The sequence below is a fragment of the Hippocampus bargibanti genome, linkage group LG01 (assembly GCF_051943395.1).
Source record: "Hippocampus bargibanti isolate YZ-2025 linkage group LG01, ASM5194339v1, whole genome shotgun sequence".
In the NCBI taxonomy this organism is placed as follows: Eukaryota; Metazoa; Chordata; class Actinopteri; order Syngnathiformes; family Syngnathidae; genus Hippocampus; species Hippocampus bargibanti.
This window is the reverse complement of record NC_142734.1, coordinates 7,783,417-7,926,859: the sequence shown is the minus strand read 5'-3', so window position 1 is coordinate 7,926,859 and position 143,443 is coordinate 7,783,417. Positions and strand designations below refer to the sequence as shown.

Here is a 143,443-nt window from a genome sequence, read left to right as displayed (position 1 = left end):
AGTGGAGCAAGACACCTTGGTTATACCCTTTGCAAACAGATTGGTCAGTGTTATGCCGTGACATACTCCTTACTACTTATTTTTTCCATTGATTGTTTTTTTTTTTTTTTTTTTGCAAAGCCGCATGTTTTCCTTAAGGATTTCAAATTATTTCTCTTTCAGGTACACTACTGGCTGAACTTCGAGAGTACAACTTGGAGCAACAGAGACGAGCACATGCAGATTCTCATTCTCCCGATGCACCTCCCGATGACTCCTCCATCTCTGCCAGACTGAAGGGAAAAATGACCAGCAGGTAACACCATGACAACTTTGGACACCCGGTGATACTTGGTCATTGGTTCACTCCGAAATTGCCATGACCTAAATTGCGTTTGTTATTTGCGGCACAGGTTTGATGGGGCGGAAAGTGTTGTCATTGTGGCTGCGCAGAAGCGCACGCTTGGCGGACGCGAACTGCAGCTCCCCTGTATGAGCTCGCTAACCTCCAAGACATCGACACAGAAATTTTTCCTGCGAGTGTTGCAGGTCATTATCCAGCTACGTGAGGACACGCGCCGTGCTAACAAGAAAGCTAAACAGACTGGACGAATAGGTGAGAGTTTTATCCAACAAATAGGACATTGTGCCGAAGATGTACGGGGTGCCAAAAACCGCTCTCTCGCTCCACGGCCAGGCTCATCCAGCTTGGGATCAGCCAGCAGTATTCAGGCTGCCGTCCGTCAACTGGAGGCAGAGGCTGATGCCATCATCCAGATGGTGAGAGAGGGTCAGCGGGCACGCCGCCTCACACAGGCGCCACCGCCCACTTCCGCCTCGGCCGCCGTCACCGCCGGATCATCAGTCGCAGCGTCTCATGTCCCCGCTGGTGCTGCTGCCCCTGCTGGCACAGCTGCTGCTGCCACGGTTAGCACGGGCCCATTAACAGCAAACAGATCTGCACACTCCCTCACTAGAGGCCTAGTTGAACATTTATCACGAGCGCATAGATTTGACTCAATTGCGGTGGGCCGCTGACATGCTTTTAGCCAAGTTGGGGTTTTCATGCTGTTTGTTTGCATTTTGCGTAATCAAAAGTGAATCCATTCAAATGCAGAGTTGTATTCTGTGGGATTACAAACATAACGTAGACATGAATCTCAAAATGTCTTGTGTGCAACTCGTTCTTGTTTTGAATTTAGGAAATTCATGTGCCAGTAATCTGTAAAATATGCTGTCACAGAATAATTGTTTGTGTAAACTCCAAATGTGCTTGCTTCAAACTCAACTCCTCGATTGTCATCAGCAGTAGTGGCTGTCTGAAGTTGCTTCATTCTTTACCCAGACCTGCTCAAGCCCCAGTGACTTCACCGTTGAATCGGGAAATGTGATGCACGTCAATGTGGATCAGTTGATATTAAGAGCTAAAATGTAATCATTATGTTCCCCGTTTCCCCATCCCGGGTCTTCCTCGGCTCTCCCTTGTTGGGTGACTACAGTCTGAAATGCAGACGGTCTCAGAGGCCCAGGGAGCGCAACGAGATGAGACGCCGATGGATGTTGACCAGCCATCTTTGGAGCTCGACTCTTCAATTCTGGGTGAGTTATTCACATGTTGAAAGTCTTCAGAGGACACTTGCATATTTATTGATGAACTGTTTTTGATGCAGAGAATTGACTTTCTTAGTTTGTACATTGACAATAAATTGCTGATGCCAACAAAATGGAGAAAAGCTTGTATTGCGTTGTTTTATTTTGATAACTTGACAGCAATTTTACATGGGCACATTAAAATTGACTGGTATTTATATATTTTTTCAGAAATGTGGATTAGCATCATATATTTCTAACAAATCTCAAGTCGCCCATTTTCTTTTGCTTATCAGATCATAGGCCCAGATCTTGTTCGTTTGGTCAGGAATCATAAGTCATGACCACAGCTGAGGGTAGGATGTGCCCGGGGCACATTGTGCCCCTAAAGCACTGTGAATGTGTATGTTAAGTTCTCCCTGAAGTGAGAGTTGACGCAGGGATTCTGGCGTTGACAGCAGACGCTCACAATCCGTGACAGGCTCTAAAGTCGAATAACATAACATCAATCAGGGTCTTACCAAGGATGCGTGGCCAATCACACCCTTCAGGTCTCACTGACGATCATTGAAATCTTCCAGCAGAACTATGGACTACTCAATGGCCATAGGGAAAATGTGTCCATAGGACACATTTGCCATGAGTGACTCTACCTTCAAGGACAACCAACGCTTCTGGACATAATTTCGTCCATAATTTGTAAAATCACTTCAAATGACTTCTACTGAACGCATTTTACAAAGATTCCACTGCACATAGCTATATTTTACGTTTTAAGACTCACGCTGAATATTCAGGAAGTCTTGTTTTCGAGTTGATGCCGATGCCCAAAGTGACGTAACGGAAGGAACGCCCGTAACCGAGAAAGCGACACACAATGCATTTTGGGTACTTTTTTTGTCTGAAAACAGTGTTGATCGCGAAATTAGAAGGAAAACGACATAAATAACGGGATGGTGAATCGTTGTGTGCTGCAGCCAATTGCGGTAGCACGCATAAAGAAGGTGTACGTTCACACAAATTCCCAGCGGACAAATCAGCCCATTTCCAACAGAACTTGTGCGCCATCTTGTGCATTTTCTGGGCGCTACATTGGAGTCCAGATGGCTCGAATTGATACGGAAGGACTTCTTTAATCGATTGCAAACATTTATGCTTTCCTCTTCAGAACTACAGTGGGACCTTGGCTTACGAACTTAATTGGTTGCCAGACTGTGTAAGGCGAAAAGTGTGTATTACAAAAATTAATTTCCCATAGGAAACCATTAAAATTAGGATAATGCGTTCCCAGGTCCACATAAAACATAATTTTCTACCCTCTAATTGTCCATGCCTTAAAACTACACAAAATATACCTTATTTTGTGTATAATAAATGTGCTATAGTATTATGATTAAAGAAATAAGCTGTAGTGTACAATAGTCATTAATGTGTACAATGGTCGTTAATGGCTTGATGGAATGAGTGTCCGGTTTCCTCAGCATTAAACACTTGATGAGGAACGTAACCTTCTTTCACCATCTTGAGGAATGATCCCTTGTAGGTGCTTTCTCTGTGATAATTGTATTTAGTTCTTCATCAATTCTGATCTGTTTAGCTGGGTTGATAGCTTTTTGCCTCAAGTGTACAGATGACTTGTGCGGGTTATTTGTGGAGCCTGATTGATGGGATATTTTAACCTTCCAGTCTACACTCTGCTTTTGAATTTTCAAAGTTGAAACGAGTCTAAATTTCACTGTTTTCTATCCATATTCTAACCTTTGTTTTTTCTTTTATTTTTCACTTTTTTTGTTTGAAATTCTGTCATCTCCCTTTTGTGTGTGTGTGTGTGTTTGTTTTCTCTCACTCTCTCTCTGTCTGCCTGTCTCTTTAATGTTTAACCCCCCCCCCCCCACTGCTGGATTCTTGACCAATCACATGGCTTTAACCGAAGACGCCATTTTGTTTTTTGGAGAACAGCCTCACACTCTCTCCGTCTGTAACCCCATCCCCCACTGCTGCGTTCTTGACCAATCACATGGCTTTAAATGAAGACTGGGGGCGGGGAATAGAGAAATAAATGCAGTCAGCTGCCATTTTGTTGTTAGAACGGGCTCGTTCGCGAACGACACATCACTCATTGTGGCAGCTCTCTGTGTATCCCTAAAAATAGTTCGTATGCCAAGGTAAAATTTTCATGAATATTACGTTCGTAAACCGAAAAGTTCGTAAGCCAAGGGGTTCGTAAACCGAGGTCTCACTATGTTTGAATCATATTCAGACCTGGATGAGTAACAAAAAAGCATCTTCTCCGAATCTGAACTCTCTGAAGCCATTGTTTTGATTCTGGAGCAAGGCAGTGTGTGATTGTGATGTCACGAAGAAGGGGGCGGGACTTTCTGAATCTGCCCAGTTCCGAGCTCATTTTGTGGAAGTTTTGGAACACTTTGTCATTTTGATTGGTGTTTTGCATTTGACTAAAAATATCAGCCTGCGTGTTTTGGGTATTTTAGATGCTATAAAACATTTTTCTGATTTCAGTTAGGAACCAAAAAAATGGTGTCGGTTGTCCTTTAAGGCATAATGCTGCGGACCGCTTACCTCCAAGAATCATAGCAACACACAAATCTATCTCACAATAAGGACAAGGACATTAAAGGCTCAATTTGCACTTTTAGACTTCGAGCAACAGATTGCCTTAGTAAATCAGATGTATTATTGGAGTTGTTTTCTGGCAGCTATTCATGCAGTGAATGCCATGGCTGTTCTGTTTGTTTTTCCTCAGATGAAGAAGCAAATGGCCAGTCTGAGAGTGAAGAGAAAGTCCCTGACCTCCCTCTGCTCAGCGAACAGCTCCTACTGGATGAGCTGTGGGACATGCTTGGGGAATGTTTGAAAGAGCTGGAAGAGTCCCATGACCAGCATGCTGTATTGGGTAGGTGGAATCTTCATTGGACACGATGTCCATCTGGTTTGTTTAAAAGGTCTTTGCAAAATTATGCAAAACACTTTTTACCAGCACATATTACCCAGGTATCAATCAGTGTCACTGTGGTTTCACTCCATGCTAGGTTTTCTTATAGGAAGTCATCGAACAGAATGTGGAGGATTACATTTTTACATTCTGCTATTTGTTTGTTCCGTTTAATTTCCATTGTAACACTTGCATGTCCCTCAGTTCTGCAGCCTGCCGTGGAGGCGTTCTTCCTCGTACACGCCACCGAGCGAGAGAGCAAACCTCCTGTTCGGGACACTCGGGAGAGCCAGCTCTCTCACATCAAGGATGAACCGCCGCCACTGTCGCCAGCGCCACTCACACCCGCAACACCCTCTTCGCTAGATCCGTTCTTCTCTCGGGAACCTTCCTCCATGCACATTTCTTCAAACTTGCCACCAGACACCCAGAAGTTTCTTCGATTTGCCGGTGAGCTAGAATGGACTCTATGCACACACTTTCCGTGTTTGTTGTAGGGACACTGTCTAACTTCACTACACTACCATCATCATTCACAGCCATTCCCAAATTTATTCGGGAATTGAAAATATGATGTAGAGCGCCATTCCCGAATTTGTTTGGATTTTTGTTTGTTCTTGCGGGAGGGGTCGATGAAACGCTGGCCAGACCTCTGGCAATGTTTTTTCCCTTCCATGAGGGGGCAACATTTCCCTCTTTTCCATGTTACCGCTTTGTTCCAGCTTCACCTTGTTGTTAAAAAGTGCTATATAAACTAATATGTATGTATTGCATTGTATTTTGGATCACCGCCCTCATTTCAAGCTCATATAAACTCCAGACACATAATTTAGGATTTTTTTTTTTCTGATGAAAGGAGCGAGTCTAAAGTTTCTTACACTGCATTGAATGTTTATGTAGTCCTAAAACTCTATTCTGTGGGTCCTTGAATTTTAATGAAAATGACAAAAACCCTGGCACTAGAGTGGACACATTTTTGCACATTTGCCAGTGAATGAGTTAATGTGAAGCAATAACAAGTATGTACGCTTTTCCAATAAATGACATTACCTTTCAAATTGTTGCAGTTAACCAATGCGCACCACTTTCCTGGTGATGCAAATCTGAAATAATTAATTTAGTAAAAAGTAGAAAAAATTAATTGTTTTAGTTTGTATAATGTGGATGCTCTTGAAGGATAAATTACAATATTTGATTCGTGAAGGAGAGCGAAAGCACATTGTGTCTGATAGTCCGAGTTTTTCTTCTCGTTTGTAGAAACTCATCGCACAGTACTTAACCAGATCCTGCGTCAGTCCACCACTCATTTGGCTGATGGACCCTTTGCCGTCTTGGTTGATTACATACGTATCCTGGACTTTGACGTGAAGAGGAAGTAAGTGAGATTATTTTGACCTTGTTTGACCTGCACTTGGTTAGCAATTCTCAAATTGTTGGCCTGTCGTTCATCACGCAGGTATTTCCGCCAGGAGCTGGAACGCCTTGATGAAGGTCTGAGAAAAGAGGACATGGCAGTGCATGTGAGGAGAGATCATGTGTTTGAGGACTCATACAGAGAGTTGCATCGCAAGAGCCCAGAGGACATGAAGAACAGGCTGTACGCTTTCATGATTGAAACAACACCATCCAACCGAGTCTGCTCCATCCAAAAGCATGTGAACCTTTCGTCTTGCAGGTACATCGTCTTTGAAGGAGAAGAGGGCCAGGATGCTGGTGGCCTTCTGAGGGAATGGTACATGATTATCTCCCGAGAGATGTTTAATCCCATGTACGCTCTGTTCCGCACATCGCCCGGAGATCGGGTCACCTACACCATTAATCCGTCGTCCCACTGCAACCCCAACCACCTGAGCTACTTCAAGTTTGTGGGACGGGTGGTGGCCAAAGCCGTTTATGATAATCGGTTATTGGAGTGCTACTTCACACGTAGCTTTTACAAGCACATCCTGGGCAAGAGTGTCAGGTAATAGTGACGGGGCGCCTCTTCCGATCAAAGAGATAATCAATCATTTCATTGCTTGCAATTAAATTGGTCTTCTGTTCTCAGGTACACTGACATGGAGAGCGAAGACTACCCCTTCTTCCAGGGTTTGGTGTACTTGTTGGAGAATGACGTATCCACGTTAGGCTATGAACTCACATTCAGCACAGAGGTTGGTGCCAGGTCTCAGGTGGTTCGTGATTTCAAGCCGAAAGGGGGTTGTGATGCCCAAGTTCGACTCTTGCTAGCCTGCCTTGGAGTTGCTTGAAAAGCGCTTTGTGGTTTCATTACGGAAATCCATTTGAAATACTGGGAGGCAAGTGGATGTGAAGACTTTCCTGCTCTTTATATGTTCAGGTCCAAGAGTTTGGTGTTTGCGAAGTGAGAGACCTCAAGCCAAATGGTGCAAACATTCTGGTCACAGAAGAAAACAAAAAAGAATATGTGCATCTGGTTTGCCAGATGAAGATGACAGGTAAGTGAGCTTCATGAGCAACCTCATAGCCAAAATTGCAATAAAATAAGACCTGTAAGTGGTATGATTTTCCATATTGCCATTGAGCCATAAAGGACAACCAACACCATTTTTTGTTTCCTAACTGACACCAGAAAAAAAGTTTTATAGCATCTAAAATACCAAAAACACGCAGGCAAATTCAAAACACCAATAAAAATGACTTAGTGTCCCAAAACTGCCACAAAATGAGCTCGGAACTGGGCAGATTCAGAAAGTCCCGCCCCCTTGTTCGTGACATCACTATTTGTCACACACTGCCTTGCTCCAGAATCAAAACAATGGCTTCTGAGAGTTCAGTTTTGGAGAAGATGCTTTCTTGTTACTCATCCAGTTTTGAATATGATTCAAATAGTTCTGACGTGGAAAGCATAAATGTTTGCAATTGATTAAAGAAGTCCTTCCTTACCAATTCGAGCCATCTGGACTCCCATGTAGCGGCCAGAAAATGCACAAGATGGCGCACAAGCTCCATTTGAAATGGGCTGATTTATCTGCTGGAAATCTGTGTAAACTTACATGTTTTTATGTGTGGTACCGCAATTGGCTGCGACACAACGATTCACCATCGCGTTATTTATGTAGTTTGCAAATGTGACGTCAATTTAGGCATCGTCATCAACTCAAAAACAAGACTTCCTGAATATTCAGTGTGAGTCTAAAATGTAAAATATAGCTATATGCGTTGGAATCTTTGTAAAATACGCTCAGTTGAAGTCATTTGAAGTGATTTTACAAATTATAGATGCAACTTGTCCGGAGGTGTCGGTTGTCCTTTAAATGAGGTTTTTGGAAAGGAGATGCGTTAGCAATTTTGAGGGAAATCACTTACCGCTTTCGCCCTAGTACTTTTTTTCGAATGCTGCGCTCCCAGGGATAAACAACCAATCAGAGAATGAAAGAAACTGATCAGGTGTCAATCATGTGCTGTATGTTTGCAGGCACCCTCATTGCTGATATAGATCCTCTGCTTCTTCGTACTTACCCCCTTTTACTTACCCGTCAATAAAAGCACTTCATTCGTAATGGGGATAATTACTATGCGAAATTCGAATGCTTTTCAGTTTAATTTTATGTTGATTGAACAATGGAAATGTGCTTTCTGTAACTAACTTATGAATAATGTTTTACTCGCTCGTTTGAGAATATGGAGTCCGCTGTCACACACCCTTTGTGGTCAAAGCGCATGGGTTGGTCTGACAAACGACGCAACATTGTTTTTTGGGTGTTGAATCGCCTTTGGATGTTAATGTAACGCAGGTGCGATCCGCAAGCAGTTGGCCGCTTTCCTGGAAGGTTTCTATGAGATCATCCCCAAGAGGCTGATCTCCATCTTCACCGAGCAAGAGCTGGAGCTGCTAATCTCTGGCCTGCCCACCATCGATATTGATGACCTCAAGGCCAACACTGAGTACCACAAGTACCAGTCTAGCTCCATCCAGGTACTCAAAATTGGGAGCCGGCTGCTCATCTTGATGCCGTTGGGACGTAAACCAAATGTGAAGTCGCTTGTTTGTATTTTTTTCATAGATCCAGTGGTTTTGGAGGGCCTTGCGTTCCTTCGACCAAGCGGACCGAGCCAAGTTCTTACAGTTTGTCACTGGCACGTCCAAAGTTCCACTTCAGGGTTTCGCTGCTCTGGAGGGCATGAACGGCATCCAAAAGTTCCAAATCCACCGCGACGATCGCTCCACTGATCGCCTGCCCTCCGCTCATACTTGGTAAAGAAACCTGTTGCAAATGAAGATGCTTGCCGTCTCCAGAAGTAAGGATGTGAAAATAACTGTGTGTTTCTGTGCTTGAAGTTTCAACCAACTGGACCTCCCTGCCTACGAGAGTTACGAGAAGTTGAGACACATGCTGCTGCTGGCCATCCAGGAGTGTTCTGAGGGATTTGGTCTGGCCTAATTCACGAGACTCTTTAAGAGACACAAGCGCGCACACCAGAATTAGATCTGACTACAAAAGTTACATTTCTGAATACACACAGACACACACCCTACACATATTACTGGATTATCAGACAGAAGAGATCAAACTATCCATTCAAAGGGTTTGATGAACGTGCCAGAGTCTCAACGTGAGCTCAACACACAACTCGTGCGCACACTTGTGGGCCGCTCTTCATTTAAACGGAAAGGGCAAATGCAAAAGCCTAAAACTTGGACTAATATAAGGCATTTTCTTCATCTAGATCGATTTTTTTTCTGTACAAAAGGTTTGGGAGTTTATTGTTTCAATGTTTTTTTTGTTTCTCTGGCTGTGTAAAAAGAAAAAAGAATGTGTGAACAGGATGGTTATAAAACCTTTTGGGAAACACGTTGGTGGTTTCTTGTTGCAAATTTTTGACCTCACAAGCCTTTTTTGTGGGGGTGTATGAACAACTTGAGAAATTCACAAAAATGCACTTTTCAAAAACATTTTGTGGCATTTTTAAGGAAGGATGGTACACTTGAAGCGAAAACCCGAAGGAGATTTAAAAAAGCTTAAATTCTAGAGTATTTTTGACGATTCAATTGCTGACTCAACCTTGAGCCTTTTAATCCGATTGGAATAGTGACATGAATAAATGCATAAAATTGCGTCTATTGTCTTATTACATTTTTAACTTTACCAATTAGTTTGCCCGATCTTGAAAGATGCTCATATCATTAAATGCATCACAGCAGATACCCTTGTTAGTTAGTTAACTGTAAACAAGTGAGGTCTATGGTTAATTTGTCGGTACAGTTTCAGCTCATCAAGCCCCTTAGCATAAAGAAAGAAGGCATGCGTTCATGTCTTAAATTTAACTCATTAAAATTTAAATCATGTCATTTCTCATTGACTCACATCACACCTCCCGTCTTCCGGTGTTCCACTCACGGGACCCTTACTACAGTGAAAATCAACCAAAAATACACCGCTCGTGAGTCACGTAACATTGTGCGCCGTAGAAGGATCAACGTCCATGTCTTGTTTGGTTTGAGCTACAGCATGATCAATGACTGTTTGCACTTAATATTTTATTTCCACTGCCAGGAAACCAATGAGAGCATACGGTGGCCGAATCCTAGGAAGATAGCTGCTGCCATCTTGCGGTGGGCGTTCGAAGCGCACATATACAGCGGTGCCTTGAGAACGAGTGGGTTTGCAGAACTGATATTTGGCTGATAACAGTGTTTTGCTTGGATTTGTGAGTGCCAACTTTAGACACGAGCATTGGAGATTGACGGTGAATTGGCTTCAAAATAAACCGCCCTGTTAAATAGTGAGCTTTTGTCAAAAAAGGGGCTACAAAATGTGAATGCATTTCAAGTTGGGGTTTTATGTGCAAACCACATAAAAGAAAATTATGTATTGTAACCCAATTTGTAGTTAAAACAACCAAAACACAAAATATCTTAGTCCACTATTTTAATACTAATATGAATTAGCTGTTTTGTGGTGGCGTAACCCTTTTTAGCACAAGCTATGTAGCAACATGCCAATTATTTTGGAGGGAGGCTGGCATTTCCATTACTTTGAAAAAGCAAAGATGTTAGTTTGTTTTAAAGTTCTGAGCATGATTATAGAACACATTAGTCAGACCTCCAGGCTCCACTGCATCGAGAATGTTTGCTTATAACCCTGGACAAAAACTGCAACGTTGGGGCTTCTGTATCAAATGACTCACCAGTCAAGGCACTCATATCAATGACTCACTTTAACCAATACAGAGTATCAGGGAAGAATTCAACACCCACCAACTCTTTTGGACTCTCAAAATCGTCAGCACAACATTTACACAACAATTACATGATTGTTTTTTTACTTAGGAAAATGAAGAAATTATAAAACTGCTGTGGCAGGCCGTGGATTTCATCGCTAGGCCTTCAGTAGTGCTACGTCTGACTCAATCCAGACTGAAAAAAGTGGTATGATGTACTACAAATCCACTAGAGGGTACCGTCAGCCAAGAAATTACTGACTGACCTTTCTTAATGATTGAGGATAATGAACAATTGTGTTGTGTTGAGCCAACAAGCTCTTGCCTTATGCGTTGAGCTGCAGCTGCCTTTTTCAAGCAAACATCTCAATGTTGCAATGCTCCTGCCATTGGAAATATATTTTTTTCAGCATGCCGCCGAAATGAGGAGTGAGGGCAAAGGGACAAAATCTCTGTCATTAGTCTAATTAGTCTAAGAGATCCTCTGCAGTGAAGAAAGCACACTTGACTTGAACCTCGCTTAACAGAATTCATCATCCACTCAGTTTGAGTGTTTCTTGACTCTCCTCCAAGGAGAAAAGGTGAGGCCTGCTGAATAATAATGCTCGAAACCACTGCGAGTAAAATATATTTTTTTTTGTCATGTCTGTTAATCCACACTGTTTTATTCATGACAGGCAGTTGAAATCGGCAGGGGAGACCTACAAGTGGTCCCCGCGCTGTCATCATTCGTCTCCTTCTCCAGCTCGTGCTCTCAGAGGAAATGGAGGTAGGTCTCCTCATTGGCAACATTGTGTGCGCATGTGCGGGGTGAATCAGCCGGGAACGAGATTGCCTCTGGTGGGGGCACGCGAGGGGTCGCCCTTTTGGACTCTCACCTGATTGATGAGTTAAAGTAGAAATGACATTCTGCCTCCTATAAAGGTCACATTGCTTATTATACCGCCGCTTGCCGGCCTATTTACGTCCACAAGATCTTTTGGAAAGGGGTGATATGCAAGACTGTCGGTCTCTAAAAACTAAAGGCAAACTCGACAATATTTGGTTGCTGATTGACTCAGCCTAGACGTCTCATCAATCACTAAAACAGTCTTTATCCAGCTGGAAAATATCTCCACCCATTTTTATTTCTAGTAAATTTATTATTACAACAATCTGGTGATGTGATGGTCAGTGGTATCAAACAGCAACACATTTTAGAGTCAATGCACCGTCGATTCGGAGTCTATGAAACAAGTCAGCGTTGGTCTCTGGTTCCAAATAAGACAGGAAGGTTAGGCCGCCATCTTGTCAACTGAGCTCCTTCTTCAAAATGGCAGCCCGACACCCCCCCTCCTTCTACTTGTCTGTTTGTGTCCTTCTCCATTAGCTGGCTGGCTATCTCAGCTATTTCATTTGTAGTTTTTTTTTTTTCTTGCCTTAAACTGCAGTTGTTATCAATTTTGCTCATATCTTACCTGGCTAGCTATTTGCTATCGATTAGCTATCTGGCTAGCTGGGTGGCTATCTCGCTAGCTTTCTCTCTAGCTATCTTGCTAGCTATCCATTTCCGGTTTGAGTAAACGCTAGTGCATGTGGCTGCCGCCGCTCTCCCGCAGAAAAACATCTAACAGTGACTGTTAAGTGACCTTGACAGTTTTGAAAGACGCTTAAAAATGATATGTATTATTATTTTAGTCCGGTTGGTAAATATCAACAATTATTCATTGCTAGTCATTCTTGGAGCTGACATAATGACTTAAAATGAGGCTGGATGTTTTGCTTCGATTAGCTGGCAACCAGTTCAGGGTGTACCTGGCCTACTGCCTGAAGACAGCGGAGATAAGTTCCAGTACGGCCTAACATATTTGCACTGTGCCCATTTCCACCTTTTGCTTTAATTCATTCACTGCCATTCACGAATTTATTCAGGAATTGAAAGTATGATGTAGAGCAGCATTCCCGAATGTATTCGTATTTTTTTTTCTCTTTTTTCATGCTTGGGTGCAGATAGAGCACTGGTCTGTCCTCTGGCAATGTTTTTCCCTTCCACAAGGGGGCAGAATTTCCCCTTTTCCCCATATTCGCGCTTTGTTGCAGCTTCAGCTATTGTTAAAGCACTATATAAAACCAATACGTATGTATTTTGTACATCCGCCCTCATTTGAAGCTCATATAACTCCAAACCCATTTAATTTAGGAAGTAACTCTTTTTTGATTAAAGAAGAGAGTCTAAGGCAGGGGTCTCAAACTCAATTTACCCGGGGGCCGCTGGAGGCAGAGTCTCGGTGAGGCTGGGCCGCATCAGGATTTCCACAAGAAAAGCACAGATAAAACATTCCAATGTTGTCAAAATCTTTATTTTTAACATACAAAAAAAGGAGTTAAATGAATAAATGGAAAAATGAATAAAAAATAAATTAACCAGCAATAAATAAATCAAATGATTATAATATCATAAGGCAGATACAGGCGACTGAAAAAAACACAGGAAAACTAATTATTATAATAAAGTTTCAAATGTCTGTATTCACAGTTCTTTAACCTTTAACTTTCTTAACATAAATAAAATATTGAACATGAACTGTCCAAACATGGCTTCTATTGCCTACTTGTTCAGCTCCCCACACAAGTTTCATTCATATCAATCATGCGGGCCGCACTAACATTAATCTTTCATATCAAGGCGGGCCGCACAATATTCTTTCGGGGGCCGCATTTGGCCCGCAGGCTGCGAGTTTGACACCACTGGTCTAAGGTTTCTAACACATAATTACATGTTTACGTAGTCCTAAAATTCAATATTCTGTTGGTCCTGGAATTCGAGTGACAATGACAAAAACCCTGGCACTGCAGTGGACATATTTTTGCACATCTGGCAGTGAATACGTTGAAATGAAAGCATTCTTGCTTTTTGCGACCTCCTCTGCCACGCTTCACTTTTCCCAAAGCGGGCAGCATGCACAAGTTGACTATTTGCCTGACAGTTAACAACCTTAATGGGATGTCGGCTGCAGAGTGAAGCCAGCACGGTGGGAAACTCAATCAGTTCCCTTCAATTAGTGAGTGATTAACGTTGGGTCAGAGACATGCGAGTGACCTTGTGGCCTGTTAACGACTTGAAGCCGATCAATGCACCCAAGCAGCCTTCAAGCGGATGGACCAACAGATGAATAGCATCCTTCCTCAGCCTTCATGTCCTCATCACATGCATTCTTTTAGCTGCTACCGTTTTCGTGCCGAGTGGCTGCTGCAATCTTAGCTCTGCTTACAATTGGACATTTGCTTGTGGCTTTCCTAAAGGCACTAGAGGAAAAAAAATCAATAAACACGCCAAAGAGAATTCTATGTATTTATCTTGGACTTTCTGTAATGAGATAAAATTCCTAGTGTGTAGAGCCAGATCATGTGCAAAACACAAATGATGACCTCATTTGAAGGCACCCACTTGATTCTGTCCACATAGCGAAATATTTGGGCTATAAAATCGGTCAACGAGGAGGTTTACATCGAGTTTTTAAAAAGCCAAATAAGACAATTGTGGTTATTTTCCCCTCGTGTGTTTATATGTCATTTAAAAACCCAAAATACTGCCAACATTTGGATTTTAAAAAGCGTTACTTAACTGCATTTCAATGTATTTGTATTATTATTAGTATATATTATATATAATAATAATTATTATTATTATTCATTATGTATTACAGTAAAGTCTCGTTATATCGATATTCAAGGGAGTCCGAAAAAATATCGATATAACAGGGACTATCGATATATCCGACCCTGTTTGCATGTAATTTTCTCCGTGCGTGCATAGAAATAGTATCGATATAACCGGGACTATCGATATATCCGATATCGATATAACGAGACTTTACTGTATTTATTATTATTATTGCTGGGTCCGAGAGGATTATTATTCATCTGTGCTGTATGCCATGCATATTAGCATATTTGACAATAAAGCTGACTTTGACTTTGACTTTGATTATTGTTATTGTTATTATTATTGTTCTTACTGTTGTTGATGTTATTATTGTTGTTAATTTTGTTATTATTGTTGCTGTAAAGTGTCCTTGAGCGTTTTGAAAGGCGCTTATAAATGATATTTATTATTATTATTATTATTATTATTATTATTATGTGATTGTGCAGCTCCTTCTGCTGTATACGTATTGGCCACCCGAGGGCAGTATAATACATGCAAACTCATAACGATACATGATCTTTTCCTTTCGGCTTTTCCCTTCAAGTGGTCGCCACAGCAAATCAGTAACCTCCATCTTCAGAAAAAGTAATAATACTTGGATGGATTTTATTTGTAAGTGCATTTCAAAGCCCTCAAGGACACTCTACAGTCACAGGATAAGAAAATGTTTTTTTTTCTTCACGAGAGCAGCAACAGCCAGACGCACCAGCCTTTATTCAACCCGGAAGTAACTCAAATCTAAAATGGTCATCGGCACAATAACATTTAAAGAAGGTCAAACTACTCCCGGAAAGCTAAGTTATTGCATTCAATTCCCTACATGGCGCCAAAGTGTGTCATTATTATTATTTGTTTTGGACAATAATTGAGTCGGTCGGTTTATGGCAGTGATCTAAACGTACTTTGTTGAAATATTCGTTATGTCAAGGGTCAAAACTCCATGACAGACGCCAACTCTATTCATTAGCCGCCCTATGGTGTTTTACATTGTGAGCCTGAATATTTTTTTTAAGGTAAAGCTATCTGGCTGTTAAATATGCACAGCGTGAACCCTTCAGTTTTAAAGGACAACCGACATCACATTTTTGTTTCCTAACTGACATCAGACAAACGTTTTATAGCATCTAAAATACCCAAAACACGCAGTATGATATTTTTATTCAAATGCAAAACACCAATGAACATGACTTAAAGTGTCCAAAATCTGCAAAAAATTGAGCTGTGAATTGGGCATTTTCAGAAAGTCCCGCCCCCAGTTCGTGACGTCACGCCAGGACGTCTTGCATTGCTGGAGAATCAAAACAATGGCTTCAGATTCGGAGAATATGCTTTCTTGTTCCACATCCAGTGAGGAATATGATTCAAATAGTTCTGAAGAGGAAAGCATACATGTTTGCAATCGATTAAAGAATTTATTATTATTATTCCGTGCCATTTTGAGGCAACATTGGGGGGAAATGTCTCACCCAAAAAGAGGCAGAAAATGGCCACCGAGCTGTTGTGAGGAATGAATCAGCTCGTTTCCACAGGTTGATAAATTCCTTCCATGGAGCTTGGACGCCCTCTTCTGGCTCTTTCTGGTGCAACAGGAGGTTCTCAGACCAAACAAGCATTGACGTGATGCAAGGACTGCTACAATGTGTCCTTTTTTTTTCGGTCAGGGGCGTTCCTTCAGTGACGTCACGTGAGGACTCGTCACCAACTCAAAAACAAGACTTCCTGAATGTTCAGAGCGAGTCTTAAAATGTAAAATATAGCTATATGCGGTGGAATCTTTGTAAGATACGCTCACTAGAAGTCAATTGAAGCCATTTTACAATTTATGGACACAACTTGTCTGGAGATGTCGGTTGTCCTTTAAGTTTTGCATCGAGCAGCTTCAATCCTTTTTTCCCCCCAACTATCTGCCAACGTGCTGTTTGTGATGTGCGGTCACTGCTATCTGACTGTATTCATATCTCCAATATATAAGCTCAGGTTAAAAATAAATAAATCATTTTTTTAAACTTTTTTTAATACATTTGGCATTTTACCCCCATGCATGTTCGCAATTTAAACCTTGTCGAAAGGCTGATTGCAGCTCGACTAATTAGAAGTCATCAGCGAATGGTATCGTTGGATATCAGCCAGTACACGTCTCAATACCTGATCTTGGCGTATTATGTATTGTGAGAGGTAATGATTCCATCGATTGGCATAGCTTATATTTTGTCTCAACCCAGCTGTTTCCTTTATCCATCACGTGCGTCTCCACCTTTACACACAAAAAAATTCAATTTCCATCCTCCACACTGCATCCTTTTATGATTATTGCCCCCGCCCCCTTCAGCTTTTAAGCTGATGGAATTGTCTCCGTCTGCCTTTTGCTGACTCCGTCTGATTCCCCTTCGCCTCCTGACTTGAAGTTGTTCATTGGGTGCTTCTCCTCCACTCTCCCTCTAAGTCATTTAGTCGGAGGAAAGAAGGAAATGAGTTGAGAGCTTTGGCAAGGCCAGTGGAAGGGTTAAAAGGTTTCTAGTGAAGAGCAAAACGTCAAAACGTCTCCTCTCACATTGGGATTCCAAATGTCCCTTTTCAACGTGGCCCTGGATTGTTCGGTGCAGGATGCGGGCTGCCCTTTAACGCTTTGTGCTTTTGTTTTCGAATTGTGCTCCCATGGAATGGCTCACTTGAAACATCTTGATTACTTCCTTCGCTTCCTGTTGACAAATGAAACGTCTCGTGTGGAATTAGATAAAGGTGTGCAATTATTTCATTGTACAGTGATACCTCAGTTTACGAACTTAATTGGTTCCCAGAAAGTGTGTGTAAGGCAAAAAGTGTGTCTTCCAAACATTAATTTCCCATAGGAAACCATTAAAAATGAGAATAATCCATTCCCAGGTCCCCATAAAACATAATTTTCTACTAAATAAGCCTTAAAACGACACAAATATATTCGTTGTACTAAATTCATCCTGTCTACTTGATAACTAATGTTAAGCAGATTCCTTACTTACAGACAGTGTATTGTAGGTGTTCAAATACCTGACATGTTTCGGCGACTACTTCCGCCTTCGTCAGAGTGTCACGGATGTTGCTGTAACGCGCCATTTTCAGCTGGTGTTGCTATGAGGGCGTGACCTACCTGTCAGAACTGACAGGCAAGCCACGCCCCCCGCTGTCCGCTCGTCCCTCCAGGATGCTGCTCCAGGTAGTAGAGAGCATGTAAGCTCCCTCATCCCTGTTGATGGTCCTTGGTCCTCGCTTTCGGATTTCAATGGCCTCCCTGATCCAGCGCTGATGTTTGTTGTCTTCGGTGCGGATGAATCCAACCAAATTTTTTGGTTGGTTTTGGTTGGATTCATCCGCACTCACTGTCCCCTGCTAGCTGCTTTTCATTCATCCAAATCAACAGAAGTTTTTCAACTGCTTCTATTGCATGAGACTGTTGCTTATACAACACAGAATTAACCCTAGCCACACGTAACAATGGTCGACTTAGCATACTGGTAGTGGGACGTTAAGTCACACAAGCGCACACCTCGTTCGTGTGTTTCGATGATCTCCTTCTTCTACTCAACTGTAATTTTCTTTAATGTCTTCTTAGACTTAACACTGACCTATGGTGGGGTCTTTTTCGGTCCCATGAGAGCAAAAGTACTCCACCCGGTAACAAACTACGTCTGCATTCAAAGAGGGTGTGTGGAAAACTAGTCCGCCAGCCACCGTGGCGCTCTGTGGTTTAGTTCGTCCGCCGAAAAGTAGTTTGCATGCCAAGATTATATTCTCGCGAATTTCATGTTCATACGGCGAAAAATTTGTTAGCTAAAGCGTTCGTAACCCAAGGTATTACTGAACATTGCTTATTGGCTGCAGGTTTTCTTACTTTGTGCTTTATTGCTGCTCATTGGCTTATTTTTACCTTGTGCCAACGTCCACTTTTGGATCACAAGTGGACACATTGATCATGACCATTTGTCATAAAAAACAAAGAGCCATTCAGCAGGCGCAAGTACGTCCATATGTACTATCTTTGTGACTGCTTTATTTTCTGTATGTGATAGTTGTCCATGTTAGGTGATCTGTTACAGCTACAGCCGTTTCTATTTGCTATTTAGCTGGCTATCTAGCTAGCTAGCAAGCTTTCTATTTGCTATCTAGCTGGCTATCTATCTAGCTAGCTAGCTGCTAGCTAGTTATTGGCTATCAATTAGCTAGCAAGCTAGCTTGCTATCTATTTGAGTTACTGGCGCGTATGACTGCTGCTGCTCACCCATAGAAAAACTTATCCTGTGACTGTAAAGCGACCTTGAGAGTTTTGAAAGGTGCTTATAAATGAAATGTATTATTATAAAAATCAACATGCATTGTATTGTATTTTACTCATTCAATCTCTGTGTGCTCTTCGACTTTTATTCTTTTGAGAACTGTTGATATATTCTTTTTGAGCACATTTTAAAAAATAGATAAATATCATCACATAGTCTCAGAGATGCTGTTGGGCCATTTACGTGCTCCTTCGCACTCACATTATTGAAAATGTAAGCACAAAACCCAACAGGCTTACTGCCAGGTGGCTGGGGGCAAATTTGTCTTTATCAGCGTTGTTCGTTTTAAGCAACTGTGGCATTGATCTTTTTCATTATTTTGACCAAAGTTCATTGAACTCCGCAACGGTTCCTGGTTGTGTTTCACATCCTTTCAGACCACCGCAATCAATCATTATTCCCATGAAAACATCTGTCGCCCTCTGCAACTTATGTCTGCTTTGCTTGGTACAAGCGTGGCCGCCGCTGGCAGCGGATGTGCACGCTGCTTGCTCGTATGCAGTAGAACGAGTCAACTGAATGATCCTGTGGCCTTTTACTACCATGTCTTTCTGTGGCCAAAGCCGTTTGACAAAATAGCTGCCTCTTTATGAAAGTCCTTAGTACTTGGTCACCTGTGAATGCAACTTTTGCAACTTGGCAGACTTCCACTCACAAATTTCCACTGTACAAAGGCTGTTCGAAATGAGAAGAAATTAAATATCAGCACTGTTAAACTTGCTGATAACAAGGTGATTATGAATGGTCCTTCTACTGCACAGGTGCCAAAGACAAGGCCCGGGGGCCAAATCTGGCCCGCCACATCATATTATTCAGCCCATGAAAGCAAATCAAATTTGGGAAATTTCATGATGCTTGCTAAAGTCTGAACCAAAATTTCAAACTGTACCATGTAAACCACGATAATGGTCAATATGTTTTTACTTCAAATTGGAAAAGTAGTTATTCATAAACATTTTATGTGCTCCATGTGGAATATGTGGAAGGGAATCTACATTGTAATGGCTTCCCCAAATTCATGAAGGCCTTCGCGGGGAAATCCAATCTACAATGTGGCGCGCGACAACAAATGAGTTTGACACCCTTGTTCTACAGGATAGGTTAGATCAGGGGTGTCAGTCATTTTTTGCAGCGGGCCACATTGTGGTTATGGTTTCCTCTCGAGGGCCGTTATGAATTCGGGGAACCCATTAGAATGTTTAAATCCCTTCAAATATTACATATAGAGCACACAGCAAATTAATGAATAACTCGTTTTCAAATCTGAAGTCAAGAATAATGACTTTTATTGTGGTTGACATCCAAAAATATGACATTTTGGCTCAGATTTTAGCAATCATCATGGACTTTAACTAGTTTGATTTGCTTTCGCGGGCCGAAAAACATGATGTGGCGGGCCGGATTTGGCCCGCGGGCCTTGACTTTGACACCTGTGAGTTAGATTGACTGGAATTCCTGTGCCCTCTGCCCTGCCAAAAAAATGATTAAAATGTAAATATCTATTTATTACATATTTTATATAATTCCAATCAAATATGAGATTTTACTTTATACCAACTCTATTTTGAATGTCACCCAAGTATTTTAGTATGCGCCACAGATCATGCAGGGGCTCCAAATAGTGCAAATAATGGAGCCATAGCTGCAATCGACTCAAAGCCTGAGCACCAACTTTTGATCTTAAGGACTTAATTCCAGAAATGTTAATATAAATTGAAGCAGCAAAACTGTCAAAACAGAATTTGGTGTCGCCATGTTTGTAACATGTATTTGTGATCTGTGTATTTTGTGTGATATTTAAAGCGGGTCGTGCATGTCAACCCTAGGCCTTCAGTAGTGCTACGTCTGAATCAATCCACAGCTGCAAGTGGGGTGTGATTTACTACACGTCCACTAGAGGATGCCATTAGCCAGGAAATAACTTGTGACTTGACAAAACATAAGAAATATTGTACTGTCATTAAACGGTTCGAATTTTTATTATGAACATGTGGATTCGTGATAACCGCATAAAACTGCAATATTATTTGCTGTTTTTGCTAGCTTCAAAGCTGTCCAACCTTTCTTAATAATGTCCATCTATTCTTGAAAAGTCAGTTTTGAAAATGGCTTGAACAGTATATCTGCAACCAAATCCATTTGTTCTCCTCCTTGAGCCTTTGTGGGTTGACAACACCACGATTAAATCGACACAACCATATATTTGCTTCTGCAGTGCGCTACAGATACAGTGTGCTAGCTCTGACCAGTATGCCCTTATCATTAGCGGCTAGTAATACTATGGCTAGTGACTAGCCAATCGTGACGAGCCAATCATAGTTTGTGAAAACTCAGAAGTTTTCAGTGCCTTCCAGCAGGCCTTGGGTAGCCAACTCGAAATCTGATTGGTTAAAGAAACAGAGTCATTTACGCATTTAATGCTCCTGGGCCTGCAGAACTGATTGTGAAGGCGTCCAGATAGATATCTGACATTGGTAACAAATGATGGCTGAAATGTGATTGGTTAAATGCTTAAATGTGAAAACACACATCTGGAAGCAGCACAACAGGGGAAAAGTAATGAAAGGAAGCTGAGGGAAAATTTTGAATTATTTTATAAGAATTCACAGACAAAATAAAATTAACATCAGTCCATGATTCAGATATTTTTAGGCCAGCAGAGAAGGCTTTGCAGGCCTTGACGGTCTGCCACTGTTTTTTTAAGTACATTGATACCTCGGTTTACGAATGACCTTATGACCTTTTCAGTTTATGAACGCTAAATTTCTGAAAATATGACCTTGGCAAACAAACCTTTTTCGTACACAGAGCTGCCTCAATGAGTGATGTGTCGTTCGCAAACGAGCCCGTTCTTCTCACAACAAAATGGCAGATGACTGTTTTTGTCCTCTTTTCCCCTCCCCCAGTCTTCAGTTAAAGCCATGTGATAGGTCAAGTACGCAGCAGTGACGGGAGGTGTTTTAAACATTAAAGAGACAGGCAGAAGACAGTGAGAGAGTTTCAACTTTGATAGTTCAAAGGCAGAGTTTAGACTGCAAGGTTAAAATATCCCATCAATCAGGCTCCACAAACAACCCGCACAAGTCATCTGTACACTTGATGCAAAAAGCTATTAACCCAGCTAAACAAAACACAATTGATGAGGAAATAGGTAAAATTCTCACAAAGAAAGCATCTACAAGGGATCATTCCTCAAGATGGTGAAAGAAGAAGGTTACGTTCTTCATCAAGTGTTTAATGCTGATGAAACCGGCCACTCCATTCCATCAAGCCATCAACGACCATCACAAAGGTAAATAAAATGACTTTATTATACAGTACAGTTTATTTATTTAATTATAATACCATAGCACATTTATTATCCATAAAATAAGGTATATTTTGCGTCGTTTTCAGGTTTAGAAAATTAGAAAGTAGAAAATTATATTTTATGGGGACCTGGGAACGGATTATTCTCATTTTAATGGTTTCCCATGGAAAATTATTTTTGGGGATACACACTTTTCGCCTTACACACTCTGTCTGGGAACCAATTAAGTTCGTAAACCAAGGTATCACTGTATACAGTTTACATAAAAAAAAAACAAACAGGAAACGTGTGAAAGTTCAACTTGTATCCATCTGTGTGACAGTGTAAAATAGACAAAAAAAATCCAATTAAAAATGTCATTGCGATATTGGGTGGTGGGCACAGAATGACAATGCCACCTTGTAGGGATTCATAACTTCATAACTCAGAGAGGGAGTGTTCTGTTTCTTTCCGTGTTTGCTACTTTTTTGATGGATGCCAATGCTGGAATAAGAGGAGATGGGTACTAATCCTGTTTTTTTTGTGCAAGGATGACTAGTCGACAAGGGGACAGGTAGCTACTAAGGATGGAGATGACCAGGCATCCAGATACTGAGCGAGTGAGCCGAAGAGGAGGCTCAGACGAAAGGGGTGATGTCACCTCCGAGAAGCAGCCAATGAGGGGGAGGGGAGGGGGCGAGCACGCCCAAAGAAGGGTGTGTTTTTTTTCTATCACTGCAGCATCAGCACACTGCCGAGCTGCGCGCAGTCACCACGCAGGCCAGACCGCAGCAGACGAGGCGGAAACTCATCTGTTTGAGGAGTCGTGAGAGGAAAGAAGCATCCTTGCGCAGGTAAGGAGCAGCTCTTGTGCACGCAGACCCTTTGAGGAGAGGGCGGGGGGTAATAATAATAAAAGAGAGTGTGTAATGAGTTTCCTGTTGGGCTACAGATCAGGCATTATTTCCTGAAACATTTCACATTGGAATTGTGTCCTGCGTGACGTTTTTATTATGAAACGAATGACGGACGATACACTTGAGGTGTGTCATGCATGTCAACACACTTGCAACACATCATTGTATCCCTTGATATTGCAATGATGACGGAATAATCTCGATGTTAGGCACCTCTACTTGCGTCTCTCTCCTTGATTGGTGGGATTTAACCCCTTGCGGTTTGCATTCAACAGGGTCTCACCTGACTTTCTTCAAGCTTATGATGCTGCCATTTTCCATTCGCACATATTTGGCACAAGTGAGTTTTAAAAAAGATTTCGTTGCATTTTTCCAACCTCCTTCCACATAAGATGCCTGGGTTGTACATGTACACACCGTAATTGCAACATGCTGCGAGGGTTTTGATTCAGGTGAAGCTTTATGGCTTTTGACTTTTTTATTGGAACAACGCATACGAAAGCTCTGTGGATAAGAAAATAATTATTGATTCAAATTGGAGCTGGCCAAAGAGATACAGGCAGAAGGAAATACAGATGTGTGACAGTACAGGATATTTAGGGTGGGGCAGCTTGCGCTGACGTCTGCCTGAAGTGCGTGTGCATGAATATGTGCTTGATTGCGCGCACACAGGTAAATACTAGCATAAAAATTGGGCACTAACCTTGCTGGCGTCATGCTCTATCGCTTTCCACGACAAAGACATACTTGATGTGACCTTCTAGTTGCTATTGCTTGAGAAGATATCATTTTGTCCTGTTTTACAGATAAAAAATAAATTTAAGTTAAATTCTTGTCTCATAGGGTCCCATCCCTCATAGGGATTCATAATACGGGGTCAGAAGTCGCTCTTTCACACCGCAGAGAAGATAATTGGCGAAGGATGGCGAAGCATCAATAATAACCTCATAAAAGTGCAATATTATTTGCTATATTATGACAGATTCTGAGCTGTATAACCTTTCTTAAAGGACAACCGACGTCACTTTTTTTATTTCCTAACTGACATCAGAAAAACGTTTTATAGCATCTAAAATACCCAAAACACGCAGGCTGATATTTTAATCAAATGCAAAACACCAATAAAAATGACTTAAAGTGTCCAAAATCTGCAAAAAAATTGAGCTGCGAATTGGTCGTTTTCAGAAAGTCCCGCCCCCAGTTCGTGACGTCACTCCAAGACGTCTTGCATTGCTGGAGAATCAAAACAATGGCTTCAGATTCGGAGAATATGCTTTTTTGTTACACATTCAGTTATGAATATGATTCAAATAGTTCTGAAGAGGAAAGCATGCATGTTTGCAATCGATTAAAGAATTCTCACCCAAAAACAGGCAAGAAAATAGCCACCGAGCTGTGAGGAATGAATCAGTCTGTTTCCACAGGCTGATACATTCCTTCCATGGAGCTTGATTCCTTCTGCTGGCGGCTTTTGGATGTAACACAAGGGTTTCAAAAAAACAGTACAGCAAAATACATTGACGTGATGGAAAGATGCTACAATGCGTCTCTTTTACGGTAAGGAGGCGGTCCTTTTCTGACGTCACGTGAGGACTCGTCACCAACTCAAAAACAAGACTTCTTGAATGTTCAGAGCGAGTCTTAAAATGTAAAATATAGCTATATGCGGTGGAATCTTATTAAAATACGCCCAGTAGAAGTCATTTGAAGCCATTTTACAAATTATGGACACAACTTGTCCGGAGGCGTCGGTTGTCCTTTAAAGCAACTGTTTCATCGACATCGCATTTAATGCTCCAGGGCCGGCAGGACTGATTGTAAAGCCGTCCAAGTACATTCCTGACTCTTGTAACAAATGATGTCTGAAATGTGATTGGTTAAATGCTTAAATACGAAAACGCACATTTAGAAGCAGCAAAACAGGGAAAAAGCAATGAAAGAAAGCTGAAAGACAATTCGGAATTATTTAATAAGAATTCATGGACAAAATATAATTCACATGAGTGTGTGATTCAGATATTTTTAGACCAGCAGAGAAGGCCTTGCAGGACCTGATGGCTCACCACTGCCATTTTACCAGGCCTATATTCTTTATCTTCTGTGGAAAAGTATCAATATGACTGCAGCTGACTGAAGCACATGTCTCCGCAACCTCTCTTTCTTCCCATGATATCTGTCTGCACTGTCAAAGCACACATTCTTACTAGTAAGGCTCATTACGAACAAAAACTGCAATTGGGCATCGAAATTACTGTGAAAGTACAGTAAAGTCTCGGTATATCGATATTCTCGGGAGTCTGAAAAAATATTGATATAACCGGACTATCGATATATCCGATATTGCGGCATGTAAATTTTCTCCTTGCGTTCATAGAAATAGTATCGTAATAAGCAGTACTATCGATACAACCGATATCGATATAACGAGACTTTACTGTAAAGCAAAAAAAAAAAAAAACAACAAAGATTTACAGGTAGTTTGAGTTGGATGACAAAAAGCAGCTGGCATTCATCCAAGGACAGTTTTCCGGTAAGTGCGGAGGAGGAAGGCGTGTTTAGTTTTCTCCTTTTTTAGCCTCGGGACACTTTCTCCTCCACTTGAGCATAGGCGTATTTGTGCTGCAGAAACAATAGCAATAGGGGTTAGCACAGAATATTTCATTTTCGGATGCTTTTTATTTTATATTTTTTACTTAGCTTATTTTTAGTCCAAATCAAAATTTGCCAAGTGGCTGACATCTTGCCTGGTCCCCGAGGCCTCCTGCAGAATGTCCGGTGGTCTTTCCATGTTAAATGTTACTTGATACGGCCGAGCGTTGTAAAAGCCTGCACGCCATGCACGAGGCAGTGGTCAGGAGTGTTTGTTAACATTTTAACATGATGCTCAGTGTCTGTGTCATTATCATGAAGGTCGAGTGTCGTCTTTGATGTAATGCAGTGGCGGACCGTCAACGCCTGCAAAGCTTTCTCTGCTGGCCTAAAAATATCTGAATCACGGACTGATGTGCATTATATTTTATCAAGGAACTCTTATTTTAATTTCAAATTGTCTTTCAGGTTCCTTTCATTACTTTTCCCCTGTTACACTGCTTCCAGATGTGTGTTTTCGTGTTCAAGCATTTAACCAATCACATTTCAGCCATCATTTGTCACCAGAGTCAGAAATGAACCCGGACGCCTTCACAATCAGCTCTCCGGGCCCTGTCACTTCAAATGTGACAATAAAACTGTTGCTTTAACCAATCAGATTGAGTTTTTTTTTTGAGATTTTAAGCAACCCAAACCAGGGCCTTCAACGTCAGAGTCTTCACATACTATGATTGGCTAGTCACTAGCCAATCATGATATCACAAGCCGCTATAATGACAGGAGCATACTGGCCATTTTCAAGATGGACTTTGCTATTGAAATTGCTATCATTTAGAAAGGTCGGTCATTTATTTCCTGGCTAATGGTAACATCTAGTGGACTTAGTAGTAAATCACACCACCCTTTTTTCAGTCTGGATTGATTCAGACATAGCACTATTGAAGGCCTAGCGATGAAATCCATGCCCCGCCACGGATGTAATGTAATCAGAAGAAATTCAGTGAAAAGAAATTCAGCCCTTCTTTTTTTAAAGCATTGTCTGAGAGAATTCAGTGAAAAACGAGAGCAACAAATTTGATGGAAAGCTTCCGAAATAAAAGGTTGTTGGCAAGCAACATATTTCACTCTTATATCATGAAAGAATTTGCTCAAGTGACTTCATGAACTAACCCGGCACATGTCCAGTATTGAATGTTTTGCCCACACTGGTGTTCCAATACCCAAAAACTATAGAGTTGAATCTTTCCCTATGTAGTTCCAAGCAACACTGAAATGATGTAAGAGACAGGGTAAACAAACATCTGCTGGGTCTCACAATCCAAGGTGAAGAAATCGTCTTTGCCAGAAATGTATTCTACTCATCAATTTCACTGTTGTGGTCTCAAACTCATTTTGCCAAAAGTACAGTAAAGTCTCGTTATATCGATATCGGATATATCGATAGTCCCGGTTATATCGATATTTTTTCGGACTCCCTTGAATATCGATATAACGAGACTTTACTGTAGTCCTTTTTCAATTGCGTGCTATGCAAAATAATCCGTCCCTACACACTCTTCAGTTGTGTTTAACATGCAAGGTAAACACAACCGGCATTCATTCTTCGGTTTGTAACTTTATTTGAATGTCGATCCATAAAATGTGAGAGACGACCGATTGGCCTCGAGCTTTTAATAATTCAGCTCATGGCAATAACCTGCATGCGTTTGACGGCAATTTGTTAGTAGTTACTCCCTGGGCTGACGGGCTGACCGCTGTTCAAAGGCAACCCAGTGCTGGCTTGAGAGGAGAGAATATGTCAAAAACAACACTTTGAAAGATGGAGAATTGGCACACTTTGTGTTGCTGCACACACGAACCACTGCACCTTGAGTGTGCAGTCAGCTCACGCTGCTCTGAAAACGGCTACTGTTTGCCGCAGAAGGGGTCCATCATCCACCTTCTGGGAGTCAAGTGGTGCTGGGGGTGGAGGTTGACGTCCTGTTATAAAAGAATACATTGTGGTGATTTAGGGAGCCTGAGGTCAGGTGGACTGACAAGCTGTCTTCTCTCAAAGATCACAGGAGAGCTTGGAGGGGGAGGGAAGGAGGCCCTGCAAATGAGGAGAATTGAATTGGTGGTGAGGGGAGGAAAGCAGAGCGTGAGATGGAAAAAAATGATTTGAAAGTGAGTGCAGGCATGAGAGTTGGTCGTAAGTCGCGGCCATCTTGTTACACCTTCCACCCGCATAACCACAAGGCAGTGTACGGCGGTGGCTTGCAAAATGACTCAGCCAACTTACACGTCTTCACATTTCTTGTACAAAAGCTTTATTTTACTGTCAACCTAAACATCAATGTTTTACAAATTTCTCCATTGTGAGACAAAGGTTTTCTTTTCTTATGGCTTGTATTTCAGGAAGTCAAATTGCTTTGCCTTGAAGGCCATTTAGCTTAATGATAACAAAAGGCAACCGACAGGCTAACATAGTAGCATCACTATCTGATTCTGAATCCATTCAGCATCCGACATTTAAACACAAACTGCAGAATGAGGCACCCTATTTGTCTGCAGAGCGCCAATGCGTATGTGGAACTGCCGTGGCTTGGAATTGAAGCGGATTTACATAGGATGGAAGATGTGAGACAATCTCGTCTCGTCAATGGATACTACAGCTTTGCGTTTGCTTTCAAAACTTTTTACCATGACATCTCTGATCCACTGGTAAAAAGGATGTTTTGATCCTCTCCTCTTTCATCTAGAACTGCTTCATACAACAAAGATGGTGCAGAAAGTGCTTACGATTTAATAGCTGTCTGTGTCTTTGTGTTGTCATATTATTTCTTATTTTTTTTGGTTGTTTTGACTTCAAGACGGCGCCGCAAGAGTGGCTGCCTTTACAGCAGCTCCTCTATTTTGTTTTTCAACTTTTTCCTCTCCTTTCCTCTTACTTTCATGACTTTGCTGCTGTGAAATGTAAATAATCTCCACTGCGAGACGAATAAAGGCCAATCCAATCAAAAAAAAAGTGAGTGAAAGGAATGTGTGGCAAATGTGAATTTACATGAAAAGATAAGAATCAAACATGGGTATGATTCTGACTTTTAGATGCCAAAGGCCTGGAAATGAATCCCATATATGACCCTTTTGCTGGCATGTTTTATTTTTGTCTCTGTGACAGAAGTGTCTTTGTGTGAGTGGCAGAAAATCCCCGGCAGCGTATCTTCATCTGCAGCGCAATGAAAGACGCGTTATAGCCGCCATTGCTGCGGAGAATGGTCCACTAAATTGACCTTCTGTCTGCTGCGTTTCTTGACAGCCTTTGTGAACAAGGCCGTTGATGCCAAACAGCCTCTACTTTTGCACATACCGACAGCACAACATTTCAAGCAACAATCAGCAACAATGGTTTGGCACATCGACAAATCCATGCATGATTTAGTTCAGGGGTCGGGAGCCTTTTTGACTAAGAGAGCCATAAAAGTAAAATATTTAGAAATGTTTTTCAGTGAGAGCCACACACGCGAGCGCACGCTTACACGCGCGGCCACTTCTCAACAAAATGTCAATGTATGATTTAAAATAACTTGATAGTACTCACCGTCAACATGAATAGTTTTCCGTTCCTCATGATTTGTAAAAATCCAGCCAAACAATCGGAATGAAAGTCAACTTGTCGGGTCCATAGGCGAAGTTACTGCTAGCTAGCCTGCACACAGCTCATTAGCTTCGACACTTGCTATCTGCAATATACTTCTCGCAAAAGTATATTGATGCTAACGTTGACACGGGGCTTGTTAAAATATCACTGACATTCGACTGTTTCATCGATGTGATTGTTTCATTGCAAATTAGAATCGCGAATCCTCCCGTACATTCAAGCTGGAGCGTACTCGTCTTTTTTTTTTTTTTTTTACTCGACGGGCTCATTTAAAGGACAACCGACGTGTCCGGACAAGTTGTGTCCATAATTTGTAAAATGGCTTCAAATGACTTCTACTGGGCGTATTTTAATATGATTCCACCGCATATAGCTATATTTTATGTTTTAAGACTTGCGCTGAACATTCAGGAAGTCTTGTTTTTGAGTTGGTGACGAGTCCTCACGTGACGTCAGAAAAGGACCGCCCTTTACCGTAAAAAAAGACACATTGTAGCGGTCCTTCCATCACGTCAATGTCGTTTTTGAAACCCTTGTGTTACATCCCAAAGCCGCCAGCAGAGGGAGTCAAGCTCCATGGAAGGAATGTATCAACCTGTGGAAACGGGCTGATTCATTCTTCACAGCTCGGTGGCCATTTTTCTTGGCTCTTTTTGGGTGAGACATCCCCCCGCCCGTTTGCCTCAAAATGACACGGAATAAATTCTTTAATCGATTGCAAAGATGTATGCTTTCATCTTCAGAACTATTTGAATCATATTCATAACTGGATGTGTAACTCCTCCTCTTCTTGTCCTTTCGGCTTTTCCCCGACACAGCTAAATCAATGTCTGATGTAGTCGATGTGCATTTTCGGTCTTGATTTGTGAAGTTAGATGTCAGAGTTGTTGCGTCTCTTTCAGCTACAAAGCAGGACATTGTTTCTATCCTGATTTTTATCAACAACATGGGAAACGGGCATGGATGGGGTGTGGTGAGGGGTTTAAAACATCTTTCACATGCGCACCAGAACATTTCCTCGTGATCAGCCAAATACTTTGTGTTGTGTCCCCTTGGGGTTTTAACCACTGAATGCAAATACATTTGTTGATCTCCTATGATTGTTGCTTCAGGGAATGTCTCTGCACTCTACATTACTGTTCAGCAGATTGGTGGGTTGCCAGGTTGGCACGCCACTGTGACGTGCCACATGTCGAAAAAATACATTTCCTTGGCGGATTTTTAAATAAAAAGAGACAAGAAGTGTTCAGAATATCCATCGTAAATTAATGTGGCAATGGAGCGCGCCCAAAAGACTGAATATGTTTGTGCCAGTGCGAGCGAGTCTCTTGGTGTGGTCCTAGTTGAAGATGAGGACAACCCGTCTCGTTTTGTGTTGCCTTTGATTTTATTCTGCTAGGTTGCTACTTTCTGTTTTGTGTTCCATTTTGGCTGGTTGGCTGGATAGAAAAGTTATTTGGCGGCTGTGTGGACAAATGACTTTTATTCAGAATTCTTTTGAGCATTTGAGTCAAATGGTATTTGGTGACTTTATGTTTCAGCATTAATGAATTAATTTCACATTCTGTATTATGAATTTCTCCACTGTAGAAGATAGTTTTTCAATATTCTGAAAGGTATTTAGGGGATTCATAATTATGACAGTGTTATCTTCACTTAAAGAACGGTGAGGGAATACCACTCCCAACTGTGATTACATTGCTCAAACTATTCATTAATGCGATGCGGTGATGTTGGTTTTCTGATGTATTGATTTGTTGCTACATTTTTAATGAGCCCTGGAGTGGGAAAAGGGGGGTGGCAAAGTTGGTTGGCAAAAAGTTCATAAACTAAAGCATCCGTAAGATGAGGTATCACTGTATATATATATTTTTTTGTATGTTTTGTTTTTGACTTCAAGATGGTGCCGTATGAGTGGCTGCCTTTACAACGGGCCCGTTTTTTTTTTTTTTTTTTGCTGCTGTCAAACGTAAATGTCTTCATTGTGAGACAAATAAAGGCTTATCTCATCTCATTGAATCTATTGCACATAATAATAATAATAATAATAATAATAATAATACATTTCATTGATAAGCGCCTTTCAAAACTCTCAAGGTCAATTTACAGTCACAGGATAACCACGGTCCAGACTCAGTACCCAGTGTAACGATACATTGACGTTAAAAAAAGGTCAAAAAATATTATGAATCCAGAATTTCCATGTCAGTGCAAAGATGCAAAAACAGTTTCAGACCAAATCCATACAAATGAACATTATGCAATACTACAAGAATCTTCTTCTTCTTTTCCTTACGGCTTTTCCCTTCAAGGGGTCGCCACAGCGAATCAGTACACGGATAAAGGCATAAGATTGCAATTAGAAAACTCATAACCTAACATCCTCAATCAAAAGCAACATTGTGATGTAAAGTACTTTGAAAATATTAATTGGAAAATATAATTGTCTAATCCTTTAAAGGACAACCGACGTATCCGGACAAGTTGTGTCCATAATTTGTAAAATGGCTTCAAATGACTTCTACTGAGCGTAATTTAATAAGATTCCACCGCATATAGCTATATTTTACGTTTTAAGACTCGCGCTGAATATTCAGGAAGTCTTGTTTTTGAGTTGGTGATGAGTCCGTACGTGATGTCACTAAAGGAACGCCCCTGACCGAAAAAAAGACACATTGTAGCAGTCACGTCAATGTATTTTGCTGTACTTGTTTGGCCTGACAACCTCGTGTTGCACCCAAAAGCCACCAGAAGAGGGCGTCCAAGCTCCATATAAGGAATTTGTCAGCCTGTGGAAACGGAGGTGGCCACAGAAGGTCGCCATTTTGTGCCTCTTTTTTTGGGTGAGACATTTGCCCCCAATGTTGCCATAAAATGGCATGAAATAAATTCTTTAATCGATTGCAAACATGTATGCTTTCCAATTTTAAGCAGATTTTTACAGACAGTGTGACACTGTCTGTAAGTAAAGAATCTGCTTAAAATTAGATATCAAGTAGACAGGATGAACTTAGTACAACGAATGTATGCTTTCCTATTCAGAACTATTTGAATCATATTCATAACTGGATGTGTAACAAGGAAGCATATTCTCCGAATCTGAAGCCATTGTTTTGATTTTCCAGCAATGCAAGACGTCTTGGCGTGACGTCACAAACTGGGGGCGGGACTTTCTGACAATGTCCAATTCGCAGCTCAATTTTTTGGAGATTTTGGACACTTTAAGTCATTTTTATTGGTGTTTTGCATTTGAATAAAAATATCATACTGCGTGTTTTGGGTATTTTATATGCTGTAAAACGTTTTTCTGATGTCAGGAAACAAAAAAGTGACGTCGGTTGTCCTTTAAAAGTTCATTTTTAGCAAGATCATTTCTGCAATTTCATCAGAATTGTTTTTCTTTTTTCTTTTCCTCCCAGTGTGGCAAAATTTGACTTAGCCGAGAGACGCCTCCGACCATTACAGGTAAAGTACTGTTTATATCTGTGTAAACCTATAAACCGAGGTTCATGGCCATGATTTTTATTTGTTATGTTTACATGGATTAAGTACACTGATTTTGTTCTCTTCCAACACGTCATTTCTATAAATCAGGCGCGACATACATGAATTGGCTTGGCGTCCTTATGTACGCTTTCCACGTTGCACTGCGTCAGCCCTCATATGTTCATTAGGCTTGGATTACAGACAGTGGGAGGAGATCAAGTTTTTAGTGGGTTGTAATCCGCATACATGGCGCTAATGTAATCTCACTTACCGTGCCATCCCATTATACACTACGCCCACTGCATGCGAGCTGCTCCCATATTTGACAAACATGTTGGAGCAGCCTTAGCAGTCAGCTCCGGTGAAAGAAATGTCAAGATGCAAGGAAATGGCAGGGAAAAATCAAGTGCCTCAGGAGAAGATTTCAAGTGGAAGGGTTGAATGTGTTGATTTGATGTCACGGGTACACTGTATGAAATCCAACACAAAAGTTGTATTGAAAAGGATAATGCTGTATTTTAATTGATGCTCCGTGACTGCCATCAATGATGGCGGCTGGCCTATAGAGTGAAATCGATTCATCAATCACAAGACTAAGATGTGATTCCCAGTGATTTGTCTTCCCAGCAGACAAATCAGCCCATTTCCAACGGAGCTTGGGCGCCATCTTCTGCATTTTCTGGGTGCTACATTGCTGTCATGATGGCTCGAATTAATATGGGAGGACTCGTTTAATCGATTGCAGACATTTATGCTTTCCTCTTCAGAACTATTTGAATCATATTCATAACTGGATGAGTAACAAGAAAGCATCTTGTCCCAATCTGAAGCCATTGTTTTGATTCTCGAGCAAGGCGTGATGTCATGAACTGGGGGCGGGACTTTCAGAAAATCCCCAATTCGCAGCTCAATTTGTTGCAGTTAAGCACACTTTAAGTCATTTTTATTGGTGTTTTGCATTTGACTAAAAATATCAGCCTGCGTGTTTTGGGTATTTTAGAGGCTATAAAACGTTTTTCTGATGTAAGTTAGGAAACAAAAAAATGGTGTCGGTTGGCCTTTAAACTTTTAATGTGTCTGTGTGCGTGTGCGTGAAGCACAGTAGTACGCAGTAGTGATGGGAATTCCAGCTCTTTTGCCTCAGCTCACCAAACAGAACAGGCTCTTTCGGCTTCCAAATGGCTCCTCAGGTTGAGGTTGTTTGTTGCTAACATGATTTACTACAAAAAATAAGATAAAATGATCCGTAAAATGAATTACTAATATAAAAAAACAATACAATATCCTCAGTTTTTCTTTTTTTGTTGTTGCTTAAATTAATTTACTACAAAAAATATACAATACCTATTATAATATATAATATATAATTATAATATACAATATCATTTTTAAAATTGATGTGACTTTATTTATATTCCTGTGTGTGCATGCGCACGTGTGTGTGTGTGTGTGTGTGTGTGTGTGTGTGTGTGTGTGTGTGTGTGTGTGTGTGTGTGTGTGTGTGTGTGTGTGTGTGTGTGTGTGTGTGTGTCTTCTACCATGGATTTGACCAATCACGTGCAACCCTAACCGAAGGGGTTGCGGAATCGGCTCCTCTAAGCAGCTCCCTATTAAGAGCCGGCTCCAGTCGTTCACTTCAAAGAGACGGCTCAAGTAGCCGGTTCGTTCACATCACTAGTACGCAGTACAAATACACAAAACATACGGATATTGATGTCTATGCATTGACAGACAGAGAGACAAAAAGAAAGACTTCGTTCAGGCATCCCTTACGTTGTGGTTCAAAATGCAAAATGGCTGACAGGCCCCCAATTTCAACGTTTAAATGATAGCTCAGTATATATACCCACAAACAAGTTTTTGCAGCTGCCTTAGGCTGTTGTTGTGTGTTCATTACTGCAAAAGATAACAAATATGCTTGTGAGTATTGTCATGTCTGTCTACTTCCTGTTTCCTCATAGTTTCTATTCAAATGTCCGTCGTTTGTTATCAAGAGCAAAGTGTTGTGTTGTTTGTTTTGTGTCAATTGTGAGTAGTAGTAAACACCTCGAATACTCTTTGCTAAAAGGGTTTGGTTGATGGGTTAATTTAAATACGTCTCTTGGTTTCCTCTCTATCATGCTTGGCTCTTGTTTCTGTGTTCAAGTCTGCGTGTTGTTTTTTTAGTCATGACTGTTTGGCACGATAAGGGGGCTCATGCTGAGCTCAAGGAGCATTGGTGCAATCTATTCTTAGTATTTCAAAGCTTGAAAACGACTCACGCATCTCTGTAGGGTGATGCCTGCTAATCATTTCATCCGTGCCGGGAAGAGGACTGATTGATGCTGCAGGCGCATGTAACCAGCACAGGGTGTGGCGGGGTGAGACTCCTTGTTAATACGAGCAAAAGATGAAAAGTGGCATTCCCAGGAGGAAACGGCTTCTCAACAAGAGGGTGAAAGAGATTTATTCAGATACACGTGTCATGTTGACTGGGGGAGAAGTCGGGAGGCTCTGGAGCGGGATGGGGGAGGGTGGTGGGGACAAACAGCAGCTTATTGAAAAGACCTCTGAGGCTTTGACACTTGTTTGGGGTGTGGCATACACCATTCATTGTCAGGAGAGCATTTTGACAGCAAGAGGAAGCAAGCTGGGTGGGTGCCGATGGGTGCAGGCAGTCTTTGATTTATGCGGCGGTCCACTGGGGGACACCAAGCCCACAAAAAAAAAATGCAAGTGACATTTCTGTAGCTATCACTTGTCATGCACTATGTTCGTTGTGCTTTTAGGGGCGCCTCCGCCTGCCTGTGGGCCCCATCGATTTCCTTACAATAGCGATTTTTAAGGACAGATAACGTTACATACGTATCGGCTGACATGTAGCCCAGTGTTTTATTTGGGTGCTGTCTTGGTGTCCGACATACTGTCGCAAGCAGCGTTGGAATGGACAAGAGCATGGACAGTTAGGGCGGCGGAAAAAAAATCCTTGCCACCGCCCTACCCACTCTTGAGGACTTGCACACTGCAAGAATCTAGACAAGAGCGCGGAAAATCTTACTGAACCATCCGCACCCTGCCCACCACCTTTTCCACCGACTCCCCTCAGTCAGGCATTTACTCACTTGAACCAGTATGCTTGATACTTTGCACATTGTCTCACAGTTGTTCCTGAGAGGTGCCACCGGAAACAAATTCCTTGTGTGTTCTACATACTTGGCAATAAAAATTACACGCAAACAGGGTCGGATATATCGATAGTCCCGGTTATATCGATATTTTTTCGGACTCCCTTGAATATCGATATAACGAGACTTTACTGTATTACATATAGAGCACACAGCAAATTAATGAATAACTCGTTTTCAAATCTGAAGTCAAGAATAATGACAGTAGCCAAAATGGAACTGTATAGTGCCACTTAGCAGTTTTTTTGACGACGATACTAGTGCAGCGTGTTCTACCGGAAACAAATTCCTTGTGTGTTCTACATACTTGGCAATAAAGATGATTCTGATTCTGATTCTGATTCTGATTGTATTGTGGTTGACATCCAAAAATATGAAATTTTGGCTCAGATTTTAGCAATCATCATGGAATTTAACAAGTTTGATTTGCTTTCGCGGGCCGGAAAAAAATGATGTGGCGGGCCGGATTTGGCCCGCGGGCCTTGACTTTGACACCTGTGGCGTACATGGATTGCTGTCTTGAGACGGATAGCGATTCACAAAAAGCAAAGGCAGCTTGTGGCCAACTGCTTTGAACATTCTGCGCTGTTTGCCTGCCAGATCTCGATGGCAAGCATTTTGATGAAAACCTCATCAAGTAGTTGTTTGGCCTCAGGTAAAGGTCAACATTGGCTTCGCGTGGCCTTTACCGTCTTCCTCCCTCGAATTTTGGGACTGCCAGTTCATTTTTAAGACATCCGCATCTCGGGAGTGAATTCATGATGTTGGAAAAAAACCCTTTGACATGTCGTCAACATTGAGCTTCTTGTTTTGCTCCTTCACCGTATCATATTATAGAGTAGTCGCTTTATATACAAAAAAAAAATGTCTAAATGTCAGTCCCATTAGGTTTGCGATTGGGGATGATGATGATGTGCACAGAAGCGGTTGTCTGGTCATTCTATTTCATACTGGCTGGAAATTGCTGTTTGTTCCAGAAAATGTCACACCCTTGATCTCTTTGCCAGGGTAACATGTCGTCGGCAGGGAGTGGGGATGGAGGGTATATGGGGGGTGGAGGCGGGGCTTGGAATGGTGAAACATTTGCGAAAACGGGGGTCTGCCGTCGAGACGGCAGTCTGTGAGACTCCGATAAGACTGCAGGCTTTCAAAAGAAGCTCACCCTCGCTTCCTCCCGCCAGTAGATCTCAGCTGTGGACTCCATTGATGGTAATTGGATTTATTTAGAGGCTCCAAATAGGTTCCTGATGAAAATGATGACAGATGCCATGGGAGTTAATAAGACACTTACGAGTCCGAGCCTGTCGATTCCCCTGGAAAGTTTCTCTTGATTACAAGGTGGAACTTGACAGGAGGCCACGTTTTCTTGACAATGTGAAAGAAAGAACGTGATGCATATGCGTCCATGCGGAGAGATCGGTGTGGAGAAATAAAGTTTAATGCTGCTGCAAGTGTGAGCCATGTATATTGTGGGTTTATAGAAAAGAAAGGCAAACCCGGTTATGAATAACAGCAAACTTCAGCTAATTTTATTGGGGGACACGGTGGAAAGCAAAAAAAGTGGGGAATAAAAAGGAACATGGGAAATTCGACTTGCAGGAAGTGCAATGGGGAGACCTGCCTCACAGGTGCAGAAAGGAGAGGAAGGTGAGAGGGAGATGTGGAGAGAGAGGGAGGGTGGGGGAGCGAGAGAAAGAGAGAGGGGGGAAGGAGCGAGAGGGGGGTGGAGAAGGAGGCAGGGGGAGAGGGGGCAGGGGGGAAGAGAGGGGGAGGAAGAAAGATAGAGAGTTACAAGATAAGGGAGGGATGGAGGGACTGAGATAGGGGGGAGCGTGAGACAGAGAAAGAGCCAAAGACAGAGAAGGGGGAGATGGAGAGTGAGACAGAGACAGCGAGAGAGAGAGACGCTGAGACGCAGAGAGACACAGGGAGAGACAGACAGAGAGACGGAGACACAGAGAGACAGACATAGAGAGAGAGAGAAAGAGAGTGACGCAGAGACACAGAGAGAGAAAGAGAGAGACCGAGAGAGACAGAGAGACTGAGACACAGAGAGACAGACATAGAGACAGACAGAGATAGGCAGAGAGACAGAGATAGAGAGAGACAGACAGTGGAAGGGGGAGGGGAGGGAAGTATTCCGCAGCAGGAATCATGAGGTTGTCATGGTGACAGCAGGGTGAGGCTTGGGATCGGAGGTGCACGTTGCAACATTTTGCATCGTCGCTCTGACAGGTTTTCTCATATGCATGCAAATGTGACCCGTGGACAGGAAGCCATCATCATTTCATCCCACGTCAGTGTTTGAGTGTCATTGTTGTCACAGATTTTTCTGCTTTTGTTTTGGTTGCTTGATACTTCCTGGTTTTGTTCCGTTACTGTTGCCTCAATCGGGCTGTTGTTCAGTTGCTTTTGAGGATCAGTGAAAGAATCACAGAGACAACATACTGACTACTTTGCTCGCCACTGGCCGGTCATAGACAAGCAAAAAGGATCTTTCTCCCTATTTGTTACTTCAAATACAAAATTAGAATTTTACATTGTACTCTTAGCGAGCAAAAATGGACCCTGGGATTCACAGTAATTTTTATTTAAAGGACAACCGACGTCACTTTTTTGTATTTTAACTGACATCAGAAAAACGTTTTATAACATCTAAACTACCCAAAACATGCAGTATGATATTTTTAGTCAAATGCAAAACACCAAAAAAAATGACTTAAAGTGTCCAAAATCTGCAAAAAATTGAGCTGAGAATTGGGTATTTTCAGAAAGTCCCGCCCCCAGTTCGTGACGTCACGCCAAGACGTCTTGCATTGCTGGAGAATCAAAACAATGGCTTCAGATTCGAAGAATATGCTTTCTTGTTACACATCCAGTTATGAATATGATTCGAATAGTTCTGAAGAGGAAAGCATACATGTTTGCAATAGATTAAAGAATTTATTTGTGCCATTTTGAGGCAACATTGGGGGAAAATCTCTCACCCAAAAAAAGAGGCACAAAATGGCGACCTCCTGTGGCCACCTCCGTTTCCACAGGCTGATAAATTCCTTATATGGCGCTTGAACGCCCTCTTCTGGCCTTCTGGCGGCTTTTGGTTGCAACACGAGGTCCCCAGACCAAACAAGTACAGCAAAATACATTGACGAGATGGAAGGACCGCTACAATGCGTCTTTTTTAGGGTCAGGGGCGGTCCTTTAGTGACGTCACGTACGGACTCGTCACCAACTCAAAAACAAGACTTCCTGAATATTCAACGCGAGTCTTAAAACGTAAACTATAGCTATATGCGGTGGAATATTTGTAAAATACGCTCAGTAGAAGTCATTTTACAAATTATGGACACAACTTGTCCGGAGACGTCGGTTGTCCTTTAAAGTAGTGAATTAATTGCATATCAAGCAATGAAAATCCTATTTTGTTTTTTGATAACAGCAAAAGTTTCTCGCACCCAGATTTTACGCTAAGGTGGGCGCGACCACAGATTTTTTGTGCTCTCAGTCAGACTGGTTACCAAATCTGCCTCACAGAATCCAGGGGGCCTGGAATCTGTGAGGCAGATTTGGTGGCTTTTTTTCCCTGTATTGGACCTGCATCACCCGAGCAGCGTTGAGGTAAAAAGAATCTGGACCACATGCAGCCCCTCTCCGCCAATTCAAATCTCTCTGCGGCTTATTTGAATGGCAGGCAAATCCCCTGCTCTCTTTACACAAAGTCAATTAACCTGCCGCTTTGAGAAAAGTGGATTCAATGTTAACGTCAACATGATTTCCACCCAATGAGCTCATTTTGCGCATCTATCTTCAGATGTATCACTTCTGCAGTATTTCCTTGACTCAAATGACTACTTTCCGATTAGGTGACTAATGAGAAAGCTTTGATGCCATTTTGTGGTGTCTGTTTGGCTTACTGACACAGCAGAAAAATACGTGAGCAGGTCAGTTTTTCAGCCTTTCTGTTGATGGTACTTGATGCGTAAATCAAAATCCAGCAGCATCCAAAATATATGGCATCCCTGTCAACCGGTCGTATTTTGCTGTATTCTGTACGATTTTTGCACATTTTTAGATGTGTACGGCATCCAAGAAAGTTTGTACGGGAAACGCAAAAAATGTTGAATATAATTTTGAGATATTTTCGATTCTGTTTTCATCATTAAATATTAGCAGTCATGTTAATTATAGCAAATATCGCGACTCATAAAAAGTGAAGTCGACCACTGGGAAAACAAGTCCGTGCGAAAAGTCTTGAGAAGAAACAAAAGTTCAGAGAAGACAAGTTCCTGTCGAGTGGAATTTTATTTTCAAATCAAAGGTGCTTTGTTATCGACTTTTGCGATGATGGGACCAGAAAAGACCCCACCACAGGCTACTGTTAATCCGAAGATGACACAAAGGAAAATTACGGTGGAGCAGAAGAAGATCATCGAAAAACATGAACGAGGTGTGCGTTTGTGTGACTTAGCGGTCCTAGTACCATTACGCTAAGTCGACCATTGCTAACATCCACAGACAACTACCATCACAAAGGTAAATAAAACGACTTTATTATAAAGTACAGTTTATTTCTTTAATTACAATCCAATATCACATTTATTATACATAAAATAAGATATATTGTGTGGTTTTAAGGCTTATTTAGTAGAAAATTATGTTTTATGGGGATCTGGGAACTGATTATTCTCATTTTTAATGGTTTCTTATGGGAACGAATTTTTTGGCAGACAAACTTTTCGCCGTACACACACTTTTTGGGAACCAATTAAGTTCGTAAACTGAGGTATCACTGTATGTAATGATCGTTGATGTCGGACAAGCTGACCTGTTTCTTTCATTTTAACTCATCCAAGCCTGCCTTTATGGACCTTTTGTTTTGCATAGGGAATCTTAATTCCAACAAAATTCCTTGTGTAGTTTGAATACTCAGTAGAGGAAGCTCATTTTAAAACAACTTGCCTTTGTAAAGCTAACTCATCTTATTTTCTCTTCACTCTCTGTTGTTTATATACCCGCGTTGCCTGCACTCTCTTTCCACTCCCGGGATGCTTATTAGCAAAAATGGCAGAGCTACTGCCTTACTTGCCGAGGTTTCATTAAGTGAGGCGCACTTAAGGGGAAGTGCTGCATTTTCAGCTTTGGGCAAAATTAATGGCATTGCCCGCAATCCAGTCGGACTCGGTTCATCATTTAGCGAACCTCGCCAGCACATACAGCCGTTTATGCTGGTGTAACCTCAAAGTCTTCATTTTAGTTGTTGTTGTTGTTGTTGTTGTTTTTTTTTAGTTTTGCTTTTGTGTCTTTTTGTTTCTAGTGTTCCTTTGACTACCTAAACGGCACCTTGTTTACAGTGTAGGCGCTGTGCTGCAAGCATGAAAGATGTGGTGACTTTCACATACAGTGATAACTTGGTTTACGAACTTAATTGGTTCCCAGAGTGTGTAAGGCTAAAAGTGTGTATCCCAAAAATTAATTTTCCCATAGGAAACCATTAAAATGAGAATAATCCGTTCCCAGGTCCCCATAAAACATAATTTTCTACTTTCTAATTTTCTAAGCCTTAAAACTACATAAAATATACCTCATTTTATGTACAATAAATGTGCTATGGAATTATAATTAAAGAAATAAACTGTACTGTATAATAAAGTCGTTTTATTTACCTTTGTGATGGTCGTTGATGGCTTGATAGAATGGAGTTGCCGGTTTCATCAGCATTAAACACTTGATGAGGAACGTAGCCTTCTTGTTTCACCATCTTGAGGAATGATCCCTTGTAGGTGCTTTCTCTGCGATAATTTTACCTAGTTCCTCATCAGTTGTGTTCTGTTTAGATGGGTTTATAGCTTTTTGCATCAAGTGTACAGATGGCTCCACAAATAACCCGCTATTTGTGGAGCCTGATTGATGGGAATTTTAACCTTGCAGTCTACACGCGGCCTTTTAATTATCAAAGTTGAAACGACTCCAAATTTAACTGTTCTCTATGCATTTTGTCACTCTCACTGTCATCTGCCTGTCTCTTTAATGTTTAAACCACCACCCCTCACTGCTGCGTTCTTGACCAATCACGTGGCTTTAACCGATGACTAGGGGTGGGGTATAGAGGACCAAAACAAACCGGCTGCCATTTTCTTTTAGGAGAACGGGCTTGTTCGCGAACGACACATCACTCATTGTGGCAGCTCCGTGTGTATCCCGAAAAATAGTTCGTATGCCAAGGTAAAATGTTCATAAATTTGATATTTGTAAACCGAAACGTTCGTAAGTCAAGGGGTTCGTAAACCGAGGTATCACTGTATCACCAACATGACATTCTGATGTCCCGAACTAGCCTCTGAGTGTGAAAATAAATAAATAAATAAATAAATAAATAAAAAGGTTCCTGGAGCCGTTTGGCCACTGGGATTGGCCCATGCAAATGGGTGCGTGATGTGTGACCTCGTACCAGACACGTTTCCCATCCGTGCACAACTTTCCATATTCTCTCATTGTAATAATCTTTGGATTGATGGCTCAGCCAATCACTCACAAAGCTTTTAACGTCTGAATCACTTTCAAACTTCCTGCTAACTACTCTGGACTACTAAGGCGGGTCAAGAAAAACATCAGTCAGAAGAAGACAATGCAAAGCCTCACAAAACAGGCCAAATGGTGAAGTGCATCAACGAGCTGGGCTGCGAACTGCTCCCTCATCTTCACCTGATTTATTGAACGACCCTCGTCAATGCATTTTGTCCCAGAGTTGCAGCTCACAGACCCCAGTTTGAGGACATCACCTATAAGGGATTGCTACCTGTTTTGTTGGAGGTCATAGGTCGCATACACACTCCTCCCCGCTTGTCAGGGTGTTTGACGTGCCAATTGTCCCCATGGAGGCAGTGACATGTCCTTGCATGTCACATGAGCTGTCCTCCAGCCCTCTATGAGCTACTTATCGCATGGCTCCAGGGACCCCCCTCCCCTCCCTCCTTCTTCTGTCTAGCAGCACCATGATGGACTGCAAAAAGCACCCGCAGCCCTCCCCCATCCTCTCTCTTCATTGAACCTCATGCATTTCCCAACCTTGACAGCATCACGTGTTTACTTGTATTACCTTGGTCAACGCCCATGCACTTTATGTCGTCATTCCACCAATCTGCCAGATCCGTTTCCAAGACGACATTCACGGAACGTTAAACCCTTTATTAAAGTCTGGCGCGACATTGATTACGGCAGTACTGCAAACGAAACGCAAACCTTTGCAGATAATGTGGCTCCCAAGGGGGAACATGTTGACATAAGACATGAGCCAAGTGAAGAGAAGCAATGTAGCAATTGTCGGCCGCAGCAGGAGACAGGACAAGGTGACTGCTGCTGGCTCCTCCTCGCCATTTCATAAAGTCGTCAAACCAAAGCCGCACGTCCTCGTCATTGCACGTTCCTGCTGTGAATAATAATACGAGGATATGCACATTGAAGGGTTGGGGGTGTTTGCGTGTGTCCCAGAGGGTGTGTCATGTCATTAGCTTTGTGCCATAGGCGCACAAGCGGAATAGCACTACGACTAATGAAGCAAATGACGGCCACACGTGGGCGCGAGGCCAAAAACGTGTAGGCAAGCGCTGCTTTGCTTGAGTATGCACGCATGCGTGTGTACATACGTGCTCACCCCACAACGGGACGTCTCCGCCACAAAACTTCTTCTTTTCCTTTCGGCTTTTCCCTTCAAGGGGTCCCCACAACGAATCAGTGTCCTCCATCTTCAGAGGTTTGATTGGCATGTTTGTTTTGACCAAGCTTTTACGCCGGATGACCTTCCTGACACAACCCTCTGTATTTATCCGGGCTCGGGACCGGCACAATAAGACACTGGCTTATGTCTCCTTGTGGCTACAGAACAAGCAACTCTATAAATTTAATAAAAATGAAGATGCTCAGTAAAAGGCTGCATTACAGTAATGCCCCGTTTCTCATGGCTAATGGGGACCAGAACTACCCACGATATGTGAAAATCCACAAAGTGGGGACTCATCCCCTCCCCCGCCACCCCTAATTCTCTTCTCTCTCTCTCTCTCTCTCTCTCTCTCTCTCTCTCTCTCTCTCTCTCTCTCTCTCTCTCTCTCTCTCTCTCTCTCTCTCTCTCTCGCTGGAGAACGAACACTTCCCCCAGCCACATATACACACGCACACACATCAAATGGCAATCACTGATCAAGGCAAGCACTTGATTCGACAAATCAAACGTCAGCACTGAAAACCAATCAATCTGCAGCCATGTACAAAACCATTCAGCATTTTTTTCCTGAATGTTTTTTTTTTCCTGAAAAAAAATCTGCAATAAATTAACTGTGAAGTAGCGGGGATCGCTGTACAGTGTTGTTGGTTTTTTTTTTTTTTGTGTATGGAGCTCCTTAAACCGTTGGTTTATTTCTACAAATTTCCTTGTCTTGGGTATTACCTCACATTATGTCTGTCGGATATTAATCAGAAAATGGTCCAGTTTCTAAATCAAAATGAAATGGAGGCAGTGTGTCGTGTATTTCCCAATATCTTTTATTAGTCATTGGCAAAATAAAAAGGGAACACAATTACATATGTTACATACAATTCTTTGAACAAATATTTTTGTTAATTTTTTAACGATCAATTTTTTTAACCAAGCTTCAACCACAAACATGAAAACTAAATTGCTGGTTTTGATACAGAAAGTTGTCCAAATAAACAAGAACATAAATATACCAGTTAATATCTACCTATTTTCCGGTATAAAGTGCACCCAAAGGACTTCATTTTCTTCAAAAGTTTACCCTGCGCCTTATATGCCGGTGCACCTTATATGTGATGTAATATTGAGCCACAACAGGTCTCGCAACTACTGTCAGCAGTAGAAGAAGTAGTGCGTAACCCCAGCCTCCTCTGCAGCGCCTCATAATGTGGTGTGCCTTATATTTGGAAAACTTTGATATATTTATATATTATATTTGGAAAACATTTTTCATTCATTCAAGGTGTGCCTTATAGTCCGGTGCGCTTTATATATGGAAAAAGTCAGAAAAAAACACCATTCATTGGGGGTGCAACTTATACTCAGCTGAGCCTTATACATCAGAAAATACGGTAGTCTGTGATGCATTTTTAAATTTCGAGATGATTTAAAAGGAAGTTTGTGAAATGCGTTCACAGCACATCTCAAATTTAATTTTTTTGTTAATAGGAACCTGTATTGGTGTGATGAGCCACTGCCCACCCCCATACCTGAGCTAGTTCAGCTTTCATTTCGATGATGATCGAGAGTGGAGCAACAGTGATTAAAAATCCAAATTTCCGTCATTTCCTCCTAAACAAACCCCACAAATCTGTTTGCTCTTAGAGCTCATCATTGTACGAGTCAAAGATGAGCTGGAGCCAATCTTTGGTGACTTTACACAATACGTAATAATTTTGTGCTAGTTTATAAAGTGTAAAGCAGGGGTGTCCAAAGTCGGTCCTCGAGGGCCGCCGTCCTGCCTGTTTTCCAGCACACCCAGGAGCAACACACCTGATTCAAATGATCAGCTCATCAGCCAGCTCTGAAGCAGCATCAAAATGGTCCTGATGATTTGAATCAGGTGCGTTGCTCCTGGGAGAGCTGGAAAACAGGCAGGACGGCGGCCCTCGAGGACCGACTTTGGACACCCCTGGTGTAAAGTGACTGCGACATCATCCACCATGGAGTGAAAAAGAATATATGGTGAAATACTGGAATGCTTTTATTTTAAAAGGCCCGACAGGAAGTGTTATGCCAGTGCTGCCGAGCAAACAATCTGATTGCCTTGTGAATTGTTAATCAAACTTGCGTTGTGGGACATGCTTTGTCGTCTTTCGAACCCTTTTATTTTACACAAGTTACGTAATGCTTCAGATAAACATGTCGAAATAATCACAGACTGAGTCAATAGAACACGGCGCGGCGCATTGATTAGGGCAAAATGAATGGCTGAGTCACACGGGGGGCATTTGAAAACCAAGGTTCTGCCCTGTCCTCAAGAAGAACACGTCACTCACAAAGGCACTGAAAGCCTAGCCAAATGCAAACCAGAACTTAACTCATTCACTGCCAGACATGTGAAAAAATGTGTCGACTCTAGCTCCAGGGTTTTTGTCATTCCCACTCAAATTGCAGGACCCACAGAATATTGAGTTTTACGACTACATAAACATTCAATGCAGCGTAAGAAACATTACACTCTCTTCTTTCATCAGAAAAACGAATTAATTCTTAAATTCTATGGGTTTAGAGTTATCTGAGCTTGAAATGAGGGCGGCTGTCCAAAATACAATGCAATACATACATATTGGTTTATATAGTTCTTTAACAACAGTTGAAGTTGGAAAAAGCGCTAACATGGAAAAAAGGGAAATGCTGCCCACTCGTGGAAGGGAAAAACATTGTCAGAGGTCTGACCAGCACTTTATCGGAACCCTCCACAAGAAAAAAACAAAATCTGAACAAATTCAAGAATGGTGCTCCATGTCACATTTGGCAATTCCTGAATAAACTCGGAAATGAGTTAAAAAATGCATTGCCTTAATTATTTGGCTAGACTTCCTCATGTGATTGTCACCAAAGCAGCTTCACGCTTGTGGGCTCCGTTGAGCATCAGCGATGAGGACACAAGGCTGCAAGCAGAGATTAGTGGAGGTGCTGACACATGTGTTGATCTTCCCTGATACACGCGACACATACTGAGTATGATCCCGCTTACATAAGAGTGACACCCCACAGCCTGTACTGGTCACGGATCCCATTTGCGATTGACTCTCACTGTACACAGTACGCTTCTTATTTGTCATCGTTTTTCTACCGCAATGAATTTTTCAAATGTTTTGTTGTTCATCCATTTTCCATTGCGATCTCACACTGCTTTCCTTTTGTCTAAGCGTTCTTTTTCCAAAGCATATTCATCAGTCCCTACATTTCAGCTCTTCATCTTCACAAATGTGTTCATCAGTCCGCTCCTTTAATTATTCACCTCCTTGTGTATTCAATCTCTCTGTCGACAGGGCCCATCGGGCGTCATTCTCTTGGCAGTTTTGGGAAATGCTTAGCTTGGATGAGTTATCACATTTCTTTTTTCAATATTTGCTGACATGTCTATGTTTCGTGTTCATCCTGTGTAGTCCATATGAAGAATTACAGCATTTGTACGCAAATGTGGGATAGATGTCAGCAACAAATGAACGAGCAGGTGAACATGTGTTGGCATATGTAAGCAAAAGCGTAACCCTGCTAGTATCTGCATTTGAATGACTGATTTTGAATGTGCAATAGGGAGCGGGTTGTTAGAGGCAAGTTGCATGGAAACGGTGTTGTCATGGAAACCACAACAGTAGGCGTTTGCCCTTGTGGTTCCTCCAAGCACCTTGTTTTCTTTCTTGGGTATTTACCACTAAACCTCAATGAAATGTGTGACTTTAAAGACCCTGTCGAGTGAATTCAAAAATGTGTTTTTGAGTACATTATACATGTGTACATAGATTGCTAACAGTGTGTGCTAAAACGAGAACCGTATTGGATTGGATTGGATATGCCTTTACTAGTCTCACAGTGGAGAAATTTACATTTCACAGCAGCAAATTGATGAAAGGAATGAAAGTCGAAAAACAAAATACATGAGCTGCTGGAAAGGCAGCCACTCTTGCGGCGCCGTCTTGAAGTCAAAAGAACAAAAAAAAACTAAACAAATAATATGACAGCACAAAGACAATATGACAAAACAAAGACACAGATAGTCATTCATTCTTCAGGACTTGCTGTACCCTCTTCGTGATGACATGAAGCAGTTCTAGATGAAAGAGGAGAGGATCAAAGCGTCTTTCCACCAGTGGATCAGGGACATCATGGTGGAATGTGCACGTCGACTACAAGCTAAATGTTGAAAGCAAACATGCAGCTGTAGCATCCATTGACGAAAAGAGATTATCTCACATCCCCTGTTCCACCTAAATCTGCTTCAATTCCAAGCCGCAACAGTTCCACATACGCATCGGCGCTCTGCGCTGACGCGCCTTTCTTCTTATTGCGGGTTCCTCAAGCCAGGCATCCATCCAGCCGCAGACTGTCCAACAGCACTGACCTTTCCGCTAAACAAAGCGGGGCTGTGAAGATGCTGCCTATTACAGGCGCAAAAAAGCACAATGGCCCCAGAGCTGTCCAGCGATGACAGTCGAATGGCACCGACATTCCTCCCAAATCAAAAACAGTACTGGCATATTCATGCTGCCGAAAAGGCGCAACCGCTCAGCGCATTCTCTTCCTTGATGAATGTCGTGGTCAAAACTGCTGAAAAACAATCTGTATCAATTCCACACGATGCACAACAACACAAAGTGACAAATGAAAACACAAAACAAGACAAAAACAACCAAAAAAAGCAAGGCTCATGAGAGCACTTGCTGAGGCTGCCTACTCGGGCGCCATCTTGGACTTCTTTTTTATTGTGGACGTAGTGTGTTAAATTGTTTTCTACCATTTCAGGTAGTGGCCAGTGGCTAAGTCTCACTGTTTAAGCCCCCCTTTTTTAGACCAGCAGTTATTCAACGCAACCGGAACATGAGCTAGCGAGCTAGCTATGCCTTCAACCCAAAAACGCATCATCCCTTCAGACAATCCACCGGCGTGGCTGCTTTAGAGTGCCACGTTGTTGGCCATGGGTATGTATAGGATATGCAGAGAAGGCAAAATAGCAAGCAGAGGGCTTCAGGCTTGTGTGTTCACTTTAACTTATTCTCACCCGCGCTTTATCGACACCTCCCGCAAGAAAAACCAAAACCCAAACAAACTCGGGAATGGCGCTCAACGTCACATTTTCAATTTCAAGTTAAAAAGAATACAAAAATACTGCAAAATCTCAATGTTATTTATTACACAGGACAATTTGACCTTTCGGTATGGATTTTAGCAAGCTTCATGGAAGTTGACACGCATGATTTGCTATCATGGGCCAATTGAAATGACGTGAGGAGCCGGATGTGGCCCTTCGGCCTTGAGTTTGACACGGTGTGGTTTCCATAGAAGCGGATGATTTGCATTTTCATTTCCAGCTGCTAAATTCCCATTGGTTTTTGACTGCGGATCATTAGCCTGGAAACACAATCTAGTCAACATGAGGGAGTGATTGCACTCCTGCTGTGCCATAAACCCGCTTTTCCATTAAAGGTACTGATATTGAATTAATCCTCTTCGTTGCATATTGGCCTCAGCAGAGTGCTTCACCAACGGGTTATTCAATTGGGGGAGAGAAGGCACTGGAAGAAAGCTTTTAGTGTCGCCATATGAGAGGCGAGAAGAAGAAAATGGATCAAAAGCAGACAGGAAAATGGAGCCTCATTGTTTCTGATGGCTTGCATGGCTCCTTGTTCGGTGGAAATGCTTTGATAAACCATTACGAAGGCTCCCGGGGGGGCGACATAATCTTCAACGTGGCAAATGACTGCAGACAGAAATGAGGAGTCAAACAAAAGCAGGTAGCTGCTGTTGTTCTAAATGATTTGTGGCATTTTTTATGCCATCGCCACTCACAGTCGTCTCACTGCAACAAGCTCATGCATAAAGTATAACCCTGCCAGGGAGAGGAAGAGGGACGAGCGAGGGCGTCTGGGGCGCAGGGGAGAAAATTCCAGGTATGGGCGGACGGGAACAGTCTGGTACTCAAACCCAATGCACCAGGCTAAAGGGTGCAGATGAATTATGAATTTGGGTGAATGTGGGGCAAATTATGTTCCAGGAAGCAGATTTATATGAATAATTCACTCAAACAGAAGCTGTTGATCAGATCTAGTCCACCGCCCCACCAGCATCACCTTGTTCTTCATCCCCCGACTTTGTATCCATTGACCCTTCTAATCTCAGACTGTGTGCACCTGCGGTGTAACACTCTTTTGGGCCAGTGAAAATGTTCTTTGTTTACGTCCAAATCATCTGCTCTTTTTCACATTGCTCTCGACAGATGGAAGCTCGGGGAAGAAGGGGACGGCAGACATGCATTTATCTTGCGCCGCTCTTCCATTCCGCATCTTCTCCCTGTACAAATTTTCACAGTTTGAATTGATTAAAATTTAACAGGGGGTGTGGCGGCACACTACACACATACACACGGGCACGCATGCACACATACACACAAACACACACATACAGCAGTAGATCACAAGAGCGAAGCGTTTTGGAATCGATTTTTATAACTCGCCGTGTTGCTGCAATACAAGCTCATCTCGGCACTGGCCCATAAACCATCGAGCAGTAGAAGTCAGTCATGTGCATGTTTGGTTCACAATATGAGGTCCTCTGGTTTGAGCTTGTACATTGCATCTTCGGATGAGAGGATTTAAATGAGCTGGAAACACTTTTGCGACGTCCAGAATGTACTTACTCCAAAATTGATGCTGACAAGGGAGCGCAGCATTCAAACCTGACCGTGACACGGTTGTCTGCAAGGTTCTCCATACCAGTGGTACAGAAGCACATTTAAACAGGTATGTGTGTATTTTTAGGCATCTCTATTGTTCAAACAGTACAAGATCACAAATATATTGAGCCCATTTGTGAGGAAAATGGATTGGATTGGAATCTATTAGCCTTTATTAGTCTCGCAGTGGAGAAATTCACATTTCACAGCAGCAAAGTTACAAAAGGAAGAGAAATGGAAAGGGAGAAGTAGAAAAACAAAATTAAGGAGCTGCTGGAAAGGCAGCCACTTTCGCGGCGCCACATTGAAGTCAAAAGAACAAAAAAAAGAATTAATATGACAACACAAAGACACAAACAGTCATTGCGTGTGGAAATGAATAAATCGGGCACATGTGAAAAGCAACCACACCCTCAAATATTATCTGAGCACTGCCGGATTCGTGATCCCCAACCGCCCCCATCCTAACCCTCGCGACTGGCTGACTTCTGATGGCACCCTTGACATTCCAGCTGCGATAAGAGTGTTTAAAAGCACTCAGGAACATGGTAATGGCTCATCACAGCGGTCGCATGCACGACCTTTGAACCTGCCCAATGGAGCAGCTAACAGGAGTGCGATTGTGAGGTGAAATGAGGCAGATGTTGAATGTCGCTCAACACATTCCAGCAGCGGTTTTTGTGGGGCTTATTGTGCGTGTGTTTGTGTATACCTTAGTCCTAAAGCCGAAATTATTACTGTGCTTCCTTTTATGGATTATTTTACTAATCACTTTCAAAGCGCACTTTTTGTGAATTGGATTGTGTCTATGCACATACACAATTATGTAGTTGGGCATGTCAGGGTGACCCGGTAGTTGAGCGGTTAGCACAACAGCTTCACAGTAGAGAGGTTGCCGGTTCGCGTCCCGCTTTGGCCTCCCTGTGCGGAGTAGGCATGTTGTCCCCGGCCCGCGTGGGTTTTTTTCCGGGTCTCCAGTCTCCTCCCACATTCCAAAAACATAAATGGCAGGCAAATTGAAGACTCCAAATTGTCCATAGGTGTGAGTGTGATGAGGATAAAGCTAATGAGGATAAAACGGTAGGGAAAATGGATGGATGGACAATGAAATAATGATGAATACACACTTAACTTGTTTTAATAATAATAATACATTTTATTTCTAAGCGCCTTTCAAAACTCTCAAGGACACTACAGTCACGGGATACTTACTTTGTTGTTGTACTCTGACACTAACCCCCTAGCCCCCTAACCTAACCCTAATCCCTAACCCTAAACCTAACCCCTTTGTTGTTGTACTTCACAGGCCGTGATCTGACAAAGGTGGAAACTTTCCTGATAAAGCTTTCATCACATATTGGTTCAATTTCTCTCATGTGCTTTACTGTGGAGTTAGTCAGTCCTCCCTCAAATGTTTCCAATTGGTTCAAATTGCAGCAGCTCAACTCTGAACTGCAACATGCAGGTGGGAGCATAGAACACACATTTTGATCTCCCTAAACATGGGTGCTTGCCTACTTTGGAATCCATCCTAAAATTGAGCTGCCAATTACCAATCAGTCTTGCCTTACCTCCCTTTTTTGAGCGGCTCACTCCCTCCACTTCCACCTCTGTCATTGGTCCCCAACTTTGTGAGGTTCTCTTGGTACAATAAAGAAGGTACCCTTCACTGTTCATTTTAAAATTCTCATTTTCAATCCCAGCGGTCAAGTGGTTAACCGACTTCACAGTGCAGATGGTCGTGAGTTCCAGACCCGGTCTGGCCTCCCCATGTGGAGTTTGCATGTTCCCCCCGGTCCTACGTGGGTTTTCTCCGAGTCCTCCGGTTTCCTCCCACATTCCAAAAACATGCGTGGCAGGCTGATTGAACACTCCAAATTGTCCCGAGGTGTGAGTGTGAGAGTTAATGGTTGTTTGTTTCTGTGTGCCCTGCGATTGGCTGGCAACCAATTCAGGGTCTCCCCCGCCTAGTGCCCGAAGATGGGTGGGATAGGCTTCAGCACCCCTCGCGAACCTCATGACAATTACGTGGTCTGGAAAATGAATGGATTGATTGATTTCCGCGCCATTTTTCTTTCCTCGTGTTAATAATAATAATTATAATAATAATAATACATTACATTTTAAGCACCTTTCAAAGCTGTCAAGGATACTTTACAGTCCCAGACAAGCATAGGTACTATAATGAATAAAATACAATCACAAATAGAATGCAATAAATAAAATACAATTATAAATAGAAATAAGAGAGAGAGCTACACAGAGTGCAATTTTAAATAGGTGGGTTTTGAGATGGTACTTGAAGGTGGGAAGAGAATTGATGTTACGAATGTTGGGAGGAAGTGAGTTCCAAAGTTTGGCGGCAGAGCAGCTGAAGGCTCTGTCACCCATCGTGCTGAGACGGGCAGGGGGGAGCACACAGAGGCGGAGGGAGGAAGAGGATATGAGGGAATGAGAGGGAATCGCAATTTCAAGAAGGTCAGATAGGTATGGGGGGTCAAGGTTATGGTTAGCTTTAAATGTATAAAGAAGATTTTTCAAGTTGATTCTATCTTTGTTGAGTATTTAAGTGCTGTCTGATGGAGGTTGCTCGATTTGTAGCTTTCAAACTGTTACATGAAAGGAGTGAACAAATGAAAATACTAATTAAAATCATTTTAATTGCATATGTGCGTATTAAAGAAAGAATGGATGTGATTGATGTCACAGCTGTCAGCATTGTCTAGCCTCTCCTCCCATTCGTCACCTCCTCGGTTCCACCCCGCCCTCTCCTCTTACACTGACACTTACATATCCTCCACTCCTCCAGCATCCTTTACCAAGGCAGGCGAGCCACTTCATATGGCTCATTTAATCCTAATGCTGCTAGTTCAAAATGGCTCATTAAACCCTTAGCTCTTGTTTGGTCGTCCATTTCACCTCATTTGGCTCCACTGATGTTGACAATTCAGTCATCCCCGCCTTTGGCTCTGGGCTTTGTACACCACGACGTGACATTGAAATCTTCACATAGATGAGCTGTAATTAGCCCACTGATGAAACATCCTCTAGTCCTCTCCATCCTTTTCCATCCTTCTTCTCGGTGACCTTCCCCCCGCTCTACAAGGTCACGGAGCACTCTCTTGTGCTGGTGCCAATGCACGGCGTGGCACAGAGCAGCGCCAGGAACTCCAACAGCGACAACTGTCCGATTGCCAAATAAGCGTCCTTGCCTCTTTATCAGTGCTTTCTTTTGTCTCTTCCTTTTGAAGGTGCTAATGATGGTCTGTGTTAACAGCTCTTTCTGTGTGATACCGAGTGGAGGAAACAATCAGCGGGCTGCCTTTCGTGGTGCCACGATGTGCTAATAAGGCTAGGACCGGCTCCAAAGGGACAGATGGAGGATGGATAGACTCCTAGCAGGGGTGGTTTTCCACAGAGGAGACAACTCTAGGCTGAATCTGGACCCAGACTCCATCCTTTGTGGCAGCAACAGAAATCTATGAAGAGATTATTTTGACAACATTTACCAGGGACTTACACAGAATGTGATCAGCTTCACGTCGTTTATTCAGAACATCTTTTGTGAATGGACAGCGCGTGTGTGTGTATGTATAAAGCAGTGAGGTGAGAAGACGAAGACAGAGAATCTTACGCATGATAGTGGCTTTGGGAAATTGGATCTGTAGTATTTGTTACGGGGGTGTACAGGCAAGAGTGTGGCCAAATGTTGGGAAGCAGGAGGGCAAGGCGGGTGAACGGGGAAGATCTCCCAATAGATGTTTGTTTACATAATGCAAGCGCACCTCATGGTAGAATGAAAATACTTATAGTTAAAACAGAAGGGGGAAAAAGTATGACACAAGTATGAAACATCATGGAGAGCCCGGAGAAACCCTACGGAGAAAGCTCATTTCGGCGGCTTGTATCGGGGATCTTGTTCTCTCGGTCAAGACCCGTTGCTTGTGATCATAAATGAGCGTTGGGACCTCAATATTGTTTTTTTTTTTATCCACAGTTTTTTCTTTTCTTTTCTTAAATGAACATAGTTTTTCTGATTCCTTCCAGTTAAATGCAAAACTAAACAATTACAAGATTGTTGAATTGTTATGAAAAAGTTTTTGTGCCACTGTCTATTTTGAGAATCATTAGGTAAATCTGAATGAATATTATTATTATTTCCAGACCTTGATTAGATGACAGACATTATCCAGAATTCTTCAGCTTGGATCATCACCAGAACCTCATCCTTTCACCACATCACCCCCGTCCTCCAAGAGCTCCACAGGCTCCCGGTCAAATATAGAATCAACTTTAAAATTGTTCTTTATACATTTAAATGTATCCATAACCTTGCCCCCCATACCATAACGACCAGAAATCAGGCACAAAATGGCGACCTCTTGTGGCCACCTCTGTTTCCACAGGCTGATAAATTCCTCATATGGAGCTTGGACACCCTCTTCTGGCGGCTTTTGGGTACAACGCTAGGTTTTCAGACCAAACAATACAGCAAAATACATTGACGTGATGGAAGGACTGCTACAATGTCTTTTTTTCGATCAGGGGGCGTTCCTTTAGTGACGTCACGTACGGACTCGTCACCAACTCAAAAATAAGACTTCCTGAATATTCAGCGCGAGTCTTAAAACATAAAATATAGCTATATGCGGTGGAATCTTTTTAAAATACGCTCAGTAGAAGTCATTTGAAGCTATTTTACAAATTACAAACACAACTTGTCCGGAGACGTCGGTTGTCCTTTAAAATGTAATGTATTATTATTGTTATCCGGAAAGGGATTTTTTGAACCTTTAAATGCCTTCAACACACAATCCCCGTACACTTCATCCAGTACACTTGCACAAATACGATCCACTATTAAAACTAAATACATAATAATAATCTTCTGTTTTAATTTTGAGTATTTCCATTCTACCATGAGCACCAAATCCAGCAGATATTGAAACAGCTTATTCCCCAAAAGCCATTAACTTGTTAAACAGTACCCCAAATAGAACTGTATAGTGCCTCTTCCTTGTGTGTTCTTCATACTTGGCAATAAAGATGATTCTGATAATACTAACAATGCAATATAATAATGACGTTACATTTCGATTGGCAGTCACCAACAACCGTACATACTTACAACTTTGCAACTCCCCTGCCAGGAGATCTCATGTTTCTTTAATTATTATGAATGATTCACTTCATCCGAACTGTTCATCTCTTGCGCATTGGCGTCTCGTCATTGTTTTTTTTTTTTTTGTCCATCTGTCCAGCTCGTCCATATGGGCCACTGGCCTTGTCCTGATAATGAACCAAATGGTGAGGCGCTCACTGTTGCTCAGATTTTCTAGTTAACTATCCCTTTGTATATGAACTCCATGTCTCGGTTTGACCACATGGTGCAGGCTGATGTACTTCCATTGTGACACATGGCCCCCCGCGAGCTTCCCATACCAAACCCAACCTCCATTCTCTTTTATGTGGCAGAAAGAAGACCAGCGGGAGGGCACGAGGGGCGCAACGACAAGCCAAACGACGAGGACTCCGTTTGTGTGCACGCACGTGGGTGTGTGCGCGCACGCGTGCATGTGAGAGGACTCGGACAGGCCATTGAGCCATGGATCACGTACAGCGACAGCAGATCAGCAGTAGGGGGCGGTGCTCGGTCCTCCTCCTCCTCGTCCTCCCCATCTTCCTGTCCTTCCTGCAGCCCACCCAGGCAACCATACACATTCCCTCCAACTGTGAGTATATCCTGATGTCATATTGCAAGACGGGTGCTTCTGTATTCACCAAATTGTTGTGCTAATTCAATAACGTTGACTCATCCAAGTGTGCTAATTACTGGGATTATCTTTCTTTGTGATGAAATAGAGTCAAGGAGCTGTGTTTCAGTCTTCAGTGCTTGATTTTCGTGCCCCAAATTGAAGCTCCCTTTTCTTCCTTATGCAATTGTGTGTCTAATTATTTCCAAATTGATCCTGTCGTGGAGCATTGATTACTCACTCTATTGATCCGTTTCCCCTGAACAAATCAGAATAAAACCGCGGGGTAATTCAATCAACGATGGGATTCCTCAAGAAAAAAAACACAGGAGAAGTCTCTTCCTCTTTGCCAAGCCTTTCTCAAACATCTAGTGACTAGTCACACACTGCTTTAATATCCAAGAAAATCTACACACCACATCTGGCACTACAACAAGAAAAATACAATTAATCATGAAAACATATTAAGGTTTATTTATTTTAGGTAAAAATGCAACAACTCAATCTCACAGGTTCACATGAACAAATAATGATGGAAGCTTACAAAAGGCGATTATCCATCCATTTTCTATTCGGCCTCTACTCACATGGATCACGAGCGTGCTGGAGTACATCCTAATAGCGCAGTTGTCAGGGTCCACCTAGAACTGGTTACTTGAAATGATTAAAAAAAAACTGTGAATGTGCACGTTATGCTTTTATCAATCCAACCGTACACAGTAATAAAAAAAATACAGTGATACCTTGGCTTACGAACTTAAGTGGTTCCCAGACAGCGTGCAAGGCGAAAAGTGTGTATCCCAAAAAATAATTTCCCATAGGAAACCATTAAAATGAGAATAATCCGTTCCCAGGTCCCCATAAAACAATAAAACATAATTTTCTACTATCTAATTTTCTAAGCCTTAAAACTACACAAAATATACCTTATCTTATGTATACTAAATGTGCTATGGCATCGTAATAAAGAAATAAACTGCACTGTATAATAAAGTTGTTTTATTTACCTTTGTGATGGTAAATAAAACTTGTCTTGATGGGATGGAGTGGCCGGTTCCATCAGCATTAAACACTTGATGAGGAACGTAGCCTTCTTCTTTCACCATCTTGAGGAATGATCCCTTGCAGGTGCTTTCTCTGCGATAATTTTATCTAGTTCCTCATCAATTGTGTTCTGTTTAGCTGGGTTGATAGCTTTTTGCATCAAACAGATGGCTTGTGCGGGTTGTTTGTGGAGCCTGATTGATGGGATATTTTAACCTTGCAGTCGACACTCTATCAAAGTTGACACTCTCTCACTGCCGTCTGCCTGTCTCTTTAATGTTTAAACCACCTCCCCTCACTGCTGCGTTCTGGACCAATCACGTGGCTTTAATCGAAGACTGGAGGCGGGGAATAGGGGACAAAAAAAAGAGAACGGCCTCATTCTCTCTCTTTGTCTGTAAATCCCCCCTCACTGCTGCGTTCTTGACCAATCACGTGGCTTTAACCGAAGACTGGGGTGGGGAATAGAGGTGAAAAACAGTTGGCTGCCATTTTGTTGTGAGGAGAACGGGCTCGTTCGCAAACGACATATCACTCACTGTGGCAGCGCTGTGTGTATCCGGAAAAATAGTTTGTATGCCAAGGTAAAATTGTCATAAATGTAACGTTCGTAAACCGAAAAGTTCGTAGGCCAATGGGTTTGTAAACCGAGGTATCACTGTATAAGGTACATCGGACAATAGATGTACCTTCAATGAATGAAAAAAAATCACAATATAAGGCACACCGCATTATAAAGTGCTACAGTAGAGTCTTGGGTGACACACTACTTCTTCTACAGAGGGAAATGGAGTTGGTGTCTCCGGAAATTAGTTGCAAGACCTGTTGAGGCTCGATATTGCTTCACATATAAGGCACAGTGTAATATTTTGAAAAAAAAAACAAGGCTTTTGGGTATGCTTTATACACGGGAAAATACGGTAATCTCACAAATAGAGTTCCTGTGCATCGGCAACCTTTTGGTTTTGTGATTCTTGCTTATGCCTGTTGGCACAAAAGAGGTCAGCCCAGCAAGTAAATTGCGGGTGGAGATGCAGTGATCTGGCAATGTGTCAAAACAGAGTGAAAAAGTATTCCAGTAACTGCATTTGTTGCTTGCCTTTATGGAAAATGCTTGCAGTGAGTCAGTGTCCTTCATCACCCACACACGCTTGTGAGCAAATAAGCTCATTTACACGCACGCAGATACACACACGCACATACATGACGTAAATGCGGATGAAAGGATATAAAACTAGCCAGCCATTTTCTTTCCTCAAGGGTAGGGGTGGGGTTTTGGAGAGGCACTAGATGATGTGGAGGAAGACAAAGATGGAAAAGGTCAAGGTGCCTCTTGCCTTTCAATTTACGACATGGCGACATGTCATTGCGAGTCAGTGATTTGGAACAGTGTGTAGAGAAGGGGGCATCGTTCTGTGGCACAGGACACTAATGTGTCATTATTTTTTTCATGTGTGCTATGATTGTTTTCAATTCAATCTATTGTCTATTTACAATGAACTAGAAAATCTGTTGAGTGACTTGAATGATACCGGGTCATGTTCATTTTGCAACTGTTACAGAGCAAAATCAAGTACATAATAGACCAAAGTTGACAAAGGTGTTTAGATCCAGACACTTCCCTACTTACGAACATTCGAGTTATGAACAACGGTAAATATGAACATTTTGTAGTAGCATATGTCGTATTTTCTCCATTGTACATGTACATATCTTTATAGAGTATATGTTTTATTGAATGTTTATTTTTTAGTACAAACCAATCCAGGTTACTTATACAAGCCTTAAACATATTTATATAAACCTTAAACATACTTATATAAGCCTTAAATTAAATACATTCCATACAAAATATAGCACTGAAGCAACGAACAAATTCACCTTACGAACGACCATTTGGAACGTAAGACGTTGGTAAATTGGTAAGTGTCTGTTTATCAATGTGGCTTTGTGCTAACAAGCTATGAGAAATCCCTGACCCTGCTTTGTTGCATCTCAAGGTATCATTGTATGTTAGAATTGGAAGATATGTCACATGTTTGAGAGTGAAACAATTATTTCACGCTGGCTAACTGTAAAGTTTATGCGTCGGCGTAAGCTCTCAGCCGTACAGGAGTGGTCCATCGATGAGAACGTTTCTTAAACCGTCATCTGTACTTTTTTGAAGGTGTCGGACGTTAAACATTTTGTAGTAACATATGTCGTATTTTCTCCATTGTACATGTACATATCTTTATAGAGTATATATTTTATTGAATATTCATTTTTTAGTACAAACCAATACAGGTTACTTATACAAGCCTTAAACATATTTATATAAACCTTAAACATACTTATATAAGCCTTAAATATACATTCCATACAAAGTTTATGACATTTAAATAACATTGAGTTTAAGGAAAGCCGAATTGTCCGAGCGCTGGCATGTGTTGTGTTTGGCCAATCTGTGTCAACAGGGCGCGACTGTTTGCAAAAAGCCGCAAACAAATGAATCAAATGAAACAAATCAAATCACATGAAAACAACTAGGCTGCCTCTCTGGAGGATTTATTTTCCACTCTTTTCCCCCAATTGGTATCTCTACTTCTATTGACTGTTTGACTTTCAATACAGCATGCAAAATGACAGCTGTCTATCTAGGATCTTTAAGTCTCTCCTGCGTATTGTACCTAAAACATTTCCTTCCTCTTGCCTGCTTTCTTGCTTCCACTGTGGATTCCCAAAAGACCACATCAGTGAACGTAAGTGCTTTTTCTTACCAATCTTTGGGAATGCAGGTGCTGGTAAGGCTCCTTGTATACACTTCCTCTGTTATGCCGCTGAGCCATAACCTTCCAGCACACAGTTCACCAAACAAATGAATCAATAAATACATAAATGAATGAATGAATGAATGAATGGATGGATGAATGGATGAACAAACAAACAAACAAACGAATGAACGAACAAAAGAATGAACTAAAGAATGAATAAATGAATGAATGAATGAATGAATGAATCAACGAATGGACAAATTAATGAAAAAACGAATAAACGAATGAGCAAATTAATGGATAAATGAACGAAAGAATGAACGAAAGAATGAACTAGCGAATGATGAATGAATGAATGAACTGCTGAACAAATGAATGAATGAACAAACGAATAAATGAATGAACAAATAGATGAACGAATGAAAGAATGAACAAAGAAATGAATGGATTCATGAACCAAAAAATGAATGAATAGATGAATGACTGAATGAACAAACGAATAAACAAATGAATGGATGAACGAACAAACAAATGAATGAACCAAAAGTAAATGAATGAATGGGCGAACGAACGAACAAATGAACAAACAAATGAAACAAATGAATAAATAAATTAATGAAAAAATAAATGAATAAATGGGTGAATGAACAAAAGAATGAATAAACGAAAGAACGAATGAATGGGTGAATGAATGAATGAATGAATGAATGAATGAATGAATGTGGGGAGGGTTTACACTGAGCTGCACTTGAATTAATCCAGGAATTTGCACTGTTATGCTTGCACGTCTGAGTGTTCAGTGCCATGGCATGTGTGCATGTTGTCTTTTTCCGCGCGTGTGTGTGAGTGAAACACTGCGAGCCTCTCGGTAGCCACATGGACAACATTGGGATGTCAAAGCGCCACCCTGCTCTGCACAGCCCTGTGCGCAAAAAGTTGAATTTTATCAGGAAGGGGTATATTAGTTTTTATTGCATTCCAATACTCTCTCGCTACCTTTCCCCTCCGCCGAACCTTTTGTCAATTTTCTATCTGCCACACATCGGTCTACGCGGGTGCCACGGCAACGGTAACCCGCTTAGTGCCTCGCTCGACATCTTTCTCTCCTTTACCTGACTGAAGCTCACTCTTACTGCTGTCCAATCACTTCTTTGAAAGCCCTTTGCAGTTCCCGGGTCAATTAATTTACTAGCGGCCCCTATAAAAGGTACACTTGCACAGTCTAATCAGAATCCAGTGCTTCCTTTACGAGACAATCTTACGAAAATTAATTATTCGGAACCATAACAAATTATATGGATTCTCATTACATGTCAAGGCTGCGGGGGGTGCGATTTAGATGAAAACATTATCTTCCAAGAGAATGATTCAACTGTGACCACATTTTGCAAGACAATGCTTTGAAATCCCCTCAACATAAATGTTGATGATCCAAGAAAACCAAAGTAAATTTTCATTGTCGATTTTGGCGTCATCATTACAAATTGGATGTTTGGCACAAAATTGCTCATCATCAATAGAGTGACGCATGGTGGGGGCAGCATCCACTTTGGGGACTTCAGTCAAGGTGTCGGGAACAAATAACACTTTCAAGTAGCACTTTGTGTTGACGCTAAACCTTCAGGGTTTTAGAAAGAAAACATGATGTAGAAAGCGTACTAGAAATGCTAAAAAAACTTTAATTAGTGCTACCAATCTGTTTTTTTACCCCCCCCCCCCTCTTGAGGAAAAAAAAAATCCAGTGCTCAATTGCACAGGTTCTAAGTCATGTTAATACATAACTAAAAAGGGCTGACATGTTTGCTCTTGCTCTCATTTTTTTTCCAAAGGCTACACACCCCATGTGTGTACACTTAACTCATTCACTGTCATTCCCGAATTTATTTGAGAATTGAAAAGCATGACATGGAGCGCCATTCCCGAATTTGTTCGGGTTTTGGTCTTTCTTGCGGGGGGTGCCGATAAGCGCTGGTCAGACCTCTGGCGATGTTTTTCCCTTCCACAAAGGGGGAAGCATTTCTCTTCCGTCCACGTTAGCAGTTTGTTGTAGCTTCAGCTGTTGTTAAAGTGCTATATAAATCAATATGTATGTATTGTATTGTATTTTGTACAGCCACCCCCATTTCTTATGATACATAGTAAAGGATGTGATAGTGACAGACTAGGAACAGGAAAAGATGATGGTCCACAAAAATCACCCTTTCACGAACCTTTTGAATTATCCTTTTCTCTCCTCCCAACCAATTTCCTCCTCCGCCTACATGACCACTCCATCTCTGGGGGCTGCTTCCTCATCCTGTTGACCGAATGCAAACATGAAGCTATAGGCAGCTGTTGATTGGCGTCTCTAAGCCTTCCGGTCATGGGGTCATGTATGCATTACCCTGGAGTAATATGTCTTGAATTACGAGTTAATGCATGTGTAATGAAACCAAAGAAATGGTGCACCACTGCCATAAAATTTTGGTGCCCCCGAGAAAGAGTTGATAAATCGGAAATAATACAAGTTACTTTTTCAATAAAGTTAACTCAGAAATTGAGTGTGCGTTACCTCCATATTGTGAATGTTCAGATATCCAATCTTTGGTACAGACACCTCAGGTGACAAATGATCTGCCTTACTAGTTTTCAGGAGGTATGAGCCATTATTTGTACGTTATTATTTGACAGTGATTTGCAGCCATACTACCCTGAGAATGCCCGATGTCGTCTGATCTCGGAAGCTAATCAGGGTCGGGCCTAGTTAGTACTTGGATGGGAGACCGCCTGGGAATACCAGGTGATGTACATTGGCAGTGAGTAGGTCCTATAGACCTACACGGGTGTAAAGACGACCCCGCCATCCACGAGTCTCCGGAGCATCTAAGGCAGTCTGGTGGCGAGATCCGCCACCTTTCCGGCAGCTCCTGCGACCATACTGACCCCAAAATGCATCATATGTTCCTTTGGTCCAGTCAGCAAGCTGCATAGGCGACAACCTGCTCTCCATAATACTGGCAGTCATTCAATGACCGATGGAGGCCGACGGAGACGGATTTGACATATGAGCGCTCAATACTGGCAATGAATTCAATTCACTTCGCAACAAGCAGCTATTTGGCATGTTACCAAAAGAAGCTACAAGCTAATCACTGCCAGTCCCGCCTGGTTGAAGTTTAATGTCAAAGAAAACACAAAACAAAGACAATAAGGCATTGTGCATTTCAACTGACGTCACAGCTTTTAAGATGTCCGCTTAGCTTAACGTTGACAAATTGACCCTTGATGCCATAGCATCAGGTAGTGTTTGAATCAAACATGAACACACACAGGTTGAAGCAACATATGTAGAATCACAGATTAAAGTCTGGTCTTTGAGCAAAGTGGCATTCTGCTGCATTCCTTCGCAACATGTTGCCATTTTGACAATGTCTCTTTTTAATCTTTGCAGTCAAGAGACCTCCTGTTATCATCACACAACCCGAATCCGTCACCGTCTTCAGCGTGGAAGATCTCGTCATGACCTGCGAAGCCTCAGGAAACCCGCCGCCCATGTTCGTATGCGCACGCACGGGCACACCGTGTTAGACTTTCAGGGTGACTTTCAGTCTCCGTATTGATTAGTCCATCATGAGTGGAAAGCAGCTTTCTGTCACGATTCTGTCATCAACAAAGGATGAATGTGGCAACGCAATCTCTCCAAGTGGTCGAGCGCAGTGGTTGCCAAGCAAAGGATGAATATCACAATGAGACCTAATAAACTGTGTGGTCCCACTGGGGCTTCAATTTATTTGCGTCCTTGAATTTAATCCCATTAGTTAGTCAAGTCAAATATTGTTGCATTTCGATTTTGTTGCAGTTTTCGATGGACGAAAGACGGAGAGGAATTTGACCCAGGCACTGACCCGGAGCTGAAGGTGACTGAGCGCTTGGGTTCATTCGCCTTCTATACGCTCAGCAACACAGTGGACTCCCTGAAGCAGTACCAGGGCAAATATGTGTGCTATGCATCCAATGAGCTTGGCACGGCCGTCTCCAATGAGGCCACGCTCAACACTGACGGTGAGAAGGCACCTGATCTTGATTCCTCACAAATTGGTCACTGACTGAAGTTCCAACAAGTCAATTGTTATGTCATGAATGGCTTTAACCTTCAAACCATGGTGGATTTTTACAATACAATACATATTGATTTATATCGCGCTATAACAACAGCTGAAGCTGTTTCATGGCACTTTCCCCTTGTTGTGTGTATGGCAAAAAATTGCCACATACACACAATTTCGATACATATTGAAATTGTTCATCTTTTATGCTTCTTTTACTACTGTACACATTTATTTTAACACCAACTCCTCGCAATATAAAGTGGGCTTATACAGTCATTGGTTTTTTTTGTCAAATACTAGTCTGTTTACACAAAACTCTCTCTCTCTCTTGTTTTAATTATATATCATGTCGCACATATCAACCAAAGCATTTCAGGCTTTGAGTCTAGAATAAACTATTTAGCTCTGAAAAATAAAGGAATGTAGTTAGGGTTTCATTTGGCCAATTTTAGTTACAGAATAGGTAAAAAGTGACAATTTGATCTTCTTTATATGATATAGTATATTTTATTAGAGTGTCGAGTGATTAGCATGTCCACTTCCTAGTGAGGGGATGCTGGGAGTTTGCATGATCTCACCAAGCCTACCCTAGGCTTTCTCAGGGTCCTCCGGTTTCCTCCCACATTTCAAAAACATGCATGGTAGACTCATTGAGTACTCCAAATTATGCCTAGGTGTTCGTCACCATATGCCCTGCGATTGGCTGGCAACCGATTTAGGGTGTCTTCTGCCTACTGCCCGAAGATGATGATAAAGGGGTTTGGCAGTGAATGAATGAATGAATATTATAGTGCATTTATATATGTGAAGTGGGAAATGACAAATTCCACCCTTCTCATGAGTGTCATGATCCAACAAAGGAAAAAAAGTGAGATGGACCCAAATGAGCAGCATAAAAAAAACGTTTTTTTTTTTTTTTTTTTTTTAAATATTGAAAATTAGTCCTAAACTCAAGAAACCTGATATATCTGAAATGTACTCAGAAGGCTTGAGCACTACTGTAATTGCACTTACGTTAGCTAATTGCCTGTTCGCAGGCTAATGGCAGAGCTGTGTGATGTCAAGTTGTCCTGATTTCTAAAGAGCTCATTTGTTCATAAATGAAGACTCAGACTTGGACAACACGGCACCGCAAGCTTGAACATAATGACATGCAAGAACATTATAATCAGCAACATGTACGCACACACACACTGACACACGCACTCACACATGCACACAAACACACGTTTGACATGGTGGGGACTTAGTATGAGGCGCATACACACACGTTTTTTTTCTCCATGGCGGGGACTTAGCGTGAGGCGCAAACACACTTATGCAAGGCCATGGACACGTGTAATGCAATGCTCACCTTTGTGTATCCATCGACGTATGCGACTGGATCTTTCCACGGCGAACCCCTTCACTCGGTTTCCCTGACAACCGTTTCCCCAGAAACACTGGTGAGCTGATGTCATGCAAAGCCCTGTTCAGTGGCTCCCGTGGGGTTGCGCACGATGAGCAGAGGGGAGGCACCAAGCAAATCTAGCACACACAACTTCCAAATCATATTGTTCCACTTCCTCAATACTAGAGCTGCTTTCGTCTACCCTTCCAGCATTCTTGTAAATGGTGACAAGATACTGTTGTGCCTTCAGTTACTTTATATGAGAAAACAATGCTAAACACCACAACATCTGTGTTGTGGCATTACAACCGTTACAGCCAACAATATCTGAACACAAATGGAGCAACACACAAACAGGTAATAGTAGTCCCAGGCGGACATTCTTTATCCAGTCACTGCAGCTTACGGAATCAGATCGTATTTAAATGCTTAGGTACGAAAAACACACATCTAGAAGCGCCACAACAGGGGAAATGCAATGAAAGACATTTGGAATTATTTAATAATAATGTATGAAGAAAATATAATTCACATTAGTCTGTGATTCAGATATTTTTAGGCCAACAGAGAAGGCCTTGCAGGCCCTGACGGCCCACCACTGGTCAAATGATATCATTGCTTTGGATCGTGAGTGCAATGTTGTGAAGTGCTATTTTTTTCATTCCCAAAGCACATCACAATAGATTGGTTTGGGTTTTATCTGGAAGATTGGAACATATAAATGCCATTTTATTTTTTTCAGTGTAGATAGGTTGAGGTACAATTTTTTGATCATGGTACAAATTATTGTAAATTCTGATACCAAGGTGTTGGTGGAATCTACTCATGAGTGAATGTTTCCCTTTCCTTTGCCCCGTTCAGCCCCACCGTCCCAGCAGAAGGAGAAAAAAGTACACGTGAAGTCTGAAGAGGGAAGCAGTATTGTTCTGAAGTGCAACCCCCCACAGAGCTCGATGGAGCCCATCATTCACTGGATGGATTGGAGTGAGTACACACCCTTTCATTTCTTTGCCATTTTCACGTGCTGTTGACACCTCTTCTAGTCAACCTCCACACAAGGAATGACGCATCCACATCAGTGTCCTGTTTTTTTGTGACGTTCCAGTTTTAATTGGCTAAAGTGTTCCATAGCGAGTGGAAATGTCACAGTGATATACTGTAACGGTCTACATCTAGTCGCTTATCTGATTCTGTGCGCCACAGTGGCCCGTGTGTTCGAATCAAAGTCAACAATGGTCTCCGTTGAATCTTCCTGTTGTCTCATGTCTCCTTGCAGAGCTCCGTCACATCCAACTGAGTGAGCGGGTGGTGGTGGGCAAGGATGGCAACCTGTACTTTGCCCACCTGAAAACTTCGGACAGCAGGGATGACTACACTTGCAATGTCCAGTATTTGGCAACTCGAACCATTCTGGCAAAGGAACCTGTCACTCTGACAGTCAACCCGTGTAAGTTTCACTCAAGTTGACAAGTCGATTGCCTTTGAAACTTCAGCCCAATTTCAATGGGCTACACACCTTCCATTTCAATGGTAACATCTCACACTGGGATGTGGCTGCCAACTACTATGGCTCATGCAGAGCCGAGATGACTGAACACAGGCCCTTCCGAAGTTAGCAGCACTTTTGATAAATGACACATGGGTCTGTTGTATGTGAACGCTTGTGTTTCAGCCAACTCAGTCCTGCGGAACAGAAGGCCTCACATGATGAGACCTACTGGAAGCCACAGCACTTACCATGCACTCAAGGGCCAGACCATCGAGCTCGAGTGCATCGTCCAAGGCTAGTGAGTGTCTAAATGTGCTGAAACGTATATTAAACCTGGAGACGCACCTTTCAGTCAAATGGAGCTTCTTAACACCCAGTTTTCCTTACATTAGCTTTGCTATTGCACTCTCCTGCCAACTTTGCTTCTTGCATCTCCTTCCTCAATCGTAATCATGCGTCTGTTTGTTCTCTTCAGTCCGACTCCCAAAGTATTGTGGGTTAGGAAGGACGGGGAGCTGTCTGAAACACGAACTGCCAAAGAAATGTTTGACCGCCGTCTGCGCTTCACCAACATCTCAGAAAGTGATGCTGGCGAGTATCAGTGTCTTGCTGAGAATTCCCAAGGGAAGGCCCTACACTCTTACACTGTGGCAGTGGAAGGTACATCAAACACACACACACACACACACACACACACACACACACACACACACACACACACACACACACACACACACACACACACACACACACACACACACACACACACACACACACACGCTACTTGCAGTAAATTCCCATTAACATCCTAACACTCCACCCAAACAGCCCAGAAATAGTCAAGATTAAATCAAATGTAATGACGAAAAGATGGATGACACAATTCAAAAGTTTCATTTCTTTGAACAATTCAATTTACTAAAAATGACTTCAATGTAGCATTGTGTCGTTACGCCCCAAGCCGTGTCTTCTGTTTGAGTGTCTTTTGCAGTTATTGGAAAACTATGATTGGCCTTTTTTTTAATTCACCCAATGTGGATATTCCCACCACACTTTTGCCAAAGCTCCAGATGTGCAAAATCAGCACATGGCCACAGTGGTGGGCCCACACCCAGTGCCTTTGCGAGTGCACAGTAAATGTTTGAAACGTCAATGCCTCTTGCCACCAACTTGTTTCTGTGTGCGCTGTGTTTTTTTGCAAAATAGAGGCACAAGAAGGGGACAGAATTTTTTTTTCACATCCCATTTGTTAATGTACTTCTATCAGGCAATAGCGATAGTTTTAGCAAATATTTATTTTATTTTTGGGAAAACTGCTAACGCCACCTTGAAATACAAATCCAATTTTGTCAAGGAAGCAAAAAGGGGTGTCGGTAGTCGATTTTCTTAAAACATCAGCATGTCATTTTAGTCTCTCGCAAACCTCATAGACCTACACTACAGTTTAGCAAGCCTTGCTAGTCTTCACTGTTCCATTCATGTTTATTCTCCTGTAAATTATCATGTCCATTTTGAAGAAAAAAACCCTAATGTGATTTACTTTTTAACTCCCTAGCTGCTCCCTACTGGACCAAAGAACCAGTCAGTATGTTATATGCTCCCGGTGAGAATGTCAGACTTGACTGCCAGGCCGAGGGCATCCCTACTCCGGTCATCACTTGGACCATAAACGGGATCCCTCTCTCATGTTAGTACACAAACAAATGAACATGTGCGAATAAAGCACCTTGCACATTGTAATGCTTTTTTTGCTCTGTATGCGTCTCTCTATATTTTTTTCTTAATAGCGACTGACAAAGACCCCAGACGTACTCTTCCACCGAGCGGCTCTCTTATCCTAAAAGACGTGAATTTTGGAGACACGGCCATCTACCAGTGCAAGGCCTCCAACAAGCATGGGGCCATCCTCTCAAACACCAATGTTTATGTCATTGGTAAAGCTTTCGGATTTTACACTACAACTAATGGCAGGACGGGCAAAAGTATTTAAGTAGAGTACAAATACTTGGATAAAATAAATGACTGATAACACTAATACAAGGCAAAATGTTCATGTCTTCAAATTAATACCAAAAACAGACTCTTCAATGAACTTATATACAAATATAAAATATAGATTTAAGCATATATGCAACTGTACACATAATACATAATAAAGGTTGAAGGAGCATAACGATTCTCTTAAATAAGGTCTGGGATAAGGAATACCTAGCTTCTTTGATTCTGTTGTGTTGTTGTTCATGATCCTTGGTTCATATTCTGCCTTGCAAGTCATCATTATGTCAATCAGTCATTGAATCAATCAATCAGTCCATCAAAATTCTAACTGGAATTTACTTTATCACTACCGACTCAGTCTTTTTAAGCCATGTGGTTGCCCATGGAGGTTGAACAAGTTACACACCTTTATTGGCAGGAATTAAGACATCAAAAAGACAGTCATCAGTTTGAAAATGTAAGTCACAAAAGTCCCAAGTCGTAAGAAAAATAAGGAAAGTTGAGATGCTGGGAATATGGACTTCTGTACAGTGTAAGTGGCAGCCACATTTGTGAGTTTGTAAGTCAGGATGAGCTAACAATGGGATGGCAACCTGTGTGGATGGCCTTGGCATTGATGCTCACACTCACTCTTGTCAGGTGACCAAACTCATTCCTACATGCCTTGGAAATCAAAAAGGCCTTTCCCTATACCTTTCCACATACAGTTGTCCAAAATGGCTTGAGATGAAAGCAGCATTCTGTGACAAATTGCTAGTCCAGCACAACTTCTGATTCATTTCTGAATGAATCGAGCAGAGTATTTCAAACCTTTTTGCCCACATGATTTACTGTGTGTCCGTGTCTCGCCTCCCTTTGTTGTGCCAGAGTTGCCTCCACAGATCCTAACTGAAGATGGCAACACTTACACAGTGACTGAAGGCCAGAAAGTCTTGCTTGAGTGTGACAGCTTTGGATCTCCAAAACCAAAAGTCTCATGGTGAGGCAATCGAATTCACTCTTATTTTTACGATGACACTTTCTCATTTGATATGGCGATTTGATGGTCTATGATGCATTTCATTAGCAGCCTAACACTATTGCATCTGGAGCGTGATGAATAATGGTGCACATGCAAAATAGTAAACCCTTCTTTGAATTCATGCATCCGCAAATTTGGTGTTCACTTGATGCGGGTGACCTGTAAATGGTGTAGCACACCCTTGACTGGCCAATTATAGGACACATATAGAAGAATCATCATCATTCACATCTACAGGCAATTTGGGGAGAACATAAAGTCCACACGGGAAGGTGCCATGTCTGAATCCAACGCCCAACCCTACGACTACGACTGTGAAATTCATGTGCTGTTAGATCATCGTTGCCGCCATCATTATTCAAATGCTTGCATCAGGGGGGGATAATTTTTGAATTGCTTCTTTACAAGCTTTACATTTTATGACAGTGGAAACAACATTGCAGGTTCTGAGAAATAAATCAAATTTTCAAGAACATGTGTTTTGTTCCAGGCACGGTGGCAGTGCCTATTCCCTTCTGGCTGATTCCAGAATTAACCCTCTTACCACTGGAGGTCTCGAAATCTTTAATGTCACACATGATGATGAAGGCTTCTACACGTGCTCTGTGCAGAACACAAACCTGTCAATCAGTGCCGAGCTGGAGGTGCTCAGTGAGTGACACATAGACACACACACCCAGACACACACAGACACACACACACACACACACACACACACACACACACACACACACACACACACACACACACACACACACACACACACACACACACACACACACAGGTAGCACACCCCATCGTGTCCTTTCTTTTCTTTCTCCTAGACAGAACAATGATCCTGTCACCTCCGCAGGCTCTGAAGGTGCAGCCTGGGCAGACTGCTATCTTCACCTGTCTGTCTCTTGTGGATCCCAAACTGGCCTCTCCACTTACTCAGTGGAGGAAGAATGACCAGAAGCTGTTTGCATCTGGCAACGATCTGAAGTTAGACATCACTCTACTCATTTTTATTGTTTCATCAGTGCAATGCCAACGCATCGGCAATAGCATACAGTATAAGGCAACTGTAGTGGATGACTCAATACTTTCTATGCAGATGTGAGCGTGGAAGAAAAGCACCCAAAATAGTCAAGCCAAGATATTTATCTCTCTGTCAACTGGATATCCAAGCCTGGATTACAGTTTTATGCGACTAATTTATCGTTCCCTAACTTTCCTTGTTTTAGATACACATTTGAAGGACCGGACTTGATTATCTCTGATGTCAAACCTGAAGATGAAGGAAACTACACATGCCAAGTTATCACGAATCTGGACATGGCTGAAGCAACTGGTACACTCACTCTACATGGTGAGCGCACCGCTGTGTGATCGGATGAACATTGAATGCTAATGGAAAAAAAACGGTACAAGAGAAAAACACTTTATCCAAGCAATGACAATACATTTTATAATCTACAGATCGTCCAGACCCACCTGCTCTTCTGCAGCTGTCACAAGCTAAAAGGCGCGCAGTCACTCTCAGTTGGACTCCTGGAGATGAACACAATAGCCCTGTGATCGGTTAGTGTTGACGCCCACACGTTGGGCTGATTGACCTTTTGCTAAGACCTCATCCACTTCCTGGATGTTTCCATAGGGCTCCATTAAAGTCTAAATCATTCTCTAAAATGTTTCCCTCTGCAGAGTATGTGGTTGAATTTGAGGATCAGGTTTCAAATGAGCGAGGGTGGGAAGAGTTAAGAAGAGTATCAGGGAACAAGGACCGCACCACTCTCTCTCTCTGGCCCTACATGTCGTACCGTTTCCGCGTAATTGCCATCAATGAGGTGGGCAAGAGTGCTCCGAGCAACCCATCTGAGATCCACAATACAGCTGCTGAAGGTTAGAGATGCTTGTAGCCTCTGTAGCTGAGCAATGGCTTAACTTTAAATCTTATTTCCATAGCACCAGATAATAACCCTGAATATGTCAGAAGTGAGTCCAGTGACCCAGATATGCTTGTCATCACATGGGAGGTACAGGACGTGAAATTGTATGAAGCAACATCAGCCATTTTTCTGAGGTTTTCATGTCTCAAAGATTAGTATGCCTCTTATGACAGGAAATGGACAAACGAGATTTTAATGGACCTGATTTCAAGTACCGCGTCCTGTGGAGGCGTGTGGTGGGCAGCGGGCCTGACTGGCATCCAAATTACACAACAGTGCCACCGTTAGTTGTCAGTAAGATCGGCAACTTCTCTGCGTTCGAGATTAAAGTGCAGGCTGTCAATGAACAGGGGGAGGGACCTGAGCCAGATCCTGTCATTGGCTACTCAGGCGAGAATTGTAAGTCATTACTCCGAGCCACTGTTTGACTGACGATATTTGAATATTTGTTGCGTTGTGTTCATATATGACGCCTTTTTGCCTTAGATCCACTGGAGGCCCCCATGGATGTGGGCATTATCATCATGAACAGCACTGCCATCAGAGTCACCTGGGCTGCAATAGACAGGGAGACGGTCAGAGGACATCTGCTTGGATACAAGGTACCGATCTCTCTATGTTTGAAAGTAACATTAACAGAAAGTCATCTACCTGCCCTTTGCCTCGATTTGTCAGTCAAATGAAAGGCCGCGATCCTCAGTCATAAAAGATCGGAGCAATAACCTTAAATTGAGATCTTGTTCACAAATGAATAATGATCAAGAGAGCAACAGATGGGATTGTTAAAGCGATTTGATCACTGCAAGACCTTTCATTTCATCCATACTTATGTTGTCCCTACGGATTTCAAGCTTTGGGTAGTGAATGAACAGAAAAGATCTCTTGTAGCTTTAATGAGGTGCATTACTTTGGGGAGACCATAAGGCAGATCTCGAGGACTCCCGCAACCGACTTTGGAACCCCATTGATGGAATTGGAAAAGTAAGCCAGAGACAGCTCAGGAAGTTTAGGCCACAAGCTAATAAAAATTAGAGGAAGTTTAGGCCACACACTGATAGTAAGAAAATGAAGATACCTTGAAAATAGGATGTGTAACTTTTTTTTTCTGGCTCCAGATTCACTTGACGAGATTTGGTCCCCGGGGTCACCACAGAGCTCGAAGGGCAAGGGAGCCAGTCACCAGTGTTGTTGTGGAGACTGGAGCAAATGAGGAGAGGAAGGTGATTGGCGATCTCCAACCGTACTCCCACTACGCCTTGTCTGTGAGCGCGTTCAACAGCAAAGGAAATGGGCCGGCATCGGAGATGGTCCCCTTCGAGACGGAGGAGGGAGGTAAGACAGTGTGTTGCCATATTGGAATGGTGGGGGACCAGGTGACCTGTGTCATTAGCTGGAGGTGGTGTAAAAAAGCGGAAATGACTGGATGCAATGTGTGCAGTTTAAAAGGCCATTTGATCACCTAATTCGTATGTTCTTTGACTAGTTCCGCATCCACCAACATCTTTGGTGTTGGACAGTTCTTCTGAGACGGAAATGACGCTGCGATGGACACCGCCGAGTCAGCCCAATGGGATTCTCATTGGTTACGACTTACAGTACCAACAAAGTGAGCATCATTCACATTTCCTATGTGACACATGTCTGTGTAAGCTCTCAGTCGTACAGGAGTGTTCCATCGATGAGAAGGTTTCTTCAGCCGTCATCTGTACAAATGTGAAGCTTTCGGACGTTTTGCCTCCTATCCAAGAGGCTTCGTCAGCGAACTAAAGTCTGACTGGTCGTATCGGCCCTATTTATATATCCCTAGGGATATATAAATATGTGACACATGATTTTCTTTTGGAGCAAACAAGGATGGGCTCAAGCGTAGAACTGTAGACCCACCAATGGCCTGCCCAGCCAGGTCTACATCTGGGCTAACCTGAATCATATACCGTAATTTAGCGCACCTGATTATAAACCGCACCCACCACATTTTAAGAGGAAAACCGATTTTGTAAATACACAAGCCACACCTGTATATAAGCCGCATGTGCCCACATTAAAACATGTAACACAAAATTAACCCAAACCCGACTTCAAGACTCGCGAATGAAACTAAATGTCCTTCATTAAAGTCCACAGTCCAAAAATCACAGCCGGCAAAATGAACGGAAAATGATACTTAAGGTTTAATGCAGGCCTGCAGAGTCCGGGTCCCGTTGAAAGTAATCCAAGGGAAAAAAGTGTATATTTCCAAAGGTAAAGGAGGGAAAAATATATATGGCTGGTCGCTGCCTCGCCTCATCTATCGCAGAGTCAGCGATAACTTTAATCTTTCGCAGAGTTCAGGTCAAACTCCTCCGTGCCAACGTGCAAAAAATATCCACAGGGTCTGGTCGTGCCTCTGTCTTCTCTCACACACCGCCGCAGGTTTTTCTTTAACCAACTTTTTACCCCCTCTTCACCTTTTTTTTGCCTGTCCCTCACCTTTACCGGCCCCCACTTAAACCCGTCACCCCACGTTTTGTTCCACCCCTCCTTTTTCATTCACCCGTGCAAAACATATCAGAATAAGTGTCTAAAATAAATACATTACAAAAATATACAGTTGCAAATACATATTATACATGGGTTACACATATTTACAAAGAAAGACGGTACAGTTTTAATAATAATATAACTTTCATCCCAAACGGTGCCTGTGACAGGGCAGTTAATGGTAGCAACACGCTAGCAACACGCTAGCAATCGAAACAGTCGAAACACTTCGGCCATCTACTCTCTGTGTGTTCACCCAGTCTTCTAGAAAGTTTTCCAGTTCGGGCCACCTGCTTTTATTACCTCGGAAAGCTTTATTCGTCTTTTTACATTTATCCAGTTCTTCCCGCTGCCGTTTCCAGCGTCTCCCCATTGATTCGTTTATGCCAAGTTTACGTGCAGCAGCTCTGGTTCCTTCTTTATCGGACTGCTTGATTGCTTTTAGCTTGAAAGCTGTGTCATATGCCTTTCTTTTTGCATTTTCCATGATGAGGGTATGTTCACGCTAATTTAATTTATGCACAAGACAAGAAGATGCAGTCTTCCTCGGCACATATATTCCACCGGTCCCTGGCGGCCGTTAGAAAAATTACAGTTTGGGAAAAAAGTAGCGGTTTATAGTCCGGAATTTACGGTATTCTAAATTTGGAGTAAAATGGCAATCATCCAGGGTGAATCTGACGATATCACGACACTGACTAATTATCTTCTCATCCTCACTCAGTCGTGGAGAGTGACGACAGCCCAATGCAAGTGGTGCAAATCGATGACCCCACAATCAGCCACCTCACCCTGAAGGGCCTCGATCGCCACAGCCATTACCGCTTCTACTTGAGGGGGCGCACTGCCGCCGGAGATGGAGAACCCATAATAAAGGAGGGTGCTACCACTCTGGATGGAGGTATCTTTGACCTCGCTCGGCTGGCACGGCATTCAAGCATCAGCCTCTCACAAACACAAATTCAATTCTTTTGAATATTTCCCAGTGCCTCCTGTCAACATCAGCGTGTCTCCTGGAGAGAACTTTGTTAATATAAGCTGGCTGGCCAAGAGGAGGCACAGAAATGTTGGATTCCAGATTCAATATTTCAAGGAGAATGGTAGGGTAAATTTGTGTCTTCAAAACAACGACCTTCTGGAGGTTGAGCTCAAAGTAATTTGTGTCTGTACAGATTCTAAGAAATGGAAGAAAACAGAGAAAGTGGACTCTTCCCGGTCCTTCTACCAGCTGCAGGGTCTCAGACCTGGTTCTCATTACCATCTGCACTTCATCCACAGCAATGTTACGTTCTTTCAGACACAGGTTGACACTGAGGGAACAGGTACTGCATTAATGGATTAGAGTGTTGTCTTATCTCATCTTATCTGCTGTTCCTCTGGGTTTCCTGTGTTTAAAGATAAAATCAATACTACAGAGAAAGAACTCCTTGTAGTTCCCGCCTTGCCATTGAAGTGCTTTTAAATGTTGGCCTTTTTTCAGTTCCCTGGTGTGATGCCACCCTGTTAGAAATTATAATGAGGTGGCTTGTCTGGATGTCGTTTCTTTTGAAGCGTTCCCTCGTTTTTGTTGTTGTTGTTTTTTTCCAAATCTTGCTCTCGCAAATACCAATTTTCTTTCAAGGAGTGACTGAGATGCAGCCCGGCATTGCGACACAGGGATGGTTCATTGGCCTGATCAGCGCCATCGTGCTGCTTCTGCTCATTCTGCTCATCCTCTGCTTTGTCCACAGGAACAAAGGGGGGAAATATTCAGGTAAGTGTCAATCTCCTTTATTCGTGTAATTTATTTTGGTGGTTGCATCAAAGTTGAGTCTTCACAAGCTTGACTTTTACTGCTTAGAAACAGAAGTGGTGGGCCAACACTATCAGAAGCATTGACATTTAACAACCTAAAAAATGGATTCCATTTATTTGCCTCAGTTGGCTAGTTAGCTGGCTGACAATGATGTCCTAATTTTTATCTGCTGGCATTTGCACACATTTTGTACATTTAATCATCGGCACTTTAAATGCGTCTGGTGTATTTTATCAAAATGTTTTGTTTTCATGTTGTGAGATACACATTGATTCTCAACCGCTACAAAATGTGTATATTTGAATATTGTTAGATTGCCTTCATGATTTGTATTGAATATGTCCTTAATTGTGGTGTGATAATGGTCCTATCAAGAGGTAGATTACGTCAGGTAAATTCCCCATTGTTGGCACCAAATGTATAAGATATGCTATCTGAAAATGCAAGTAACTTGAGGTGACAGTTGGACTAAAAACAAGCCTTTACTCTGCACTACCGTCCCGTCTGTCAAAGGACCCTTGATACATTTTGAGAAACGAGCACCAAACCAATACTCAAGTCCAACCATTTGTCTTCCTCTCAGTGAAAGACAAAGAAGAAGGCCCAATGGACTCAGAAGCCCGGCCAATGAAGGACGAGACCTTTGGAGAGTACAGGTTGGTCGTGCTATGTGTCTGTGGAATGTCATGTTCTGGACTTGTGATACTATCCCGATTCCCCCTGCAACGATCACCTTGCTTAACCCATTCTGCTGCCATTATTGTCCTCTTTCCTTCCTGATGCCTGAACCCGCTTTGCTGATCTCTTGAAAGGTACGCTGTGGTTTCTCATCCCCATCCCAAATACGTACTGTAATGGCCTCTCTGCAACATTTTCTTTGCTCTTTTCAGCCTGCATGTTGCTTGTGCTATTTTCTTCGATCAACATATTGGCTCAACTCCCCCTTTCAATAAACTCCTCCCTCTCGCAGTGACATGGAGGAGAAGCGCACTGCCAGTCAGCCATCACTGTGCGAGGAGAGCAAGCTGTGCAGCGAGGACAACCTGAACTTCAACGGAAGCAGCGTGTTGACCACCGACATCAACCTGGATGAGTCTCTGGCCAGCCAGTTCAGTCGGCCCAGCGACGGCCCAGAGGTGCCAGATAACTCCCCACTTAACCCCACCTCCATTCCCTCCGCCACCAATGGCCTGCCCAACCAAGTCACCATCCTCGATTAACCTCCACGTATCCGCGGAGGACCGTATGACCAAAACACGTCAACACATACGTGCCCGTACGCTCCTGTTCCCTGCTGAGTAGTTTGATAACTAAGGCTCAATCAATGCATTGACAACTCAGATGGCGGTGGTGTCATCTGATGGACTGGACTGTTTTGACCAAAGGCATGTCCAAAGTATTGGACAATATGACGTAAATCTAACTAACCCTTACATGGAGAAATCCTTTAACTCTACCTGATCCTTCTTCATGAGTGCAGTGTAAAAACAGTTTAACTTTCATCTATCTTTATTTCTTCCCTCAAAAGCTCTTGAAAAACAAAATGTTGTGCGGCAGACATGATCAAAGGGGCTGCATAGAGAGCAGCGGCAGACTGAAGGGGAAGTCTGATGGGACCACATCTGCATAATTTACTATATTCTTAAAAAATATTTCACACTATTTAAGTGTCCATGATTTTTTTATAACTGTCTAGCGTAGTAGACCATTTCAATGAGCTATCCATATTATTCATATAATAATGTATATTTGGTTTAACCTTATTTCATGTTAATTTGAATAGTGACAGAAAAACACTCTCTAATGCACAGTGCTCTAATCAGTCAGCCATAAAAGTACTTGATTGGAATATGTCGATCAATGCCTTCATTACTTCCACACCTTTCAAGAGGAAACCAGCTGAGTCATCCCCTTCCCCCTTTCCTTTCCTTTCCTTCACACTGTATATTCCAGACTAAACCAGGAACAGAGTAAAAATATAATAATACATAACGTTTATAACGTAATCAAAACGTTTGAAAAAAACTTCCCAGTCCTCTTGATTGAGCAAGTGTCTCTAATCTCATTGACAGGTAGTGTTTGTTATCCCATATCTTTCGTGACATATTTCAACGATTTGAGATATGTTGGCCAAGAGCACTGAGGTCAGGTTTTGTACCATTTCATGCCATCACTAACGCACTAATAACAGGTAAATGGGAACTTGCTGTGAAAACGCCGAGTAGCATCTGGTGTATATATTTGCATCGACATGTATCTATTTAGCCATATTCCAGTATTATACCTTCTGGTCCTGACAGGTTCCTGTGCCTCCTGGGTTTTACATAGAGCACCAGATTGATGTCATACAGGCAACTCCATCATCAAGTGTAATGTTGTGATTGGAGATATATTGTACATTTTGTGTCAAAGCCTCTGTGTTTGCTTTCTGTATCTTGTCTTTGTCTCTTTTGGTACTGTCACGCTCCATATTATTGTTTGGGGAGCGGCACTTGCAGATGAAAGGGTGGAGTCTTAAGCGTAAACACTGTACACTCACTCATGCAGTTTAAGATTGCAGAAAGGTAAAATAAGTGGCCATGTGTAAATTACAAAGGCACATGGCTGGTATTTACTTCACACTTAGAGAATGTATTGTTTTTGTCCTAACACGTCATTTTAGTAAAAAAAATATTCTTACCCTGACTTGAGTAACAGTTATTTATAATTTGGAGAACTTTTAAATGGATATGGCACGTCAAGTGTAAAAAAAAAAAATATCGAAAAAGCTGTATTGGATTTTTTTTAATGGTGTTTTTACATTTTTGCAAAAATCCCCAATAATGGATACTGTAACTTTTCCTCAATGCACGAATTTCCATTGTTATAAATGTGTAGAACTTCAAATTGGTCTGCTATGTTGCTTCGAATTAAAATAATTCATAAAAATACTAATCAATAGCCATTCAACATACAAAAGCGTACTTCAATTCAAAATTTGGACAAGATATGAATAAAAAGTCGACCCCAAAATGTTCTTAAAATCGTAGATTCTATGGAGCCAGACTACTACATTTATGGAGGATGCACTAGGAAGAAAAAAAAATGCCCATTTCTGTCCATCTCAGGGGGCAACCATGTTGCCACCCGCTGTCGACTATAAATTACATCACAGTGACTCAGGTAAAGACCAGTTACGGCTCTGCTTCAGATGTCATTTTGAGTTGACGTAAGGTGGCAAAATGGCCATCCCAGTGTGGGTAAAAATGGGTGAATTTTTGCTGCTAAATCATATTGCACAAACACAATATGTATCAGACATGTCATATTTAGACCAGTGGGGGCATATAGACAAGACAAGTTTGGGGTTGACTTCTACTTCAATGTGCCTGCAACATATCCTTGCTACATAAGGTACAGGAATTTATTGGGGCTAAAATGTAAATACATCCCTTGAAAGAATGCTGTAATAAACCCAACCACGGCCGCTTTAAAACTCTGCAGTCCTTCAACAGTCCTGAGAATCATTTGAAAGCAAGTTGTCATGTTTCCTCTCTGTCATGTTGCTTTTGTTATTGCCATATGGTTGCAGTAAAATAAAATTTGGCTGTTCACCAATTTAAGAAGGCAAAATAAAAATACAAAATGTGAAAAGCATTGCCTGTAATGTTTACAGATTTGCTGGAAAACTGTTTTTTTGCATTTCGTTGCCAATGCATAGTTTCATGCCAACTTTCCATAAACTCCAGTGAATACTTTTTTAAAAACCTGATGCAGTCATGCAAAGGATGCAGCACCACAGTGAGCATGTAGAGTTGATGCAACACCACTCTCGTCATATAAAAAAAGCTGGCAATGAGACGTGTCGTGAGACAATGCCATGAAGGAAATGTCATGTCTGACAAGTCAAAGGAGGTTGTTAAAATCTTTGTGTTACTATAGTCAGTTTAAACACGAACGCGCGCACACACCACACATATTTTGCAAATTAACACATGTCACTCAACAGCTAATTCATGTGTCAAACGGTCGTGTTTACCGTAACTCGAATATTCGTAAGTTGGGGAGCGTCTGTATATGTCACACGTCAGCATCAGCGAGAGGTGGTGTTAAATTGGCAGAAATATTCTCGGGTGGGTTTATTGGCATAAAGCTCCTTGTCCAAATACTGCTGACTGAACACACAGAAATTCACAAAAGGTTAGCATTATGTAACTTTCTCTGAAGTCTAGATTCAATTTGCATTTTGTGTTTGCTGCTTACTGTGCTTGCTGCTCTTTGGCCAGCTGCTTGTTGAAATTGTCTGCCTGGATCCGCTTCGCTCTTCTGAGTTCTGCAGTTCTCTTTTCCTCTTGCCGGGCTTCGCTGGATGCCTTTAGGATTTGAGAATTCCAGCCTGCCTCCCGGATCTTTTCAGTATCACGCCATCTCTTATCATGGATAGATAACAAAGATTGGCTGTTAGATCATCACTGCTTTGCGGCACCACTTCATCAATCAATCAGTCAATTACTTGTTGGGTGATTGACATCAGTTCCCTCTTGGATGGCAATTCTATTCGCGATTGTATTCTTTCATGTCGGTGGAGAGTGTTCTTTAATGTAGGGTTTCGTGCAGGGGTCGGGAACCTATGGCTCGCGAGCCATATATGGCTCTTTTGATGATTGCATATGGCTCGCCGATAAAACTAAATACATATTTTCGTTTTTTCGCCGTTCATTTCCCGTTGGGGCTGCAGTTGGCGGAAAGCGCAATTTTGATTAGATGTCACGGAGCTAGGTTGGTATGTCGCGGCTTGGAATTGAAGCGGATGTACATGGGACAGGAGATGTGAGACAGTCTCTTTTAATCAATGGATGCTACAGCTTCGTGTTTGCTTTCAACATTGAGCTTCTAGACGTGCACATTTCACAATGATGTGCCTCATCTACTGGTGAAAAGGACGCTTTGATCCTCTCCTCTTTTATCTAGAACTGCTTCATACAACAAAGAGGGTGCAGAAAGTGCTTAAGATTGAATGACTGTCTGTGTCTTTTGTGTTGTGTCACATTATTTGTTATTTAGTTTTTTGTTGTTGTTTTGACTTCAAGATGGCGCCGTGAGAGTGGCTGCCTTTACAGCAGCTTCTGTATATTTTTTCTACTCCTTTCCTTCCTTTCCTCTTGCTTTCATAACTTTGCTGCTGTGAAATGTAAATTTCTCCACTGCAGGACTAATAAAGGCAAATCCAATCATCTCTGAACATGAAGAAGCATACGAAACCACAGCATTCTCATTGACCATCTACTACCTGCAGCCAGTAACTGTGTTCGGAAATGTTGTTGCTCATTTACAAGGTACCATCGTCTACCTGTCTCTCCATACATTGTGCCCCCCTTTCCCTGTAGATGGCGCTCAGCTGTTCGGGGCTCATGCCCTTCCACATGTCAGTCGCAGCAGGCTTCCCTTTCTGCAGCTGGCTCACGGCAGCTTCCCAACCCTCTGTCATCATGGCGGATGTCAATGTGTGCCACTTTTCAGCAAGATTCTCCCTCTCCTCTCTCCGACGTGACTCCTGCACTCGCTCAGTCTGCTCGGTAGCCTGCAGGGAGCCACATGCAGTCAGGCCTTGTTTTTTATGTAGTAATTCATTTATTGTGATGTTTAAAACGTGCGTGCGCTGTACCAGAGCTTTATTGTAGTGGTCAAGAGCAATTCGAGCAGCTTTTCTGCCTTGTTCCTCATCATTGTGTAGCTTCTTCCAGCTGTGGTCTTGTTGCAACAATTCTTTCTCAGCCAACATCTCTGAGACACACATATGTTGTAAATCAACACCTGTTCACTCACTATCACATACATAATAACTCACTCTGAGGATTGTTCATCAATGGAACTTGTCCTTGTAACAAGAGCTGCCTGTGAGAGTGAGCGGTTGTTTGCACAGGAGAAATTATGCAGATTTGAAATTATTGTGGGTGTTTTGACAGAATATAATAGAAAGCTCTTATTGTCATTATAGGGTGTGGATACCTTAAAATGAATACAGGATTTTCCGGTGTATAAGACGCACCCAAAAGCCTTGCTTTTCTTCAGAAGATGCCCCTAAGCCTCATACGCACGTGCGCTTTATGTGTGAAGTAATATTGAGCCACAACAGGTATCACAACTACTGTCAGCAGCCACCGACTCAATTTTCCATGTAGAAGTGGTGGGTAACCCCAATCTCCACTGTTGCGACTTTTAATGTGGTGTGCCTAATACAGTATTGGGAAAACATATTTCTATATTATATTTTGAAAACGTTTTTAATCATACAATGTGCATCTTATAGTCCGGTGCGCCTTATATATGGAAAAAAGTTTGAAAATACACCATTCATTGGTGGTGTGCCTTATATTCCGTTGCGTCTTATACACAGGAAAATATGGTATGTATTAATAGACTCCTGTCATAATAATAATAATAATAATAATAATAATAATAATAATAATAATAATAATGCATATTGAGTTCCTATTCACTTTGGTGCTTGTCCTCAAAACAGCTTCTCTCTTGCTGGGCCCTCTGTTCCAGAAGATCTCTCGCTGTTTGTTTCATTTGTTCTATCTTCCGTTGTGCCGCTCCAAGATCTTCGCCCTAAGGAGAACACAAATAAAGTTGCATAAGGGCAACTCCTTAAGAGCTTCTATGACTCTTTGATGGTTGCAGCCATTCATGATGGCATAGTCTGCTGGTCAGACAGTTTCTCAATCCGGGACAGAGAGAGACTAGACCGACTGGTCAGAAGAGCCACCGCTGTCCTGGGCTGCTCCTTCGAAACTCTGAAAGGCGTGGGCAACAGGAGAATGCTAGCTAAGCTAAAAGCTATGATTGATAGACCCTCCCACCCTCTCAAAAGCCACTCTGACAGCACAGGGCAGCGACTTCAGCCAGAGACTGATAGATACACTCCAGCTGCAAGGAGAGGTAATGCCGCTCGTTCCTGCCATCTGCTGTCACACTGTTGAATCAATGCTGCTGAAAATCTGGACTCATCCCCACACACCCATCTTAAATATCCCTTTATTTATAGATTATATTTCCACATATTTATATAATTTTTATCTTGTACTTTTTTTAACCTTTCATAATTTTGCTGCTGTAAATTGGGATTTGTTTCCACTGAGAGACAAATAAAGTTTTTCTTATCTTTATAAGTCATGTTTTGGTTTCCATTTATCAGGCATAGCCCACCTGAAAGATCTGCATGCTGGAAGCCCCCAACTCAGCCTCTGGAATAGTCATCCCAAATACTGCCCTCGAGTGACATTTGAGATCAGCATCACGTGAGTCTTCTGCACGCTGCTGGGTCTTCCAGTATTGAGTCAGGCCAGCGTGTAAAGCTTCACGCACTTTCCTTTCCTCCGTGTCTCTTTGCAATAGCACTTCATCATGCTTCAGTCTCAGCTTGTCTGCAATACGAAGATGCACAGAAATAGTACATGTATTTCATTTACCGTACTCTCCGTGTCATCTCGGCTGTCATTCTGTGTCTTTTACCAAAAGCTTTGTCCTTTTCTCGCTCCATTTCTTTGCTGTGTTTTTTCTCTAGGGTCTGTTTGTGGAGCGCATCCAGGTCAAGGCCCATGACACGCTGCCTTGTATTGAAAATTCTAGCCTTGCGCGCAGTCTCTGCAGCCTGTCTCCGCTCCACAGCAGTCTCAATTGATTGATCAAGCGGGAATTGTACTTTGTACATGTTCTTTTTTATCTGTAAGGAGGAAACATTGTGATGTTACTATTCATCTGCATTTAAAATGTTTATCATGTCTCTCTAGGTTAATTAAGTTAATTAAGATATGAAACCATAGTACAAACATTTATCCATTTAAATTACAAATTGATTGATTGTCCATGACTGACTTAAAAATCAAATGGTGCATCAGACTTGATAGATGTTGCAGTATAATAATAAAAGCGCTAAATAGTTTTACTAAGACTTACACACAAAAGGGAAGGGGGAGGACTGTCTGTACAGTATTGAGCGTACTGCCTATGTAGTTATTTGATCACACACCACACTGTACTCCGTTTATCCATTATTGTCCACCTGCTCAAATTCTAAAGAAACACACATTCAGTAATCTATCAATTGAGAATGGCACTTACCCTGTACGATGAAATATGTTTCAAAATAATCTAAACATTCGCTTTCATAACACAATTTTGCTGTGTTTGAGGTCCGCCGTATCCATGGTAACACCTGATGCTTGCCTTCAGATCTTGCTACCATTAAAAATAACTATCCAGCGTTTTAGTTACGTGCTAAACTAAATAATATAAAAATTCCCAATATTTACTGATTTAGAATTATCACCTAATCTGCATTACAGTAGTATGGGAAAAAAAATAAAGCCAAAACGCAACACTTGGGTTCTCGCGAGAAACTGCGAGGTTACAGCTCTCGCGCTCAAAGCTCTTCCTGTTGGGTCGTAAAATGGCGCATTGTTGTCACCTCGGCATCGTGACCGAGTGGTAAAGATTATGCCTGAAATGCAAATATTAATGGCTAGATGCGCGCCACGATGAAATGGTCTGGCGTCAGACTAAGCTGGGACGTTTATTTGTTTGCATTCATGCTTTTGTTGTGAGAGCACTTCCAGTATAAATCGATTGCTAGCATTAGCCAGATTTTTTTACGTCAGCTGTAACACTTTTGACGATTGAATTCCAACTAGAATGGGTTACCTAAAACTCATAGAGATCGAAAACTTCAAGTCATACAAAGGACGGCAAATCATTGGACCCTTTCACAAATTTACGGCGATCATCGGTCCTAATGGATCTGGTAAGTCTGTCAATGCAAAATGCCGGCAATCGGTGCAACTAACTCCTCCAAAGAAATTGCATAAAACGCACATCCAATATGTATATTCTGCATCAATAGTCGGCATGCCATGGGCGTGTACCTCGGTTACGCTTCATAGACACTCAATTAGAAACAATTTGCTCATTGGAGCAATAATACGATTCGCCTTTAACTGCTTCGAATGTGCAGTTGTCTGGATGATAAAAGCGCATAAGAACTAACAATCTTAACGTGTCTACAGGAAAATCAAATCTCATGGATGCCATCAGCTTTGTATTGGCAGAGAAGACCAGTAACTTGCGTGTGAAGACTCTGAAAGATCTGATCCATGGGGCACCTGTTGGGAAGCCAGCTGCCAACAGAGCGTTTGTCAGTATGGTCTATCAGGAAGATAATGGAGAGGAACGATCCTTCACCAGGATGATCATTGGTAAGAACTTCATTTGTAAGTCACGCTTTGTTATGGTCTTCAGTTTTTGTCTGAGACTACTTTTTGAATTTTCCTGAGCGTGTTGATGTAAATTTGCAGCCATCTAAAATCATCCAGCATCTCTGACTTTTTGATCGCTTGACTAATATGTGTCAGGTTCCTCTTCTGAATACCGCATCAACAACAAAGTGGTTGGTTTGCCGGATTACAGTGAGCAGTTAGAAAAACTTGGCATTCTCATCAAGGCTCGAAACTTCTTGGTTTTCCAGGTGAGCTGGAATATCTATAAGAAATGTTTATTTGTCCTTCCAATGTATCATAAATGCTTTGTGTGTAGGACGGTATTCATTTAGAAAGACAGCATTCAAATAAATTAGTGTGATTTTTTTTTTTGTTAACATTCAGTGTTTTGTTATGATTATTTCTCTAGGGTGCCGTGGAGTCTATTGCAATGAAGAACCCAAAGGAGCGCACAGCTCTGTTTGAGGAGATCTCCCGCTCAGGGGAATTGGCCCAGGAGTATGACCGCAGGAAGAAAGAGATGGTGAAGGCGGAAGAAGACACCCAGTTCAACTACCATCGCAAGAAGAACATTGCAGCCGAGCGGAAAGAGGCCAAGCAAGAAAAAGAAGAGGTGAGTCCGTATTTGTACACTCGATTCATATACAACGGGGCCTCGGTTTACGGACACCTTGCCTTACGAACTTTTCGGTTTACGAACGTTACATTTATGAAAATTAAACCTTGGATTAAACACTATTTTCGCGATACACAATCCTCACCACGGCTGGCGGAGTAATCTTTGGCGGAAGAACACCAAAGCACACGACCGAACAGCGCCCCAGCCGGCCTACCTTTCCACACCCCCTTTCTATGAATGCACACGTTGATCGTCTTCAACGATACTTTTGCCGTTATGGGACCGAAAAATACCCCACCATAGGTTTAAACTGAAATTAATTTGATACAGAAATAAAAAGTTGTAGATATCATTCATAAATCATGGTTTTGAGTACCATGAAATGCACTTCTCACTCAAATGCAAACAGCAAACATAACCAATCTGTTGATTAGCATCAACTTAAAAAACGTTTTAGGAACAATAGGATACTCTTCAAGCGTTGTATTAATTTGAATGAGGGATAAAAAAATCCCAATGTACTTCATGAAAGAAAGGTTGTTTTTTTTTTCTTGAAACTCCATTCAATTTACCCACTGACTCTACCTTGGCCCTCCCTGTTTGATCCAGGCTGAGCGCTACCAGCGACTAAAGGATGAAGTGGCAAGGGCCAGCGTTCAGTTGCAGCTCTTCAAGCTCTACCACAACGAGACTGAGATCGAGAAGCTGAACAAAGAGCTGGGTCAGCGCAACAAGGAGATTGACAAGGACCGCAAGAGGATGGACCATGTGGAGGAGGAGCTGAAAGACAAGAAAAAGGAGCTTGGGAGGCTGATGAGAGAGCAGCAGACAATTGAGAAAGAGATCAAGTGAGTTACCATGCTCTTACTCTCTCAGTGTAGGGGTCATGGTTGGCTTTCATCTTGCTGATCGGTTGACTTCTGCTCCTAGAGAAAAGGACTCTGAGCTAAACCAGAAACGGCCGCAGTACATCAAAGCAAAAGAGAACACCTCGCACAAGATCAAGAAGCTTGAGGCGGCCCGGAAATCATTGCAGAATGCCCAGAAGATGTACAAGAAACGCAAGGCGGACATGGATGAGCTTGACAAGGAGATGAAAGCGGTGGAGCTTGCCAAGCAAGATTTTGAGGAGCGCATGGAGGAGGAGGCGCAGAGCCAGGGCCAAGATTTGACCCTGGAGGAGAACCAGGTACCATGAGCTTGAAATTAATATATTCCTATTACAAAACCAGTGTTTACAGTTTTTAGCCAAGACAGATCTTTTTCAAAATAAATGTATGAAACAGCACGCCACCCAAAGTGTATACTGAAGTAATGTTGGTCTCGCATTGGCATTCATCGATAATCAAAATCACGTGTGACTACAATACACAATGGAAGCACAGAATATCTGGGCTCAATCTGAGGTGAACAGACACAGTCTTTTAAACTGTCATCCTCGGATAAGAAATCTAGCCTTGGGCAGAATTTAGGACTCCTTCACAGGAAGAGCTCATTAGCCAGGTTACAAATCTATCAATTCATGGAAAAACAACCCATTAAAAGGTCTATGTTATGTTTGTTTATGGATGTTGGTTTATGGTATGGATGGGTGCTTCTACCATGGGACGTCCAGGGGTGTGGTATTCAAATCAAGAAGACTGTGTTTTACTAATGTATCACTTAAATTTGCATATACAGTAAAGTCTCGTTATATCGATATTCAAGGGAGTCCGAAAAAATATCGATATAACCGGGACTATCGATATATCCGACCCTGTTTGCATGTAATTTTCTCCGTGCGTGCATAGAAATAGTATCGATATAACCGGGACTATCGATATATCCGATATCGATATAACGAGACTTTACTGTACTTCAATAAATAGGTACGAAAAATACACTGCCCCTAACTACCCAAGGTGCGAACTAGCATGGCCGTTAGCCGTGCGTCGCTTGCCTCGTTTAGTCCGATCGCCTTCAGATATGTCGTGAAAGAGTCATACCAGCGGGACCACGGAACTGGTGGTTCACCGGGGAGCGCGAGGAACGAGGGGGGGGGGGGGGGCTGTGTAGAAGTCCATTTTTGTCGGCAATGTTATGTCGAAGGAATGAGAGGAGAAGACTTGCTTTGTCAACGTCTTTATTGTGCCTCCATGTTAGTCTACCTGCCGGTCGTGACGTCACCGCTGCGTTTCGACCTGTCGCAACAATCTGTAGCAGTGTGACATATGCTGCACAGAGGTCGGGCGTCGGTCGAAAAAGTACACACGAAGTGGCTTCATGAAAACTGCCCCCTGCCGACAGTAGAAGACAATCTTCCTGTGTTCTAGCCTTTGTTCACAGTGTCCGAGCGAACATCTCTGCCATTACCATAGCAAATGTGGAAGAGGCATTCCTAGAAATTGGACAGACCCAATGTAAAGGACTCAAAATAATCATGTCTGTTTCACTTATAGGTCAAGCAGTACCATCGACTGAAGGAAGAGGCCAGTAAACGTGCTGCCACCCTGGCTCAAGAGTTAGAGAAGTTCAACCGAGATCAGAAAGCCGACCAGGACCGCCTTGACTTAGAGGAAAGGAAGAAAGTGGAGACAGAGGTAATACGTCTGTGTAAGCTCTGTTGTTGTTCGTTCAGGAGTGGTCCATCGATGAGAAGGTTTCTTTAGCCGTCATCTATACTTCCTTGAAGGTGTCGGACGTTTCACTTCTTATCCTAGATGCTTCTTCAGTGAACTAAAGTCTTACTGGTAGTATAGGCCCTATATATATATCCCTACTGTCCAGACATGGCGGTGCCGGACACTGCTATGATAGGCACCGCCATGTCTGTAGGGATATATATATATATATATATATATATATTATAGTTCACTGAAGAAGCATCTTGGATAAGAAGCGAAACGTCCGACACCTTCAAGGAAGTACAGATAACGGCTGAAGAAACCTTCTCGTTTAGAGACAGAGGTAATGAAGAAACTGGAGGGACGGACGTCTGCAACATTTCAATGGAAGCAACTATAAATGACCATCGTTCTCTTTTCCAGGCCAAAATCAAACAGAAGATTCGAGAGATTGAGGAAAATCAGAAGCGCATTGAGAAGTTAGAGGATTACATCACCACCAGCAGGTCAGCCACACCGCACTTAGAAAAGTGCTTTGAATCGGGTGGCCTCATTTCTTTTCACCGTTACTGCGCAGGCAGTCTCTGGATGAGCAGAAACGCATGGAGGAGGAACTGACTGAAGAAGTTGAAATGGCCAAGAGGAGGATTGATGAGATCAACATGGAGCTGAACCAGGTAGGCGCAGTAGTGCGCACACGCACACACATGCGTCACTGTGTGTTCAGATGTCATGTAATTTTCACCAAGGTCATGGAGCAACTCGGCGACGCCAGGATCGACAGGCAGGAGAACAGTCGCCAGCAACGGAAGGCTGAAATCATGGAGAGCATTAAACGACTGTACCCTGGCTCTGTGGTAATTAATTTGTTGTGTCTAACGTGTGAATGCCTTTCACGTGCCTGATGTTGGCAACATGTTCTTCTTTCTGCAGTATGGCCGCCTGATTGACTTGTGCCAGCCCACACAGAAGAAATATCAGATTGCCGTGACCAAAGTTTTGGGAAAGAACATGGACGCAATCATTGTTGATTCCGAGAAGACTGGCAGAGATTGTATACAGTACATCAAGGAGCAGCGAGGAGAGCCGGAGACCTTCTTGCCCCTTGACTACCTGGAGGTGAATGATGATATTTACGCGACCGGGCACCAAGGCTGACAAATCAGATGAAGTGTTGCCAACGAGTTCAGGCCACAATCCGCCGAGCTCGTTTACGATTGGCTGTGTAGAGTATGTGGGCGGGGAAAAAATCCCTCTTCCCAGTTCAGGCTCCGAGGAGGAGGCGATGCATAACTAAAGGTAATGGCTGCCGGCACATAATTCACTAATTACGTGCCCAGCTTCAGTAATGGTTTACTGAAGACCCAAGGATATATGTTGTCGTACTACAGGTGGTGTAGGTGTGAATTTATTTTACGACTATTAGAGCTTCTGTGTTTCATACTTCCCCGTTCAGTGTTTGACTTAAACATACATTCCAGACAAAATTTAGCACTGAAGCAATTTACGAACGAATTCATCTTACGAACGAGCCCCGTTCAGTGTTTGACTTAACCGACACCTCTGGACAAGTTGTGTCCATAATTTGTAAAATCACTTCAAATGACTTCTACTGAGCGTATTTTACAAAGATTCCACCGCATATAGCTATATTTTATGTTTTAAGACCCCCGCTGAATATTCAAGAAGTCTTGTTTTTGAGGCGATGTCTGACATGACGTCACGTCAGGAACGCCACTGACTGAGAAAGTGACACACAATGCATTTAGGGTACTTTGTTTGGTCTGAAAACATCGTGTTGATCCGTGTTGATGGCGAAATTAGAAGGAAAAACACATAAATAACGCAATGGTGAATCGTTGTGTGTCGCAAATTCCCAGCAGACAAATCAGCCCATTTCCAACAAAGCTTGTGCGCCATCTTGTGCATTTTCTGGGACGCTACATTGGAGTCCAGACGGCTCGAATTGATACGGAAGGACTTCTTTAATTGATTGCAAACATTTATGCTTTCCTCTTCGGAACTATTTGAATCATATGCATAACTGCATGAGTAACAACAAAGCATCTTCTCCGAATCTGAACTCCATGAGCCCATTGTTTTGACTCTTGAGCAAGGCAAAACGTCCTGGCGTGACGTCACTAACTGAAAATCCCCAGTTCCGATGTCATTTTGTGGCAGTTTTTGGACACTTCAGTGTTTGACTTAAACATACATTCCATACAAAATATAGCACTGAAGCAACTTACGAACACATTCACCTTACAAACGACCTCTTGGAACGTATCTCATTCCTGAGGTGGGGAGTGTCTGTATACTGTTTTTTTATGTTATTATTGGCTATTGACTTTATTTTGACTGTGTGTTGTCTTGTCTAATCGCAGGTTAAGCCAACTGATGAGAAACTTCGAGAATTGCGAGGAGCCAAGCTAGTGATTGACGTGATCCGTTACGAGCCTCCTCACATCAAGAAAGCCCTGCAGTACGCATGCGGCAATGCTCTGGTCTGTGATAATGTGGAGGATGCCAGGAGGATTGCCTTTGGAGGCCCGTACAGGCACAAGGTACTGTCCGCATTCGTTTACTGTTCTACACGGAACATTCGGGACACCTTATGAGCGGTTCCAAAACAAAGGAGAGTTAAAAAAAACACAAGCTCTGGGGTATTTGAGGAAACAATAGCCTCATGTATGTTTGTCGTCGTGGTCACTCTGTGTAAGTCCTTTTGAATCAAAAATGTCTCGTTCATGGTCATTCCGTCCCTAACTCTCCAACCTCTCTTTGTCCTCGCACATCCAGACTGTGGCCCTGGATGGAACCCTTTTCCAGAAATCTGGCGTCATCTCAGGGGGAGCCAGCGATTTGAAGGCCAAAGCCAGACGCTGGGATGAGAAAGCGGTTGACAAGCTCAAAGAGAAGAAGGAGAAACTTACCGATGAGCTCAAGGTCATTTTAGATCATCTCTAATTGAGTTATTTCCATCATTTTCACTTGCCCGGCAAGGTTTTTCCTGGTTCAAATTGAAGCGCAGGCAGATCATATCGGCCTTCTGGTTTTCGTTTTGGAGAACTTTATTACTCTCCCTATCAGTACAAGCAAAACGAGCAATTTCTGATGCTTTATAGGAGCAAATGAAGGCCAAGAGGAAAGAGGCGGAGCTGCGTCAGGTGCAGTCGCAGGCACATGGACTGCAGATGAGACTGAAGTATTCGCAGAGTGACCTGGAGCAGACCAAAACCCGCCACCTCTCTCTCAACATGCAGGTACCGCTTATTTAAGCCACCCTCCCTTCGGCTCACCTCCTCCTTTTTCAAGCATTTTATACCCTGCAGGAGAAGTCCAAGTTGGAGAGTGAATTGGCCAACTTTGGCCCTCGCATCAACGACATCAAACGGATCATCCAATCACGCGAGCGGGAAATCACCGACCTCCGTGACCGCATGAACCTGGTGAGCCGCAAGCACAAAAGATGCGCTCTGTCTCATTAGTCACTTGCGTGTAGGGGTGCAAAGATTTTTCAAATACTTTACAGGTGGAAGATGAGGTCTTTGTTGAGTTCTGCAAGGAGATTGGTGTGAGAAACATCCGAGAGTTTGAGGAGGAGAAGGTGAAGCGGCAGAATGAGATCGCCAAGAAGCGGTGAGTTCATCCAATGGAGTCCTGAAGTTGCCGTCTCCTTCATTTCGTCCTGTCCAAGCGTGAAACATCAAGACACTCTTTTCTCAATCCCATGTAAGAAAATAAAACAGCACTTTGTAATATGGTACTTTATAAAACATGACATATCGTCCAAATAAAATAGAATGTCAAGAATAAAAATGTTTACAGACGCTCCCCTACTTACGAACATTCGAGTTACGAACAATGGTACATACAAACATTTTTTGTAGTAACATATGTAATATTCTCTCCAGTTGTACATGTACATATCTTTATAGAGCATATATTTATTAAATGTTTATTTTTTCAGTACAAACCAATACAGGTTACTTGTACATCCCTTAAAAATACATTCTGTACAAAATATAGCACTGAAGCAACTTACAAACAAATTCACCTTACGAATGACCGTTTGGAACGAACGTATCTCATTCGTAAGTTGGGGAGCGTCTGTACCACATTTTCTGCTTGATTTTAATACACATTGCGCTGCTATTTCTGATGTGTGCTCCCTGGCTCCACAGATGCAAGATTATACTGACATAGGGGACACATGAGCACAACTCCTCAGTCAGCCGCAGTAATATGTGCAGTTCCTCACAGAGGATAAATAATTGCTCACTATATGTCAAACTGCCGACTGCCATGATACAGCACTCGGAGTTCAAACTTTAGCTCCCGAGTCAAAGCACGCAAGTTGTCTTAATATCAGCTCCTATCATGAAAAAGAACTCCAAAGTCAGGACATTCATATATCAAGGTGCTGCACCCCCCCCCCCCCCTCTTTTTGTTGGAGTGTGGGGTAATATGAGTGACATACAGTAAGGACTGACATTGCATGGAATATTTCCACAGTCTTGAGTTCGAGACCCAGAAGACTCGTCTAGGAATTCAAGTGGACTATGAGAAAAACCAGCTGAAGGAGGACCAGGAGAAGGTCATGATGTGGGAACAGACAGTCAAGAAGGACGAAGCTGAAATTGAACGTCTCAAAAAAGTACGGACGTGAAGGTTATTCATTTCTCCAGTTAGCTTTCTTCGCTCACGTGTTCTCTTTTGTTTCTCATCAGGAGGAGCACAGACACATGAAGATCATTGATGAGACGATGGCTCAACTACAAGACCTGAAGAACCAGCACCTCACCAAGAAATCTGAAGTCAATGACAAGAACCACGACATGGAGGAAATCCGCAAGAAACTGGGTGGCGCTAACAAGTAAGTTGCCGCCGCTGTGCTCTGACAAAGTCTCCCTTCCCTCCCTTGAAGGCGCCTGCTACAAAGGCTCTGGTTGGTATTTCCCAGGGAGTTAACGCAACTCCAGAAGGAAGTGACGGCCATTGAGACGAAACTGGAGCAGAAGCGCAGTGATCGTCACAACCTCCTACAGGCCTGCAAAATGCAGGACATCAGGTTGCCTCTTCGCTCAGGAACCATGGACGACATCAGCCAGGGGGAGGTACGGATGAGCGTCGGAGCGTGTGACCATGTGTTTTACGGTTAAAACTGCATCCGCCTCTTTGCCGATTCAGGGGAGCTCGCAGACAGAGGAGTCGAGCAGTCAGAGGACCTCCAGCAGCGTTCTGGCTAAAGAGGCGCTCATTGAGATCGATTATAGCAACCTGTCTGAAGATCTGAAGGCAAGAGCGGTCACACCATTGCGTCTCATGCACACATGCCCACGCTTCCTATTTGACGTTGTTTTGAAATCAGATGTTTCCTTCTTAAAACATGCCGCCATCACGGTAAGAAGTCCAACTTTGAAATGAACCTTACCGCATAGGACATGGACATCAATGCTGTGCAGTGACGGGGTGTGCATGTCACTCCGAGGCCTTCAATAGTGCTACGTCGGATTCACAGATCTGCGAGTGTGGTGTGTGATATCACTACACATCCACTAGAAGATGCCGGTAGCCAGGAAATAACCTGTGACTTGAAGAAACTTAAGACATATTGTCATTAAACCGTTAAAATTTTTACTATGAAGGTGTAGATTCATGATAAGCTCATACAATTGCAATATTATTTGCTCTTTTTGCTGTCCAACCTTAATGATGTCCATTTCTTTCTCTAAAAGTCCGCCTTGAAATGGCTTTAACAGTATATCTGCAACCAAATCATGTGCAAGCTCTGGCCAGTATGTTCTTATCACTCACGGCTAGTGATACTATGATTGGCTAGTGACTAGCCAATTATGTGACTAGCCAATCACAATTTGCAAAAACTCTGACATTTCCAGCACCTTCCAACAGGCCTTGTCTATCCAACTTGAACTCTGATTGGTTAAAGCAACAGTTTCACCGACTGATCTTTATGCTTCAGGGTCTTATTAAGGCATACAGGTCGATATCTGAACCTGGTAACAAATGATGGCTGAAATTTGATTGGTTGAATGAACGAAAACAAACATCTGGAAGCACAACGGGAAAAGGAATGAAAAGAAGCTGAAAGACAATTCAGAATTATTTAATAAGAATTCATGGACAAAATATAATTCAGATTAATCTTTGATTCAGATATTTTTAGGCCAGCAGAGAAGGTCTTGCAGGCCCCGACGGCCCACCACTAATGCTGAGGCACGGGATAAAAATCGGAACTCTCACCGTCTCATTTGAAGGAAGAAAAATAGTGTCTTCAGTCCTAAAAAAAATGCACATTTATCTTATGTACTTACTTGTATGTATGTAATCCTTTTTTCCTTCAGGATACCTTGTCAGAGGAGGAGATCAAGGGAGAGACAAACACGCTCCAGCAGCGTCTGAACGAGCAGCAGAGCATCCTGCAGCGAATCAGTGCCCCCAACATGAAGGCCATGGAGAAACTTGAGAGTGTCAGGGACAAGTTCCAGGAGACCAGCGATGGTGAGTTGCCGGACAAAAACGTGATTTCTATTGAGATGCAAGTATGGACGTTTGACTGGCGTCATCTTTTTGCACTCAAGAGTTTGAGGCTGCTCGTAAGAGGGCCAAGAAGGCCAAACAGGCCTTTGAGCAGATCAAGAAGGAGCGCTTTGATCGCTTCAATACCTGCTTTGACTCGGTGGCCACCAACATCGACGAAATCTACAAGGCCCTCTCGCGCAATAGCAGCGCTCAGGTAATTGAAGGTCTCACTCGATATTTTCTGCGATCCAGACTGCTGGCAATTTGCAGATGGATGGATGGTTTAATTCTTCTTTATCCACAAGTTTACTGTACAAATATGCCATGAATCTGCCCAGTTGGATCAACCTGCTGAAAAAAAACCTATCAAATAGTATTTGATAAGATTGTAGGTTGTTTGCTCAGGTAATTTCCTTTACCTGCCAAGGTTTTGTATCAAAAAAATATACTGGACCCCAATGTTTACTTTTCAAACCACTGTTCATTTTAACTATGTGTCATAAAAAAAGCCATCACCGCGGCTTCCTTAACTCATTCACTGCCTTTGCTGAATTTATTCAGGAATTGAAAATATGATGTAGAGTGCCATTCCCGAATTTGTTATTTTTTTATGTTTGGGTCCCGATAAAGCGCTGGTCAAACCTCTGGCAATGTTTTTCCCCTTCCACGAGGGGACAAAACCCAGACTTGGGTCCCGTCATTCATAAATGAATTTGCTTTTGTAGGCTTTCCTCGGTCCCGAAAATCCAGAGGAGCCGTACTTGGACGGCATCAACTATAACTGCGTGGCTCCTGGAAAGCGGTTCCGTCCCATGGATAACCTGTCTGGAGGAGAGAAGACTGTGGCGGCCCTGGCGCTGCTCTTCGCTATTCACAGGTCAGATAAAGACTGGTAGCCTTCACTTGTTAGCACAAATACATAAGCCACATAAGATGACTTTTCTCCCCTTGGCCACAGCTATAAACCCGCCCCCTTTTTTGTGCTCGACGAGATTGACGCCGCGCTCGACAACACCAACATTGGCAAGGTCGGTCAATGATTGCTGCCCGAATTGCATCGTTAATATCGCCGGTATTGCAAATAAATCCTTTGTTTGCCTTCCAAGGTGGCCAATTACATCAAAGACCAGTCAGTGCAGAACTTCCAGGCCATCGTCATCTCCCTGAAGGAGGAGTTTTACACTAAAGCAGACTCGCTCATCGGGGTTTTTCCAGAGGTGCGTAGCTTTTTGGTAGCTGTGTGTTCTTTAACATAATGTAGTGATGTCAAAATAGCTTAACTCATTCACTGCCATACATGCGCAAAAATGTGTCCACTCTAGTGCCAGGGTTTTTGTCATTTTCACTCGAATTCCAGGACCCAAGAATATTGAGTTTTAGGACGACATAAACCAGGGTTGTCAAAGTCATTTTTTTTTGCCGCGGGCCACATTGTAGTTATGGTTTCCTTATAAGGGCCATTATGAATTTGGGGAAGCCATTAGAATGTTTAATCCCCTCCACATATTACATATCGAGCGCACGTCAAATTAATGAATAACTAGTTTTCAAATCTGAAGTAAAGAAAAGTGACTGTTATTGTGGATTACATCCAAAAATATGAAGGTGATGGTTAGGATTTTAGCAAGCATCATGGAATTTCACAAGTTTGATTTTCTTTCGCGGGCCGAAAAAAATTGTGCCGGGCCGGATTTGGCCACCGGGCCTTGACTTTGACACCTGTGACATAAACATTCAATGCAGCGTAAGAAACCTTAGACTATCTTCTTTCATCAGGAAAAGAAGTTTTAATTCCTAAATTATATGGGTCAGGAGTAGAGGTAAAAAATGTATTAAAGCCCGAGCCCGACCAATTAAACTGATTTGCAGTCCCAAGCCCTAAGCAAACCCGAAATTTCACATCATTTGTGAGGATTTATTACAACAAACAAAATCCAAGTTAAACAAGACTGTTTCAACATTTGCATCTTTTATATTTCTGTGGAGGCTACATTAATCCAACTATTTTCTATCATTGAACGAGTTTTTTTTTTAGAGTTGACGGAAAATTTAAGGTCATCTTTTTGACGGGTTGTACCATAAACCACAGCAGCAACAGTACGTCCTTAACAAGTGCGGAACTTTAGGAGAGATAGAACACAGAAATACAATAAATCTACATGAATGAATTTGAAGAATAAACAAAGAATAACATTAGTTTAGTATACACACATTGTTTTAGTATACATTTTTTTTTAATATAACCAAAAACAGTCTGTGAGAGAGAATATCTTCCCTCTCGTCTGGTAATATGGTGTGCAAGTGGGGCAGCTGTACAAAAGGCAAATGCTGCCCCCTCGTGGAAGGGAAAAAACGTTGCCAAAGATCTGACCAGTGCTTTATCGGCACTCTTCTGCAAGAAAAACCAAAACCCGAACAAAATCGGGAATGGCGCTCCACGTCATTTTTTCAATTCCCAAATAAATTTGAGAATGGCTGTGAATGAGTTAAAATAAGTTTTGCATTTTCAACATCATTCTTCAATTGATTGATTAGCAAGTTCAAAGCTAAAGTTGCGTGGCATATCTTGCCTTTTTTTCCCTCCCATCCACAGCAAGGCGACTGTGTTATCAGCAAAGTGCTCACCTTTGACCTCGCCCAGTATCCTGACGCCAACCCGAATCCCAACGAGTAGTGTTAAATTTTATGTCACTTATAAATTCTCCAGCAATGTTCATTCCTTCTTTTTGTTCTGTATCAAGTAGCATCGTATTTCCGCATCACTGTTTTATAATGTATCTTATGATATGATGTGGTAGGAAATGTTCTTTGCTTTTTTGTAGTAGTATTAGTGAATGGTTGTCCCGCAGAGAGTTACAGCCAGATTTCATGTACACATTTGTTTTTACTTAATCTTCTTGAGAATCGCCTGGAAATGTGTAGAAACTGAAAGTGATACACAGTTGTTTCATGCGCAGATTTTCCGAACTTTTATGTCAGCAGGGGTGCGATGTAAAGCTTTGACTTTTAGATTTTTGTTTATGCGCTGATTCAGCACGCTGGTATTAAAATATGAATTTGGCTATGTGCAAAGTTTGTGGAGCCCACCAGTCATCAAAAAAAGAAAAATAGTATTCAGAACAGCAATGGGTTTCAACTCCCCCAGGCCAAATTCGGAATGTTCATTGGGCAAAAGTGAGGCAATTTTTTTTCTCTGGTGTCTTTTATCGACTGTAACTTTCTACAAATAAAAAACAAGATTATTTAAAATCCTCTCACGTTGTCTTAATTATTCAAGCATTTATTGGGATTTCCGCGAAGTGCACAGGAGTTTCAGTCAAAATTTTGGTTAGCATGTGCAAACCCTCAGCTGTTTGCACATAAAAGTATGCTCAGAACGTATTTCTTCCCTAAAGATGGAAAACACTTTTTTATAAGTCATACAACACTTAACAAGTTCTCCAATAATCAACTTGTTTCTCACTGAACAGCAGCAAGTGTTTAATGACAGGGCAGTTACAGGATTGGCAAATAGTTTTTCCCTTAGCCAGAAAATTTTAATTTGCCAGAGAGGTATTGAATCAAAAACAATGACTCTATTTGGAGTTGTTTCAAAAAGGTTTGCAAAACTACACTAAATGCCAACCAGGTTCCCGCAGTTTTGAAACATGAGTGTGTGGTCACACAAGATTCAACACTCCATTCTCACAAAACTTTGTAATAAAATCATGGCAATAACCAGAAGTGGAACTTTCTCTGGGATAGGAAAGTACGATCTCGCAATACGATAGGAGCTGCACCATGAATAGCAAATGTAATTGCCCACATGGTAAATGTAACTAACAGTGGCGGACCGTTGAGGCCTGCAAAGCCTTCTCTGCTGGCCTAAAAATATCAGAATCAAGAACTGACGTTAATTATATGTTGTCCATGAATTCTTATTAAATAATTTCAAATGGTCTTTCCTTTCATTGCTTTTCCATTGTTGCGCTGCTGCCAGATGTGTGTTTTCGTATTCAAGCATTTAACCAATCACATTTCAGCCATCATTTGTTACCAGGGTCAGAAATCAACCTGAATCAGTTCTGCAGGCCGTGTCGCATCAAATGTTTCAATCAAACTGTTGCTCTAACCAATCACATTTTGAGTTGGCAATCCAAAAGGGGTAACAACGCCTTTTTGAGGCCACTGGTCAATATCAGAGTCTCTCAAGCCAACTCTCAAGCCAACCATAATTTGTGAAAAGTTATCTGACCACAAGCCGCTAGGGAAAAGAGCATACTGGCCATAGCTAGCACACTTTATTGACAGTGAGATGCATACGGAAATATATTGTGTTGATTTAATTGCAGTTTTCAACCCACATTGGCTGAAGAAGAGAAATGGATTTGGTTTGAGATTTACTGTTAATGCCATTTTCAAGATGGACTTTTATCGGCAAAATAGACATCATTAAGAAAGGTTGGTCAGTTATTTCCTGGCTAATGGTACCCCCTAGTGGACTTGTAGTAAATCACACCACACTTTTCAATCTAGATTGATTCAAACATAGCACTACTGAAGGCCTAGCGATGAAATCCACAGCCCGCCACTGGTAACGAAGTTGATGACTATGACAACAGATTGAGAAAAAAACAGTTTGACATTATTTCATCACAAATGGAGTGCTACTCGGTCAGCGATGATCTTGCTGACGTATAGGATGCATTCAGAAACGCTTTCAATTTACAGGGTATTCACCCTTGCACAAATCATGACAGCATGGAATGAACTAATTCAATTGATATTGCCTTTTGCGTAAAAATGTTTCCTTTCACTCATGAGTATAAACATGGATGTTGGACTTTGTCAAATCAATGTGATCTGTGTTTGAGTTCAACCAGATTCCCTCATCATGGCACATGGCCCTCAAGAACCCACCAAACGAAGGCTCGTTCCAAGTCTTTTGTCTGGACTTTTCTCCAATTCTCAGACAAGAGCCTGAACAATTGAGCATGGCGGTCAGCCACAAAAGAAATAAGAATTTGACTTTCGGAGTAGAAGTCACTGGATCAGCATGCGCGTGGTCACGTCTCTAAACGTTGGCGTCGGCCCTCCGGTGAGAGTGAGCGGCGTGAGTCGTGGGAACCGGTCGTTTCTTCCTCCTCACGGCCGGGTCGGGCCTCTCCGATGGCTGCGGTGGCAGCGTGGGGCTGCGAGGAGTTATGGGTACGCGTCGCTTCTTCTTGAGGATAGCCCGAGCCGCACCTTCAAGGTCTTCAATTGTGGTGGGCGCATCGTCGGCCATCTCCATCTTGTCCTGGGAGAGACAAAATGGAAGATCTGCAAGCAGGTAATTGACAGGAAAAGGAAAGGAAAAATCTGTCGCCACTTACGTCGTCCGCTGCAGAATTTGGACTGTCACTGAGCCTTGGTTCATAGGGGAACTGCAAAAAGGAATTGTTGTTTTTAAATCAGCTCCTCACATGCTATATATTGTGCACACAAGCCAAATATGCTACCTGTGTTCTGTCTGTTCTCACTGTGAAGTCCCACGAGTGGAGGTTGTCTAAAATGGCAACAAACATTTCATGTCGATTTATGATGGTCAGAAAAACTCAAATCTCGCTGATGAATCTCAAATCCAGTCGAAGCTTATCATGTGAACTTAATTTTGACCCTTTATCAGCTCTTCCAGTTGCAATCTAAAACTGCGGCATATTAGTCTATTAACATCAGTGGCCATTTTGTGTTTGGAGCTTCAAACTATTGATCGATTGCTCGATGATGTCTTGGTCTCACGGTATCGTTCATAACAGCATTGAAAACGTCTAACTGTTGCAGTATCAAAAAGTTGAGTATGTTTATGGCTGTAAGAAAGTTAGGTGGTCTGTCCGTCTACCCCGCTGGTGTCATAGCCAAGGCTCGGGCCCTTCACATCATTTTATTCGGCCCGCGAAAGCAAATCAAGCATGTTAAGTGACGTGATGCTCGCTAAAGTCCGAACCAAATTTTCAAATTGTCGTATGTGAATCACAATAACAGTCATTATTCTTGACTTCAAATTTGAAAACTATCAACTGTATTCATTAATTTGTTATGCGTTCTGTATGTAATGCGTATGTGGAGTGGATTAAACATTATAATGGCTTCCCCAAATTCATAGCAGCCACACGACAGGAAACTGTAACTTCAATGTAGCCCACGACAAAAAATGACTGACACTGTTGGACCGTTTGTAGGCCGTACCTGGCTCGACATCTTCCCTGGGACTGTCCAAGTCTTCAGGACTGCCTCGTGTTGCCAAAGCCAATCTGAAAGTCAGCAAGAAGCTTCTCATCAGCTGCTGGATGTCCACATTCAGTCATACGCGTGTACTTGTGTAAGTACAAGGGCGTTTGGCTCACTCTGCAAAGGCGTTGTTGTTGTTGTTGCTTTTGGGGGCAGTTGTGGGAAGAAAGTCGATGATGGGATCCGCGGGGGAGGTGATCAGTGCCGACTCAGGTTGGTTTTCCATGAATTTGAGGGGCCTCTGGTTGGTCATTTGAGGGGACGGTGCATTGGCGTTCTCGGCAGAGAACGGCTCAATCTGATTCCCAAACAAGCCGTGCGTGCGCTGGAAATGTCAACAGTGTCAACCATTCTGAACAATAAAAGTTGTTTCACACTGTACTTTGAAACCAGACTCTGAGTTTGAAGCTCTAGTTTAAAACAGTCTCCCTAGTTTGAAACCCAAACTTTGGTTTGAAATTGCACTGTCAAATCCTAGCCGGAGTTGGGAACCCTAAATTGAAGCCCTATCTCGAGTTTAAAAATGACTTTAAGAAACAAACTCTATCTTAAACCCCTACTTTGTAACCTTAACCTGTGTTTAAAGCTCAAATTTGAAACCCTACTGTGAAACTGCTGCTGTAAATGTAAAGTTCTCCACTGTGAGACTGATACATCCATCCATCCATTTTCCGTACCACTTATTCCTCATTCGGGTCGCGGGGGGTGCTGGAGCCAATCCCAGCTGTCTTCGGGCACAAGGCGGGGGACACCCTGAATTGGTTGCCAGCCAAACAACAGTCACTCTCGCACTCACACCTAGGGACAATCTGGAGTGTTCAATCTGCCTGCCATGCATGTTTTTGGAGTGTGGGAGGAAACTGGAGGACCCGGGGAGAACATGCAAACTCCACACAGGGAGGCCAGAGCCGGAGTCGGACGCGAACCGGCGACCTCTGCACTGTGAATCCGGTGTTCTAACCACTTGACTACCGGGCTGCCTAATTAGACAAATACAGTCTAATCTAATGAATCGAAGGTTCAACACTAAATTGAAACTCTAACTCAAGTTGAAAACCCCATTTTGAAAACATTAACCCTACTTTGAAAAGCTAAATTAATTGGAATCCTGAAACACTACACCAAGTTGGTAACCATATTTATATTTGAAACCCCAATTATAGTTTAAAACCCTACCTTGAAATCCGATCACCAATTTGTAACCCTACTTTGAAACCATGAACCAAGTTTGAAACCTCAACTCTAAATCCAAGCCCTCACCCTAAATCTAATCCCCTTACCCTAACGTCAACCCTAACGCTAAGCAAAACCCCATCTCTGACCCTAACCTCCTAATCCCCTAAATTTAACCGTACCCCCATCCCTAACAAGCCCCCTAACCCCCTTACCTTAACTGTACCCCTACCACCCATACGTAGCGTAAGTGAAATTAGAGCATTTGGCACGCACATTACAACTATTTCATGGCCACAAATGATCATGCACACCTTCAATCTTGAATGAGGTCTCAACAAAATCTTTCCAACAGAGTGGAGGCGGGTTTTTTTGAGGCAAGTTTGCAGTATTTTCCCCACCTGGTAAATGTGCTCCTCTGCAGCTTCCTGCATGGCTCTGTCCATGTCCTCGTCATTCTGCAGGTCTCCAGAAATCGCTCTGTGCATTTCTGCAGTCGCCTCATCCTCGATGCTCCTCAGACCCGCCTGCCGGATCACAAAGAGGACGTGTCACGACATCGTAAGACTCCTTCAAGGATAGGAACTTCCTTGCCTGGATCTCCGGTCCGGAGGCATTCTTCTTGCTTGGCCGGTATCCGTAATACTCTTCTTGGTGCTTCAGGAATTTTCGTAAATGATCTTGGAGTAGAAAAGTGGCGTAGAATTTCCCCACTGTGACTTCATCATCTGAGAAGGATGACATAGTCAGTCTTTGGAAAGCCTCTGATGTGGTTGGCACACTCACCGCCTATTGGAGGAATGACCTGATCCAACAACTTCATGCTTGTGCGCTTCCAGATGGTCTTGATGATGGCTCGAAGCTCCTCATTGGCCTGCTCAAAGTTTCCTGCTCGGTAGAAAAAGTTATCAAGGGCGACAAATCAGACACGCACGAAGACTCTGGCTATGACAAGTCACGATGAGCTCTACCTTCCGTTTTGATTTTGAGTGCTGTCCTGACCAGGGAAAAGAGGGTGGCATTAAAGGTGACGGTGCCATCACTGTTGAGTGGCATGTTCATGCCAACCAAGCGCTGAAAATACAAATTATACTCACGCACGGCCAAATTGCATTTGTTTGACATGATTTGAGTCTTGAACAAAACAGTCTGAGCCGATAACTTGGTCCATCCATTCAAATTTTGACCTTGTCTGTGTAATGAATTGTTAGCTAGCAAAAAAGTAATATTTCATTGAAAATTGGCTTGGATTCTTGGCAGTATTTCCATCGTCATCACCCAGTTTCGGCATGAATTATCGACAAATTAATTAGCTTTGATATTCAAAAGTATCCTTACTTATTTACATCAGTTCATACTCAATTTAATTTCAGTTGAAATTATTTGTAACACATTCCCTGCCAGACGTGCAAAATGTGTCCACTCCAGTGCCAAGGTTTTTGTCATTGTCACTTGAATTCCAGGACCCACAGAATATTGAGTTTTAGGACTACTTAAACATTAAATACAACATTAGAAATCTTAGACTCTAATCAGAAAAAAATACTTAATTCATAAATTAATTGGGTCTGGAGTTATATGACCTTGAAATGATGGCGGCTGTCCAAAATACAATGCAATACATAGATATTGAACAACAGCTGAAGCTGGAACAAAGCGTTCACATGGAAAAAAAAGGAACGCTGCCGCCTTGTGGAAAAGAAAAAAAAAAACATTGCCAGAGGCTATGGCCAGCACTTCATCGGCAACCAAGCATGAAAAAACAAAACCCAAACAAATTCGGGAATGGCACTCTACGTCATATTTTCAATTCCCGAATAAATTTGTGAATGGCAGTGAATGAGTAAAAAAAAAACGGCTCAATTTAAAACCTGGTTAACTCATTTTAAGGGCAGTTCTACTACGTACTCTCATTTGGCTAATCACAGATTATTCATAATGCACCCTGTAACCTGCCACCATGATTAAACGCGCCCCAAAAGATTATGGTCATCCTTGTTGGTGCAATTTCCGGTAGTCGCAATTTGGCCGGCATCGCCTTGTGCTGCCTAATATTGTCAATTTATATACCTTACAGGCTGCGCGATGAGGGCAGAACTTGCCAAAGCCCAGAGGAGGCTGGATGCGTCTGAGCAACGTCACCACGTCCAGATGTTTAATTCTGCCTCTGTCACATCACACAAACACCTTCAACGTGCACTGACACCTCAATGAACAGTTCCACATGTTCATTCGCAGATGGTCAAATGACATTTTGCTGCCTTACGTGGCCTCTGGGTCATATTCAGCCCAAATCTTCTTAAACTCATCCAGGTGGTGCGGGCCGAGTAGTGACCAGTCACGCGTCAGGTAGTCGAAATTGTCCATAATGACAGCAACAAACAGATTGAGGATCTGCACAGCGGGATGACATTTGTTGTCGACCGAGGCCATTGCAAAAAATGGAGATTGATCAAATGCTGACCAGGAAGGCACAGAGACAGTAGAAACTGAGAAAGTAGATGACGGCAAAGTTGGAGCCGCAGGTGTACTCTTCTCCAGGCTGAAAGTCAGACTTTGGATCGCACTTCTTCCCGTACATTGATGCCATCATGACTTCCTCCCAGCCTTCACCAGTGGCACATCTGCACATCGACCGCGGGCAGATGTTGACTTGCTTTTCCCCATTGTTGTGCGAGTACCTGAGCGGTAATTGAAAACTCACCGGAATAACATGAGAACCGCTTGAGGGAACGTCTGGAAGTTATTGTTGCGATTGATCTCTGTGCCATCCACTAAAGCGATCTTTCCAAAAATCTAAAACATAATGGCACTCAATTCACGCATTATCTGCGTGGAGAAGCTTTGGCCGATGTTGTATTTGAGCCCAACCTGCATGCCAATAACGGCGTAGATGAAGAAGAGCATGACGATGAGCAGGGCCACATGGGGAAGAGCCTGAAGACGTATACAAGACATGGATGAGCTTGGACACCACAGGAGCTTCAATGAGCTGATGGCCACAGCGTTGAGGCACCTGGAAGGACTTGATGAAGGTCCACAGGAGGTTCCGGATGCCCTCGGAGCGGTTCAGCAGTTTCACCAGGCGCATGACACGGAAGAGTCGGAAAAAGGTGATCGAAACAGAGGCGTTTTCCGAGGCCTGGCGACAAAGGTTTTGGTTTGAATAGTGCAAGAAACATGAGACAAACAAAAGTGATAATGGCTGAATGGCTGCTTACTGCTATTTCTTGCATGGGGTTCGTGTCCTGTAAAACGATAGAGAAAGTGAGATAATTGAAGATTGGAGAAAGGCGAGTTGTGAAACCAAGTATACGTGGGGCTTTGTCCTCACATTTGACCTTTTTTTGACATTTTTGTGTTGGAAAAGTCACCTGGACGAGTTTAGTGATGAGATGTTTGGCAGGTTTGACACGGTCCATGATAATTGATGCAAATTAACTCATTTACTGCCATTCCCGAATTTATTTATTTATTGTTATTATTTATTCCCTTTTTTCCATGTTAGCGCTTTGTTCCAGCTTCAGCTGTTATAAAGGTGATGCCTCAAAATGGCACATATAATTCTTTAATCGATTGCAAACATGTATGCTTTCCTCTTCAGAACTATTTGAATCATATTCATAACTGGATGTGTAACAAGAAAGCATATTCTCCGATTCTGAAGCGATTGTTTTGATTCACTAGCAATGCAAGACGTCTTGGCGTGACGTCACGAACTGGGGGCAGGACTTTCTGAAAATGCCCAATTCGCAGCTCAATTTTTTGCAGATTTTGGACACTTTAAGTCATTTTTATTGGTGTTTTGCATTTGACTAAAAATATCACACTGCGTGTTTTGGGTATTTTAGATGTCAGTTAAAAAACAAAAAAGTGACGTCTGTTGTCCTTTAAGGCTTTATATAAATTAATGTTTACAATCATGATGAATCATATGCTATACATAGTTAACTTGCAATCAATTTTATATCTGTTCTGAATGCAGAAAGAAAAGAATACCGGTAGCTTTTCATGTTTTTTTGTGTCAACATGACTAGAAATAATGTCTTTTTGAATTCACCAATTCAGAAATTGATAAATGGATTGAGAAAATAATTGGCATTCAACGTGTAAGACTATATTGTACTATAGGATGGTCAATCGCCAAGATAAGATTTCAAAAATTTTTATGATTAAAATTTGGTGGAATGTTAGCTAAATGCAAAAATATCCTTTTTCTATTCTACAAAATATCAATGTTCACATTTCTGGGTTCCTGGCACTCTGCAATCACAGGGACACTTGCAAATTGTCTTGTGCATAACGTGCACACATTTTGGGGGTCGACATTTAAGCAACCTTGGCCATCATCCATAATTGATACATTTTCTGACAGTATTTTCCCCCTTGAAATCCATTGTCACTTGTCATTTGAATGATTTTACAGTAAATGGGATTGGCTGACACACGCATGGTAAAGAGGTCCAAGTCTTTGCATCTCAGGCTGTCTGACTGCCTGTCCACTTAAGAGCTCTAAGATGTTGCTACTGTACTTGTTTTTAAATCTCGAAATCTAGAAATAGAGTTGTGTTGGGTTCGTAGAGAGCCTGCAGGAGAAGATGGTGCTCCCCGTGTTCAGGCAGCAGTGCAACAGTGACGATGTGATATTTACAGCACAGCCTTGGAGACAGTACAGTCCTCCACTGGAAGCGAGGGCGCTCTGTGAATGACAGACACACGGCAAGTGAAACATCATTAATTGCAAGTTTGCATCGGCTGCGGGAAAGACAACCCAACACAAAAGAGCACACGGGGAACACGGGTGGAAAAGCCAGAAAATGCGTGAATGCCACTGCGGTGACTCAATCTGCCCAAAAGCGTGTCGCGTGAGGGATGAGAAGGCGGTGAAAATCTGCAACTGCAGAAATTGCCATTGTGCAACACGATCACTTACATTGAATAAATAAACAAATAAACAAATAAATAAATAGCTAATAGGTAGCTAGATAGCTAGTTAGATAGGTGGCTTGATTGCCAGCTAGCTACTTAACTAGATAGATTGATAGTTAGCTTGGTAGGTAGATCATTAGCTAGCTAGGTACTTAGCTAGATAGTAGCTCGATAGGTAGATAGTTAGCTCGATAGCGAGCTAGTGAACTAGCTATCAAGACAGACAGACAGACAGACAGACAGACAGACAGATAGATAGATAGATAGATAGATAGATAGATAGATAGATAGATAGATAGATAGATAGATAGATAGATAGATAGATAGATACAACCAATCAGTGTTGTGCTCACTTGTCTAGTTACATTCCAAATCGAAGCGAATTGTGGGCATAATGTTTGCGTGTTTGGTGGCGTGGTGACAAAAAAAAAATGCTCCTCAATAGATGGCGGTGGAGGTTGTTACGGCCAACAACATTACTGACCATATTCTGTGAACTAGTTGTGCTGGTACCAATCGGGGTTATACGCGTCTGGGTCAGAGCAGTGAATACATAAAATACATCGAGTCATTTTCACAATCGTTGCCTGGGATGCTCTTATTCAACATCTGAAAATACTACTCGTGTAAGGAGAGCATGGAGTTGCATTCACTCACGTCCACTTCAATCAGGATGACGTCAACGACGCTGCCGATAACAATAATGAAGTCAAACACGTTCCAGGGGTCTCCAAAGTAACCCTGTGTACAGATGCACGATGAACCGACCCGCATTCGATTGGTCAGACTCAGGCTTCCCAAAACCGAGCTGACCTTGGCTTTGAAGGCCATGAGCTTGAGAATCATCTCTACGGTAAAGAGCACGGTGAAGATCAAGTTGAGAATGTCCGACAGCTTGGTCACGTGGTCTGACTGGTCACAGTGCTGTTATGCAAAGAACACAGAACATCACAAACTACTAAAAAAACATGTTGGCGTGTCTGCTGACACAATACAGTTGCGCAAACATGGACATGAAATAATCTCGACAAGCATCACCATTCACTTCATCAATGAAGATATTCTTTGTTGTGAGTTTAGCATAATTTCTTTCTTTTGAGGTTAATAAAGGTAAAATGCGATGCTGAGGTGTATTGAAAGTGATTCCAGTCAAATGCTTTCTTCTTATTATTGAAATTACCAGGATATCCTGTACTACCATATACAAATTCCTTGTGCTTTCGACCCACTTGGCCAATAAACTTGCGAATCAAACCCCTGAAGATGGAGGACACTGTTTCGCTGTGGCTACCCCTTGAGGGATAAGCCGAAAGTAAAAGAAGATTTAACCCGTTAGGAGTTCTGAATGATTTTGAGTGCTGAATCTCCCAGAGGGAGTACCAATAAAATTGACTTCACCTTCCCAATAAATAAATTGGGGACTTAAAAACTGTAAGTGATTGAGGTTCTGGTCGTTCCGATCAGTGGCAGATTGCCATGTCCTGGTTGGAGACCAACGGATAGCCCTGTCGGCCCTGCCTAGAGCCGTGCAGGTGTTGGTCGTTCCAATCAGTGGCAGTTAAAAGAACTCCCGGCACAACCATTCAGTGTCAGGTCATTGTAGTGTGTATGTGTTTGCTGCACCCTGTCAGGTTTGTTTCATCCTGGCAGATATTTAGTCTTGGTTTTCTTTGATACTTTGTATTTTTCTGTTCAGATGATTTTGATGTTTTTAGATTTTGTTCCTGCTTACTTTATTTTAATACAATTTGTCAAACACAACCTGCTGCCCCCTCCTGCCTGCTTTTTTGGGATCCACAACCGCCATCACCACCAGGCAAACCGTGACAGTGTCAGGGAGTAGGAGTGCTTCCACAAGGCTGTGCCACATACAGCAGCACACTGACAAAACCAACTTTTGACTTTGGAAAACAAATTGTCCATTCATGAGCCACACCGATCTGGTCTAGTTTACATGCATGTCTCTGGGGACTGACTTACCTGCATCCCTAGGCACAAAGTGTTGAGCATAATGAGGAAGAACATGAGGTACTCAAAGTAGCAGGAGGTGACGATGTACCAAACGCGGTATTGGTACGGGTTTTTGGGGATGTAGCACCTCAGCGGTCGCGCCTTCAAGGCGTACTGCACACATTGGCGCTAAAGGGAGTGGATATGTTAAAAGATACCTTTTCATCACATCAAATCACACAAGTCTGGTCCCAAAGAGACTCAGTGCACCTGGTTTTTGTCCAGCTCGCAGTCCTTATACTCCTGCTCGCCTTGCTCCTGGAAGGTGACGATGACGAATCCCACAAAGATGTTCATCATAAAGAAGGCGATGAGGATGATGTAGATGATGAAGAAGATGGAGACGTCCACTCGGTTGTTGAAAACGGGACCCATGTCTTCTTCGTCTGAGTCGATGGCTCGATACAAGAGTCTAGGAAGTGTTTACTTTTTACACAGGTGAAGCAATCTGCACATTGATCGACTGAAATTTGTAATGCATGCAACTAAAAGATTCATTTAAATTCACTTGAAACCTGGAAAAAATACTTTTTGTTTATTCTTTTGAGCTTCTAAAGTTACAGCCTTCCATCATGAAGTGTGCAAACGTACTTGGGCCAGCCCTCAAAGGTGGAAACGGTGAAGAGAGCCAACATGCCGTAGAGGACATTGTCAAAGTTGAAGTCATTGTTCACCCATTCGCGTTTGGCCACGACCGTGTCTTGCAGAGAATTCTCGATGTGCTTGATGAAGAACCCCCTGAGATTAGATATCCAGTCAGCGATGGGCATTAATGAACAATTGCAAGTGTTTCCAAAGTTATAAGATTATTTGTCTTACTGGCATTCCGCTGCTGTTATTTTGGATGGGTCTGTGCAGCTATAGAATTTTCCCTATCGTAAAAAGAATTAGGAAAATGATATGACTTGTACTGGGCGCAAAAAAAAAGTTTACACTTACAGTGTGCAGTGTCACCAACCTTGAAAAGTTGAACTCCAATGCAGGCAAACATGAAATTTAGCAGCATGGTGACCAGGACGATGTTTCCTATGGTTTTGATAGCCACAAACACACACTGGACAACGTGCTGCACATGGACACAAATGAGAAGAATGAAAGAAAAGCTCAACTGGCGAGCGAGTTGTGGCGTCAGTTTGCGCCAACCTTTAAGCCTTTAGCCCGATTAATCGCCCGGAGAGGCCTGAGCACCCTGAGCACCCTGAGAATCTTCACCACGGAGATGGCACTGGATCTGAATTGCACAAATTACACAAGCAGCTCCATGTCATGCATGCCCAACCCCCCCCCCCCAAAAAAAAGGGGCAACACTTCAGAAATTTCAGTGCTGATGTGTCAATTCCAAAAAGTTACTTACTCCATGCCCATGGAGAGCAGCGAGACCCCAACCACAATCAGATCCAGGATGTTGAAGGAATTGCGACAAAATGAGCCCTCGTGCATGAATGCCCCATAAACGGTCATCTGTCAAAGAGACAAAATATGGCACAGGACAACAGCACAAAACTTTAATGCGGAACGTCCTCGCTCAAGGATAATTAGCATCTTTATGGAACCACAAGATGTAATCTGTCACTTTCCTCAATATTCCAGCCCTGATTACATCTTTTCATCCTCTATTCTTGTCATTCTTCATGAATCCGTCCAACAACTCAGTATCCGTCCATTCATTCACAATTTCAGCCATGGATCCAACCGGGAAGTAATTTCTTCATTCGAACATGATTTTGTGTATTTATTCAGCCACCCATGAAGACATTGGACTCCATCCAGCCATCCATTTTCCCACCATTCCTTCCATTTTTCCACCATTCCTTCCATTTGTCTACGATCCATCCATCCACTCATCCATCCATCCATCCATCCATCCATCCATCCATCCATCCATCCATCCATCCATCCATCCATCCATCCATCCATCCATCCATCCATCCATCAGTCCAACCCACCCAATCCCAATGCGAATCCATCCATCCATCCATCCATCCATCCATCCATCCATCCATCCATCCATCCATCCATCCATCCATCCATCCATCCATCCATCCATCCATTCATCCAATTCACCAAAGAAGCTCTTTTACGTACCTTCAGTACAATCTCAATGGTGAAGACGGTCGTGAAGACAATGTCAGCATAGGCCAAAATCTGAGGGACAAAATGCAAGCAAGGATGTTACTTTGATTTTGTTGGTCGGGTTACGAGACACTTGAGCGGGAGAACTTCTTGGTACCTTGTTTCTATACGAATTGGGATCAATGGGGTCTTCCGCTGCCAGGGAGATGGAGGAGAGTAGGATGAACAGCAGGATGAGATTTGTAAAAGAGGAGGCGTTGATGATCTTGTAGCACAGTTTACGGAACCTGGGCACCAGTGAATAGAATTAATGCACACACAATCAAACATGCACAGCAAGAAGGCAGAAGGGGTGTTGTGCACAAATGTCTGCGACCGACTTGTTTTGTGGGCCAAAGATGAAAAAGGAGCTGGCTTCGGGCAACGGAACGGCTTCCTCCTTCAACTGCAGGTCGGCCATGGGTCGCGGTCGAGGGCTGATGGGGATTGAAGGCTCCTCCTCCTCATCGTCACCTTGAATGTCGAGGAAAGAATTGCGCACAAAGCCAAGAGAAAGATATGATTTCATTGCTATCAACGTAACCATGACATAATAACATACTGCCCAAATCAGGTGTAGCGTTTCAAACTGAGCTAGCATCAAAAAGAAGTGATTGAATTTACCTGGGAAGTCTGCAGGGGGGAAAGGATCTTTCACCTCATTGACATTGGACTCAAACTCATCGATTTTGAGCTGATGAAAGGACATGTTGACAAATAAATACACATGACTTTTGTCATTGCATTTGATATGTGTATATCTTCAAGAACCTTGGCTGTCGTTGGCATGCCCTCAATCTTGGCTCGCTGATCAGCCAGTTTCTTGGAGATCCTCTCCCTCTCCTCATCTGTCTTTTCTGGCATTTTGGACCTACAGAGTTTGGACGTGATAAGATGGAGTACAGACAATCATTTTGAATTTCTTGCCATGTCAATGATTGCTTCACCGTAGCAGCTTCCTCCTCAACTTCTCTTCTGCCTTTTCTTTCTGAGCCGAGGTTAGACTCTCAGCCTCGGCAAGGTTGTCAACCGCAATGGCCAAGAACACATTGAGAAGAATATCTGGTCAGACCGAGTTCAGGAAAACTAACATAGTTCATGGCCATTCTCAAATGTTCCAAAAGGCATCTTTGGGCAGGATACAGTTTCCACAAACAAAGAGGATGATGAAATAGATGGCAACCAGAATGCCAGGGATAACCGGTCCGCCATAGGCCATGATGCCATTGTTCATTATAGCCGTCCATTCCTCTCCTGTTAAGATCTGGGAGAGAGTGACGGAGTTTAGAAGAAAAAATTCTGGATTTTTGGTCTGAGGAAACATCTAACCTGGAAGACACTAATGAGCGCTTGAGGGAAGTTGTCAAAGTTACTCCGTCTGGGCCTGTTGTCGCCAAAGTTGAATTTCCCCCCAAACACTTGCATGCCAAGCAATGAGAAGATGACGATGAAAAGGAAGAGGAGGAGGAGCAGTGAAGCAATGGAGCGAACAGAGTTGAGCAGGGAGGCTACAAGGTTACTCAAAGAGGTCCAATACCTGCAAAAATAAGTGTATTATGTCTCTTGTCGAGGCAGTAAATCTTTGTCACCGGCTTGACTCACTTTGTGACTTTAAGGATCCTCAGCAGCCGAATACACCTGAGTACTGAGAAACCCAATGGGGTCACCTCTCCCACCGACAACATGATCATCTCCAGGATGCCACAAAGCACCACAAAGAAGTCAAAACGATTGAACAGCGACATGTAATAGGCTCTGGGACCCAGAGCGTACATTTTCACAAACATCTCGATGACAAAAAGCACCAGGAGGACACGGCTTGCCACATCTGGTAACAGAGTAGATACAAAAATGACTCCAGCTTGGAGGCACCATATGTGGAAAATGTCCAAATGGCCATTATTCAACCTTGAATTGAAGTGAGCGTCGCCGGCTGGTGATGGTGCTCAGTGGCTATGGTCAGTGTGTTGAGGAGGACAAGGAGCATTACCAGCCAATAAAACGCTCTGGTCTTCACATAAACCAAACACTTCATCCTGAAGAAGCGGTTCCAACGACGAGCCAAGCGACTTGGAACAAAAAAATGGGCCTAGTTACAAGGCACATCAACACGTGTACATGTACAGTCAAAGGAGCGCACTTACTAGTAGTAGATCACTCGACTCTTGCCTTCCAGGTCGTATAGGCTGTCATTGTCTGAATCCCCACTGGTCAAAGGAAGGAGACCTAAAAAAGGAATGAAACCAAAGCTAGCGAGATAGATGGATGGATAACTGGAACTAAACTAACAAGAAAGACTGTTTATTCTTTGTACTTACTCATGTCGTTTTTGTGTAAAGTACAATATTATTGAATGCTACAATTAGGGGTGGTGTGGCTAATGCAATTTAAAGCATCCTGATTAATTTCAAAGAGGACAGATGATTTGCGGCAGGCACAGTGTTTCAATTATCAAACTTGCTGAGTTGACAAAATGGGCATTTTATATGTCATTCAGTGAACTAATTTGAGGTACTGGTACTACCATAATTATTTTCCTTTTTCCTTTTTTAATTTAATCTTAACACTTCTGTGAGGCAGTTCAAGACCCGGTCCGGGCTCCCTGTGTGGAGTTTACATGTTTTCCCCGGCCCCACATGGGTTTTCTCCGGGTCCTCCGGTTTCCTCCCACATTCCAAAAACATGGGTGGCAGGCTGATTGAATGCTCTGAATTGTCCCGAGGTGTGAGTGTGTGAGAGAATGGTTGTTTCTCTTTGTGTGCCCTGCGATTGGGTGCCCACCGGTTCAGGGTGTCCCCCGCCTTGTGCCCAAAGATGGCTGTGATAGGCTCCAGCACCCCCTGAAACTCTAATGAGGATAAAGCGGTTCTGGAAAATGGCACTTTGAGGCACTTTGTGTCTCTCTTTTATTATGAAAACTGCTCCAGTATATAAACCTGTCATGATCTGGTTGGCGACCAACGGGGGGCGCTGTCGGCCCCGCCTGCACCTGCACAGGTGCTGGTCGTCCCGATCAGATTGGCGACCAGCGGGTAGCGACGTCAGCCCTGCCGGCAGCCTCGCAGGTGCTGGTCGTTATAATCAATAACACTTAAAAGGACACCTGGCACGATCATCCAGGGCCGATTCATTGTTTGTTTGCTGCTTGGTTGCAGCATGCATTGTGTACGTGTTTGTTTAACCTTGGCGGACTTTTACACTTGGTTTTCTTTTGCTACTGTATTTTTTCCATTCAGATCATTTTGATGTTTTACATTTTGTTCCTGCTGACTTTATTTTAATACAATTTGTCAAACAACAACCTGCTCTCTCCTGCCTGCTTTTTGGGATCCGAACCCGCCATCACCACCTCGCAAAACGTGACAAAACCAAGCTTATTCGCATGTTATGTTCCAAAACAATTTCATTCTATTTAATTTGCAGCAATTTGCATTTTTTTTTTTTGATGCTGACCTTTGCCTTCCCTGTCAGCATCAAGGACTTCAGCATGGGTGATCCACTCCATGTAGCCGTGCAGGTCCTCATCCAGCTGCTGACGTTCCCGCAACTTCTGGAATTCTCCTCGTGACCTGGCTTTCTCACGCTCTTTGGTAAACTCACTAAGCAGAGTGAGAACATTGTGAATCGCAAACACGTGGAAAAAAAAAAACAATTAAATCAAGTGATAAGTGCTGAGTCAGCCTACCCACTGAGGACACCCAGAACCAAATTGAGCACAAAGAAAGAGCCCACGAGAATTAGAGGAACAAAGTAGACCCAAGGCCATTCATTTCCGATGGCATCGTTTATCTGAAAGAAACGTTGAGATCACTGCTAAATTGTAATTTTCTCAAATTAAAGGTATACATTTCGAATAGAAATGTGGTTACAATTTGGTTTGGTGGTGTTTCTAAACATATTTTATCATCAACGTTGGCGATGACCCACCCAATAGAGAACTTTGGTCCATCCCTCCATTGTGATACACTGGTAGACTGTAAGCATGGCGAAGCCAATGTTGTCAAAGTGGGTGATGCCGTTGTTGGGACCTTCCCAGCCAGGCCGACACTCGGAGCCGTTAATCAAGCAACGGCGTCCGTTCCCGGCCTGAGCACAGGGTGCAGGCATCTCCCCCTCGGCTGTTGAATATATGTCTGCGGGACAAACCAGGGAAATACTCGTGTCAATGTATGCCTGCTTACACAAGCCAAGCACGCATCCACATCCATATCCACGTACTTGTGCCCGTGTAGTAGCAGGTTTTATGCATTTTGCACTTGAAGAGCTCCAGTCCCATGATGGCATAGATGGTGACCAATAAGAAGACCAGCAGGGCGATGTGCAGCAGAGGTAGCATGGCTTTGAGGATGGAGTTCATCACCACCTGCAGGCCTGGGTGAAAACAGCGAGAACAAAAAGACCTCTTCATGTTCTCATACAAACATAATCAACTTTCTGGAGAGATCGGGTTCTTACTGGGGACTCCGGAGACAAGGCGCAAGGGACGCAGAACCCTGAAGGCCCTTAGGGCTTTCATGTCAAAGCCGCCTCCTTTTTCCGTGGGAACTCCCGCGATCGTATTGATGGTATCCAAGGCAAAGGTGACCAGACTGGAGGGGAAAATCCATCCCACTGTAAACTCTACCATGCCAAGCGAGCAAAGACACCTATTCGTGAGTCTGTCAAATCTTACCCCATGAAGACGATGACAAAATCTAATATGTTCCAGCAGTTCCGTAAATATGCACCTTCGTGGAACACTAAGCCATATGCGACAATCTTCAAAAAGCACTCTAATGTGAAGATAATCATGAAGATGTACTCCAGACTCTCCTGTAGAAATGAATGTCATTATGTAATCTTATGGTTCAAACGTACAGTATCAATTGAAGACAAAGATATGACAAATGAAAACAGTCCATAAATATTAATCAGGCCCGAGCACAGACAGACAGACACAAAGTGGTGTTTCCACACCACCCCCTTCACCCTGTTTGAAGTTACCCGGAGGAAATCCGTGCAGGCATGATGGTGGCATGACTTGCAAACTTTCCACAGGAAGGCTGCAGCCCGGAATTGAACCCTGCATCTCTGCAGTGTGAGGGGGATGCACTCACTAATCAAGTATGGTTGCCTAATTCAACTCATCAGATGTGTGTGTATTTTGAATTCATTATTACACAAAGTATTTTATTATGAAGTACGGGATTGTTATTGTACACATTTACTACAGTGCTTGCCTTAATTGCAATCTGGTTGTCGTACCATGCAATGAGGACATTGAATCAGTACTGTTTATGTGTAATATGAGTGTAATAAGGCAGGGTGTCAAAGTCAAGGCCCAAATCTGACCTGCCACATCATTTTATTCTCTCACACCAGCAACCTTCATGTCCTCTTTGACAACATCCATAAACCTCCTCTTTGGTCTTTTTCTTGCCAAAGTCCGAACCAAAAGTTCAAATTGTCGTATGTAAACCACAGTCACAGTCATTATTCTTGATTCCAAATTTGAAAACTAGTTATTCATTCATTTGTTGTGCGCTCTATATGGGATATGTGGAGGAGATGAAAGATTCTAATGGCTTCCCCAAATTCATAACAGCCTCCGAGAAGAAACTTTAACCCCAATGTGGCCTGTGGCAAAATTGAGTTTGACACCCTTGTAATAAGGGGTCCCTTTTTATTTGATGCTAGACACTGGCTACAATCATCAGATGCCATGCCTGCTAAAAACACGAATAAAAACTAATATTGTCAATTTTTGAGTGGAGTTGGCACACTGTTTGTACAAATCTCCCCATACTGCTATGTTAGAAGCTATGTTTCTCCTCAGTCATTTTGGTTTGTGTGTGCAGATCTTTTCATGTAATGGGGTGAAGCAGCTCTTGTTACATCCGTCACCTCGGTGGAATGACGAGGCTGGTGAGTAACAAGAAGTCACTTGGCTTTGGCCAAATGTGTCAAGCCATTATGCAAACAAGAGGAGTCTAGGGTCATTTATGTATTGTGATATCCATTTTGGAGCGTGTCAGTGTGATAAGTGAATGCTGGGTCTTTGATGACTGTTTTGCATTGGACCAATTGTGTCCAATTTGGACACAATGGTCTGCTGAGCCTCATCGATAGTATTACACTGATGTCAACAGTGAAGATTAGCACACCGCTGCAGTGTGATGTGGACATCGATTTAACCTGTGACATTGACAGTATGCGAGAACTAAGGGTGCCTTGAGCTACGAGCAAGTCGGCATATGTAATCTTTGAGAGGACTTTTACTTACCAAGCTGGAATTGGTGTTATTGCTATCTTCTTCAGGCATAGGCAGGAAAACGGCCAGAGCTACGCAGTTTACAAAGATGGTCAGTAAAATGATAATCTCAAAGGTCCTGGATGAAGATGGTTAAGATTAAGACACGAAGACGATGGGAATTCCAATCTGTTGGTAATCAGAACTTTTTAGTTATGGGTAGACTGCATTAAGGGCCCCGCCATGTCAATTGACATGGCACATCTGTCTTGTCCAAGTACATTGAGCGGTCATATACAAGTAAGACAGGTTCAACAGCAAAACATCAGGTAATTGGATAATGATGTCAGCACGAATTCCTTTTATTTTTACTTCGTGTAAATCTTACTGTGGTTTTTGTCTTTGGCTACATTGAAAGGGATGCACAAAATGAAAAACTTTCTTTGGACAATTCAGTTGGATGTCACTTAAAGTCCAATTCATTTACAATACTGTAACTACATCTACATCTATATACTATGTAATTCAATCTTTACGAATTGTTTGTATTAAAAACAATCAACATTTATGTTTTACGTGCAGTACGTTATAATCTAACCAAGACAACGGCACGGAAAATCTTTGCACCTTGCCCACCACCTTTTCCAGCTATGATTCTGATTCGGATCTAATATAATTCAGTAAAGTCTTTCTATCTTCCTTCATTCATTCGATTCTCTTCCCACCTTCAAATCCCATCTATATACCCACCTATTTAAAATTGCATTTTCTATGTAGCACTGTCTCGTGTTTCTATTGATAATTGTATTGTATTTATTGTATTGTATTTATAATTGTATTTTATTTATTATTGTATCTATGCTTGTCTGTGACTTTATAGTGTCCTTAAGAGCTTTGAATGGCGCTTGACATAAAATGTATTATTATTATTATTATTATTATTATTATTATTATTATTATTATTATTATTGAAGTGCAGTTTAGCATTTGCGTCACCCAAGCAAGATGCCTGGGTGACGTGTCCTACAGCGAGACAAAAAAACAACAATAGAAGAGCCACATTTAAAAGGCGCAAGAGTAAAATCCTCCTTCAGTGTGCTGCTCCATATGACATGGACTCTTCGCCTCCATGCGTTCTCATTCTCGCCCATAGGGGGCTCACAGCCAGAGAATTCTCCTGCTCGATCAGCATCATGTCGCCCCTGTGATGCAGCAGGACAGCTGCAGGGCCCAAGAATATGTCCCATGTAGTGTAACACACCCATGTGTGTGTGTGTGTACGTGTGACTGTGAAAATGAGTCGGACTCTTCTCCCATTCTCATAACGTCACTATATGCGATACATTCTTTCATTTGTGACAGCTCAAAACTGTTTTTGTTAATGTTTTCTCTGCAATACTGTAACTACATTTGTGGCCTACATCTGCTGCATGGGGACATACCAATGTGATTATACTTGTCATTTAAAAAAAGCCCATGACTTGGTTGAGAATCTGGAGACAAATTTATACATTCCCATCATAGGGTCAATGTTTATAATCCGCGTACGCTCTTTCTTTCTGTGTTGATTTCCCCAAATGCTGAGAAATCAAACATACACAAATAAACATATCTTTAGATCAGATACATCTTCATCCATCCAATTTCTGATCCGGACATTGACAACTGGTTGCCAGCCAATCGCATGGCACATACCCAGTAAGCAAAACCTAACTGGTTACCATCGATATACTACTCAATTTAACTCATTTACTGCGATCCCCGAATATATTCGGAAATTGAAAAGCATGACGTGGAGTGCCATTACCAAATTTGTTCGGGTCTTTTTTTTTCTTGCGGGGCGCGTTTCAAGCTTCGGTCAGACCTCTAGTAATGTTTTTCCCTCCTACGAAGGAATTTTTCATTTACCTTTTGTACAGCCGCCCTTATTTCAAGCTCATATCACTCCAGACCCATATAATTTAGGAATTAACTCATTGTTTCTGATGAAAGAAGAAAGTCTAAGTTTTCTTAGGCTGCAATGAATGTTTATGTAGTCCGAAAACTCAATATTTTGTGGGTCTTGCAATTTGAGTGACAATGACAAAAACCCTGGCACTGGAGTGGACACATTTTTGCATATCGTCTGGCAGTGAATGAGTTAACAACCAAGCTGTCAGCAGTAAATACGACAATTAGTGTCAGCTAAGTCTGTTCGGGGTCTTGAAGATGTCTGAACCGGGAATGGGCATGAGTCTAAAATAAAAGCAGGAAAGTCCCCGCAGGACATCACTCGGCGGACTGTCGTCCTGCTCATACGGGGCATCATACTGTGGAAACATTTGAGTGCTATTTCCACACTAAACATAAAATGGCCTTGGATTCATTGTGATAAAATGGACTCGGGCGCAGGCTGCCAGAGAATAACAGCCGTCTTTACACCTCACAGACTAAAATGAAGGAAGATTAAGGTGCTTTGACATCATGTCAGTCTACAGCTGGTGTAAAGTATCTTAATCACAGCTTTCTCAGGTTGCGCAATGGTTTGAGTACCTGACACACCACGATCCACGTCTCATTGGATCAACAAATAAGCACCTGTCATAATAACCAGAGAATATCAAGGATACTTCCATTCCACAATGTTGATGCAGGCCTTGCGGAATGGGTTTTTCAGAGTGAAGAAGAAGAGCGATCTGGCAGGTCTCGGGTTGCCCCCCGTGGCCTGTAACTTCTTCAGCTTCTCACGCTGCTTCTGCTTCAGTTCCTCTTCATTCATGATGACCGGCTTGGATGCGTCTGAGTTGGCTGCCATCCTGGAGACTCCCGACACACCTTAATCACGGAGAAATATTTCCACTGGCTGTACAATCCCAACTCTGAGTCGAGTGGCCCTCTTTTTCCCGGCAAACTCGAGATCTGGTTTATGCTCCTCTGTGCCCTCCCCGCAGCGGAGTGTAAGGCTTCTCCTCACTGAGGACTTCAGACAAGAAGACCTGTGGGCCAAGTGGTTGGAAGGACAGTTGGCCCTGCTGGGGTTTAATTTTAGACTGTGAACCAGTGGAGAGCCATGCTTGGGGATGGTAAAAAGGTTTGGGCGGGCAGTGGGGGTGGGGGTCCTGGGGGTGTAGACTGTAGTAGAAGGGAGGAGATGTAATCAAGAGGGAAGTGGGGGGAGGGGGGGGGGGCGACGGCGCCAAACTAAGGCTGATGGAGTCTTCATCCTCAGTGTGCATATCCGTTACCTGATGTTATTTTATTTATTTTTTTAATAGATGGAAGTGTATGTTTATTCAATGCCAAGAACTACACTTTGCCCAATATAAATTAAAACAATGAGAGAAGTAGCGTGGTAGACGGCATTTCTTTTGAGTTGTTTGCAAAAATAGTCAACATCTGCTCCATTTTAAATGGGTAACGTGATGAAACGTAATAAATGTAAAATGTAATAAAGTGTTTGTCTTGTACTCAAACATCATAGAGTACATGGGGAAAATCATTAAGATTGCACAATTGTCTGTTTTTATGTTGCTGTTGTGCTTATTATTTTGCTTTGTGTTGACTATTATGTGAAGCATTGTTAAAGCTGCAGCTGTCATGAAAGCCCTATATGAATTAGGATGTATTGTATTGTCCATCTATATATACACACTCACATTATTGGCGTGAGTTTGTGTTACTTCCAGGTTGAGTGAACGCTGGCGCGAATGGCTGCCGCTGCTCACCTGCAGACAAAAAAAATCTTATCGTTATGTAAAATGCCCTTGAGAGTTTTGAAAGGCGCTTTGAAATAAAATGTATTATTATTATTATTAAAAGTGAAGATAACTTGTAGTAGACATGCACATTCCACGATGACGTCCCTGATCCACTGCTGAAAATGATGCTTTGATCCCCTCCTCTTTCATCTAGAACTGCTTCATGTAACAAAGAGGGTACAGCAAGTGCTGAAGAATGAATGACTCTATGGGTCTTTGTGTTGTCATGTTATTTGTTATTTAGTTTTTTTGTTATCTTTCTTTCCTTTCCTCTTCTTTTCATAACTTTGCTGCTGTGTTACTTCCGGGTAGAGTGAACTCTGGCGCGAATGGGCGCCGCTGCTCACCTGCACAAAAAAATCCTGTGACTGTAAAGTGTCCTTGAGAGTTTTCAAAGGCACTTATAAATTTAATGTATTATTATTATTATTATTATTATTATTATTATTATTATTATTATTATTATTATTATTATTATTATTATAAATATTCAAGAATCATTGAACTGATAATTTAACAAGTGAGCAGTACTGATACCCAGCAAATCGTGTCGATAGTGTGAATATTCAGTATAAGCAAACACATCCACAAGTACTTCTTAACCAGTGATTTCTTATTTTGCATTGAGACAACTGTACAGATAAATCAATAGGAAAAAATAACAGCAAGAACATTCAAACTAGTCATAAATATGTCATAAAACAATCGGGACAAATTAAGTGATAAAACCAAGTGACTGGGCTTAACATAAAAAGCCATGTGGATTTCAAATGCAACAAATGGAATTTATATTATACTAAATTATACTGTCAGGCTTAATCATGTACTAGTTATTTTTTAAGATGTGAATGACATGCAATGAGCACCAAATTTTGATTTAGCTTTTGCGTATCACCAAAACAAACACAAATAGAACACATTATGTGCAACACTTATCATCAACAGCAATAAGAGATTTTTTTTCCTCCCAACAATGTTTCATGGCCAACACAAAGTATCACACATTTTGTGGACCTCACAATGAGAATAAAACGCGGACATACAGCACATCAGTGTGTGCTGCACGGCCAAAAGGTAAAAAACTTGAGGTGATGTTTCGTAGCAAATTCCTGCAATGATTCTGTGATTGGTCCAGTTGCAAAAAAAAGGAAATTGTATCAAGAGTACAGTGGTAAGCAGTCAAACCGCATTTCACACGATTACTTATTCATTATTTTTCCATGGGGATTTTTTCCCCTCTCCATGTCGCTAAAAATACCACCCAATTCATCCTTTTTTCATGCCTTCTTCTCTAAAATGCCACAAGAGGGCGCCGAAGCACCGGTTAATACAACTGATCATTAGAATACAGTATGTCGGAGTCGGGAGGGATCTAATACAGGCAGGATATGGCTCTCAATGCATCAGAGCAGTGTTTTTCAACCTTTTTTGAACCAGCGAACGTTTTTTTACATTGGATTTTTTTGGGGGGCACACCACGAACCATCTCGCAGGAAAGAGGCAATCAGTGACGTGTTGCCACACAGACGAATATTAAATTACCCTCCCAGTCTTTTCAGCACGGACACAGGACAATGACTTAATATCGGCAGAAAATGATTAATAAATGTTTTAAAAAAATTTAAAAAGGGGCATTGGATAGTTTCTCACGGCACACCTGACGATCTCTCACGGCACACAGTGTGCAAATTAAAATTTGAAAAGCAAATTAGTGACAGCTGATCATCAGATTATTGGAAGGTAATAAATGTATGCAATGAATGTATTGGCACAGCAAGGCAAGTTGGACGTGGAGATTCATGTAATACAACATTGTTGCCCTTCATTTGCCAAATATATCACATATTTATGGTTTAAATTATTCATGTTGGCAAATTATAACCCTTTTTTGCAAGGTTAAATACAAGCTTTTTTTTCGGGTTGTGACTCTAATGCATATTCAGTAGTTGGTTCGCCACTGAGCCTATTGACGAGATAGTAGGGAGAAGCGTCATGATCATCAGTGTTACACTAGTCGTTATAGTTTTTGGTCAAGCAACTGAACTCCATTTTGTGAAATTATGACAGTGAAAGAGCAAACAAGAAAGTGCAGCCAATGGCACAGGAAATACCTGCTATCAACCCAGGGTCGGAATGTTCGATGTGACATTTAACTAAGCATCTTGTGGCGGTCAAACACGGTCTTGCGCTGTTCCTGGACCTGCTTCTTCCAGCGTTGCTGTGCCCCCTCGACCCGCTCCAGCACTGTGTTTCCTCTGGCTTGGTTGCTGCTTACCCGTGGACGCATCTCCTAGACGTAGACAGAATAGAATCGCACACATGGAGAAACCCGAATTGAAGGCAAAAAAGATGGCTTCAACCAATGTCAATGCACATGTCTGGTCTTCAGTATACCTCAGAGTCTTCCTCGTTGTGCAGGGGCTGGGTGTATGTATCGCGCTTGCGGATGAGAGGATCCACCAGCAGGAGGAACAGCATGTATAGCATCAGTGCCCCCACAACAGATAAGTAGATGATGATCGTCACCTGTGGCAAAAAGCAGCCATTGATAGATAACTGGACCGTGTGCAACCATTTAGGACAGGGATGTTCCACTGGCACCAGAAGCATGTTCAAAAATTATCATGTACCGTATTTTCCGGCGTATAAGGCACACCCAAAAGCTTTCATTTTCTACAAAAGATGACACTGTGCCTTATTTGCAGGTGCACCTTATATCTGGAGTAACATTGAACCACAACAGGTCTCGCAACTACTGTCATATATATAATTCCTGCGTGATACACAGCAAAAAAATAATAGATGGCGAGTTGTCGGTTACAAATAACATTTGCCAGAATTTTAAAAAGCTCAAATTGACAAATAATAAAAATAATAGCTGAGTAAGCAAAAAAATAAATAAGAGTGAGCAACCTTGATCGTGTTGCTGCTCCGCTCTTCGTACTTGCACTCACAGAGCAGGCAGTAAGCCTCCACATCATGGCCAGGCACCGGCATGGGATCCACCACATGGAGGCAGTTGCTAAGGGGAAAAGGGGGGAAAACTACACGTATCACAAGTGAACAAGTGATGGATCGATTGGAACGGTGCAAGGGAAGAAACGTGCTGTATTTACCAATCCTTTTGGGAAACATTTCTGTTGTAGATGTGGCCAGTGATGTTTCTGTAAGGTGGGCAGATGCACTTGCAGCGAACGTCTTCAAAGCTCTGTCAGTGTAAACAACCAACGAAACAGAACAAACGCCAAATGATGGGCTAGTTGCTGTTCCTGGTATAATAAAATAAAATATGCATGAAACAAAGTACAGTATATATTTTTTTGTCATATCACGTTTGTTTCTCATACAGTCCTGCAAACGGATATATATTAGCGAATGTAATTAACTAACATGTCTCGCAAAGGACATTATGGTTCGTACATAATAATTTCACCTGACATGTTTTTCCCCGCAGCACATCGCCTGTCTTACCTTGGCGTTTGCAAGAGCAGCATTATCCAGCAGCAACGCCACGAGCGCCGCAGCTACAAATCCCCACCAAGTCTCACCGCAAAACGGCATTGTCTCAGGCCCTCAACACCAAGGCGTTTTCCGCCAGAGCAAAAATGCAAAACGGATATCAGAATGGATGCGAAGACTGGAGAGCCTAGTAGTCTGTTATGACAGCGGCCCTATTGCTCCGCTTCCTATTTCCGGTTCATCGTCACAGAAGACTCAAGACGCGCATGGACGCGCGCACACAGACTACTCGTACGACCGCACACACACACGCGCGCCCACAACTCACGCACACGCACGCGCGCACAAACACACTCTGCCACCTGCTGGATAAAATACATACAGTACCCCAATCGATACAGTAAATTCGTCAACAAATCGAAAGCATTCACCGTTTTATATAATACTCCACTATAATTTAAAACTGCTAGTTTTGTTGAAATATTGCAAATAGAAATATTTAGCGAAAAATGCATGATTTGAAAATAAAGAAAGATAAGACGTGGGAATACAATATTTCGTCATCATCACAAAGCCTTTAATCGTCCCACATTGGGGGAATTTGCAATTCGTTGAGTAAAGCTTATTGCTCATTGTCTGTCTCTCCTATTGAAGGTAATGTCATTATTATTTCCAGAGAAACATGATTGATGAGTTATTTAAACGCTTTCCCCAACCTAAAATTCAAGACAACATTGAAATCAAATGCTGCCAAATTTAGCCTGCCCTGAACCACTTGGGCTTGTGGTAACTGAGAGAGATCGATCGAAGGTTCTATTCCTCTAATAAACCAAGACATGAGTGTCAAAAATGAGCCATCCTCTGTCTCACCTCAATCATCTGTGTGTGTCTGCCTCAAGATCCAAAAACGTCTATCTTCTGCAAAGCCTAGAGCAGGGGTGGGCAAACTTTTTGACTCGCGGGCCGCATTGGGTTCTAAAATTTGACAGAGGGGCCGGGCCAGGAGCATTTGGAGGGAGTGTTTGGGCCGGAAATACTCCGAACAAGTTATGTCCATAATTTATAAAAGCACTTCAAATGACTTCGACTGAGCGTATTTTACAAAGATTCCACAGCATATAGCTATAGTTTACGTTTTAAGACTTGCGCTGAATATATGAAGTCTTGTTTTCGAGTTGATGACGATCCCCATGTGACGTCACGTTTGGACCGCCCTGACCGAGAAAGCGACATACAATGCATTTTGGGTACTTTGTTTAGTCTGAAAACTTCGTGTTAATCCGTGTTGATGGCGAAGAAGGAAAACACATAAATAACGCCATGGTGAATCGTTGTGTGTTGCACCAAGACAACTATTTGATATTCGCTGACACAAATTCCCAGCTGACAAATCAGCCCATTTCCAACGGAGCTTGGGCGCAATCTTCTGCTTTTTCTGGGTGCTACATTGCTGTCATTGACGGCTCGAATTGATATGGGAGGACTCCTAGAATCAATTGCAAACATTTATGCTTTCCTCTTCAGAAGAACAAGAACAAGAAAACATCTTCTCCGAATCTGAAGCCATTGTTTTGATTCTCGAGCAACCTTCTGAAACTGGCCATTTCCGGATTCATTTTGAAGTCATTTTTATTGGTGTTTTTCATTTAACTAAAAATATCAGCCTGCCTGATTTGGGTATTTTAGATGCTATAAAACGTTTTTCTGATGTCAGTGGGAAACAAAAACAAAAAATGGTGCCGGTTGTCCTTTAAATGTAGTATGTACAAACCTCATAGCACAGTAAAAACACTACAACCCAATTTATTAACTGTCTTTCAAATGTGAAAAATATCCCTGATCAGTTAATAAATTTGTCTCAAGGAATATGCAAGATATGGCATTTACAAACTATTTCGCAGATACTTGGAGGAGGAAATGGAAATAGATTAAAATAACATATGCACTGTGATTTATCAAGATTGCGTCTGTTTTTAAGTTTCCATCGAAGGGCAAAGAAATCAACATTTATTGAAAAATGGAATCACTTTCAACATTCAAAACATATTATTACACAACGAAATATTCAAGCTCAATAATACCTACTTGTGTTAAATTCCGCCAAATCATAGATGGTTTGTCCTGACCGCGCGCTCAACAAACTCCTCACTGACGCTCTCGCCTTCACGCGCTAACAAAACACGTGTACCGTCGCCGAGCACACAAACATAGACTACCTGCAGTTGAAATTTGCATACTCGGCTCGGCAGCCAATCAGAAGCCTGCTTCTTTCTTCCGGACTTTCGCAAGCGTTACAAAGTCGTGCAATTGCATGTCATTTTCCAAAATAGATGCACAGAACCTCAAACTAGAAGAAAGATTCAAAAGAAGCTAACAACATATGTGACGCTACAAAACGTAAATTTACATTAAACCGTGACTGTAAAGTGTACGTGAGACTTATGAAAGGGGCTTAGTGGCTCGTAGGAATCAATGCAAACGTTGCATTGTGCACCACAATGACAATCGACTACTGTAGCAAAATTTACAGCCATGCGCATTTGCCGTAAATTAAGCAAGGTAGCATTTGTAGTTGGTGCATTCTTGATTTAAAAAAAAACTTTATACTTTGTGACAATGTTTCTTAATGGGATTGGTCTCATTTTGCTTCAAGTTGGGAAAAATGGGGCAGGCAACTTTTCAGTTATCTGCCCTGTTGTTCGCTAGCTTTTTGTCATGAGTTTTAGACACTGTTTGTACTATAATTTGGGCAAGTTCGGCGGGCCGGATTGAAAAGCCTAACGGGCCGTATGTGGCCCGCGGGCCGTAGTTTGCCCATGGCTGGCCTAGAGCATACGATGTGGGGCACAATGTGCAGGGTTTTAATTTTGAAGCCGATCATTTAATGATACCTTTTTGTTGTTTATTGCACGTGTACAAATGATAAGGTTCTACAGATTACTACCAAATATTTTGCTTTCAATTAAGTAAAAAATGTCAAGCCCAATGCACACTGGGAAAAATATTTATTTACAGTTAAAAACAAAAACAACACGATCTATATTTTAGAAATTGAATTAAAATAACCATATCAGATTTGACTTGTCCAAATGCAAATGTAAAAAAAATGTTTTAATTTTCCAGGCCTAAATGCAGTTGACAGCTCTTGCAAAGAAATAATGAAATAATGTAATCATCTTTTGGAGAGTGAGAGAACAAGATTAATGCAGACAGAAGTAGTGCAAGTTGAAGACGGCAGTAACAACCCAATTAAAGTGGTCCATAATCGTGTCACTGCAAAGCAATGCACTATCTAAACAACCTTAGGTAGAAAATCCTTCTAATTACTATATGGAACTATTGACTGAATCCATTAATTAATTTTCATGTTGGCCATCTGCCACTAGGAGATGCTACAGCACAAGGCTCCTGGAAAGACGAACAACAGCCTCTGAGTGCCCAAATGTTGGCATGCCTGGACTGGGCCAGTTAAACGAGATTGAACATGTCGCTGGATCTCACGCAAAATCACAAAGAGCCAACAAAACGATTTGCATTACCGCGAATGTTCTGTACCGCAAGATGTTAAAAAAAATGTTTTGTAGGACATGCCTGAATATACATATATCTGTACATATATATATAATTGTCAACCCTAGGCCTTCAGTAGTGATACGTCTGAATCAATCCACAGCTGCGAGTGTGGTGTGATTTACTAAACGTCCACTAGAGGATATCATTGGGCAGGAAATAACTTGTGACTTGAAGAAACTTGAGTTCAATTCTTGACTATGAATGTGTGGATTCATGATAACTAGTGTCTGAAACTCATGACAAAAAGTTAGCGGACACCAGGGCAGAAATTTTCCTGCCCGGCCATAAACTTGCCTGCCCCATTTTTCACAACTTGAAACACAATAAAACGACAATCGCAAAAAAAAAATAAAAAAAAAAATTGGGAAGCATAAAGGATTTTTTTTTAAATTAAGGAAGTACTTACCACGAATGCTCCCTTGCAATGGTTGCTTTGCGTTACTTGGACTACTCTTTCTACTACTTGAGAGTTTCGAAAGGCGCTTAGAAAGAGTAGTCCAAGTGGCTTGTAGCGGTTTGCTTGTAGCTTTTCTCTTTATTGAATCAAACAAACGTTTGCTTTGAAAAAAAATATATATATATTTTTTTCTTGAATAAGTTGTCGGCCACCGGGCTGGGATGTTTTGAAAGTTGTACGCCCGACGTAAAAGTTGTACGCCCCGGGCCTCCGGGCAGACATTATTTCAAACACTGTGATAACCTCATAAAATTGCAATAGTATATGCTATTTTTGCGAACTTCAGAGCTGTCCAACCTTAATGATATTCTTGAAAAGTCGGTATGCGCTTCTCACTAGCGGCTAGTGATACAAATGTCATTTGTCTAACATTTCGCTGAAAATGTTATTGGTTAAATACTTACATACGAAAACACACACCCGGAAGCAACACAACAGGGAAAAAGCAATGAAGGGAAGCTGAAAGACAATTTGAAATTATTTAATAAAAATTCATGGGCAAAATGTAATTCACATTAGCCTGTGATTCAGATATTTTTAGGCCAGCAGAGAAGGCCTTGCAGGCCCTGACAGCCCACCACTGCTTTGTAGTATATGATGTGTTGTTTAAAGTGTACCTCTGTTCATTTGTGTTGATGACACAACTCTAAGTCACATTTGTTAAAACCGTCATTATGCGTCATGTTTCTGACTCGTGAGGGGCGTAGAGAACATATTATTGGAAAGAAAATTTGGGACTTGACTTCCTCTCAAAACAAATGATGTTTTTACAAGGCAAAATTCCCTCTTTACTTCTATATCAGAAGTAATACACCTTTTTTTTTTAAATTGAAAACATTCGGAAGTCACGCATGACCTATGGGAAGAAACCCTATTGTGTCCTTATACTTCACAGCTCTCAACCTTTTTACAATAGTTCCATTTGACCTTTATCATATCGTCTGAAATGTTTTTTTTTCACCTTCTCTCTTCCTTTCGATCATGCTTTTGTGGAAGGCGCCGTTTGAATAACAAGACTATCTCTTCGGATACTTTCATCCTGTCTCTTCTCATCCGTCTCTCCTGCCCTTAGCAGGAGAAACGGTTCTTATGGATACGCATGGTAATGGCAGTCACGGGAGGCAGTAGACAGTGGCGGTCCATGGGCAGTACAAAAGAAAAAAACTATAAATCACAACTCATGGTTCCGCCCTACTGAGTGTAGCTGATCACACTCCACCAAAAAGCAATTCTGCCAACATGTGTTTGCACATTTGTCTTCATCAGCCTCAGGCCTGTTTTGAGCCCTTGTGACTGACATTTTCTTGCCCTTGGAAACCAAACACATTTTACTGCTTGCCGTGATCAAACTATTTACACAATAGCCTCAAAGGTTTGCCGACACACACACACGCACAAAAGATCTGACATGAGTTAAATACTGTACCTTTGTTCCAAGTAACGTGCAACAAATATGTGATATTTTTTATTTACCTGTGTAACCTACCATCAGCTAAGGGGGAATAAAATTACATATTTTAGCTTTTTGTGCTCATCCTGTTGCGCTTCCATGTACAGGTGAAATTCCAGGGATCTTTTTTTTCCCCTAAATCAAATCACGTGTAAGCCATTTTTTTAAGTGTTGTATTGCAAAATTAGAATCAGAATCATCTTTATTGGCCAAGTGCGTAGAACACACAAGGAATTTATCTTTGGTAGAACAGGCTGCTCTAGTACCATCACAAAAAAAGACATGACAAATAAGTAATTGGAAAAGGTGGTGGGCAGGGTGCAAAGGGTCCAATAGGATTTTCCGTGCATTTGAGATGATACAAAACCTTTTTGGCATTATAGTTTGTGATATGTTTACATCTGAAATGGCAGTGATGAATTGAGGAATCTTTAACTGCATCAGTCTGGCAGTTCAAAATCAATTATTGAAAAAAAACCTTTTTTTTTACTTGTAAAAGTACCCAATCAGTTTGGTTGTGTCATTGCTAATCGTTAGAGGCATGTTCACTTCAAATGTGTGCTTTGTATTATTTTGCATACACAAGAACAGGTGAAATGACTGTTTTTGTCGATTTCTTATTGGGATTAATAAAGAAAAGGAAGAATTTGCTATATTATATAGAGTTTGCAGACCTAACTTGTTGAAATCAATGTTTTTTTATCTGCTAATTAATTACATTAAAATATCAGACAGTATTTCGATTGCTATTGATGATATGTCTGATGTCCAAAATGTTTTTGGAAGTCTGCATGATCGCTCCAGAAAAAGTGCCACAGAAGTTGCTGTTTCAAAAGGTGTAAGAAAACTTAGGCAGTGATGTTAACTCAGAGCACAGTGTGTGTCCTCTCCCAGTTTACACGCATGGACAGGTGCCCGTCAACCAGCCGGGGCCGTGTAGGGGTGGGAGGCGTCTCTTGAGGAGACCGTGACACCAAGGTGAAAGCCGGACTCGGCGATGCTGAGCTGACATGAAATGTAGATACAGAGGAGAGAGTATCTCCTGCCTGTGAGGGATGCAGATCTCCAATGAGGAAATGGAGATGCCGGAGCAGGACACTCAGCCAAACGCAACATGAAAGCTGTGAGGGGCCATGACACTTGATGGACACAAACGTAGGGGGACAACCACTTCCACTCTTCACTTTCTTCTACCTCAGCCATTCTGCAGAGAAATAAAACCTCCAAAAAAGAGATGAGGACTCTTAGCTGAATGTATACTCCTTAACTCCTTGTTCATTCTTACATATGCCTTTTTATTTTATGTTTTGAATATTGTTTTTGATATCTTCAAGTGTAATCCACAAACTATTTCACTGTATGGCTGAAGATATTGAATATTTTAGTTTTTGGGTATCCTTCTGAATATTCCATAGTGTAACCGGATATTCAAATTCACTATTTTCTCTTTAAACTATAACTGTGCATAGCATAGCGGAACGCCGATGCGTATATGGAACTGTCGCAGCTTGGAATTGAAGCGGATTTATGTGGGAAAGGAGATGTGAGACAATCTCTACTCGTCTATGGATGCTACAGCTTCATGTTTGCTTTCAACATTTAGCTTGTAGCAGGCATGCAGATTTCACCATGACGTCGCTGATCCACCGGTGAAAAGAATGCTTTGACCCTCTCCTCTTTCATGTAGAGCTGCTTTGTATACCAAAGAGGGTGCAGAAAGTGCTTGAAATTGAATTGTGTTGTCATATTATTTTGAATTCAAGATGGTGCTTTGAGAGGCTGCTTTTACAGCAGCTCCTGTATTTAGTTTTTCTACTTCTTTCCTTTCCTTTCATAATTTTGCTGCTGTGAAATGTAAATTTCTCCACTGCGAGACTAATAAAGGCTAATCCAATCCAATCCCTTACACAATTTTCATTTCTACGTATGAGACATTGAGATTTTAGACATATCTCTTACCATGAGCATATATATTGGTCAAGTAATTTTAAAACATGCTTGCATAAAATTGATGTGACAGTAATAAACGACTGTATCAGACTGGCAGCATCAAAGTGAGCACAGCGTATGATGTCAAATAAACTGGTTTTGAAAAGTTATCCGATTGTTTTCGGCAGCCTAAGTGGAGCATTTGAGCACAGGTAGAGTTTGCTAGTGCTGACATCCGATAGCTCTAGCTTGCACTGGAGCAACAAAAAAAAACACTGTCAAGAAAAACCGAGGCCTGAATGAATCTATGGCAAGCAGATTTAAACAAAATTTCACAATCTGTAAATTTGGGGACAGGATTAACCTTAACTCGAGCCTTGACTTGTCATAATTACATTTACAATCACTGAAAATTTCTTGCCAGACATCTAATTTGCAACTGTGATGATCTGAAATTAAAGGGAATGGCAGATATAAGCACTGTGGTTTTGCCCAGCACGATTTTACCCATGCAGGGAATCATGTCGATCAGAAACTGCGGGAGCTGACTGACAGGAGTCCACATGCATCTTTCAAGTGGGGGCGTCACGGGTCAGAGAGGAAAACGGCTGATAACAATGAAAAGTGACATGCGCTGAAAAACAGTTGGATCAACTGCTGGAGGCAAAGATGGGTGTTTGTTTTTTCTTATAAGATGATGTTACCTGTGCTCTGCTTTTGAAACACCTGCCGTGAGGTTTCACAGCAGACTTCACAATGGCCTCTAAATGACACAATAACAGCTTCATATTGTACACGAAACAAAGTGCAGACTACCTGAAGTCTGTGTAAAGTGACAATGAAACGTTCTTATAATTTAGACACACCACAGAGAAGATCTGAATTTTTTTTTAAGTATAGAAAATGAGGCTTCGGAGTGTGACAAACCAAGCCCTTGTCTCAGCTCTCAAATTCTGTGTGGATGTCCGCCAAATGTGTTGAAGTCACGACCTGCTTCCTTGTCAATCAAATTCCACTGCTAATTCCTGGAAAAAATGATGCTATGTGGATTTTTTTTTATTTCACAGCAGCAAAGTTATGAAAGGAAGAGGAGAGGAAAGGAAGAAGTAGAAAAACAAAATAGCTATAGAGGCAGCCACTCACGTGGTGCCATTTTGAAGTCAAACAACAACAAAAAACAAAATACCAAATAATGTGACAAAACAAAAAAGACAGTCATTCAATCTTAAAGGACAACCGACATCACTTTTTTGTTTCCTAACTGACATCAGAAAATCAAAAAATGAACCTGGAAGTGGCCAGTTTCAGAAGGTCCCCCCCTTGTTCGTGGTGTCACCCCAAGACGTCTTGCCTTGCTGGAGAATCAAAACAATGGCTTCAGATTCGGAAAATCTGCTTTCTTGTTACTCATCCAGTTATGAATATGATTCAAATAGTTCTGAAGAGGAAAGCATACATGTTTGCAATCAATTAAAGAATTTATTCCGTGCCATTTTGAGGCAATAGGGGGGGGGGATGTAGCACCAAAAAAGAGTCAGAAAATGGCGACAGAGCTCCGTGTAAGGAATTAATCAGCCCGTTTCCACAGGCTGATTAATGCCTTACACAGGCTGATTAATGCCTTACAGGCTGGTAATGCCTTAATGCTTTGTCGCCCTCTTCTGCCTCTTTTTGGTGCAACACGAAGTTTTCAGACCAAACAAGTACAGCAAAATGCATTGATGTGATGGAAAGACTGCTACAATGTGTCCTTTTTTCGGTCAGGGGCGTTCCTTCAGTGATGTAACGTGAGGACTCGTCATCAACTCAAAAACAAGACTGCCGGAATATTCAGCGCCAGTCTTAAAACATAAAATATAGCTATATGCAGTGGAATCTTTGTAAAATACGCTCAGTAGAAGTCATTTGAAGCCATTTTACAAATTATGGACACCACTTGTCCGGCGACGTCGGTTGTCCTTGAAGCACTTTCTGCACCCTCTTTGTTGTATGAAGCAGTTCTAGATGAAAGAGGAGAGGATCAAAGCGTCCTTTTCACCAGTGGATCAGGGACGTCAGGGTGTACACGTCTGCTACTAGCTAAATGTTGATAGCAAACGCGCAGCTGTAGCATCCATTGATGAACACAGATTGTCTCACATCTTCTGTCACACGTAAATCCGCTTCAATTCCAAGTCGTGACAGTTCCACATACGTATCGGCACTCTGCGATGACGCTCCTTTCTTCTCATCGCGGGCTCCTCAAGCCATGTATCCACCAGCCGCAGACTATCCAACAGCACCGACCTTGGACATCTTGAAACATTTGACGGGTGAAATTTATCCCACTCAGGCATTGTAGGATTTTTTGCGAGCTCCGACGAGACACTGAGGAGGCCGTTTCAACACAAAGCGCCTGTTCACATGTCGGACTCTGTGAGATGGGTACTTGTGGCTAAATTGGTCAATCCAACAGAATACACGAAGATGGGGTGGAGGCATTGCTAACTATAGCTAATCGCACACTGCGATTATGCGGGAATGATCATGTATAAAGATATTTAATGTAATTTTTCAGAAAGTTCTAAAATAATTTCACAGGATTTTCAAAAGGGCATGAATTGGGCTTTCCCAAAGTTCAATCTGTGTACAAAACAAAGTAGAGCCACAAAGAGACGTACGTCGTAATGTTGCGTGGCACTTGTTTTTCTGTCAGCTACCTTAAAGAATAAGCACATACAAGCAAAGTAAAGCAGGCTCCATCTCGCATTTGTCGACCAAAACAAGGACACAAGAAAGAAAGTGTCAACTCTAATTCTTCACACCAAATTTTTTTTGGTTCTGTATGGCATTGAGCTGCCACCACCTTCTATTCTACCTGCTGATTCCCATGTCGGGGTTGTTTTTGATCCAACTCCACTAGCTTCAGGTTACATCTGCAGGCGTAATCGTTTGTGTCAGCAGACACTTCCTCAACTTGCTCACCTCCTTCTTTGCCGTATTTATCACAATCTACTCGGGCAGCTCAGCAGTACACCAAAATGGACTGGATGAGTCATGGTGGGTTCACAAACTCAAACAATGGCACCGTCCGGAAAGAGAGCGCATGGAGACAAATGCATGTGTGTTGCAGATAGCCATCGCCTTCCGTGTCTCTTTGTAGATGACTCGCGCTCTGTGGCCGAAAGCAGCAGCAGTCAGACACAAACACAGCCAACTGGGACCAAAGTTGTCATCTCAAAATGGCAAAAATCAATAGTGCCCAAAAGCGATTGCTGTGACCTAAGCACATGTGGAGTTGGAGCTGCCACGGAAACAGCAAGGCCCAGGAAGCCACACAAAAGGCGGTTAAATAAGGTAGAATTTGATCAAGAGGGGATTTGGATCATACAGTCAAAATAACTTCTATTTGGTCAAACTTTGTTACATTATCGCCTGGGAAGAAGAAGTACAAAAAGCCAAAATTCCGATGCACGCGATTAAGTCACGTCAATGGCCGTAATCACAACAATCAGAAAATGCTTGACAAAGGTTGTTGGATTATTTTTATCGTTCGCCCTTGGTTCATTGCTTCGATGGGTGTAGATGGAGATCGATGGTTAAATCATCAGGGAGCCAGGTCTTGAACAGAAAGTTGATTTAATTGGGAGAGCTCGGAGACATCGCGGTGTGGACGGAGGAGCGAGCAAGGCAAGAGAGAGAGAGAGACGAACGAGCTGCAGGAGTATTTATGCGACGCATAGTAATGACGCGACAGGATGTGACACAATGAAAATGCGACATCGTGTAAAGGAAGGCAGGATATGACGTATGAGGAAGTTCAAAATGTAAACAAAGACTACGGAGCGATGTTTAGAGATGTTTGTATGGCGAATTATCCCAACAAAGGTACTAAGTGATCAACCCCGACCCCAACTACTCTTCCACACACACACACACACACACACACACACACACACACACACACACACACACACACACACACACACACACACACACACACACACACACACACACACACACACACACACACACACACACACACACACACACACACACACACACACACACACACACACACGCACACGCACACGCACACATGCACACGCACAGTATTCGGCTAAGAAAAAGTCACAGTACAGACGCTCCCCACCTTAGGAACGAGATTCGTTCGTAAGTTGCTTCAGTGCTATACAGTAAAGTCTCGTTATATCGATATTCAAGGGAGTCCGAAAAAATATCGATATAACCGGGACTATCGATATATCCGATCCTGCGCCGAACTGCATTAAACAAAAGCCGCCAAAAGAGGGCAGCCAAGCGCCATATAAGAAACGGAGCTGGCCATTAGCTCCCTTTTTTTTGGGTGAGAGATGTTCCCCCAATGTTGCCTCAAAATGGCACATATAATTCTTTAATGATTGTAAACATGTATGCTTTAATCTTCAGAACTACAGTGTATTTGAAACATATTCATAACTGGATGTGTAACAAGAAAGCATATTATCCGAATCTGAAGCCATTGTTTGGATTCACAAGCAATGCAAGACGTCTTTGCGTGAAGTCATTTTTATTTGCATTTGAATAAAAAGTGACATCGGCTGTCCTTTAATACACAGTATGGAATGTTAATAATTTTCTAAATCATCGCGCTTCAGCAGACAAAACAAGAAACATTGTTGCAAAAAACGATTGCATTCATATACAGTACAGTGGGCATGTACATAACACAACAGGGAAACTGCAACGCTTACATCTTACTGTATTATGTATACAATTTAAAAAAAGTCATCAATCTTCTTCTGCTTCCCATTTTTACCTTTTAACACAAACACTTCAATCTCGTCTGCTACACACGAGCTAGCGTCTGAAAATGAAAATGGATCTGCTACACGGGTGCTGGGCACGTAACCAAGTCACCTGACCAAGTCGACCAATGGCGCGACTGATGGCGTGACACGTAACCAAGACACGTGACCGAGTTGACCAAGTTGACCAATGGCGCGACCGATGGCGTGTCACGTGACAAAGTCACACGGCCAAGTCGACCAATAGCGCGACCGATGGCGGCTCATGTGACCAAGTCGACCAATGGCGCGACCGATGGCGGCTCACGTAACAAGACACGTGACCAAGTTGACCAATGGCGCGACGGATATATCGATATAAACAACAAAAATGGCCGGCGGGGGATGAAAAGGAGCACCGTAATAACCGGATTATCGTTATGACCGGGTATGGTACTAAACGGTACTAATTATACATAAAAAGACTAGAAATGTGCAAGGGAAATGAAAATAGTATCGTAACAAGCGGTACTATCGATATAACCGATATCGATATAACGAGACTTTACTGTATTTTGTATGCAATGTATGTTTAAGCCAGAAACATAACCTGGAAGTATAAAACACAGATAATCTAACAGTCGTAAAGTAAATTCACATCTACTGTAGTATGACAACATATATCCTTGGGTCTTCAGTACGCTATTACTGAAGCTGCTGGCACGTACTTACTGAATTATATGCCAGCTGCCATGACCTTTTGTTATGCATCGCGTCCTCCTGGAGCGTCAACTGGGAAGAGGGATTTCCTAACCGCCCACATACTCAACACAGCCAATCGTAAGCGAGCTCGGCGGATCAGGTCAACCTGAACTGGTTGGCAACACTTCAGCATAACCGGGCGCTGATTGGTCAGCCTTGGTGTCCATCGCGTAAACACCCCGCCCTTGAAACCTCCAACGTGTCTGTGTGTGAGCGTGAAGCACAGTAGTTTGCTGATTAACAGCAGGTGTATAAGATGGAGGGATAGCTCTCCTCTTCCACCTGCCGGAGAAACACAATGACTGGCCAATGGGTTTTACATTTGACACCTATGCTCACATGTTTGTGTTTAGTAAAGGTAATTTATTAATGTTTAGTCCTCGATCAAGCTCACCAAAGTCAGGATTTTTAGCATTGATCCTCATATTCCACACCGACTTATTATCTGTCAATCTCTGGTCAATCTTGACTTTATCTGTTGACTCTGATTGTTAGAAGCTGCTGAACATAGTCAAATGGAGTGAAATGGAGAAGACAGGGAAGAGCGGGAAGCGGTGCTGTCGGAGGGTGATGGTCCACTGCCTGGCTGACAAACAGAGGGTCCCTCAAGTCAGGAAACCGGGGGGCGGGTGGAGTGAAAAGGAAGGCTTGGGAAGCGGGGGTTGACGTGGGCAGTCAACCCCGGCAGCCTCCACCTCCTAGCAGAAAATCTATGCCTGCTTTTTTAGTATTCTACTCGTCTCTGGCGAAGACTGCAGAAGCTGAGCTGATCAAGTGGTCTACTAGTGAGACCCCAAATTGTCGTGCAGGTGCGATGCTAGCAGGAATGCTCCCCCTTACTTCTGAGGGCCGCGCTGAGCTGACAGGATGCTCAAAGCGCCCAGCCTTAAGAACAGAGGTATAGGTTTTGATTCTGGCTATGAGTTTGCATGCCCAGAGCCTGCGAGGATTTTCTCAAGGGAAAAATATAAAATTTCACACCATGTACACTGTCATTCCCAAATTTACTCTGGAATTGAAAAATGTGACGTGGAGTGCCATTTCCGAATATGTCCAGGTTTTGTTTTTTTTCTTACGGGGGTGCCGATAAAGCGCCGGTCAGACCTGGCAATGACTTTTCCCTTCCACAAGAGTGCAGCATTTCCGTTTTTTCCATGTTAGCGCTTTGTTACAGCTTCAGCTGTTGTATGTATGTATTGCATTGCATTGTATTTTGGATGGCCAACCTCATTTCAAGCTCATATAACTCCCCCTAACCCTAGCCCTAACCCAAACCCTAATTTTGGTCCCATATAATTTAAGAATTACATCTTTTTTTCTGACGAATGAAGAGAGATTAAGGTTTCTTACGCTCCATTGAATGTTTATGCAGTCCTAAAACTCAAAAATCTATGGGTCCTGCAATTTGAGTGAAAATGACAAAAACCCTGGCACTGGAGTGGGCAAATCTTTGCACATCTGGCAGTAAATGAGTTAATTAAAAACCACAACAAATAAACATATGTATTCCATTACTTCTTGTTATCAATTTATAGTCATGAATTATCCGACAAATGCCAGTGTTATTAATCAATCGTCTGTCTTTGCAATCTCCATTGCTATTAGCCTGGGCCACCATGACCACTAAATCACAAACAAACAAAGCCTTACAAACAAAGCCTTGTTGTCTTCTTCCCAAGCAGCCCGTGCTGCTGTCACCTTGAGCCCGCCTCGTCATGCCTGCGTGCTTGCTGGAAAGGTCACAGCTTGTAGTTCATGTCGTGAGCTGTCACTCTTCCCTCTCCCGTTCCGTGCGTCCGCTTGTCTTGTCTCTGTCAGACGTTTCAACCCTCGGCTTCCGAGCACAGATCTAAGATGCAATCCTTGCCTGGCTTTGAAGGTTAAGAATGAGAAAAGCGATCCCAGTCCTGAACGGGTGGGAGGCTTTCAGTGTCTGAGCATTATCTGATGTGCAGATGCGCAGACAGAGAGAGCAGAGATAAATCCATCAAGACGGTTCTGCTGAGAGCACACCAAGTCTACGAGTGTTGTAGCCTGTTGCAATAAGAGCAGTCTATGGCTAATTGCTAAGCGGTTCCACTACCCGAGGACAACAAAGTAAAAAAACTTGAAGCATCATAGCAACATCAGGAAATCCCAATCTATTTATCTCACGCTCAATCAATATGTATTGTATTGTATAAAATGGTCCAGTCTACATAAATAATGTATCCATGCATTGTATAATACGCTTTACCCTCACAAGGGTCTGTTGGAACCTATACTAGCCATCTTCGGGCATTAGGCAAAGGTCAACCATGTCAGAGTTTGCAAGGTGGGGGTGTTTATGGACGCCAAAATTGCAGGCAGGAAGGAGGAACAAGGTGTATTTGTCAAATCATATTAAATAAAGTCAACAAGAACAAAAGCTCAAACAACAAAGTCATCAGAACAAAAAGGTCCAAAGTAGCAAACAAAACCATGAATAAAATATGACAAGATAAAACAAACCAGACAGAGTGGACCAAACAGTGACCGGACACTGAATGGTCATGCCAGGAGTCTTTTTAACTGCCACTGATTAAAATGATCAACACCTGTGCAGCTGCAGGGAAGGCCCTACAGTGCCACCTGTTGGTTGCAAACCGAAACGTGACAACCCTGAACTAGTTGACAGCAAATCACAGGGCTCACGTAGACCAAACACCCAATTAACCTTCTATGCACACACAAAAAAACACGCATTTACTGAGACAAACCTGCAAGCCCCACACAGCACTGCCCAAGCCAGAATCAAAACCTGCACCTCTGCACTGTAAGTCGGATGGGCTAACCGGCGTTCATTGTAGAATTGTGTTCTTCATGTTTCTGTTTGTTGTTTGGACAGAGTGTCCTATTTGAACGATATGGCAGGTTTACATATTGGAGTCACATTGGCAGAGACTGCGTCCCATTCACATGTTGTGTTGGAACCGTCACTTGTGTAGTGTAAACCCAGCCTTCAATTCGACAACATAACACAATCAAATGTTGTTTCTTGAAAATGTTTGAGGAGAAAAAAGAGGGAGTCAACACAGGTGTAGTACTTGAGCTGTCGAGGAGGTGAGAGGTAATCATGGCAAACTTTAATCAGTTTTGATCAATTATTCATGATCAGAGGCCTAACGGGCGAATTTCTAAAATGTGATCCACCCCTCTTCTCTCTTTGTCTCCCCCGTTACCCCCCCCCCCCCCCCCCCCGACTGTCAGTCCTATATGAATTATTCAGACTGCATTTACACAAAGAAGTCCATTTCTGATGTCTAATCAGTCAGTCAGAAACATTATGCAGTGGAGAATATCAGGAAGAATTGAGGGAATTCTTTCCACCACAAAACAAAGCTCTAAAGCAAAGATATGACCAAAAATATACAGTGTAGGAAAAAAATACAATTATTTGGGAAACATCGTTGTTTCTTCTTGAAACTTGACACATGGCGAATGTCATAGCATTTCATTTGAAAGGCGCCCTCCTCCACACTTTCCTTCTTACTAAGCCGGTATGCACACTTGGTCTGGATTAAAAAAAAAAACTGAATATGGCGCAAGGTTTACTTTGTGAAACTCACCCACTCATTCATTTTCATCCGCTTATCCAGTACAAGGTCACTCACTGAGGGCATGGAGGAAGGCCCAAAGAAAATGGAGAGTGACTTTTTGGGCCGGTTTCTGTCTTTGTATTCTCTGTATTCTGTATTTAAAAAGCTGGACCAGTCTGCATTATTGTAGGAAATACAATTCCAGTGTCTATGAGTGAGAACGAAACCCCGACAACGTGGGGTTGTCTCCTGGATCACCAAGACCAAGTGTGGATGAGATCAAGAGTAAATCTTCTGACAGAAAAAGACAATTTTTAACACCACATTTTGCTTGATTAACCTCTTCCCCGACAGAATCAAGTATACACGTTTTCAGACTTATTTCAGTCGTGGACGTGTTTTCTTGTCAAAAAGCTTACCTTCTAAAACCAGCTACATCCGTATATACACGTCAATATTAAATCATTGTCAGCTATTCTGCTTGTGAAATGAGTATTTTCGCCAGAGGGTAGAGTTGTGGGATTTAAAATAAATTGTTAAGAGATTTGCTCCTACAGCCGTTGTTGTCGTAATGGTGTTGTTCGCATCCATATTTGCATTTATTGTTTTGGATGGCATTTTCAAGTGTTACACCCCAAATATCTCACACAACGGATGATTGTGAATACAGACGCTCCTCAACTTACGAATGAGATACGTTCCAAGCGGTCGTTCGTAAGGTGAATTTGATCGTAAGTTGCTTCAGTGCTATATTTTGTCTGGAATGTATGTTTAAGTCGACTGAACGGGGAAGGATAAAACACAGACGCTCTAACAGTCGTAAAATAAATTCACACCTACTGTAGTACGACGACAGATCCTTGGGTCTTCAGGAAGCTATTACTGAAGCTGCCATTACTTTTTGTAATGCATCGCGTTACCCTGGAGCGTCAGAATTTCCTTCCCGCCCACATAATCTACACAACCAATTGTAAACGAGCTCGGCGAATCAGGGCCTGAACACATTGCAACAATTCAGCATAGCCGGGCGCTGATTGGTCAGCCTTGGTGTCCGTCGCCTAAACAGCCCTCGAACCCGCCAATGTGTCTGTGTGCGTGCGTGTGCGTGAAGCACAGTAGCAGGAAAACGCTAACAAGCTCGGCCAAAAAAAGGCGCGAAATCCAAAATATAATTTACAGCATCTCTGGCCAAACATTTTTCAACATACAGTACCCACAAAAATGTTTGTATGTACCGTTATTCGTAACTCGAATGTTTGTAAGCTGGGGAGTGTCGTTATGCACCTTCCCTCAGAAGCTTGAAAACTTCTGATTTGCAAGTTCATCGGACAATGAGTATTTCTCGATAAGTGAATATGAGGAGGTGGGGGTCTCGCAGAGAGCTTGGAGAATTCTAGAGTTGTCAGAGGAGCGTATTCTTTCACAGGAAATCATGGAATAACGATTGATGAAATCCCAGCAGAACTGAGTCCATTTGAATTTTTCAGTCTTTTTATTGATAAAAGGATTGTATGAGTTGAGACTAATCATTTTGCTGAACAAACTGGGCAAGATTTACAAACTGTTTTCATGGCCAGCATTAACGATACCATATAAAACATAAATTAAAAAAATGTCTGAAAAAGGAACGTTTTTCACCATAAGATTGTTGGGGAAAAGGTTAACCGTCATAAACAATGCTGCCTTATAAATGGTTGTCGACTTCCGGGAGAGTCAAGGAGGAGAAGGTGAACTGGGGAGCAAACTGCAACGAGCAGTGAGATGGAAGTAGCTACAAAACAATGTCCAACTCAATGCTAATGAACGTACAAGAAAGTGTCGCTGTGGCAGAGTTGGTAAATAAACTGATGGTTGGTAAAAGCAAATGTTGGCTCCCTTGGCTGCAACATCTATCAAATGACCTTTGAATGTTGTTTTATTCTTTAAAGATTCTTCTTCACCTGGCCACCCGTTGGTGTCTTTTCCTCCACAGACGGATTTGTGAGACAAACTCTTTATCGAAACGATCCCTCTGGCGTTTTCAGCTTACTTCA

At 42.3% G+C, this 143,443-nt stretch overlaps 6 protein-coding genes and 1 pseudogene across 21 annotated transcripts in view; 4 read left to right on the top strand and 3 right to left on the bottom strand.

Annotated features, from left to right (window-relative positions):
- huwe1 (HECT, UBA and WWE domain containing E3 ubiquitin protein ligase 1) overlaps positions 1-9,599 on the top strand; it is a 46,332-nt gene extending 36,733 nt beyond the window's left edge. For all 11 annotated transcript variants that reach the window (XM_088993436.1, XM_088993484.1, XM_088993501.1 and 8 more), the window contains 15 exons: positions 1-43; positions 163-295; positions 393-595; positions 677-906; positions 1,479-1,578; positions 4,334-4,483; positions 4,727-4,972; positions 5,780-5,897; positions 5,979-6,119; positions 6,198-6,485; positions 6,570-6,675; positions 6,861-6,978; positions 8,278-8,459; positions 8,548-8,738; positions 8,823-9,599. The exon at positions 1-43 is cut by the window's left edge and continues 114 nt beyond it. In XM_088993436.1, coding sequence (XP_088849562.1) covers positions 1-43; positions 163-295; positions 393-595; positions 677-906; positions 1,479-1,578; positions 4,334-4,483; positions 4,727-4,972; positions 5,780-5,897; positions 5,979-6,119; positions 6,198-6,485; positions 6,570-6,675; positions 6,861-6,978; positions 8,278-8,459; positions 8,548-8,738; positions 8,823-8,925 — 2,352 coding nt within the window. In that variant the 3' untranslated portion in view covers positions 8,926-9,599. The remainder of the gene's footprint in view (positions 44-162; positions 296-392; positions 596-676; positions 907-1,478; positions 1,579-4,333; positions 4,484-4,726; positions 4,973-5,779; positions 5,898-5,978; positions 6,120-6,197; positions 6,486-6,569; positions 6,676-6,860; positions 6,979-8,277; positions 8,460-8,547; positions 8,739-8,822) is intronic.
- A 13,113-nt stretch (positions 9,600-22,712) lies between these two features.
- Positions 22,713-78,755, top strand: l1cama (L1 cell adhesion molecule, paralog a). Of its 4 annotated transcripts, XM_088993374.1 has the most exons (30): positions 22,794-22,846; positions 23,185-23,249; positions 32,558-32,603; positions 55,690-55,946; positions 59,738-59,752; positions 63,195-63,297; positions 63,603-63,805; positions 66,104-66,226; positions 66,519-66,689; positions 66,915-67,029; positions 67,207-67,391; positions 68,287-68,418; positions 68,519-68,665; positions 69,597-69,708; positions 70,241-70,401; positions 70,575-70,734; positions 70,977-71,101; positions 71,212-71,313; positions 71,437-71,634; positions 71,698-71,768; positions 71,855-72,080; positions 72,168-72,283; positions 72,797-73,013; positions 73,165-73,287; positions 74,926-75,102; positions 75,188-75,301; positions 75,374-75,523; positions 75,823-75,954; positions 76,580-76,652; positions 76,967-78,755. In XM_088993374.1, the coding sequence occupies exons 4-30, from the start codon at positions 55,820-55,822 to the stop codon at positions 77,214-77,216; spliced, it is 3,828 nt and encodes a 1,275-aa protein (XP_088849500.1). In that variant the 5' UTR covers positions 22,794-22,846; positions 23,185-23,249; positions 32,558-32,603; positions 55,690-55,819; the 3' UTR covers positions 77,217-78,755. The 4 variants fall into 4 exon arrangements, with proteins under 4 accessions (XP_088849509.1, XP_088849490.1, XP_088849517.1 ...); XM_088993364.1 differs by lacking the exon at positions 23,185-23,249 and having other exon boundaries at positions 22,728-22,846; XM_088993383.1 differs by lacking the exons at positions 23,185-23,249; positions 32,558-32,603 and having other exon boundaries at positions 22,713-22,846.
- LOC148902942 (5S ribosomal RNA) lies at positions 62,437-62,555 on the top strand (annotated as a pseudogene).
- Positions 78,756-78,896: 141 nt separating the features above from the next.
- ribc1 (RIB43A domain with coiled-coils 1) lies at positions 78,897-84,180 on the bottom strand. The gene is made up of 8 exons (XM_088993404.1): positions 84,103-84,180; positions 83,494-83,704; positions 83,188-83,405; positions 82,476-82,590; positions 81,641-81,759; positions 81,326-81,556; positions 80,239-80,405; positions 78,897-80,150 (listed from the first exon to the last, which is right to left on the bottom strand). The coding sequence occupies exons 2-8, from the start codon at positions 83,690-83,692 to the stop codon at positions 80,069-80,071; spliced, it is 1,131 nt and encodes a 376-aa protein (XP_088849530.1). The 5' UTR covers positions 83,693-83,704; positions 84,103-84,180; the 3' UTR covers positions 78,897-80,068.
- A 226-nt stretch (positions 84,181-84,406) lies between these two features.
- On the top strand, positions 84,407-98,267 carry smc1a (structural maintenance of chromosomes 1A). The gene is made up of 26 exons (XM_088993336.1): positions 84,407-84,781; positions 85,044-85,232; positions 85,389-85,501; positions 85,663-85,866; positions 86,482-86,720; positions 86,803-87,061; positions 88,311-88,451; positions 88,899-88,981; positions 89,053-89,152; positions 89,225-89,332; positions 89,409-89,594; positions 90,860-91,039; positions 91,275-91,421; positions 91,601-91,738; positions 91,808-91,924; positions 92,008-92,114; positions 92,991-93,132; positions 93,206-93,351; positions 93,439-93,592; positions 93,666-93,773; positions 94,841-94,997; positions 95,078-95,232; positions 95,744-95,895; positions 95,977-96,046; positions 96,125-96,235; positions 97,612-98,267. The coding sequence occupies exons 1-26, from the start codon at positions 84,673-84,675 to the stop codon at positions 97,690-97,692; spliced, it is 3,696 nt and encodes a 1,231-aa protein (XP_088849462.1). The 5' UTR covers positions 84,407-84,672; the 3' UTR covers positions 97,693-98,267.
- A 198-nt stretch (positions 98,268-98,465) lies between these two features.
- LOC148902938 (dihydropyridine-sensitive L-type skeletal muscle calcium channel subunit alpha-1-like) lies at positions 98,466-120,705 on the bottom strand. 3 transcript variants are annotated; one of them, XM_088993309.1, is made up of 46 exons: positions 120,330-120,705; positions 117,754-117,859; positions 116,164-116,303; positions 115,947-116,080; positions 115,710-115,862; positions 115,419-115,624; positions 115,177-115,280; positions 114,945-115,090; positions 113,636-113,717; positions 113,400-113,560; positions 113,094-113,319; positions 112,821-113,028; positions 112,635-112,755; positions 112,439-112,553; positions 112,263-112,362; positions 112,116-112,185; positions 111,833-111,965; positions 111,610-111,739; positions 111,465-111,524; positions 110,734-110,840; positions 110,523-110,610; positions 110,338-110,445; positions 110,199-110,251; positions 109,971-110,117; positions 109,590-109,791; positions 109,350-109,508; positions 108,183-108,293; positions 108,027-108,110; positions 107,854-107,901; positions 107,092-107,139; positions 105,662-105,688; positions 105,457-105,582; positions 105,312-105,377; positions 105,145-105,236; positions 104,905-105,064; positions 104,707-104,834; positions 104,511-104,607; positions 103,412-103,514; positions 103,227-103,328; positions 103,035-103,168; positions 102,842-102,967; positions 101,384-101,592; positions 101,226-101,290; positions 100,499-100,545; positions 100,373-100,423; positions 98,466-100,296 (listed from the first exon to the last, which is right to left on the bottom strand). In XM_088993309.1, the coding sequence occupies exons 1-46, from the start codon at positions 120,512-120,514 to the stop codon at positions 100,072-100,074; spliced, it is 5,493 nt and encodes a 1,830-aa protein (XP_088849435.1). In that variant the 5' UTR covers positions 120,515-120,705; the 3' UTR covers positions 98,466-100,071. The 3 variants fall into 3 exon arrangements, with proteins under 3 accessions (XP_088849435.1, XP_088849442.1, XP_088849451.1); XM_088993316.1 differs by lacking the exon at positions 107,854-107,901; XM_088993325.1 differs by lacking the exons at positions 107,092-107,139; positions 107,854-107,901.
- Positions 120,706-121,010: 305 nt separating this feature from the next.
- tmem9 (transmembrane protein 9) lies at positions 121,011-125,163 on the bottom strand. Its single transcript, XM_088993349.1, has 6 exons — positions 124,929-125,163; positions 124,574-124,665; positions 124,371-124,479; positions 123,852-123,983; positions 123,569-123,747; positions 121,011-121,424 (listed from the first exon to the last, which is right to left on the bottom strand). Exons 1-5 carry the CDS (start codon positions 125,016-125,018, stop codon positions 123,607-123,609), a joined length of 564 nt encoding a protein of 187 aa, XP_088849475.1. The 5' UTR covers positions 125,019-125,163; the 3' UTR covers positions 121,011-121,424; positions 123,569-123,606.
- Positions 125,164-143,443: the final 18,280 nt, after the last annotated feature.

What these genes read in the sequence shown, in the direction of transcription:
- ribc1 (XM_088993404.1), bottom strand. Translation starts at nt 83,692, where the DNA reads ATGTACAAAGTACAATTCCCGCTTGATCAATCAATTGAGACTGCTGTG. An exon ending in AGAAAAGGACAAAGCTTTTG is followed by an intron (nt 83,406 to 83,493) that starts GTAAAAGACACA and finishes TTCGTATTGCAG; the next exon opens with ACAAGCTGAGACTGAAGCAT. An exon ending in ACCACTACAATAAAGCTCTG is followed by an intron (nt 81,557 to 81,640) that starts GTACAGCGCACG and finishes GGCTCCCTGCAG; the next exon opens with GCTACCGAGCAGACTGAGCG.
- tmem9 (XM_088993349.1), bottom strand. Translation starts at nt 125,018, where the DNA reads ATGCCGTTTTGCGGTGAGACTTGGTGGGGATTTGTAGCTGCGGCGCTC. An exon ending in AATGTTTCCCAAAAGGATTG is followed by an intron (nt 124,480 to 124,573) that starts GTAAATACAGCA and finishes TTTTCCCCTTAG; the next exon opens with CAACTGCCTCCATGTGGTGG. An exon ending in ACAACGAGGAAGACTCTGAG is followed by an intron (nt 123,748 to 123,851) that starts GTATACTGAAGA and finishes GTCTACGTCTAG; the next exon opens with GAGATGCGTCCACGGGTAAG.
- smc1a (XM_088993336.1), top strand. Translation starts at nt 84,673, where the DNA reads ATGGGTTACCTAAAACTCATAGAGATCGAAAACTTCAAGTCATACAAA. An exon ending in CTTCACCAGGATGATCATTG is followed by an intron (nt 85,233 to 85,388) that starts GTAAGAACTTCA and finishes AATATGTGTCAG; the next exon opens with GTTCCTCTTCTGAATACCGC. An exon ending in GACTGTACCCTGGCTCTGTG is followed by an intron (nt 89,333 to 89,408) that starts GTAATTAATTTG and finishes TTCTTTCTGCAG; the next exon opens with TATGGCCGCCTGATTGACTT.
- l1cama (XM_088993383.1), top strand. Translation starts at nt 55,820, where the DNA reads ATGGATCACGTACAGCGACAGCAGATCAGCAGTAGGGGGCGGTGCTCG. An exon ending in CTTCGAGACGGAGGAGGGAG is followed by an intron (nt 73,014 to 73,164) that starts GTAAGACAGTGT and finishes TTCTTTGACTAG; the next exon opens with TTCCGCATCCACCAACATCT. An exon ending in GAGACCTTTGGAGAGTACAG is followed by an intron (nt 76,653 to 76,966) that starts GTTGGTCGTGCT and finishes TCCCTCTCGCAG; the next exon opens with TGACATGGAGGAGAAGCGCA.
- LOC148902938 (XM_088993309.1), bottom strand. Translation starts at nt 120,514, where the DNA reads ATGGCAGCCAACTCAGACGCATCCAAGCCGGTCATCATGAATGAAGAG. An exon ending in CCATTGAGATTGTACTGAAG is followed by an intron (nt 110,841 to 111,464) that starts GTACGTAAAAGA and finishes TCTCTTTGACAG; the next exon opens with ATGACCGTTTATGGGGCATT. An exon ending in CTTTGTGCCTAGGGATGCAG is followed by an intron (nt 108,294 to 109,349) that starts GTAAGTCAGTCC and finishes TTTGCATAACAG; the next exon opens with CACTGTGACCAGTCAGACCA.